Here is a 106,588-nt window from a genome sequence, read left to right as displayed (position 1 = left end):
TATTATAATTCTTTTCCTAACTCCTTCTTTTGAATCCTTTCTCCAATTGTATAAAATGAACGCACTTGAACGAACCCTGTGCATCCATTTCTTAATTTTCTCTCTCTCTCTCTTTTTTTATTATTCTTATATTACTTGCAGTAATGTATTTTATTACGTTCTAAGTTGCTATTCATCTATTGTAGTCATTCTATTATTCCTTGTTTAATTCTGAAATATTTTTAAAACTGTTATACGATTATAATATCAGTCACACAGAAATAATATTATAAGAAATAATACCGAATATAGAAAAAATAATAAGTCGTGCATAGAAGCGATGAAAAATAACTCTGCGTAGAAAGCATACCATAAATCTTTGTTATATACAGCATTGATGCATTGTACCAAAAAAAGTACATGCATGTACATGCGTAGGTAATAAAGTATAATTGTATGAAGAAAAAACAGAAACAAAATGTTACACTGTGAAATATTTGACAACTTATAAATGCATACATATATATACACATGATATGCATATACATATATAAAACACATATTATAGAAATAATAGGCTGAGGGATTAAAATCTGACCAATCTATGCAATGTCGTCCGCAGACAATTCATCAAATTTAAAAAATATTTCTCTTAAAACTTTCGATTTGAAACGTCTTTAAAAATTATTTTTCACTTTTGGTTAATAAGATAAGATGAATTGTATTCTTGAAAGTATTCTAAGTCTTTATAAATAACAATTTAATAATAATGTTATCATTTTCATATTACGTGCATATGATCTTTACAATTATACTGCATATAATTTAATTATATAAATGATATTCGAGATATTAATATTGCATTTTTAAAAATTTAATACTGCAAATATAAAAGTTTGTAATATATTTAATATACATGTAATTACTGGATGCATGTACATATTATAGTACATATTTTTTTTTTTGTAATAACATTTCATTATTTTTTGAATGTGTAAAAAATAATGATAAATAGATATCTTTTATTAATAATAGATGAATATAACTCCTGATTTATATCTTTTATTGCTTTATATATGGATATTCTTGCTATTTTATCAATATATTTAAAGTAATAGTAATACTTCTATAATAAGTTTTAAACGTTGAATTATTACTTAAAGTATAAAACAATTATTGACTTTAAATATTTTTCCTTTTAATTAGTAAAAAATATATTATTAAAAAAAAAAGAATAGAATGTTTTTGAGAATTGTAAATGAAAAATCTCAAGTTGTATTAATTACAATGAAATATTGCATATATTTATATATTGCACATAATATTTCAAATGTCAATTATATTAAATTTTATTTAATAATTTTACATAAACAAACATTATTATTAATTATTTATTTCGTTCATTCGCGAGTGGATAGAAAAAGATAAAAATTATGTTTGTTATGTAAAATTACTTTAAAACATAAATTTAAATAAAGCATAATATTAATATTTTATGTTGATGAATTAATTAATGAACAAAATAATTTTTAAATAATTTTTTATAAAACTTTTTTGAAAATAAATTTTGGTAAAAGCTATTATGAAAAGATTGAAGTCCAAATATATTATAATTATCATTGTTAGAAGAATTTATGTTTATATTTAATAATTTTTTTTTTTTCATTTAATCATACGTATATATTGAGATTTTATAAATAGTAAATACACGAACAAAATATGCAGACGATTTTTCGCGATAGACAGATTTTAATTCCAATGCTCCTATACGAGAACCAGTTGTTGGACCAAATTTGCCATTATGGCCATTTTGACTTACAAATACATTACATTTTCTAAAGAACGATCCGAACGATATGGGACATTAGTATAACAAAAAAAAATCTCGAAGTTAGAAGTTTGTTCGATAAGCATTGTGATATTTGCGACGGACATGTATTTACATTGCGGCAAGTTTTAAAAGAACAGAAAATACCTTTTCGAAAAGATATACACGCGTATTACGCATGTATGATAATATCCTTTAAAAAGGTATTTTATAAATAAGTATATTATTAATTAACAATAAAAAATCAATTTAACAAAAAATTCAAAAAATCATAGATAAACAATATAATTTTTCAAAAAATTAAAAAAAGTTCTGTCATGTTTATAATAACAACATTTAATATTCAATTTTTAAAAAAATTTTTTTTTTTTTATATGTTTTAATTACAATAATCTTCTACATAATGTCTTCTACATAATTTTTATGATAATTTATTTTCATCGTATCGGAAACTTTCATTGTAATCGTAAACATAATAATCATAAAATATTTAAAATTTCACATATAATATGTGATAATTATATATGTGTAAAAAAAAAAAATTGATATTTTCGAGAACTCTAGTTGCCTTCAAATTCTTTCAAACTTCTACATACTTCCTTTTTCTTCTGTTTTTTTTCTTATTTTTCATTATAACTTTTTACTTATTTTTATAAAATAAATTACTATAAATATCTGATACGAAGAGAATGTAAATGAAAAAGAAATCCATGATTTTGAACACGATTTTATTTATTGTGTTAAAAAATATAAAAATATCTCTAAGAAATAGGAATATTTATTGTAATTACTTGTTCGTAGCAAATTATACAATGTCACATTGCTCTAATGTGCACAAGAAATATCAGTTATTTATTTATTGATGCTTTTTCCTGAACAAATTTCACAAGCTCATTTCATCGATCATATTTCGGAATGTTGCTTGCATTTAGAGCAACAAGAATCTCATTTTATTCAGCGAATTATGAATTAACATTAAAAATTTGAATCGTTTGCGATGTCCTTTATTACTGTACGAAAACAAAACGAATTAATACTAATAAATTATAAATAATGTAATACACTAATATTGTTATACAAATACATTCTCTCCGTTAGATGTTTTGTATTGCTTCCGTACAGTTAATATCAAAAAAAAAAAATAGAAGAAAACTCAAATAAAACTGCAAACGGATATATTAAGTCATCTTACAAAAAATTCGCTTTTTTCAATAAATTTATTAGATGAAAATAAATTATCTTATGTCCATTATTAAATAATGTATTTTTTTTCATTTCTATAATACAATAATTTTCCATTAAATTTTTTCTTTTTTTACTTTATTATAAAAGTTATATTGCGATTATTTTCACTGGTATAATTTCTTTAAGAACTCTAATAAAAATAATAACTCTAAAAAATTGTATTATTTGTAGGATGACTTAATATTTTTATTAAAAAAAAAAAAAAAAAAAAAATATATATATATATATATAATTTCATGCCTATTTGTTGTATTTGTCTTAAGAAAAATAACAAATAGAAGAAAAAGATAACAAGTAAAAAAAGGAGCAACATCGACGTACAGCGTGACATGATTATTATTATTTGAAAATTATAAATCATGTTAAAACGATGAAATTTATTTCTTTATACATAATCTAATAATGCCGATTAGATAAGATCGATTGATAGATTTTATTCTCTTGCTTTTAGGAACTTCGCATAAAGATGTTAAGGAGTAAGATTATAATAAGATTAAATGCGTTAAATCAATGATACCATCGATAGGAAATATTTAACTTTCTAACAGAACAGCATCTTAAAACGATTCTTTTGTCAGATTCAGATTCAAATTTATTATAATTTTAATACAAGTTGTATAATGTATACCAATACTATAATATTTATATCATTATTATAAATATTATAATAGGTATGATATTATTATTGTATAAAATACTATATTAGTATTTGTATTAAGATTATAATAAAAGAAAAAAAATTAATAATAATGAATAAAAAAAGAAAAAATACTTACAGGAAATAGTCCGTCATAGTCGATGAAAGACTTCTTTAAACATGAAGGAATATAAGAATTGGCTTTTCTTTTTCCTTTTAAAATAAATTTAAGTATTAGAATGCGAAAGCGCAGATATTTTTCGATGAAGTGCACAAATGAAACAAATATTATTCCAACATTATATACAGAGATATGCACTCTTCTCGGGGAAATGTTATTTAAGGGCCTCTGTACATTAGTATTATTAACATCATTATATATATAAAGAAAAAGAAAAAAACAAATAAGAAAGAAAGACAAGAATTAGCAGATTACCAATTACAAATTTTCAGAAAGCAGATAAATGCGAAATAATTATTTGCAAGAAATATTCTTCACAAAATATATATATTAAAGAATCATATATATTATATACCGATGTCTAATTATAAAAATATTAAACAAGTGTTATCAAATAAAATGTTGTAATCTGTGTTGACAATCGCCGACATTCTGAGCCTGAAATTACCATCGAACAGGTGTACATCATCATGCCTTGAAGATACTTAATAAAATATTCTAATTAAAATGTCACGGGATGAAAAAAAAGAGAGAAAACAACTGTGTATGTGAAAAGTTTTTAAATTCGAAGCCTGTATAAGGATTGCCTATTTTCAATAGAATAGATAACTCGTGACTTGAAAAAAATTAATGTGATCGCAATGTCGCAGAATGTCGAAAAAACAGTGTTTAGCGAGAATTATTGTAAAAGTGCAAACCGAACAATGAATATGCCGATCGTTTGATAATCGTTTGCCTGTATTTTATTAACAACTGGAGATTGAAAGTTCGACGATGTTTATTGATTAAAAAAAACGAAGCGTGGATTTTTAATCTGTATATAGATAATGATTTGCTTCGAAGACATGTTATTACCGGTGAGAAAAAACGAAATACAAATTGAATTATACATTGTTAGAGAATTTGTGAGGAAAATATTTAGCAGCTTCGAGATGTACAGATTTTCGATAAAAACGCGTACAATTAAGTACATTGAAACTTATCAAAGACATTATCGATAAGTTGTTTAATTCTTTTTTCATCAATAGATTAAACGCTAAATATATGCCAAACGTGACGTCACAATTTAGTCATTCTTTTTGTATATAATGCACGTAGCACATAAACTGAAGTATAAATAAATACAACGGAACATATACGTGATGCGTACTAAACTTTTTGTTATTAATTTCAGAAGATAATTACACATTTAAAAATAACAATAAGACATCGTAAATGTCGACGTGCATTTAAAATTATTCCTTCGATAACGTAAGATTGAGCATATAATGGCAATGTTAATTAATCAATGTATTAAAATGTACATCATACTTTGTACAACATATTTCAACAAAGAGCTTCATTTTTCTTTCTGAGTTGTCCACATTTGCCACATAACATAATTGTAAGATTATAAGTAATATAAAAATTGAACGTAAATTTCATCTTTTATTTCTTCCTATATTTATAATTAATAAATATGCATTAAATTGCACAATTAAAATTTCAATATATATATGTAATATTACTTTAAATCTTTCTATTTGCATTAATGTATTTATTGCTAAATATGATTAAAGAAATTATAACAATGTTTAGAAATAATAGTATATATTTATTTAAAGTAAAAAATTATTTACATACTTGAATAAAAAATATAAACACTTTTAAATTATAAGTTTTACAGCTATATTTCTATAATTTTTTTTATATATACATATTTTAAATCTCAAAATTATATAAATAATGCAAGGAATGTCAAGATATTATGTTTTTATCTTATTTTAATTTTAAAACTAATTTGTAATATAAATGTTACAAAATAATATTTTTATTAATATCAAATTAATAATAGATTTCTTAATTTATGAACATTATTAATGTATATTTCTCAAATATTAAATATTTTGCAATAATGCTAAAAATACATTGAAGTAAATAAATTTTACGGTATATCAAATTAATTAATAATTTGTATGTAATATATTATTATATATCATATAATTTATTCATTTCATAATTATTTAATATTTTACCTTATTTAATTCTTCTGAAGTAAAACGCAAAACTGTGGAAATAGCATTTAGCATATGACGTTTACTTGAAACATCACTTGTAGTTAAATAATTAATAAAAACATTTTTTAAATATTCAAGATTTGCCCCTTCTCTAGATTTGCAAGCTTCAAGCCTAAAAATTGTTAATTGTATGTATGTATCAATATTTTTTTTTAAATTTTTTAATAATTTTTAATTTGAAATTTACCTAGCAATTTGAGCTTGTAAAGCTTTTATATCTTCTTTCTGTTTCTCTTTTATATGTACGATTTCTCTTTGTTTTTCTCGTAATGTAGCTTCTAATTCTAAAACTTTTTTTCTAGACGTTGATACTTGAACTTCTTTCCTTGCTAATTCTTGACTATAATGCAATATTGGAGGACTATCGCTTGTTAATAATCCTGTTACTAAATCGGTTATTGGTTCTGTTCCATTTTCATGTTTTAAAGTATTTGATTTATTTTCTATACTACTTTCTTTTTTAGGTAATAATGCATGGAATGATGTTTTTAAAGTTAAAATTTCTTTGTCCTTTTCTTCGATGAGAGCCATTGATCGTTCTCGTTGACGTAATAATTGTTGCTCCAATGTAGATATTTTATTACGAAATTCATTATCTTTTTGTAATAATAAATGTTTCAATTTTGCATGCTCTTCTTGAAATGACTGAAAAAATAGTATTACTATTTATATAAATTATCTTAAATTTATATATATAGAATTTATTAAAAATTACAAATTCATCATCAAAGAAAAGAAAAATTACCTTTTCTTGATGCTCTAATTTCAATTGCAATTCCCTTTCTTTATTTATAATTTCATTATTTAAAACACGTATTCTTTCTTCTAAATTGTTATTATATGTTTTTAAAAAATGTAGTTGTGTTTTGTTATTTTTATCATGAGATGATGTAATATTTTGACTTTGCATATTATATGATATATTTGCAACACTGGCATATTTCATTTGTTGTTTATAATCTTCTAATTCTTGTAATAAAGTTTCATACTTTTCTTTATAATCAATAACTTGTTGTTTGTCACATAAATTTAAACTATGTAATAAAGCTAAAAATATTTGTGAGAAATTAGTAACATATTATTTCATTTCCAATTCATATAAAAAAATATTTAAATAACTAACATTTAACATATGGTGATTCGGTTTTTTTATTATCTAAATCTAATAATTTATTATAAAGATTTTTTATTCTAGAAATAATTTCTTCAGGTTCATTATTTAAAGTAATATAATCATGTTCAGAATTTTGTAGACTAACTAATTGATCTTTCAATTTTTGTATAGCTTGTTGATCTTGCTGCCTAAGTCTATCATATCCTCCAACAATTTCTGAAAGTTCAGCTAATCTTGCTTCTAAACCAGCTACTCTTGCTTCATGAGTCATTGCTAATGCTCTAGCTTGTTGTTCTGCAGCAGCTGTCCTTTTTTGCTCCTGTAGAATAAATTAATCATTTTTATAAGTGATAAACATAATTCATCAATATAAGCATCTTTTAAAATTACTTCATGTATTGCATTCAAATGTTGTTTCTTCATAAGAACCATTTTAGATTGTAATGATAAAAGAATTGGAGGTGTTTCTATAGCTGCTTCTTGTGCTTGTTTAAGTTTATTTCTAGTTATTTCTAATTCAGTTTCGAGTATTTTACATTGTGTTTTATATCCAAACTGATTTTTTACTTGTATTTCAAGTTGTTCTTTATTTCGTCGTTCATCATTTAATAATTTTTGAAGTTCTCTAAAAAATAAAAGTTTTTTTTTTAAAGTTTTCTTATAGTAAAATTTTTCAAAACTATTTATAATTATTATATATATATATATTTTTAATACTTTATCATTTTTGCATGATCAGCTTGTTCTTTTTCCCTTTCGTGACGTTCCATAATTAATTTACATTTTACATGTTCAATTTCTGAATAATTTGTTTGCGCTTTTTTTAATTTTTCTTTTAAATCTTTAATTATTTTCTCACACTATAAATATTTTATATTAATAAATATAAAATTAATATACATATATATATATATAGAACTCACTTCATCTCGTTCATTTCTTAACTGCTTTTTATCTTGTTGAAAATTTGCTTCCATTTTAGATTTTTCTGCTGAAAGAGTAGCTAAAGAATTCATTAAAGTATCTAGCCGATTTTTTAATTTTTCTATTGTTTCTATATCAACAATATCCGTTTGAATTTCCCGCGACTGAAAAATAAATATTTAAAAATAATATCTATATTAAATTATATTGAAATTTGCACAATATTATATTATATTATTATATTATTATTATATTATTATACTTGTGTGTGTCGTAGATTAAATAACTCATCGTTTGTAGTATTTGTAGCTTTAGTTTTCCGTAATTGAACATTTTTTGTATTTTTTATTTGTGAAGAAAAATCAGATTTATCTGAAATAAAATTATTCATTATTATTATTAATTTATTATTAATAATTTTAAAAAATTAATAATTATTAATTTCAAAAATTAAATTATTTATTATTTTAAGATTATTTTAATAATGATAATATTATATGTCTGTACCTTCTAAATATTTATTTTCTATATCTGCTGATTTTTCTTCTTCTTTTTCGTTTTCCATCATGTTTTAATAAGAAGTGAAAATTAAATAATTAGATATTTTAGATAAATATGTGAATGTTATAATTAAATTAATATTTAAAATTTTTTAAATGATTTTCATTATGTATTTTCATTATATTTTATCATTTTTTAATAATATACATATACATGTATAATATAATATATATGTTTATATAATAAAATTTATAACTGAAATAAAAATTAATAGTTGTTGTAAATTTATCATATAATAATTTAAAAATGATTTTTAAACATAAATTAACATTTTATTTATTTTAGTGATAAGTATTTTGAAAATAATAGAAATATTCATAAAAAATAGTAAAAGTACATTATAGTATTTTTGGCAAAAGATTTATAATATTCGTGTATGAGTTTTGTATATGATACGCATATACATATATACGTACACATGTATACATTTTAAATTATATAAAATTTTTCATATTTATTTTAATTGAATATTTAATAAAAATTTCATCTTAATTGTATAAAACTTAATTTGAGTTTATTATTATACAAAACCAAATATAATTTATATATTGAAGTGAAATTTAAAATTCATTTCAATATAAAATTTCTTGCATTGATTTAAAAAAATGATATTAGATATATTTCTCACAATAATATCATCATAATGTTTTATATTTTTATATGGAATTTATATTTTATAATATTGAAAAAAAATTTTTTAGAAATATTTAATTTTCATAAATCGAATAATATTTATAAAACAAATTATAAAATGTTATAAATGATACTTATAATACTAACAAATAAAAAAAATAAATACGAAATATTACATACATATTTTTAACTATTTAAATTTTATATTTATAATTTACTAATAAGTAAATTAAGTAAAAATACGCGATATATAAACTTATGATTTTATTCATCAATATTATATAAAAATTTTAAATAAAAAAAATAAATATAATGAACTAAATATTTTTTAAAAAAAAAATCAAATTTTTAAAACAAAACTGTTAAAGAAATTATTATATTTGTAATATTATATTAAAAACTATATTTATAAAATTATATGGAAATTATTTTGTTTTAATTTTTATATAATCAAAAACAATATTTCTTAAATATATTATGAAAGATAAATTTATTATAAAAAATATTAAATAGAAAGGGGAGGTATTTTAAAAATTAATAGTATCTATTACATATTTATGTATTAATTTTAAATTCCACCATTCATACATTATTAGATTCATTTAATTTATTAAATTTAAGTGATGATTCTATTTCTAATGTTACAGGTCCATTGTTTTTTATATCAACTTCCATCATTGCTCCAAATTTACCATCTGTAGAAAGTATTCAATAAAATGAAAATATTTCACATATTCTTATAAAATTATTTGTTTATATTTTTTAATTATTTACCTTTAATTAATTCTGGTTTATAATTTTTACCAAGTTCAACAAGAAATTTATTATAAAATGGTCCAGCATCTTGAGCAGACATAGCTTTATGAAAATCTAATCTATTTCCTTTTAAAGCATGGTACAATGTAAATTGACTAATACATAATATTTCATATTGTTTATCCATAACATTAGCATTCCATTTCTTATTATCATCATCAAAAATTTTAGTATTTAATATTTTTTTTACTCTAAGAAAAATAAAATTTTATTTCATATTTTATACAAGAATGAACTGTTTTGTTTAAAGTAATTATGATATTGTATAATAATATTATATACATATATTACATATATTTTATGTCTTCTATTGTATCATCTCTTTTTATGCCAATTAAGATGCAGAGACCATTTCCAATGCTACTAATAACTTGACCATCAACTGAAAAATTATTCTATAAAATTATTCTATAAAATTATTATTCAATATTATAAATATTAAAAATAAATAAAATATAACTTTGATAGCAAATAATACTATATATATTTTAACGATATTAAATTAAAATAAATATTTGTACTATATTATTAGAAAAAAAAAAAGAGAAAACATATGTTATGACTATGTTTTATTCAATTTTATACAATATAATATAGTTTTTATTTTATAAACATATGGTAATATTCAATATTTTTTTTCATTCTTGTTTCTTAACAGACAATAAGTTTGTTATTATAATAAAACATATATAACCTTATCATTACCTGAAACACTAGCTTTTGTAACACGTTGTATTACTGCTTTCATATTAAAACTAAAATTGCTTCTTTTATCGTGACGTTATCGTTATTAATGTATATACCCATGTAAACTCTTTACATTAAATATTTCTTCAAGAAAATACGCTATTACAGTCACTAGTAATACTCCATGAAAGAACCAATAGAAAAGCTAAGATAGTCAGAAAGCTTACTTCCGCATATAGACTTCCTGTAAGGCAGTTTGACTTTTCAAAGATTGTTTACAAGCAAATTGCAGAGTGTATAATCATTTAAAAACTTTAATAATCTCAGAGTTGTTTGTCATCAACTTGTTGAGATTAGTAAAAAATGAACTACTTAAGACTTTGTAATCTATTGCTAAATCTAGGATTATAGTTCAAACTAATTTTCTGTGACCCACTTGTTGCGTTTAGGTTATGGTGTTATAAACAAAAATATGTTGGGTATAAATGTTTGGTTTTCATGATAAATTCGTGTATGCCAGACTGTAGGAATGGAGGATCCAGGTCTGAGCTTGTTTCAAGGCTCAGAAATTCAACTGAATACAAATACACAAGGCTTAGAGGAAGATGAAGAACAAGAAGATGCTAAGCGACGCGATAAAGAGGTGCACTTTTCTTTATTTTAATTAAAGTTTATTATAGAATGTTTTACTCAATCTATAGTCTAATTGGAAAGATTAATTAAAAAAAAAACATGGTTATAATTTTAATAGATAAATTTTGGTGTTTTAGATTCAGGATCTCTTGGATAAGGATCTCACTTGGAATGATGATTTAGATGATGAAACTGATACTAGTTCTGTTAACAATAGTTGTTATCAAGATAATGCTAAAGAAGCAGAAGATTCTAATTCAGTGTTAAATTCTACTCAGGGAATTATATCATCCAAAGACCAAACTGTATCTCAATTACAGAAAGAATTTGGTATTTATGATCATATGGGAAATTCAAATAATTATGACAATATTATGACAAACCATAAGTCAGAATTAGAAATTGTTCCAACAATATCTAATATACAAAGAGATTTTAATGTATATGGTCCATCTGACACGCCATATTCTAAAAATAATAAAAGTAAAGATATGCATAATATTACTGCCGAAACGCCTTATGAATTAGCAAGACTACCAAATTCTGCATTTCCTAAAGATTTAAGAGTTCAAGTTGAAGAAGAGTGTACATTTAATGAAAATTATTTGTATAATTATCAAACACCAGCTAATCATTATGATGCTCATAGTAAAACTTATTCAAATAATGGTTATATTGATGGATATGAAAATAATATACAAAGCAAACAAATTCATGAGTTTGGAGGTGGTGATAATGTTACATCTGATCATTTAAGTCATTGTTACAAAATAAGTCCAAATGGTAGACCAACTGATGACAATGTAGCTTATAAAATAGCAGAATATGATAGTAAAGAACAATTAGAAGTTTTATATACAGTTCGAATGAGAGAAATTAAACGATTAACAGAAGAATTAAAACAACTACAATTGGAAAAAGAAGAAGAGAAAAATCAACTTAGCAGGAAATTAACACTTTTACAAGCTGAAACTGAAAGATCAAACATATCTAGAAATCAAACACAGCATGCTTTGGGTGAGAATTAGAGAAACATATTAATATTGCAACAATATTTTTTTAAAAAAGAATTATAAAAATTTCTATTTTTTGTTTTTTTTTTTTTTTAGTTGATGCAAAAGCTGAAATTACTGGTCTCCATAATCAAATAACATCATTAAAGGAAAAAAATGAAAATTTAGAAAGAGTTAATCGAAATGTAAGATTTTTCTATATTTTTTTGCACAATGATTTTATTATTAGAATGATTACATATATAATATAATTATATATTAATTATTTAATTATATAAATTATAAAATTTAGATGACAGAAGAATTAAGAGATGCAAGAAATTCTTTAATAGAATTACAACAAAAAATAGCTATATTAGAAGAGGTACAAGCATTACAAGCAAATGATAAAACACACGAAAAATTTTTAAAGCAAGCACAAGAAAAACATGCAATTGAAATGAAAAATATGCAAATTCAAATAGATAAACTTACAGATAAACTTAATGCAAAGGTATTTTCAATATTATATTAAATTCTTCTTGCACACACATTTATTTTTTACTCATTTAATTATTTTACAAATTTACATCAATAGACAAAAATTTTAGTACATTAATATTTTACATACATTAATAATATTTGTCATAGCTGCTCAATGTGGATTCCAACAGTCATTGTATCTGGGCAAGTTGTTGATATTGTATTTTTCAAAAACTATAATGTTCTTATATAAAACATTAATATGCTATACAAGTTATTTTTTTAATTATTGCATAACACTATTACTAAAAATTAAAATTTATATTTAAAAAACTGTTTATTATAATTTTATGAATTGAATTATCTTATAAATAAATGAATATCATTTTAATTATTTGATCTTCTTCATTTTAATAGGAAATATCATATGCTGATTTGGAAAATAAATTAGCTGATGTACGAAGGGCAAATGAAACGCTTATGGTAGAAAAAGGAGATACAATGAATCGTCTAGCACAAGCATTAGAAGAAAGTCAAGCACAATGTAGAAATCTTATGGCTACAAATAATGCTCAACAAGTAATGCAACTTCAAGCACAGATTAAAGTTTTAACACAAGAAAAAGAAGAAATGCAAAAAATGATTCAAGAATTACAGGTATTTAATGTATTCATATCTAAACAATAGTTTATTGACAAAAAATTATAACTGTTATATTTGAAATATAAGAATATTATAAATAATATTGTTTTTATAGAATAAATTAGAGATAGCAAAAAGTGATGCAGCACAATATGATTCGTTACTGACAACAACATTAGAAGAAGAATCTGATTCTATTAAACAAATGAAATTAGGCGATTTTCATAATAAATCAAAATCAAAACCTTATGATGATGTAACAAATAAATTAAGAGGAGAATTAAAAAGGTTATTTGTTTCTATCTAAAATAATTTTATATCATATTACATTATCATTTACTATAATATTAATTTTTTATTATATTATTAATTTATAGATGTTTAGCTGGACAGGCAGTTAAAAGAAAGGAAATAACTCGATTAGAAAATACTTTATCACAAAAAGAAAAAGAACTCGATAAAGCTTTAATTATAGCAGATACATGTCGAAAAGAAGCAGCTCGATATGCTAAACGTGTTAACGAATTAGAACAAGAATTGAAATCTGTACTTACAGATGAAGCTTTAAAAGCAAATGCTCAAATACAAAAATTATCTGATCATCTTAGTGATGTAAAAAAGCAATATGAATTATTACGAGAAGAAAAAATGAAATTAGAACAAAAATTAGAAGAAACATTAGCAATTAATGAAGAAACGCTCAAAAAATTATATCAAGAAAGCATAAATCAACAAGAGAAAGATGCAATTGATGAATATAATAAAGAATATTTAGAAATACATGCTAAGGCTATAGAAAGAGTTAGACAAGAAGCAAAAGTTGAAATAGTGCAATTATCGTAAGTAATTAAAATTGTTTCTGAGAAATTATATTTTATTATATAATATATTATTTTTTAATATTATTATATTATTTAAAATAAATATTTTAATTTATAGCGTGCAATTAGAACAAACACAAAAAGAGTTGGATCGTGTTAAGGAATTGTATATAGATGTCTGTAGTACAAAAGAGCAATTAATAAATGAACATAAATCTGAAATTAAAATATTAAAAGAAAAATATGCTAACTTAGAAGATCGTGAAAAAGATATTGAGAAATATCAACATGACTTGCGGGCACAAGTTAAAATAGCAGAAAAATTAACGGAAGAATGCGATACATATAGAAGTAAAGTAATTGAATTAGAAAAAGACTTAAATTATGAAAGAAAGAAAAAAGAAGAATATACAAAGAAAATTCATCAAGAAATTGAAAAGGGTAATTTATATATTTTTTATTATATTTAAAATTTTAATAAAGTAATTATTATAAATGTAATATTTACAGCAAAAGAACAAGCTTTAAATGAATTACGCAATGCTCATCCTAATCAAGAAATAAGTGTTTATTTACCAGATCATTGTTCTGAACATTTAGAGAAAATTAATCAGGTATATATATTTTATTTAAAATTATTTGTTAATTTTATTGTCATTTATAAATTTTTGTCAAATTTAATATATTTATAGCTTGAAGAAGATTGTAAACGTTTAGAAAACAAATTGCATGTTGCTCTTGATGAACATAAAAAAATTGTAGAATATCAGTCTGAATTAGATGATGCTAGATTGAAAGTAGCACAAATAGAAATATCTCAAGAATCATGGAAAAAAAAATATGAAAGAGCAATTAGCGAAAGAAATAATCTTAATAGTAAAATTTTCAAACTTGAATCTGAATTATCAAATATTAAACGAAATATAACAATTGAAGATTTCGATGAAATAAAATTAAAAGAAACTCGATATCAAGTAGAAAATGAAAGTTTAAAAAATAAATGTGAGAATTTGACTAGTGAAATAAGTGCTTATAAGGATAAAATCTCACAATTAGAAATAGAATTATTAGAAGCGAAAAAACTAATTGGAAATTTCGAGAATACATTTAAAAAAAGTAATGAAATATCACTAAATTCAAATGAACTTGAAAAAGAACTTTCTCGCTATAAAACTTTAGTAGCAGAATTAAATAGTAAAATAAATCATTTAAAAGCTGGAAGAAAAGGTGATCTTGTTATGGAGCAAAGAATCAAACAATTAGAAACAGATTTACAAGACAAGAACGAGGAATTAGAAAGATTAAAAGAGTTTGAAAAAGTAAAAATAGAAAGAGATCAACTTGTTTCAAAGTTAAAAAATCAAGCTAAACAATTCGAACAATACGTTAAGAATCAAAAACAAGTATTTGCTGAATTAAATTTATCACCGCGTACACATTCAAACGATGGTACAGATTTTCAAAAAATAATAGAGATTATGGTAAAAGAAATTCGCGAAGAGATGGAACAAAAAGTAGCTGAAGATCTTAGAGGAATAGAGGAACGACATCGAGAAATGAGAAAAAAATTAGAAGATACATATAAAACTATTTTATTAAAATTAAAAAATAGATGTCATGAAAAGATACAGGAAGTGGAAACTTTGAAAACAATGCTTACAGAAAAGGTAAAAATTCATTCATATTTCAAAGCAAAGGAGCAATTTAGTCAAATGGTTGAAACTGAACTTGAAACTTATTACAAAGAATTAGTAGCAAAGAACTTGAAAATCGAAAAATTAGAAGAAATATTAAAGCAAAAAGAAAGTGATGTGGATGAGGAGAGAAATCTAATGGCCCAAGTTATGAGTCAATGGGCTGCAGAAATTACGGAAGTAAAAGGTAAAGAAGTTAAAATGAATGAAAGATTACAGCAATTAAAAGAAAGTGAAGAAAATCTAAAAACAGAAATAAAAATATTAAAAGAAAAAGAAAAAGAAATGAAAAGTAACATTGATACATTAAAAAATAAATATCAATCAGCAAAACAAACTGCAAATAATTACAAGGTAATTATATAATGTATTTTTATTTATTTTATATTTATTATATTATTTTCTATTAATTTTATTTTATTTCAAATTTAACACATAAATTATTTTAGGAGTATGCAAAAAATAAAGAAAAATTTTTATTAAGTGAATGTAAACGTATAGAAGAAGGGTACAAAAGAGCCATGAATCAAGTACAACAAAAACTTGAAGGAATTATTAGTACTCAAGAAAAACATATAGCAACAAAACTTAAAGAAATTGAATGTCAGTATACTGAAAAGATAGAACAAATGCGACTTACACAGAAGTACAAAAGTAAATGTTGAAGTATATATTAATATTTTAGTATGCAATATAGCTTTCGTAGTTTAAAAGGAAAATGTAGTTAGAAGAGGCTAGATATTTTTTAATTTAAAGCACTTTATTGTACAACACTATTAGAAGATTTTTGTGTTAGGGACCAATAAGTTAAAAGTGACATATGTATATTGATAGAATTAATGATACTTATTTGCTGTATTTTATTAATGAAACAGCAAACAGTAATGTAATTTTCTAAACGAAAATACTAAAGTACAATTCCCGGTTAATTATTAGAGAGTACTAATTAATTATATATATATATATTAGTTGGAAGAATGCGATCTTGTAAAAAGAGAATCATTTTTTACATTTATTAATTTTGTTTCATAATTTTATAAATTATCTATATATCTAATGTATACAAAATATTCATTTTAATGTTCTATACAATTTTTATTTTCGCGAAAATATGAAATTTATTAACCAAAATTTATATATGTTGGCTAAGAAATTGTGCGGAATATTAAAGTGAACATTTTGTATAAAAAATGTATGAACAAGTACTCCTGTTAAGTGAGATGCAAATTTTTAGTCACATGTTCTCACTGAACATTATGACATAATATTGTAATGCAAGACTGGATCATTATTAGATCTTTTTTCTTATTAATAAAATAAAAATAACTTCATTATAATTCAATGTATCGAAGTATATTTTTGAGTATTAAGAAATTGTTCACAATTTATGTATCCTAAGAGAATTAGAGATACTAATATTAAAATTATGCAATAATGGCCATTATTATTAGCAATTCAAATTATATATATAAATTTTACATTTATGCTTAATATGCAGAATCAAATTGTATAACATACATTAAAACTAAAGAAATTTATATCCATCCGGTATTTAAAATATTGTTTATTGTTCAAAACAAAATTGAATATATGAATTTTTTTGTTAGTATTATTTAATGAGTACATACGTATAAAATGTTTTGTACAAAATAGTACATAAAAACATTTTTGTAAATGAAATAAGAAGCCATAATTTTTTCTAATCTTATAATTTAAGACTAACTATGCGTGTAATATATCATTTCATTTATCAAACTATAGACTGTTGCGATTAGTTTTGTTTTATGAAATTTTTATAGTATATATATATATATCAATTTTAAAATTAATTATTAATAAGTATTGTTTAATTTAAAAAGAAAAAACATTTTTGGAAAAAACATTTTAATGAAAAATATATATTTTGAAAATTCATTGTATCTTAAATATGATTCATGACATTTATGCATTATATATTGTACATTATATATTGTACACTATTAATTTTACCAGTTTCATTACTGTCATGATTTGATAATAATGATTCTTGATAGTAGTATAATTATTAAACCATCACTGAATAGAGAGTATTATTAATATTAGTTATGTATTTTTGTATGTAGAGTGAATTAATTTATTTTTTGTAATAAAGATTTTATGTCTGTGTCTATCAAAATCTATTCAATTTAAATGAAATAAAACCCTACTTAATTATTAATGTAATCTATTATTAATATATTATTATAATTAATATTGTATATTAAATAATGAAATTTTTATTTAATGTTTTTTATATTTAATATAAAAATTTTCAAAATTTTTCACAATTTTTAATTTGGCAATAATTAAGAAAAAATTTAAATAATTGTATCCATTAAAAAATTTCATTAATGCTTTGAAACCAATAAAATCTTTAGAATATTAAAATTAGATAATTGAAATATTATTGAAAATTGAATAATTATAATATATTCATAATTTAAAATAATAATTTAAAAAATTTTAAATAATATTATAATTAATCCATAATATTTAAAATATATATATATAAAATGATTAATTAGAACTACAATTAGTAATTAAATTATAATTAACAAAATTTATATTGTATATAAATTTTAAATAATTTTAAAATGTTTTTTCAATTAAATAATATGAATAAATTTATGAATAAATTATGAAATTATAAAAAATATTTTTAATTGATTCATCAATTATAAATATTTACAAAAATAATTAAAATTTATTTGTTTATATATAAAAATAATGCAACAAATATAAAATTTTTTTATAATTTTTTTACATATTATATAAATTAAGAAAATTCATATTTTGTTCAATTATTTATATTTATCATATTTATATCATAATAATAATAAAAATAATATATATTTTATATATGTATATTCAAAAATGTGTATTTATTAATTTTTAAAATAATTTATTTAATGTAACGTTTTATTATTGTTTAATTATTTCTTTTTATAATTATCAATTGTAATAAAATATTTACCATTTTTAATATCCTTTCTATAAATCCTTTTCCAAAATTGTTTAAATAAAGTCCTTAAATATGAGTCCATGTAAAATCTTTTAATTTTAATATTTTGATCATCATAATGATTAATAATTAATACAAATATTTGCATATATTAAACTTTGTATTTTTTTCTTTGTTTTGAACATAAATATAATGAAATTTTTTTTTCTTTGCGTTTACGAACATATAATATTCAACATAATCCACATATAAAAGATAAAACAATAAAATAATATATATCTTATAATTATATAATATAATATATTATAATTATATAATATAATATCATAGTTTTTACAAATTTTTAAAAATTGATAAGAAATTTATCGACATTTAAAGATATTTGGATTGATAATAATTTTATATATATTTATTATATTTTATCTGTTTTAATTAATTATAATTCATATTAAAATTTGAAAATCAAATATATTAAAAAAATATATTAATAATTATTGAAATTTTTCATAAATAATAATAGTTAGAATTTTTGAAACAAATATTCTTTTCACCAATTCTTGAAAATAAATATTTTCAATGTCATTACTTAATTAATTTTCTATTTCAAGAAGTCGTTAATTAAATATGTTTATCTTACTAATTGAACACATGTTAATCAAAAATCGCGTGATACATGTATTTCTTTTATACTATTCATATTTATTTTATTCATCAAGAATATCAAATTTATTCAAATTCATACAATTCGATTTAAATATACATTTTGTACATTTTATAAAAAAATATTAATAATATTCAAATGTTTATATAAACAAGCTGTTTTAATGTTAATAAATCAAATTTTGAATTTAATTTAATAAATTGAATTAAATTGATGATTTTATCTTATTAAAAACAAAATATATTATATTTTTTCATCTTTTATAGTTTATACCATTTCTTATTCTTACTATTCATTCATACTATTTCTTATTTTGATCTGCTGTCATTCTTTTAATTTTTATAAAAAATTCAATCAAATATTTGCATATATATATATATATATTTTTTTAAATATTTTTATTAGTTATTAATATTATCTTTTCAGTTATAAAAAAAATAATTTCAATTTAACAATCTAAGTTTATTATTAATATTATATACGAATATACGAATATATATATACGATATACAATGAATATATTTGTAAAATTCATATATAAATATATATTCATATATATATATAGATGATATTAATGTGCATTTACTATATATTAAAAAAAGAGAAAATTTAATGATAAAATAAAATTATTTTTTCATCTATTAATATTTTTATCTTATTTATTTTAAATATTAATTTATATAAAACATCATTTTCAATCATATAAAATATATATGTACGTTTATATGTATGTATTTATAATTTTAGTTATAAAATATATTAAATTATTTATCAAATTTTAATATAAAAGTAATATTAAAATTATTTTCTATTTAAATATTATTTTTACATTATATGTATAATATATAATATAAATATTATATAAACTTTTGATACACCATGTATATACCAAATATGTTGTTATTAGTCATCACAAGTTAACATATTTAAGTTATATACTTATATTATTCATCAGTTAGAATTTGGAATTCATTAAAGACATTATAATGGAGCTATTCAATATTTTATTGTTATTTTTTATTACATTATGGCAATCTACGTTACAACATATTTTTTTAAATAAATTTTATGGAAACTATCAAAAGTCATTGTATATTCAAAATGAATTACATAGCGCGAAATACAGATATGAGATTAAGACGATTGATATGCCAGTATGTGATTATTACAGTAAATTTAATGCAAAAATCTTAATAAGTAATATAGACTATGAATAATTATATATTTCATATACATATTTATTATATTTATTTACATTTATACATTTATATACATATATATTATATATGTATTTATATGTACATATATAATGTATTTATTAATTGTTATAGAAGAAATTTCTGAATATTAAAATTTGATATAATTGTATATATGATCAAATTATATATATTATATTTTATTATGTTTATATGTGTATATATGTTTAATTACATATAATAATTATATATATATCTTTTTAGAATAAAAGTAAAATTAAAAATTACAGGTAGACCACTTTAGTTTTTCAGTATCAAATATATTTAAATTACGATATCTTATAAATGGTACTTGGCAAAAAACAAATAATGCACCAATTTTCTTTTATACTGGAAATGAAGGTAATATAGAAACTTTTGCTCAAAATACAGTAAGTACAATTAATAAAAAAAAATAATGCAATTTAATATATTTTATAAATATAAATTATTTTATTCTTTTTATTTTATATCTATTATATTATATTTTCTATTAATTTTATATTAATTCTATATTAATATATTATATTATTTTATCTATTATTCTATCTATTATAATAATTTCATATAATATTGTATAATATAATAATAATTCTTTAATTTCAAATTTTAATTTAATCATTATTTTATAGGGTTTTATGTGGGATATAGCCCCAGAATTTGAAGCTTTGTTAGTTTTTGCTGAACATCGTTACTATGGAGAATCTATGCCTTATAATAATAAATCATATGCAGATTTAAATCATTTAGGATATTTAACATCTCAACAAGCTCTTGCAGATTATGTTGATTTGATTCAATATTTAAAATCTAAACCAAAATATAAAAATAGTCCTATAATAGTTTTTGGTGGTTCATATGGCGGTATGCTTAGTGCATGGATACGCATAAAATATCCTCATATTGTACAAGGGTTAGTAAAATAGTATTATCTAGAAATAATTTACGATATAAATATAAATTTTATATTATAGAGCAATTGCATCTTCAGCTCCAATATTACAGTTTACTGGAGTCACAGAATGTGAAAGTTTTCTACGTATAGTTACTTCAGATTTTAAAAAAGCTCATTCAAATTGTCCAAAACTTATTCGTAAATCATGGAATACTATTATTAATATAACATCAACTAGTAATAAAATTTTTTATTCATACATTATTTTATTTATGATATGTAATATTCTTTATTTTTTATATTTTATATTTTTCTAATAGATGAAGGAAAAAAATGGTTATCAGATAATTGGAAATTATGTCAATCTTTAAAGAATGAAAATGATATTGAACAATTAATATCTTATTTACAAGATATTTATACAAATCTTGCTATGGTAAATTATCCTTATAAAGCTAATTTTTTGGCACCATTACCTGCTTATCCTATTAATGTAAGTATTAATTTTTAAATAATTCAATATAATTCTTCTAATCCAATCAATATATTTATTATATTTTATAATTCATAATAATTTATAATTCATATTATTTCTATTATAGGCTGTATGCAAACACTTAACTAATGAATCACTCACAGGAATAGAATTATTATTAGCAATAAAAAATGCAATTAATATATTCACTAATTATACTAGTGAAACAAAGTGTTTAAATTTAAATAATTCTACACCTCAGTTAGATGCTATAGGATGGTCTTTTCAAGCTTGTACAGAAATGGTGATGCCAATATGTTCAGATGGAATAAATGATATGTTTAAACCTCATACTTGGAATTTGGATGAATATAGTAATGATTGCATAAAACAATATTCAGTAAAACCACAGCCAAACTTAATATGTAAAGAATATGGATGTAAAGATTTATCAACTGCAACAAATATTGTTTTCAGGTATATATTATCAAATAATATTAAATTTGATTAAATTGAAACCAAAAATTCGAATTTAATAATATTAGTATATAGATTAAATAAATAAATATTAGTATAAATTATATAATTATTAATCATATTATAATCTTTTGTTTATATATATTTATATATATCTTATTTATATTTATTATATATATTTTTGATATGTTATTTAGTAATGGTTTAATGGATCCATGGTCTAGTGGTGGAGTATTACGAAACTTATCTTCTTCTGCAATAGCAATAATAATTCCAGAAAGTGCTCATCATCTTGATTTAAGGAGTAGCAATCCTAATGATCCATTCAGTGTTGTTTTAGCACGAAAATATCATCGTTTTTTTATTACAAAATGGATCAATGAGTATCATGAAATGAGAAAGTGATCAATAAAATATTTATATTAATACTGTGATAGAAAAATTCAATAAAAGATATATTTAAAAAAAACGAATTAAGAAAAACCAAATATATACTTTATAATTATTTATTTTTATATCGTAAATTATATATAAAAAAGCATAACATACACACAATAATAATTATAAACATTTAATATCTTAATAGTAAGTAATAGGTAAACAGAATTGAGTATAAGAAATTTATTATCACAGTACTTAAAGAATGTATGAGTTTTAATAAAAACTTAAAACACACACAGACACAACATTAAAATATTATAATAAATAGCGAATAAAGAATAATCTAAATATAGTTAAAATTCTATTTTAATGATGTGCTTTCTTTATGTTCTTTTTTTAAGTTTATGAACATAAATGATTAAGCAGAACAAGATTCAAATTATTTTCTTTTTTCTTTCAAATAATTATCATAAAATTTTTTGACAAAAAATATTATAGAAATACTGTAGTATTGTTATCAAGCTACAAAATCTAGTCTTTATCAAAAGATACATAAATGCTAATGTAAAAAGACATAAGATTACTAAACTTTTGATAAAGATTGCATTTTTGTTTTTTTATCTCTATATTCCTATATCGAGTAAAACATTTTATTTCTTATCACACAGGTACAGCACATATTTTCTTTTCTATCTTTATACCAATTAATTATCTATTTAATAATTTATATTGCATGCTATTAAATATGAAAACGTATTTTCTATGATAGTTTATATTCATTATTGAATAAAATTTTTCATTTAGTATTCCATGAACATCACAGGAAAATTTAAACATATGAAACATAAAATTTACTTTTATAGTTTTTCATTTATAATATAATATATGAAAAAAATTACCTGAGTTGAAATAATTTTAAATTTTATCGAATATAGTTCTAATTTTTGTTATTATATTTGTTAACAGTTTATATAAACTAGTAAAAATTAAATAGTTCGTTTATATTATTTAGTTTTAAATTATATGTCATATAACACAGAAATTGTAGTTTTTAAATTGTTTTTGTTAATTAGATATTGTCCTATTGTTTATTATATCTCCTATATCTTTGCTGTTATGCAGTATTTAAAATAAGTTAGAACAAACCTGATTCAAAGTAGAAATAAATGTATAATTACAGAAAATACTGATTTCCTCATCATATATATATCATATAAACAAAAATAAATTAGAATAATGTCTTTAAAAAAGTGCTAAAAAAGGTACTTAGTGAAATATAAATATTTTTATCGTCTTATAATTTAAATAATTTTAATGTGGTGTACGTCTATGTGCTGTAGTTGGCCTTGGAACCCCAGATCTACCTCGTATTTTTTTTGGTTGTACGAAAGTATTGTCGATTCCATTATTATAAGAGAGATATATATTTGACATGTCAGGTTGAATTTGCTATAAATAAAAATTATTATAAATATTACAAATTTTATTCTGAAAAAACATAGATATTAATTTGAAAAAATGAATACATACATCTTTATTACTTCCTATTGGTGGTGTAGCTTGTGCTTTTCGCATATTGTTTCCTGTATATGCTACACATTTTAATTGCCATTCTCCAATATCTTCATTCCAATGAACATATCTTTCAATCATTGTCTAGAAAAAAAATTGATAAATGAAATTTTTAATATATAGATATTTATAAAATTTTGTAAATGTCATACATACCTGATATTGAACAGGAATATAACTGTTTACTATTAACTCTTGAAGTTGTAACTCTCGCCCAATACCTCTAACACCTTCTAAAAGTCCTTCCATTTCCCTTTGATGTTCTTGCTGTAAATCAGATAATTCTGCTTTAACAGACATTAACATTGTGTGTACTCGAGCTAATTTTTTAGTTTTTCCTGCAGCTTCTTCTTGCAAAGAAGAATATTTTTCTTCTATATCAATTCGTTCAGCTTCTTTTGCTTCAATAGCTTTTTTTAATTGTTCTTCTCTACTTTTACGTTGTTCAAGTTCAATTGCTGCAGCAGCCAATAATTGTTCTTGAGCTTCTGCTTTTTCTAACAAATTCTCACCACCAACTAAAATCTTGTTTTGTAAATTTTGCATTTTCTCTCTTAATGCTTCTTTCTCACTCCTAAAATGATTAGTCTTTGTAATCTTAAAATATTATAATCTTATCATATTTGTTAATTAATTTTTTAAAAACTTACTGAGTTCTTTTTAATTCAATAACATCTTTATCATCAGGACTTTTATCTTCTCTTTCAGCTTTGTCAATTTTTTCATTAGAATCTATATCTCTATCTTCTAATTCTTCCATTGTTAATATTTGACTTCTTCTACGTCGTGCTTTTTTTTCATGTCTAGCTTCTCCTGTTTCTTCAGAATCTTCAGATTCATCTTCAGATTCTGAGATTTCAGCACCATTTTCTTCCAATTGTTTACGTAATTGTTCAATTTCAACTTGAAATTGTCGAAGTAAAGCATCTTTTGGATCTTCATTAATTCTTGCTCTATTTTTAATATTTTTAGCACGATTTGCGTAACGAAGTGTGCTGATAGTTTCATCATAGTTTATATCTGCTGGACTTACATTTGCACACTAAATTTAAATAATAAATAAATTTAAATAATTAAAATAACTATATTGTGAATAATATATTTAGAAAGAAATAAAATTAACATTACCATTAAAGTTTTTGAATTTCCACCCAAAGAATCTTGTAATAATCTTGTTAGTTTGGAATTCCTATAAGGCACATGTGAACTCTGACCATCAACTAATGCAGATATTACATTACCTAGTGTTGAAAGTGATAAATTAATTTTTGTTGCTTCTCTTAAACGAACCCCAGAAGCTTTTGTTTTACTTTGTCTTTCTGACCCCTAAAATATCATATCATAAATTAATAAGTTCATTTTAAGTAAAAAGCTAATGTAATAATTATAAGAATTTCATACAGCTAAATCAACTAAATGAAGTTTTCCCATTTTAACATGTTGTTCACCATCCTCTCCAAGTTGACTAGATTCAACAGTGATTGTAAATATTGCATGAGATCTTGAACTTGATACATTCATTGCAGTAGCTCCAACAACACCTATGAATCATACAAATATTATATATTTTATTATATTATTTTGTTTATTATTATTCACAATAATATGTCACAATATAACAAATACAGTTACTTTCATTATGAAATATAATTTATATTAAAATTCAAATTATAATATTATAAAATTAATATACAAGATATTTTTTTTTTTATTTTTACTCATAATTTAATAATAAAAATACTTACGATTTTTATTACCAAGAGACATTATTCGATCTAAATCATCAGCATTATTGACAACATAGCCACTAAGATCTTTTACAAATACTCCAATGTCAGGTCTTTCCTTTACTTCTAATCTTGTATTTTGATCTTTACCTAATAAATCTCTAACTTCTTCATTATAAATTTCTAAATATGTTGCACGCACAAGAAATCTGTAAAATATTATTTCTTTAAATATTTAATTTATTGAATTTTTAAATAAAAAATTGAACTCTTATAAAATTTTAATCTACTTCATAAAAAATACTCACTTTTGATTATCATGAGCTTTAGCTATATGTCCAAAAATATGTGCAAAGGTATTAGGAATAATACCTCTAAGTTGTGGAGATGTTTTTGCACCTGACATGGTATATGTTTTACCAGTGCCTGTTTGTCCATATGCAAATATAGTTCCATTGTATCCTTGAAGAACTTTATCCACAATAGGTCTTGCAGTTTCATTGTAAATATCAACTTGAGTTGAATCAGTATCAAAAACAGCATCAAAAGAAAAAACTTTTGGTGGTTCTCCTTGTGCAGCATTGGGATTCTCAACTGTTATTTCACTATTTATGGTATCCACACATACTATGTTCTTACAATGCCCGTCCAACTCCTTTCCATTTAAAGGTCGAACACGGACCACAACTCTGACATTTTCTATTTCTCCGAGTTCTGTTGTACTATCCTACATAAAGATAATTAAAAAATTATATAATATAAAGAATAAAAAGGAAATGTAGATAAGTTCAAATCATTACTAATATTTTTTTTAATTATTCTAATTATTATTATAATTATGATAATAATTCGATTTGACAGATAGAACTGTCAAACAAATATTTAATATCTTTCGTATAAAATTCACATTTTTACAATATATAAAAAATACTAACTTCAGTCCCCGGCATTGCAGCTTTATTTTCTTTTAAAGTCACATAAACATACGATTTAGAGCATATTATTTAATCTCAAAACAATGTTTTAATAAAACGTAATGGACTAGCAGACGACCTCCGTAAACAAATGGATCGATTTGTATGATTGTATCACATGAAGATAGGTACAAAATCACATCATTTACAATCCATGAAGTTAGAAATTCAATAATTCATCAATTATTATTCTTTAATTCTTCAAAAATTATATAAATGAATTGAAAATATTTTTATATGTGTATTTATTATTAATATGTAAAGATAGAAAACTATAAAATTATATTTTTTTAACAGAGAATAATTTCTATAAATCATATCATTCAACCACAAACTAGATATAAAAGAGACTACAAACTAAATAGATTTATATATTTTTTATGAATTTCTATTATAAAATGAATGAAAATGAAATGAAAAATATTAAATATATAAAACATTAGATTTTAGTACTTTATTATGCTGTATTAAAAATATTTCTCAGCAAAATTATATTCAAAACATGAAAGAAAATTAAAACATCGAGAATGAATTTAATTTGTAAAAAGAATTGCTCAATCAATTATACATTATAAATTTTTATTAAAATCAAGATTTTCAATTTTCATATTTGAATACTTATAAGCTATTGTATATATATATATATATATATATATATACAATAAAATACGAACTGTTTAACTATCATCATTTTTTTTGTTACAGATTATAGCAAAAATAAATTTATGATCTTTTTCTAGTAATAGCATATCTTAAACATATTTTAAAATTGTATTGATTGCTTGTATTGATATTGAAATCTCAAACTTTTTTATTATTTTTTCTAGTTATTAACAATAAAATGAATTATTTATTTTAACGAATATTAATTACTTGCTTGTATTATTAACGATATCAGCATTTGTAATTTGTTATGTATTTTTATATATTATATATCTATTTTATATAATATTTCAGTTCATATATTATTTTAATTTACGTTACTTTTGTCCATTGCGAAAAGTATTTGAGATAAAAGTAAAATGATTTCAATAAATGATTTCAAATATTTTTTGACATTATTTATATTTTCGTAGGTGAATGCATAGAAATCATATAAAAATTATTTTTTAATAGAATTTTATATTTTTTTATACATTATAAATAAATAAATAATAGATACATATTAATCACAATAATAATTAATAATTTCACATAAAAAAATACTAAACTACTTATAACAAATAAATTGTATAGTTTTTTTTATAAAGAACTGCGAAATATATTGACTAACACAATAAAAATAATATAATTCTATAATAATAAAATAAAATTAGCAAAAATCTTTTATATGCACGAAAAAATTAATAATCAATTAATAATCAAAATCCACTTTAAACAATTTCATTTTTATTTTAAACTTTTTAAATGAAAAACAAAAAAGATTATAATTACAAAGTTATATGATACATACAGTATATTTCTCAATTTTTTAGAATTAAAAAAATTATAAAAAAATATTTAATATATTAAAACAACAGCTCTTATGAAAAATACATAAAAAATAAGTATTTCTTTTAAGATTTTTTAAAGATAAAAATTCAAAAAAAAATATTGAAAAAATGAATTTTCTGAATCCCAAAGAATATCTGCAACAGGTAAATATAACAATAGTAAGCATTTCGCAGATAAATATATAAAATTCCATAAAATTCTTCATTTTAAAAATACTCGAAAAATTTCGCATATTACTTCTTGTCCAATTATATTCTCCTAATATAAAGCCAAAAAAAATTTGGTCAAAATTTGTTGTCTTGAAATTTCCAAAAAAATTTCGCGTATTATTTTCTTTCAAATTATATTTTTCTAACATAAAATTGAAATTAAAATAGAAATTTTTTGTTTTTCAATCTCTAAAATAATTTCGTGTATCGAATTATATTCTTTTAATTAAGATTAAAATTTTTTGTCAATGAAGATTATTGCCTAAATGTACGATTTTTTTTTTTTTGAACAAGAATATAATTATAAAAGAAATAGTATATGAAATTTTTTCTGACAGTAATTCTACTTACCTGTTTTATATTTACCTTTAAATATTATATCTTTAAGCAGGCCCATTAGCAAAAACTTTCATCATTTTTTGTTATTTTATTTAATTCTATTATTATTCTATTAATTATGAAAAATACTATATGACATTTCTAAATTTATTCTTTTATGCTGGTATGATTTTAAGATCTGTAGAAAAATATACAAAAAGATATAAAAAATATTTTATAATTATATAAATATATATAATTATATATATAATATAAAAATATAAAAAAAAAAAAATATATATATATATATATATATATAAATAATATGTACATATATTTGTGAATAAAATATATGTAAAATTATATGAAACCTTTAAAACATATAAAAAAATAATTTATATGAAATCTATATAATTTATATATCAAATTATATAGATTTCTTGCAATATATAAAAAAAAAGTTTATGTAAGTATTTATATAATTTATTATATAACTTATGTATATTATAATTAATATTATAATTAATAATAAACACATATAAAATATATATACTTACAATATATAAAAATTGGATAAGAATAAACTATTAATATAATATATTGTTTTTAATCAATAGATTAAACAAACGAGATAATATATATATAAAATATAACAACAACATAATAAAGTTAATCACATATCTAATCCGTCTTTTTTAGAGCATAAATTTTACAAATATAGAAGATAAGTAGAAAAAATAATGAAAAAAGGATAGAAATAGGGAAAAAAATATGAAAATCAGCGCCATCTCTAGAATGCTAAAGATACTTCTTGTGATTACGTCATGATCAAATGTGAACAAAGATAGCAAGTAATAGAAAAAGGATAGACAATGAAAAATATGAAAATCAACGCCATCTCTAGAGTGCCGTAAATTAAACTATATAAAGAAAAGGAAAGTGAATATTAAAAAAAGATAGATAGATAAGAATTGATTAACAGCGCCATCTCTTGAATACTAAAGGCATCTCTCAAAAGGATAAGGTAGAATAGAATTGAATATCAACGCCATCTTTTGAATACTAGAAACATTGTTAAAAAAGATAAAGTAGAGACGGAATTGAATATCAGCGCCATCTCTTTTTTATGAATTTTAAATCTTGAAAATATTTTCTTTTATATTCAAGAGATGGCGTTGATATTCAATTTTGTTCCTACCTTATCCTGTTTTTAAGAAATGTCTTCAGTATTCAAGAGATGACGCTGCTAATTAATTCTTATTTTATCTTTATCCTTTTCTAATATTTACTTTCCTTTTTTTTATATAGTTTAATTTGCGGCACTCTAAAGATGGTACTGATTTTCATATTTTTCCCTATAGCTATCCTTTTTCTACAATTTGCTCTCTTTGTTTATACTTGATTTTGACACGTGATCACATGGTACATAAATGTATGATATGTCAATTAAACACACTTTTATCATTTCTTTTTCAAAACTATATATATATTTGTCTTAATCCTTAATGTAAAAAATATAGATATTATATTTTCGGTTTTATATTTCTACAATAGCTAAAGATATTTTATAAAATATAATATATTTTGATATATTTTCTTATATAGTATTATATTGGTAATGTTTTAATGTATATATAATTCAGCGACAAAGATGGGATTTAAATAAACTTGTTTTAATAATAAAAAAAAATAAGAAGAAATTTTGAAACATTTTTTAGAAAAATTAAACTATCGAAAATTTATCGAATTTATTTTTTCTCTATTTATAATTTTTCTAAAGCATTTCTAAAATTCATATAATTAATGAGATAGTTAATGATAATGTTTTAATTAACTATTGAATACAAAATAACGAAAACTTTGTATCTATTTTGTATTTTATCTATAATTAAATTTTGATTTTTTATGAAACGCAATTAATTATTAAAATTTGTTATATCGCATATTATTATATTAAATAAAATATTATATTAAATAATTTTTCTACTAAATGAAATTCAATTAAAAAAAAAATGAGAAGAAATGAATTCAAAAATATTACATTAAATATGTTATATGTTTGAATGAAAATTTAAAAATTTAGGAATACAATAAACTTTTTTAAAAAAATAACAAAAAATAATTTTATATTAAATATATATATCTTAAATATATAATAAAATGCTTTTTACTGTGTAATCCATTTAATTAAACATTTTTAAAAATTTTTTTAATTTATTATTAAATTCTACTTATATATATATTTGTTTTCTACATGTAATTAATTTAATTTATAATCAATGTGATAAAAGCTATTTTGATTGCCAATACTGTTGCTTTTCTCATTTTTATATTTTCTTTATTATAAAAATTATTCAATATCAAACAATTTAGCTTCCTCGATGCTAAATTTCACTTCCGCGAGGGTGAACATTTTCGTTATGAGTTAATGACTTGAGATAAATCTTTCATGCTACATCAATATTAATATTAAATCATTACAAAATAAATAGATTTTAATTTCACATATTGTAGAATACGATGTATAACATAAAGTTCGTTAATGAAATTAATTACATTGAAGAAGTAATTAATTAGAAGAATGGAAATAAATGTTATATATAAATTATACGTATAAACAGAACGAAAAAATCAATGAGTTGTATCGAAAAAAAAAAAAATGTTTCTTTTAACTAATGTTTTATACATAAGTTAATAAATGACGAACATCCAATTTACGGAGACAATCATCGAGTGAGAATTGCATGTATATTCAGTATACGAACAATAGCGAACACATTCCCCTCCCTACACCCTAGTGGTTCCCCCTCGGTATATCGTACCCCTGCATGAACCTCGATGCATATCCCCACCTAGAAAGAATATACCCGTTTGAAGAGAAACAGCAGCTGACGACCGTAACAATGCATTCTCTGCATGCGAGAGCAATATGCTCTACGCAGGGTTACGAGAGAAGACGGTGAACTTCGTTGCACGCACGCTACTGGCTGCTAGATTACCAGTGTTACAGCGATGTAAAGCCATTAGAACGTATAGGCAGTAGGTAAGGAACTTTATTCGCTTCGGCGAGATATCGATCTTGCTAGTTCGATATATAAACAAGAGGTGTGATCATCGGTTTTTTAACGAAGATATATACGTAGTCAATAATATGTGCTCATCGAATGTGAAACGAAATATTTTTTTTTGATTTAGTTTCATTTTTTTTTTTTTTTTTTACACATATATTTAAAATTGACAAAGAAATAGATTTCATTTCGAATGAGAAAATATGAATTAAATGGATATAGTAAAAATTCGTGTTTTTGAATATGATCAATTTGATTGATTAGTAAAATGATTAATAAAATCAAAATTTAATGAATAATAGAATAAATGCGTATATTATTTTAAATTGATATTATAATATATTATAATTTTGGAAATTATATTATCATATAAATATAATTAATGTAATATAAATAATTAATAATTCTGACATAGAACGATAATTTTAACTAAGATGATTTTTAAATTTATATTATGATTTTCTTCAAATTATTGTTATTCAATATTTGAATAATATTTAAAGCAGTATAAGAGAATATAAAAAAGACATTTTATCGGAAAACCATTTATTTCAAATTAGACTTAGCTTTATAATCCTTTTATCATTGGATTATAAACACATGTATAATTATATCTCTTTTATTATCATATTTTTTTTATCATATTATATATCACGTGAAAATGAATTATTTTATCAAAATTTATTACACATATATCTTTTTACTATGAATAAATGCTCTACATTTTTCAGAAAAGACTAATGATTAAAGTAAATATTACTCGTAATTTCTTTCTTTTTTTCCAGAAGCGTTTAAAAATATTCATAGTACGCATTTAATTCTTTATAATCAAAATTTTGATTAATCATTATTGAAAAAAAGTAATGACACTTAATTACAATTTTCTTTTTATTTTTATTGGAAATTTTAAAAAAATAAATAAATATCTAGAAGATGATTTTATTATAAAATAGATTTCTATCAATAAACTAGAACAGTGATAAAATAGATAAAAGTAAAATTAACAAAAGTAAAAGTAAAATTAACAAAACATATGAGTTGTATATTATACTGGTTTGATTATATTGAAATTCTTCTCTATTTTTTTCATTGTTTCTTCATATCAAGAAGAGAAATAAAAAAAAAATCTACATGTCAGTGAAAATAAAAATAAAAAAATGATACAATGTGAAGAAGAAATAGAACAGTATCGAACTGGAAAAATGAAGAGAAAGAGAAAAAGAAAAACTGTATATAAAAGGGATATGTAAGAGAAAATTAGAAAAAAGGAGGAGGGGAGGGGGAATCAAAAGTCAAAAGGAGTAAATAATACAGGTGTGTAAGAAAGGAAGACGAGATAAAAAAAAAGGGTAAAAAGAATAGAGAATAGAGAAGATTAAGGAAGAAAGGAAGGAAAGAAGAAGGTGGAAAAAGAAGGAGAAGCGGTGAAGCAGAAAGAGGATACAAGAAGGGAACACTCGAGAGAGAGTTCTGTTACCTGGTCCGCTCTCCTCTCGTGACGGCAGGTCAGTGTTGCTGTACTCGTGGACGAGGATGGATGCATTGACTGGTTATACATGATCATTTTCACGCAAGAAAATCGATCTCCTCACGTCTCTTTGCTCATTGTCATCGAACTGTACATATGATCGGTGAAAACAGTTTTTATATGGAAATGTGATTGATACACACACACACGCAGACATACACACACATACACACGTGGAGTAACGATTTCACCTAACCGCGCTAGATAGATCATCCTGTCAGGGTACGTATATCATCCTTTTGATTTTAATTATAATGTCAATGGAACACTAAGTCGCACGGAACGAAAGTCGTGGAAAACGCGCTTCCGCTTGTGGAATCATGAAATGATTCAAATATGACATTTGTGAAAGTTCGAAATATTTCTATGTTATCCAACGTGTTATCCAAAAAAAGAAAAAAAAAAAAATAAGAAAATATAAGAAACTGCATTCGTTAATGACTTAAACGCTCTTCCACTGTTCATATAGTGAAAAGCGTCGCGTGTGTCACGCGCATTGAATCGTTAGAATCACGTATAAAATCGACATGCTGCACGAAACACGAATATTATATATATATATTTTCTAGTGCACGTGTTATTATCACATGAATTTTACTCATCATCGTGTTTCACTATATATTCGAAAAGATTAATTACGCTTGTGGCTCGTGTAATTTATGAAATTGGTTTAACTTCGATTAAGGTAGGCGCAATATTTTTCACTTGTTGTTCCGTGCAAAAAAAGTTTATTATTTTTTTTTTCAGAAAAAAGAAAATATTAAATATAGTATATTTGCGTATTGCGAAAATTTTTATGGTGATTAACTCATTTTTCTTGGTATTTCTAAGTTCTATTCAATGTCACTTTTGCCTCCTTTATTTACTGTCTTCGATAGTTTAAATATGGCAGAAGATCGAGAATCTTTTCACGCAATTGCGTGTACTGTGCAACGATTATTGTTAAAGGGAAGAAGAAATAGAAAATAGTAAAGTTAGTATCGCGAACAGGAAATTCTTATGCTAATTAAGTCATTTCTATTGTTATTCCTAAGTTGCATTCAATGATTTTTTTTTCTTCTTCGTCTATTTACTTCGTCCGTTTTTAAATAGTATAAACATGACAGAAGATTAAAGATATTTTCACTCCATTCTTCGTGTAAAGAAATTATGCAATGATTACTTTTGAAGAAATGAAAAGAAAAAAGAAAAAAGAATTAAAAACGTAACTTCATTATCGAGAAAACTCAATTCCAACGATATTTTTATTCTTAAAATTAATTGATATATTCTACATAAACTGCATCTGAAGTCTTTTCTTTTTCATCTTTTTATTATTATATTCAATAAAAGAAAAAATTATCTTTTTAGAATAAAACGTGAGAACTCTCTCTATTGTTAGGGATTCGTTTTTTTAGAAGAAGGCTATTTAATTAACGCAAATTTTATTATTAAATAAATAATATAGTGGGTGTTATTTTAGTCCAACAGTTCAACAGTTTAGAAATAAAAGAAAAAACTCGAATAGTCGGTGGATAATTTTAGAAATGAAGTCTGGTAACATTCGTCGTAGAAAGTAAACTGGTGCATATCTCCCGCAAGTCACACGTATGTACCTTTGTATAAATATGTAAATAAGTTCAGAATAGGAAGCTAGTCAGGGCGTCGATTCCTTCGACAAAACAAGAACAGGTTTCAGAAAGAACTTGAAGTTAACTCTGAATAACTTAACCCTGTAAAAGGTGTTGTCCCCTAAGATACCTATATACGTATGTAAGAACATTTTATTAGACAAAGAAAATATTTTTTTTCCATAAATATTCCATTATATATATTTTTTTATTAATATAAATTAGATATATTCAATCAATCTTCGAAGAAAACGAAAATTTTTTTAATATCTTTTTATTTACGATATCACACACAGATATCTTCTTGATCCATTCCGGATTTTTTTTTAAATATAACAATCGTAAATACACCGATAAGTAACTATGATAATTGCGATAATATTATAGTTTCGAAATACTATTTTATATAATTTTCGAATCTGGTGCTTTTATATTGCTAAAATTTGTAAAACATCGAATGAACGATAAGTTATTGAAACAATCTAATGATTAAATATTACAAGTTTCAACAAATGAATTAAACACATGATTTTCCATTGAATCGTTGAAAAAAAAAGTAATAAAAAATTGAGATACATAATTGATTTCTGAAATTCGTGGAATTCCTGAATGAACCGCTGAAATTAGAGGCTCGGTCGTCGTTTATAAAGTTTTCTTTATGAAAGAAGAAGAAAAACTATTATCGATTCTATCGTTTAATCAACACAGGGCGTCACGTGACCAAGTGTACGTCCCTGAAGTGCTTTTTCTCTTCAGAAATTCTCTGAAATTCTCGAAGCAGACGGTGCACCTTGCACCATAAACTCGGACTCGTCGGATCGCCACGTTATGTACGGGTTGTGGCAATGTAATGCGGCATAGTAAGGTATGGCGCGTAAGACAGATGTTGGCCAAGAAACAAATAAAAGAGAAAGAGAAGGAAAAGAGAGGTCGGCGACGAGAGTTGGTAGCCTGAAAGGCAACGCCACAATCTGACGAGGATCGCTCTTACTATCATTAGTCATTTCACCGATATCTTTCACAAAAGATCTTAATGATTTAGCTCCTTTTTAATTTTAATCCCGTAGAAGATTATGCCACTTGCTTGGGGAGGGCGGGTGTCCTTTATTTTCATGGAAAAACTTAATACACCGTCATTCATTGGCTCATTCATTCCTTCGATTTATTGGACTTCGTTTATGGATATTCATACGTACATGCATGAATGTAACGTGATATATCGTCGATATAATTACTTTTACCTTGGCCATGTTGTAACGTAGTAATTGGATTGGAACGTATATTTATCGTGAGGAATAAAAAAAAAAATGGATCATGGTATTTTCAGAGGTAAACTTTTCATATGGTGTCATTTGATTTATATAAATACTGTATAATACTGTCGCTTAAAAATTTAAGATCATTTATTCATATTACACGAAAAGAGGATTTGAATTTTTAAATGGAAAGTGATCTCAATTTTTTATTTGGAACATTTTCAATTTAAAAATCTCGAAATTGTCAAATAAATATAAAAGATATTATAATTTTGATTTCTTATTCTTATCATATCGATAATCGAAATTATAAATATTATCAATATCTTAGATTACATTTTACATGCATATTGCCATTAAACAATGATGCACTGGAATTGTGAATATTAGAGCCACAGATCTTATGTGAAGGCGTAATATACTGATGCACTCTTATATCATGCATATGATATTGATCTAACTGTAATAAATAATGTGTGAACATGTTTCGAATTTATACGTTTCGTCATTTTTTTATTTTGAAGTTTCATACACGAATAACTTCTTTGCAAGAATCTTTTTACAGATGAATGAATAAAGAAAAATATAGTCTGTATGTAAAAGGATTAAACAAGTTATAAATCAAATATAGAATGATTAAATTTCATATATAATTTTATTTAATGAATAATTTTTTAATAAACTATTTTAATGACAGAAAATTTAAATGTTTAAGTTTCTTTTAAATCGAGCTAAATAAATTATTTCTAAAAAATATTCAAAAGAAATCTTTGCAAAAAAAATTATCAAAAAATACACGTACACGTGTTTTTTTCTAACTATAATTCATGTTTAAAAAAAAATTCAAGAAAAAAAAGATTGCACGAAGAAAAACTTATCAGCTGAAATATTAAATAAAAATATTAGTAGAAGATGAATAATAAATAATGTCGTGAATAAAAAAAAAAAAAGAACGAAAATCTTTCTAAAAGTAATAAATCTTCTTTCAACGAGTGACAAGATACGCATAAGTTCTGTACAGAAAAAAAAAGTAGAACATCAAATTCTTGATTAACCAATCCTTCACATTTCAACAATATATTTCTAATCAATCGCAGGCCCATAATACACTTGTACACCGTGATAAAGGTAGCGCAAGCGCGAATATAACCAATAATTTCCGAGAAAAACAGATGGTCGGTAGCATCCGCGGTACCAACAATTTGATCGCATTCAGTACGAGCCCGTGTGCCGGTAGAAAAGCATCGGTGTACTTAAGTACAATTTATTTCTGACAACAATGGAAAATCCGAAAATACGAACTTCGTCATTCGAGTTCGATTATTTTGGTGCCATGAGAAACGGATTTTGCGTTAAAAATATCGATCGATTTTAATTAAAAAAATATTTGGTGATTCTACGATACAATTGTTCCTAGTGGTTTTTGATTGATTCACAGTTTTGATTTTCACACGATGAATGAAAGTGAATTTTCTTTTTCAGTTTTTACTTTTCACGAGAAATTTTTATCGCGAAATATTTAACATAGGGAGAGATTAATTTTTCAATGTAAATTTTCAATGTTTATATTCTTCTTCCATACTTTTTATTTGAGAAAAGACTTGTTTTTTCTTCAAAATCTGTGTATCTCTTTCTAGATAAAGATTTAAAATTATAGCTATACAGTTTTTTGTAAAAGAATCATTCCTTTTTATACAAATTTATTCCTTTTGAAAAAAAACTTTTTTGCTTCAACATTTTTCAAGTTTTCAATGTTACATAATCTTACATAACGTTTAACATTAACAATGTTTAATGTTACAAAAAGTTGGATGTACATTTAGATGTGAAAATTTTAATGAGAATAATAAATATTCCCATTCTTTCCGTTGAAAAATCGAATACTGTCAAAAATTTTAAAAATAATATTTCAAAGGAATTCATCATCAAAAAATAATTACAACAGAAACCCTACTCGTTCCTTCGAAAAAAAAAAAAAAAAAAAAGAATTACCTCATCGCACGACTTCTATTTCAAGTTATATTTTTTTACATTTCGTGTTGAATCACTCATTTTAATCGTTGTTATCTCGTGAAAAAGTCTCTACGATGAGCACGTACAAGTTGTCAGCACCGTAAGAAATTCTACCAAATTCTTTTGTTCAGATCGGTTAAAAAATTGTTAAAAAAAAAATCTTTATCGTCCATCTTAAATAACTCTAAATAAATTGTTTCGTGCATCGATCAACAAAATATTCGTATATCTGATTACTGTGGTGATCTTTGATCGATAATTTTTATCGGGATAAAAGTGACCGATGGTGAGCCTGTCCCATTGAAAAGGAGAAGAAATCTATCGTAAGAAAAGTATGCAGCTACTTTCCAGCTTCATGGCGAGGCACCTGAAGCGAGGAGCATCCTTGAAAAAAGGTACGATACTGCGGTCGAGGCACCAGGTGAACACTCATTTAAAACAATAGTACCGTAATTACTAAGACAGAAGTACGAGTTTCTCGAGCTGCATTCTTCTTTGTTGAACTTGTTGCTCTCCGATTTTCTTGGAGATACATGACCAATTAATAACGATTCTCCCACGATCGAAGGATTTGTTCGTGATTTCAATGTTCGTTTCCGTTTCAACGTCCAGACTTGACTTTCTATCAGTCAAGCTGAATTAACAACGTGCCTTTGTATTCCTTTTTTGACTACTAATCTCTCATTCTGTTTTACTTTCTCTTAACTATTTGTCTCGAAACGAAAGAAGATACTTTATTTTATTTTATTTATTGTAAAAATTAATAGGATGTAAGAGGATAGATTGTTTTAGATTAATTTTATAAAGTCATGTGACATAGAAGTTATATATTTATGGCATTTGATTTTCAAATCATTATTTGTGATATTATTATTATTATTATTATCACTTAAAATTTTAAGCTTGGAAAAAATTTATAAGTAATTATATTTTTCTTTTTATAAATAAAAAAAATATAGAGAATTATAAAAGCACTTAAGAAAAATAATGCTTTGATAATGGTTTGATAATGAAAGAAAAATGATAATTTATTACTGTAAATTTCAGATTTTGGAATGAAAAAAAGATTTATTATTACGTTATAACTTTTCTCTTTCATAAGTAAAAGAAATTATATTACGGAATAATATAGAAAATTATAGAAAAGGATAGACAGAGTTAACCAGTTTTGATAAAGAATGAAATTTCTTTTAAAATTACAAATGTATGAAAATACTGAAATAAATGAGAAAAAATGAAATACGCTATAAAGTAGGTTAATTTATAAAAAGGATGTCATTGAAAGATATTTTCCTCTGATATGATTTCAGCTTTGTTTTTGAAATATTACAATGCAGATAATGTAAATGTAAGTTTAAAGAGAATTACATAGTAAATGCTACTTTCTCATGGAATTATTTATAAAAATTAATATCTAAATCGTAGTTCAGCCAATGTTAATCATTAAAAAATAGAATGTATAAAATTAAAATGTTTATATCCAAATTGTTAGATATGTAGCTCATGTAGCATATGTATCTAATTATTAATTAAGGCTAATATGAAAAGATTAAATATCATGTGTTAAATTTATCATTTATCTATCATCAGAGGAATTAAGATATAAATTGTATCTATCAATCTATAAGAAAATATAAATTATATTATAAAAAATAATATGAATATTATTATTCTTTCATTTAAATTTCACTTAATTTACATACGAATTATATTATGTTTTGATTTTCAAAATTATAATTATTCATATATCGAAACTTCAAAGAAATTGAAGTTCATTATATTCAAATAGGTCTATTATTTAATACTCGCGTAACACGTTATTAAATTTCACGTTGGATATATTCAATTCTATGAGCAATTAATTAAATTAATTAAATTAATTGGTTATTATTATCGTTACTTACACGATTATAGCGATGTCAAAAGATTCTAAATAGTATTCCATGAAACCAATATTATAGAATGAAATTGTTTTGCCTTTCTTATGGTAGGTAGAATCAAAGATAGAAAGCGCATGATCTACGTTATTTGATCAATATAAACCAAAATATCTATATGTGAAGTTTTAAAGAAGCGGTTATAATCACGCGATATTAGTATTATATGATCAGTGCGGATACTGCAGTGATTCTTAACTGAAACGTAATATTATATCACTTAAAACAAATATAAAAATCGTATCTCGTAAGTGCGATCCAACGTAATTACAATAAATTCTTATACTTCTACATACATAAATTTGTTTTACAAAAAAAAAAAAAAAAAGAAATAAAAACACTTTCATTTACTTCAACACTTTTTATTTTAGATATATGTAATTTAAAAATTATACACACTGTAAATATTACTATGCCTATAAAATATTAACTAACTTTAAAGATTTTATTTTAGAATAATTTATATTCAAAATCAAGGATTAGCATTAATTATTAGATCAATATTGCAGAAAAATAAAAATAAATCAATGGAATTCAATGTTTCAATTTGAACATTTAAAAATTAAAATTATTTAAATATAATTGTAGAAATAATTAATTTTCAATTATCTTTTTTTTGTAATTTTATTACATTTATAAAAAAAAGAAATTACTTGATTTCAAAAAATGTAGATTCTGAATAGTTCTGTAACTCGATTGTTAGATGCGATAACATTTGGAAAGGTATGGTATCAATTTCTACAAGGGATGCTTATAATGCCAAGGTCTTGTCCTCGATTATTCTTGCTCGTACTCTTAAGTATATCAAGTCGTGCATGTCTACTGACATTTCAATCGTGAAGTTAGATTTTTCAAAAATCTCTAATTAAATCTAAAATTCCTAGCGTTAATAAATTAAAAAAAAAAGATCAAATCTTTCTTTAAACTTATGAATTAATTTCTAATAATAATTAATTAAAAATTAAACAGTATCTAAATTTTGTATTTCCTGTAATAGAATAGAAAAACTGTAGAAGAATATCACGTACTATACTGTTTCTTTTAATTAAATTTAAAAAATCATATTAAAGACTTGATATTAGATACATATATTTATACATATAGATATATTATTGGATAAATTATTTTAATTATAATACAATCTTATATTCAAGGTATTTATAGGAAAGATACATGCAAGAAAGATGCATGCATTCGTATTTAAAATTAATGAAAGTTTTCATTTAACAAGCATAAACAAGTATAAATTAATATCTTTTAATCTAAATATAATATTTGAATATATAATATCTTAATTAAAATTTATCATAATAAATAACAAGTTAAAATTAATTTATTATATTTTTATTTGTTAATAGAATAATTACAGATAAAATTTTAATGAATATATTAATACATATTCTACAATTTGCATCTACATAATTAATAAAATCTCATTATATATTTTCTCTTTCTTTCTTAAAATATTAAATTTCTCATTCGGAAAGAGATACAACAGACAAAAAAAAAATATATTAATTTTCCAAAGAAATCGCAGAGATCTCGTTTATAGAAATCAGAATTTTCAATCTCGGATTCATGTACAAGGTTCACACGACATTTTCAAAGGACGAGCATAAATCGAGGTGGACGAGTTAATAAATGGATCAAGTAAACGCGATATATCTCAAAGACTGTTCTGAATTCATCGTGTATGTAGATTGCGGTATCGTTAATTGTCTGGTATTCGTCCTTGCACCTTTACCAGTTATATTAATTGATATGCATACTGATTAGGAAAGCATTATGCACAAAAAAAATATCAAGATTGTACGATATCATGATTTGTTAACAATGCAATTATAAAAAAAAAATTATCACTGAAAGAAAAATATTCGTTTTTCTTATAATTTTTCATCTTTAAACTACTATTGATGACAATCTTACTGTATTTTATATGTGAAACTGCAAAAATTAGAGATTAATTATATTTAAATGAAATAATCATATACGTATTATATTTTTTAGAATTATATAAATTTGTAAATTTTTATAAATAATATTAATATAAAATATCTATTTAGATTTAATATATTTTTATTTGAATATATATTATAATAATTATCAAGTTAGTTCAATCGTTATTGATATCTTCTTGGTTTATTTTTGATACTCATATTTTCCGTTCTAAATTCTTCATTGACAGATTGTCTATTTTCTTAATGTAGCTTTTGCGAAAATTGAATCAATGCTCAAATATTAATTTTATGACATTAATTTTATGATATTAATTTTATGATATGTTCAAGTTTAAATTTGATATGTAATAACAATTTATTAACAATAATAATTATTAAATTTTGAAAAATTTCATCAGTTTTGATCAATAGATCATTTCATATTGAATTAAATTTTTTTTTAATTAACTTATATTTATTTTAGATATTATATTGATATATATAGATTTGCATTAATATTCAAATCATTATATTAGATAAGATAAAATTATTTTTCTTTTTGATTAATATTTATTTTTCTCTTTCTTTTTTTTGTGCAGGAAAACGAGATATCATTGGAGGAAACTCAATAAGTAATTGTTCAATAGGGGGTCTATCTAGAGCCATTAACAATACTGGTGGAAACGGTGTTGCACCTGGGGGTGCCAATATGACCCCCGAAGATACTGCTCCCGATGAAGAGTTTGCTTTAGCTATTACACAGAAAACTCAGGTGAGAAATTTTTTTATACATTCTTATATTTGTCATGTATAATTGTATAGTATAAACGTGTGACAAGATTATTTACATACATAATGTTATGTCATCTTTTAGAAAGAGTAAAAACTTTAAAGCTAGAATTAAAGAGAATTTAAATTAGAATTTTAATATAAGAGATGTATGTAATTTGTATAGTGATATTATATATATTTATGTAAATTTAAACTTCTTTTAATTAAATAAGTTTTATAATTTAATAATAATTTAAATTGATCATGTTATCTTTCATTTTTGCAGTGATACCAATAATTTATTATCACTCGTATCAATCAAATTATTATCCATGTGTTGTAAATCAAAATGATGCATAATAAATGTTTAAATTAACAATTTGTTTTATCTTATAAAACATGATTCATAATACAATATAGATAAAATATTAATTTTATATAAAATAAATAATAATTAATGTCTTAATTATCTTTTATATATTTAATACAAAGTACAGTTAGTTTTACTTATAATAAATTTATAATAATTACTCAATAAAAAATTCTTAATGCAACTCGGCGTAAATTTCATGCACTAAAACGGATTACGGGAGTATATTACTGTAACGACCATATAATTAATGAGCATGTTAACGTTTCCTTTAATAGCATTTCCTAATATATTAATTACCAATAGCTTCTGCTAGAATATTAAATCGTTCGTTTAATAATGCAGCATACATAAGATTGTTGAAATTATTAATATACATATTTTTTATATATACTTTTTATATTATATGTATAATTTATAAATTATTCTAAATAATTCAGAAATAAAGAATACTGTTATGATGGACATTAGCTACCATAACAGTGGTTATTCTGAAAAACGGTATAATTTGCGTCATCAGATGCATACACATAGAAAATCAATATTTAAAAGTTTCATAAATTAGTATTGATTGAAAAACAGGTGTACACGTGTCGATGATAAAAAATAGGAAAGACGTATGTCATGATACGAAGTTATCATTGTGCATGAGACATCTGTGTAATTGTGAATAGCTGCATGTCTCATTTTCATTTCATATGTAATGCTCTGCACGCAAATACATAGTTCCAATGGTCCGTGTTCTTGTAACGGTAGGAATTTTTCGACGGAATTTACGTGATTCGAATGGTCAATCTCATCAAAGGTAAAAGACACAATAGCGTTGTTCATCGGAAAATGTTCGGGATTGGTAGATGCTTAAGGTGAATCGTAATTTGAAAACACATATTTTCTCGATTTTCTTCCAGTTGCGGAATTGAATTATCTTTACAAAAGAATTATAATTTATTGTGGAAGCAAAAAATATCTAATTTTTATCTAAGGTAACAGTAAATACAGCATCAAACGTAATTTATTAAATTAAATTCCTTTTTTTTTATATGTTAAATTGTAATATCATTATTGTAGAAAGCATTCTTTCCAATTGTTTAATGATATAATAAAATTTTTATCGTATGCAAGCAAGAAAAAAGATAAATGATTTTAATTTATTAACAAAAGATTTATTATTTTACTGAAAAAAACTTAAAAATTATTAAGTATGTAATTTAGATAGATTTAAATTACTGTTAAATTTAATTAGAATTAAAAATTTTTAAAATAATATCGAATTAACGTGCACATCTAATATATTGTTTCTTTTATTATGGACAATCAATATCACTTAATATTCAATTACTTTTTTTTTTGCGCGATAATTTCAATCGCAATAACTTAATTTAATTCTCATAGTCTATATCAGAATATGATAATAAATCAAGCACATCCAATTAAGCGAAGTGCAATACGATATTCCATTTTTGAGTGGATATGGATGCAAAAAAAAAAGTTATTGTCTATATACGTGGGAAATATGTACCAAGCAACCTCTTTCCGGAACGGAACTCGTGAGATTTCTTGAGCGATTTTTATCGCTACATTCCTTACCTCGTCGACACTAAAGGGAGAAAAATAATCTCCCTATTAAGGCACGAATTCCTTGAAGAAAAAGTACTCGTATCACAGAAACTTTTTCATTCTTTGTACAATGTAATTTTTATTGAGAAAACGTATTTCGTGAACGACATTACACGTTATATATATATATCCTCATACTATCTACTATATATCCTCTATATCTAATATGTATAAACGATTTTAAAATACGTTGAAATTACAATGAAAGTACCTTACTTTAAATTGTTCTTCACTCGATCTTTTTTCCAAATGTTACTTTTATTTGCAATAATGTTCATATATATATTCTATAATATTCAATTAATGTAATAAAGTCTTGTGTTAATTAACAAATTAAATCTTATGTAAATACTTAAATTCTGGAAATTTATTTTTTTTTAATAAAATTCTACATGAAGAATAAATCGATAAATATTTTTTAATAAAATTTAAGAAAAAATTATTATTGTCTACAGATTATATATGTATGATATGTAGAATTTATCTTTTATAAATCATAACATAAAATATTCTTGCAATTTCTCATTAATTTGGTTTTTCTTTAATATTATTTTTTTTTTACATGTAGACATAATCGTATTTTATTAACTGTTAGTCATTTATCATTTACATGACGAAAATTGTCTCGAAACTTGTCCGGGATTTATATTTTTCGCACACACTGTCTGTGTAATTACGAATGATACAAATATAAAAGACATATATAGCGATATAAATTGAAAAGCAATGTAACATGTTTGTCAGCTCTGATACGCTTTCAAAAATTCCAGAATATTGCTCTGGATGGTCGTTTACGCTACGCGGTCTCATTGTCCCGATATATGTATATTTTATATATACATAAAATATGATTATGATTGTATACAAATTATTAAAATGATAAATTTTATTGCATGAGAAATAATAAAAATATAATATATTTGTATCAGTAATTATCATAAATCATATTCTTTAAATTTTATTAATAAGCCACATCTACATCTACATTTGATATAATTGATGATACATATTAATTTAAATTATTAAAAATTTTGGATTAAGAATATATCATTGTTAAAAACGTAGATTAAATATGTTCCAGTTTTGAGGAACAGAGATGTATTTACTTAAATTATTCAAAGATTTCTTCTCGAAATACCAAGTGATTTACGATCGAAGTCGATCTCTTAGCATTGAACAACTTTCTAATTAATGAAATGTTACGTTCTTGACGGGACAGATAGTATTACTATTGCGTAAATATACGATATGAGACAATGATATATTTTTCTTTATAGTCTTAAAATCCAAAGTTTATTTATGAGATCAAAAGATATGGAAAGTACACATTGTACCAAATTCTGTAACATTTAATTTTCTGAATAATTTTATCTTTGAAAAATCTTTAAGTTAAAATTTATTTAAAATTATATTGTAATAAAATTATAATTGTAATTTTAATTTAATTGTTGATCTATTTAATATTTTATTCTTAGTTATCTTATACAATTTTTTTTCGTTTTTAATCTTTCTTTTTTAATTATATTCCCTTTGTATATTATATTCTCTTCCTTTTAATTTTATAATCTTTCTTTTTAAAAGTATTTTTTCAAAAAAATTATAGGTTTGTAACAATCTGTAATCCTTCTTCTTTTACAAGCAGAGAATACTGTGGATATATTTTCCTGATTCATAGGGATATTATATTATATAGAGATATAATATGTTTTATAACAAACAATGTCAATTCAAATATTTATAACGAAGAAAATAAGAAATTTGTTAAATAATTATTATATAATATTATAATAAAAAGATTATTAGTTTTAATCACAAATTTTTTTATATTAAATCGAGTATATTAAAAGAAATTTATTACAGATTTTACGATGAAACTTTCTCTTAATTAAAGCTTTCCTGATTACATATAGCAAATATATATATACTATATTTTTATACTTATTTGTGCATACATAAAAGCTATAATTTATTTTAAAAAGATCATGATTATTTTGTTATATGCTAATTAAAAAAAGGTGAAACGAATCGAACATTTAAATAATATTGAATATTAAATAATGTAAATATTAATATTCTATTAGTTATTTGTAAAAATGTAAAACGTGAGCAATATTTTTATTCAAATCAACTGCTTTTATCCATGCAATTTGATTTGATCACTCTTAAGTTAATGGTGTTTTTCATGACACCAAAGAAACTTCTTAAAACTTGCACGCGATGTTGCGTGAATATACATGAATCATGTCCTATATCTTAGAAAGATGAATAATGATTTTTTATTGTGTACGACTTTCGCTTTATTTCGTTTTTTATTAGAAAGACTTCGGTATATTCGTAGAAAATGTAATAAGAAAAGAAAATGTAATAATCGTACATTCTTAACCGGATGTAAAAATAATAAAGTTGAAATATAATATGTACCTTTGCATATGTATATATATTTTACATTCTATTAATAAATATCTATTAATAAATAAACATATCTATTCTATTCTATCCTTTAAAAAATTTTAAGGATAAGAAAAGAAAATATTTTAATGATCATTTTAGTGAATAGTATCAAAAAATTATTATATTAATATAATAAATGATTAAATCGAATCCAAGAATTTTATCTTGATTTAATTTTTATATCTCAATTTTCATTCTTATCTCAACATACAAGAAAACTTTTAATTAATTAATTTAAAATTTGAATTAATTTAAATTTAAAAAAAACTTGAATTCAAAATTGAAATAAGAATTTATTCCTTAAACGTAAGAAATCTTTTAACAAAAGAAACAGTATTTTTTTCTATAAGAAAAAGGAAACATCTTCTAAGAAACTTAATTTTTTTTATACGAATCATTTTCTACTTTTCTTTATAAAATTTTTAATAAAATATAATTATTTCAAAAGATAATTCTATATTTTTCAATACAAACTATTATTTATTTTTTGCAGAGGGATGCAGAAGCCATTCGTGGTGCGTTATATCTTGGAATGGCTCTTATTATTGCATGGATAATCGGTGCTGTAGGTTTATCACTAGCATGGTTAGTGCTAGTGTTAGCATTAGCAGCGACAATAATTAAAGCAAGAATATCCCGTCTTCTTGAGTCAACTGTTCAACGTGAATTAGCTAGGCTACGTCGAAGAAGAGCTTTGTATAAAGATGAAACTGCTGAATGGCTAAGTTTACTACTTAATAAATGGTAATTATTCATTTCATTATATTTCATTATATCTCATAATTTTTATTTCTATTTTATGTATAACTTAAATATTTGATTTTTTTTATAAATAATTTTAATATAAATACCGTGCATATTGTATATGAATAAAATATTTTAATTTTTATACTTTAAATTTTTATCGATTCTTATCGTAATAAGCCTTAATGTTATAAGTATTGATTAATTTCGTATAAACAAATATAAGCATAAAATTTCAATTTAATTTATGTTCAAATATAAATCGAAATTATTCATTTATTCGTGATTTGATAATTGTTAAATTCTGTAGATGTGTATTATAGGTGAACGAACGTAGTTCAGGAATCAATAGTATGTAGGTATTTGTAAATATTCCACATTCCTCGAGTGTATAACCGTTGCCTTTCACGTTTCACTAGTACTCTACTGCATGTATGTATGAATACTGTTACTGCTGATGTGTAGTTGACAAAACCGTAGAGGTTTAGAGCCGACCTCCATTCGTATTTTAATATGCTGTTTTAAAACCAGTTTTTCCAAATATAACTGTTGAGAATACATTTTTCAAAGAATTCATTTTTGAAATACAATGATATTAATATAAAAATTTTGTTTAAAAATCTTATTAACAAATTTCCTAAATAAAAACAAACGGAGTAAATAATAGAAAACATACATATACGTATTTAGAAATTCAACAAATATACATAAATATATAAATATAATTAGCAAATATATATATTTTTAAACGAAAAAATTATTTTTAACATTTCTCAATTCGATAATAAAATTTAAATTTACATAAATTATTACTAGCGAGATATTGATTCTTAAAATTCATTTTAAAAAATCTTTGTATTAATGATATTGCTGCAGAAAAGGTATTATTATTTAAGCAATAATTTAAGCAAAAGACGTAGAAAGTAATAGAAAAGATTTAATATTATTGAAATAAAAATGTAGCTACGTTAAAAATTATTACTTATTGTTGCATCTGTTGTCATACATTCTAGCTACATGGTTTCAACATCTCCAACATTTTCTCGTTTGTTAAGATCTCGAAGATAGTAAAACAACGTAAGAGAGCTTATCTGGAAAGAATACTACTTATTTGGATAGTTGATAGACCTGTTCAAGCTGTTTCCGAGCAACCCTTTTTCTCTTTCTTGCTGTTCCTTCACGTTTAAAACTGTTATTATGATGCAAGTAGTGGAAAATAGAAAACTTACTCACTTATATGATATAAAAATAACGAAAAACAAAGCATAGAGAAAAGTAGGGCAAAGTCGAATTATTGATATATTTTCTCAACAAGCAAAATATCAAAGGATAAAAAAAAAAAAATATCTTTAATAACGTAGAAAACACCAATAATATAGAAGTTTCAAACATGAATCTTGTGCGATGTAAATTTTTCTTTTAAAAAAATTACTTGAATTGTTTCCATTCCATTCAGTTCTACTCCAATTTTTTCCGTAAATACGATACACAAACAGAAGGAAACGATCCGTAAAATATTTTACAACGTAGCGTTATAACTTGAAGTAGTTTATGCAAGTTAACTGCGCTCTAACGATAATGACACAAATTCATTACCATACCATGGGGAAAGGAATATAAACCAGACATCTATATTCATATGGTATCATAGCATGACATTACATAAATAATATCAAAAATTTTTATTCAATTTGACATAATAATGGAACAATTTAAGAAAAATGTATTATAAAAGTAATAAATTAAATTAATAGTTAAAAATAAATTATTAATTAATATTTAAATATTAGATTTAAGACACAAAAAATGATCTTGAATTTAAATTAATTTTAATTTTTTAATGCCATGAGAAATTTTCGAAAATTAGATAAAGTGAAAATAGTATTAAATTCAGTATAAACATCAATGAAGTAAAAAAATAAAATATTTCCATTATATAAAGCTTGAAAATTATCAGAAAATAAAGCTATTATTAATACCTATATTAAATTTAGTTATTTTGATTTACAATTCACTTTATTTTACTATCATATATATAATCTCACTCAATAAGTACTCAAATAATTAAATTATAATATTTTAATTTTCATTAGCTCAAATATACTTAGGTATGGTACGAAAATTTGTATCAATAAATACTTAAGTTTGATTAAAATTAATATCTGTGAATAAAGCATTATTATTTTGATGAAATTAATAAAATAAAATATACACATTTATTTTTAATATTATTATTAATTAATTTTTGGTTATTATTTATTTATATATAATTATTATAAATAACTTAAATTTTAAAATATTTTTTATTTTTTTGTTAATATCTGTCGTTAATATTTAATTTTATTATATATGTAGGTGGAGATTTAGTGCTGCCAGTATATTTTCTTTAGCAAAAGAAAGACTGGAACCTATCCTAAATGAAGCTAAGCCTGGAATACTTGGTGAGTTTTCACAGCTTTCATTAAAAAGAACTTGTTTATTCTCAAATAAAAGTAAAATATTGAATATTATGTTTTAAGATCTTTAAAGTATAACATTCATTAATGTAAAATAATGTTAAAAAATAAAATTTATGATAAAAACATTGAAAGAATAATATTTAACAATATTTTTCTTAAATCTTTGCTTCCAGTTTTAAAATTAAAAATTATTTTATTCTAATTGAAAGTTATTCTAAGAATGGAGAGTTCAAAATTAATATCATTATTCCAAATAACAAGAAGATATCATTGAAAAATAAAAATTTTCGAAAATATTATATAGTTCACTTTTGTATTTTGTATAAAAAAATATATTTTTTACGAGAACATAAGATTTGGAAAATTCATCATAAAGAATTTTATCATATCTATGAAAAATGATTTTAATGGAAAACATTATTCTAGGGCCGCTAGAATTGAGAGAACTCACGCTTGGAGAACAAACCCCTTATATCACACGAGTAAGAACTGTAGATTATGCAAATGACGATGATATTGATAGCCAAACAGATCAAATGAAATTGTCAATCGAAGCTGATATACAACTTGATTGCGAACAATTTCGTATGCTTATCACAACAAGATTATTTGGTAAAGGGTTAGTATATATCCATATTTTCATAATCATATATTTTCATTCATACTAAAACTCCAATATATTTTCAATAAATAAATTGAGAGAAATTAAATCTTCAAGAGCATTTTTTCAAAAATGCTTTAAAAATGTTACTTTTTCTAATTACGATGAATAAATGTGTTAAAAAAGAAATTATTTAAATTGCAAATAAATTAAATTTAATCATGTCAATTTTAAATATAAAATCAAAGTTTCGTTTAAAAGATAATTATCGAAATTAAAATAACTTTCAACTAGAATAAAAATTTAATCTTGAATTAAAGGGTTGGTATGGACATTGATCTGGCCGTGGAAAAACTGTCTCTCTCTGGTACCATTCTCGCTACTCTGACTCTTAATTCCAATGCACCGTTTCCTCACGCAACCTCTTTAAGCGTGAGCTTCTTAGAGAAACCAGACGTTTGGTTCAGCGTGAGAATCCTGAAAACGGTACAAATGATGGAAATGCCTTTAATTAAAACGTGGATTCATGCGGTGGTTACGGATGCTCTGGCTAGTTGGATCGTTGATCCAGGTCACTTAGAAATGAATCTAAGAGCTCATGAACGGCCTGGACCTAAATTCGATTCATTAACTAATTCCATACCGCAAGGAGTGCTTACCGTTGTTCTATCTCAAAATGGATGTTCAGGTGAATAGCACTCCTCTTGTTCTCTTCTTTTTTCTTTATAATTTAATCTTTATAATATTTTTCCTTAATTTTGCATGTGTTTGAATCGAAATGATGACTCCCCTGCTTATGAAAATTTTAATTTAGAAATATTTAACTTATTAAATAAGTAAGATACAAAATATGAAAAGATATGAATAAAATTATGTTGTCTTATACAAAGAGAATTCTCATAATAATTGTAGATTCAATTTCTTTTAATCTAATTGTGAGTACATATATTTTTGAAGTTTCTTAAATTTTGATAATAATATCTTAAAATTATTTCTTTAAATAAAATGTTAATTTATATAATTCTTAAAATATATCTAAAATTTAAATTCTAATAAAATATATCGTTTAAAATATTGTCTCTAAATATTTTCTCAAACTGTTATTTCAAAAATATATAAAAAAGTTTATATTTTATGATTCATAGCCCCCATTGGAGATGAAATGAGATGGCTTGTAGTAACATTGGGAGATCAAAGACGGGTTACAGCTACTTTAAATTCCACGTGGAACGAGGATATATCTTTTTTAGTAGGAGCCTTAGATAACGAGAAAATCTCTATCAAATTAAAAGCAAAACGACTCGTTAGTACCATCACGTTAGCTCAGTTTGAACTTGCACTTGGAGTTTATAATTGGGATAATTCGCAAGTGTAAGTTTACATATTATTTAAAATAAAAAAAAATCAAGAATATATATCTGAAAGAATATATATTTACTTATATAATTTATATAATTTTTATTTTAAAGAATTGAAACAGTATTGCAACAAAAGAAACCATCCCGGAATAGTGCTAACATCCCAAATATCAACGCTCGATTAGAATATACTGCACTACCAAAACTGGATCCAAATTTACCACAACCAGAATTAATGGAAGATAATTCGCATTTATCAGGTAATTTCGAGAATTTAATATTCCATATTATCTTTTTGATGATCGAAATTATTAGAAAGTAAATGAATTATTACAAGTCACATCCATCGAATAGCATAACATGAAATCTTATGAAATATAATTATTTTTATTGGTATTATTTTGTCTAATATTTTCAGTGTCGCGAAAGTATTCCAATCGAGCTCAAAAATCAGGTAAAACATAAAAAACTATTGTAGCATTGATGATGAATATAGTTCTCGGGCATGATTTTTAAATGTTTCTTTTTATTAAAACACTTCAAATTTTTTTTATCCATTTTTGTGAATTATATAGCAATATCATGATTTTTGTAGCATTATATGATTTCATATATCGTGTAATAATTTACTTTATAATTTAATTTATTAGAAAATAATTTTCAGGAGTACTTGTAGTTTATATTCATTCAGCGGAAAATCTAAATAGCGACAGTTCCCAATGCAATCCTTATTGTATACTATTCAACAATCGTAAAAAGGTACGTTTATTTTATTAAAAAAACAGATTTTTAATTTCTTAAATATTTAGTATTTTTATATTACAGGTGAAGACGACTCATTACATTCAAAGTACTACATCACCTTGTTGGGAATCAAGAGCACAATTTCTTGTTCAAGATTATACTCAAGTATCTTTAAGTTTTGTTGTATATTCGTGGAATATATCGAAATCGGCTGATAGTGACATGTTAGGACTAGCTATATTATCTTTATCTCAAGTAAGATTGCAAAAGAGCTTTTAATTATATTTATTTATAAATGATAAATATATAATTACATATATCTATATAGAATAAATGTTTAAAACAATTTTTCAGGAAAATACATGGATAATTAGAAAAGAATTGGTTCTAAATGGTTCAAATGTTACATCGACAATGATAATTTCTGTATTGTTCTATCCTGTTAAAAGTATACAACAAGTGGTGACAAGTCGAAGAAGTAGTTTAACATTTCCAATATCAGATGATGAACCAAAATCTAAAAGAAACAGTTTACCATGGATGCAACAGGCAGTTAGTATAATCTTGGATAAATTAATAATTATTATTAATTAATAATAATTACGATTAATAATTAATAATTAAAGATTATAATTAATGTAAAATTATTAATCATGATTATTATTAAATAATAATAATATTATTTAATAGTAATTGATTAATAATTACAAGAAGCAATCATAATCATTCAATCAAAGTTCATGATTAATTCAATAATTATGAAATAATTACAATTAATTTATTTATAATAATAATATACATATTATTGTAGAAAATATATATTTATTTTTTATTTAAAAAAAGTTTTAAAACATATTCAGAAAATTACTTATTTATTTTAATATGCAAATATAGTTTGCTTTATATATAAATTGGTATATAAATTTTATTTTAAATATTTTATCTAATAATATAATTCATATACCTTTCTTTATTATTGACATATGAATTAAATTGAAATAATCTATATGAAGATAATTGATCGAAAATATTTATTTCAATTATACTATATATATATATATATATTTCAATTTTTTTTAATGTAATGAACATACATACATGATAATCATTCAAATGATCATCATGATTACGAATATTGAGCAAGATTATTGAATTATTCTCTGATGATTATATAATTAATGATTATAACTATTATGATAAGTATAAATATTATATTAATTTTTACTCTCTCTTATACATGTTTATATGTTTTTATATTCAGAAATTATTATTAACTCACAAGGATATGGATCCCACTTCATCAGATGTGTCCAGTTTACTTTCCACTGGAAGTGGATTAATGGAAGTGACATTAATACGCGCGAAAGATCTTGTTGCAAAAGATTTAAATGGTTTCAGCGATCCTTTCTGTGAACTAAAACTAAATAATGAAACTAAATATAAAAGCAGCATAAAGAAAAAAACATTAAATCCTTGCTGGGATGAAAGTTCTATTATGGGTTTGCCTAGAAATGGCGAAACATTGGATATTGTAAGATTTCTTTTTTCTTATGATACATTTATAAAATAATGATAAATATAATTAATCAATAATCTATTTATTTATTGGTACAGGTATTATGGGATCATGATACTTTTGGTATGAAGGATTATCTTGGAAAAGTATCATTGACTCTCGATGACATTAGAAAATTATCAAATAATGATCAGTCCCATTGGTTCACGTTAAGAGGAACTAAAACGGGATCTGTAGAATTAAAAATTAAAGTTTTATCCGAAGAATGTGAGGTATAAAAAATTTTTATTTTAATTATTTATTTGAATAAAATATTCTAAATTTAATCGATTTAATCGATTTTTTGTCGTTTTTATTTAGACTCAAAGTACTTATGCAGCCAGCAATATTAGCGAAAGTTCGATTCAATTAAATATTGAAAATCCCGAGACAGTGTCAAACATTATAAGAAGACCTTCGATGGAAAAGTCAAAAATGAGATTGCATTTAGATGTCGTACCACCACCACCACCTCCGCGTACAGTCACTTTATTAAAACCAATTATTTCTAGTCAATCTGGTAAATTATTTCTTAGAAATATAATATACTATATGAAAGTTTTATTTGCAAATATTTTAAATTTCTTTGATCATTTGTAATATTTAAATACCTGAAATAGACAAAACTAGTATTGGAAGTAAAGATTCCAATGAAATGAATGGAACCCAAAATTCCTGGATACCTAGAGTTATTACAGAATCTGTAACAGATGTAATTGATGAAACTGATACAACAAAATTAAGAGAACGGCGATCTTCTCATAACAGTTTGACTCCAAGTCCGGAACAAAGTTTTGGCAAAAAATTGCCACAATATAATAGTTTTCGTGTTATGAAACAAAAGGTTATCATTATAATTAATAATTATATATATATATATATATTCTTAAAATACATAATGTATACAAATTATCATATTAGCAAAATTAAACAATAATATAATATAGGATTATCTAATCTATTATCTAAAATTAATATTTATTATTATATGTCAAATGTAATACATTTGATGAAAAAAATATATGTTATATATATTTGATAATAAAATTAATATTATAAATAATTTTAGGTAAAAAGAGGACTAAAACTACGTAGATTTCGTTCAGAAGTAAATATAGAAGAGAAGAATGAATCAAAAGGCATAACATTGAGTTTGGAACCTAGAGGAGGAGGAGAAGCTGATGCTACGGAACTTCTACAAGGATCTGGTTTAGCCCATGCTGTATCACAACCTGATATGCTTGGCAGAATAAGACAACCTAGTCCACGCTTAAAATTAAGACCAAATGGTTTGTAAATCATAATATGTAATATGATATAATGTATTTCTTAAAATTTTATATTATAATACAATAAATAAATCATTACATAATATCATAACATACATATAACAAACTAAAATTTATCATTTAATATATTTATTTAATTAGAATTGAAAGTTGTCAATGGTTCTAAAGAAAAGTATTCGGGTATAGAAGGTAAAGTTCTACAAGCACAAGGTCTTCATGTCGCACATATTGCTCAACTATATTGTAGAATTAAGCTACAAATGTATGTATGATTGAAAAAAATAGAGATATTAATATAAAATAATATTATAATTTTTTAAATTATAAAAATCATTTATTTATTAGATGTACCAGTCCAGATAAAATTACATCTTCGACAAATAGTGGTAAAACATTAGCAAAATCTCGGCTTTTACCTGCAATGCCTAATCCACAATTTAGTATAGACTTTCACATAGAAGGTGATAATGTTCCCAGACAGTCTTTATTAATCTTTGAAATCAGAAGTGCTAGTAAAGAATTATTAGCTAGCCGACGCATCACTCTACATGAATTATTAGGTATATTTAAATTTAATTTATTTTATGTTTTAGTTTTTCTCAAAGTAAAAGGTTTCTACAATTGTATTGTATCAATATAAAAATAGAACAATAATTTTAAAAATTAATTTTCTTGAAGCTTTAGATAAAAAAGTTTCATACAACATTTTTTATTTATTTTTCACGTATATCACTTCTTTTCCAATTATATTAATATAATATAATATAATATTCGTAGAATATTTTTTGAAGATAGATTCTAAAAATCAAACAATATTTTAATGAATAATTAAATAAAAATAAATAATTCGAAATATTTATGGAACGTAGCGTACACTTGAAAAACAGAAGGCATGCAATGACTATTATCATAAGAAATTTATTTATTTCTATTCTGATGAATTTATTTGTTTTGAATATTATTTGTCAGAAAAAGCATTGATTATAATCATCGCTTAAGTCTCGATCAACATTTTTGTATATTAATTTTTACATTATTTTGAATCGATCTTCTAAAAATGTTCCACAATATATTAACATTAACATAAATAATTTTTTTTTATTTAAAAATTAACAATATATTATAAATATATTATATAATTATAATTATAAATATATTGTTTAATAAATTACTTAATTTTTTTATATTATATTTAGGTGTTTCTACGGCAACTGATGAAATTCATACATGGTTGGCATTAAATAATGGAGCATCGTTGGAAGTACAAATTGCTCATGGAAGAGAAATGAAGAATAAATCCACAAAAAAACTTTTTCGATCTTGGTCGGTACATCGGATAGGAAAAATTTGAAATACTTTAAAATTATGTATTTTTAATCAATTTTAAATATATTTCTTAAAAATTATAATTTGCCAAACATATGTACAAATTGAAAGATTTTCCTCTGAAAAAACATGATGTGATAAACATTTACAAATTCATTTTATATTTTACATATTTTATTACATGTACATATATACATATTTATTTATATGCATAAATAAATTTATTAATATTATCTCACATAAAAATTGTAATATTTGATAATAAAATACATATAAGATATTTCACTTTTTATTGTAAAATGATTTATGAAAAAAACTTATGAAAGATAATTTTCTTAAATTATAAATTACATAATATCTAAAAAAGATTTTTTTGATGTTTGTAAAATTTAAAACTTATTTTATTTTTTTCTTAAATAAATAGTATATTTAATTCTTTTCTTAATAAAATATTGAAAATTTTATTATTACTAATTCTACAACTTAATATATTTTTAAATTAACAATTACATAACAATTACATACAATTACAGTTTTATAAATTTTGTTTTTTTATATATAAATTTTTTTATTTTTATTTTCAAATATTTAATCAAAAACATAATTATATGTATACTTTACATATTTTTGATTTTGAGTTTTTTATATTTTTATATTATAATTTATATTATAATAAATAAATTAGCTTTATATCACATATGCATGCACTAGCCTTTTTATAAATATATTTTATAAATATATTTTTGTTAAACAAAAATAAGAGAATTTTCAATATTTAAATTCAATATTTAATTAATTAAATTAATATATTATTAAATATTATATAAATATATTTTAATAAAAATTCAATAACAATACAACAAAATATAATGAATTTGATTATAACAATATCATACCTATATATTTCTAATATTAAAATATATTATAATAAAAAATATTAATAGAATTTAAAGAAAAATTATAATATATAACAATAATAATATTTTGTGACTTATAATTAGTGACATTACAATTATATTGTGAATTATGTATCATATAAAATGGTATAATTTATATAAATATTTAAGGCACTATAGAAAACATAATATAAAAACAGATATACACATAAGTATGTAAATGTGTACATCTTTAAATATTTAAATTTTGCAAAATGCAGATCTGCGACATCATTTAATTTCTATTAAGAAATAGTATTGTATAACATACAATTTTTGTACATTATTATATATATATATATATAATATATATATTATCTATGATCTTAGATTAAATAATTGTATATTTTTTAAAATAAATTTATAGGTACAGCAAATAATTAATTTCCATTAAAATGTCCCATTAATTCATTTGCCACTAAAATAATAAAAAAATTTATTACATTATTATTATAATATGATATAATATTAAAAGATTTATATTTTAATTTTCTGAATCTTTAATTTTAATTTGAATAAATAAATATTACAAAACTATAAGATAAAATAAAATAAATATATTTTATTAAATATCATTATTTTATGTAATAATATTATTATTTAATATAATAATATTTAAAGATTAAAAATATTGTTAAATTTATAATACTGATTAAAAAGAATTAAAAATATTTAAATATAGATTCTAAAATTTCATGTAAAATTTTAATATATAATAATATTTTAATATATAATTTTAATATATAATAATATATAATAATAATATAATATAATAAATTATTATAAGTAAATAAAAAATATATATATGTCAAATAATAAAAAATTTACATATTAATTCATAAAAAATTTATAAATTCTGTTTTTGAATGAATTGAAAATTTATTAAATATCTTTTATAAAAAATAATTTATTATAATTTTTATTAATATTAATAATAATCTTATAAAATAATTATAATAAATAATTATAATTAAAATAATATTTTTTATTAAATTTTTTTGGTAAATATATTTCTAAATAATTTTTTATTTATATTTAATATATTGTCAATAATTATATTTTAAAAAGAAATATTTAAAATGTTTAAAAATACAAAATTATATTTTAATTATAATTCAATATATTAATTTTTATTTTAAAAAATTATTATAACAATTTTTTATTTAATATTTTTTTTCTAATCTTGATAAATATTGCAAGATTTCATTATATTTTTTTCTATTAAATACTGTTAAATTATTTATAAATAGTTATAAATGCATAATTATATAAATGATCTAAATAATTATATTTCAAATTAAATTATCTTACCTTTAAATTACTTTGTACATTTCTATTACCGACTTCTTCTTGACGTTTTTCACGTAATTGATCTAACCTTTCTTGTCTTTTAACAGCCTCAATATTTTTAATTCCTCGATTTTGTTGTTCAGCAATTCTCTTTTCTGCAGCTTCCATTTGTTTTCTTCTTCTAGTTTCCTAAAAAGGAAAATACTTTTTGTATTTTTTAATTTAATCTTAAAAAATATTTTTAAAAAATTATTTTTAAAATTTTTTTATTATTGAAATATTATTTAGATATTTTAATATTACAATAATATTTTATAATTTTTTAGATATTAAAAATAAAAAATATTTTTTTCATAAATATTTATTATATCATATTAAAAAATTATTTAAATAAAATTTTTTTTTCACATTTTAAATAAACACGGAGTTTCTTAAAGGAGCTTTTTTTTAATATAATAATGAAGGGAAAAAAGTTTTTAATAATATTAAATGTAATAAATATAAAATTTATTATGCAAAAATTAAATATATAATTGTAATATACAAAAAAAAGAATTTTAAAATAAAATATTTATGCCAAAAAACATAAATTGAGTTAATTAAAAACAAATATCAATGAAAAATATTAAATAAGAAATATATTTATTATTTGGAATAACCTTAAAATTTCCAATCTTACCAAGTCTGGCGTTAAATCTTCACATGAAGATGATTGTTTGCAACAAGATAGACAAAGATTTCCCATGATAAAAATATTTAAGTTTTATTATTTAGTTAAAGAATTAAATTACTTGTATTATTATATTTTTTACACTTCTTTCAATAAATATAGAATTTTTTATCGCATATGGATAATAATAAGAGTAAGAGTTGCCATCTAGTATATTTCCAATCAATAAACATATAATATAATCATTATTTAAATTATGATAATGATTTATGTAATTAGGTTTTATGGACTTATAAATATTTTATCAAATAAGCTAAATTTTATTATAAAATTATATGTATTGCAAATATAAAAATATATATAAAAATATTTTGAATTGAGAAGAATAAGATAGAAGATTAGCATAAGCAAGATAAAATATATTGTTATTGAGATAAGATTATTAAAAACATTAATATATGATATGAAATATAAAACATTAGCACTATAAAATATAAAAATAAAAAATCATAAATAATAAAAATATTTATATATTTAATATTTATAATTAAATAATTGTCTTTTTATTAAAAATAATAAGATTAATATTTTTATAAATATTAATATTGTTATAAAATTGCGAATAATAGTTAGAAAATACTTTTAAAAAAGTTTTTAAAATATATATATGTATAATATTTTATTATATATATACGATTTTCATAAATATAGATGAAACAAATTAAATGAAATAATATTAAAAGTCTGCTATTATTATTTAAATCTTATTATATTTAATATTATTTATGATTAAAATTTTTAATTAATCTATTAAATTTATTGATGAATATAGATATATATATATATATATATATACGTATATATATACATATATATTCTCTATTTATTGATAGAAAATTATTCGTTTACGATAGGTATAAACGTTTTATCACTATGCTTATTAATGAATTTTTAAGTGTTGCAATTTAATAATTACTATATTAATAATTATATATTATGAATGAACGAATATATTCTTACAGTAATTACTTTTATATTAAGATACAATTTGTGAAATATAAATTTAATATCGAAATATGTAATAAACAAGGTTAACTTATAAAACATCTTTTAAAATTGCGTGATTTCTTAATTCATAGTACGTGAATAATCAAATATTGATTAGTCATTCCATATAAATAAATATTACTTAATATTGTCATAGTTCCTAAGCAAATATGGTATCTTCATGGTGTTATTTCATTTTACCAGTAGTATTATTTATTGGTTTACTTCGAAAATGTCGTGAACGTACATGGGGAAGATGTAAAAATACAGACAGTTTGGTAGGTCGAGTATTCATTGTAACAGGTGCTAATTCCGGTATTGGTAAGGAAACAGTAAAAGAATTGGCTAAAAGAAAAGCTACAGTTATTCTAGCCTGTAGAAATATACAAACTGCTCGAAATGCTATATCTGATATACGCACTCAAATATCTACTGGAGAATTGGTAATTTTATTTATTTTTAGTTATTTATATTTTACAATCAATATAATAGATATAATATTATAGTTTTAATCTATATGTCTAATCTTTACTATTATATATATAAAGGTATGGTATTATTTTTTTAGGTGCCAATGGAATTAAATTTGGCATCATTTTCATCAATAAAAGAATTTGCTATGGAAGTAATAAAAAACTTTGCAGAGATTCATGTATTAATTAATAATGCTGGAGTATATGTTCCTTTCAAAGAACAAGCTTTAACTGATGATGGATTTGAAATTCATTTTGGAGTAAATCATTTAGGTCACTTTTTGCTTACAAATTTACTTTTGGAACATTTAAAACAAAATGGACCAAACAGGTTTGTCATAAATATCAATTTCTAAATATCCATATAAAATATCTATTTTTTTTGTTAAATTTATTATTTATATATTTAATTACATTGTTTTTTTCAATAGAATTGTTATTGTGACATCTAAACTTTTTGAATCTGGGATAATTGATTTTTCCAATCTAAATTGTGAAAAAGGATTGGTAGTTAAAGGACGCATGAATCCTGCCTATTGTAATTCAAAATTAGCAAATACTTATTTTGGTATTGAACTTGCTAAACGAACAAAAGATAATGATATTAATGTTTACATGGTTTGTCCTGGATTCACTTACACTGGTTTATTCAGAAATGTTAAAAGGAGTTGGTTTCATTACATTATTTTTTCACCTGTTGCTCTATTATTTTTACGTACTGCAAATCAGGTGATTATTTTTTATATATTTTTTTTTATATATAATATGTCTCAAAATATTAATTTGTAATATTTAATATATTATAATTAATATATTATTATATTTATTATATTTTTACTATAGGGTGCACAAACAGTATTACATTGTGCAATAGAACCTTCCTTATCTAATGAGAGTGGTAATATTTACCGTGATTGTAAACTTTATGTTTCAAAAAAAGAATTAGATCCTAATGTAGCATTACGTTTATGGGATGTAAGTGCAAAACTGACTAGAATTAATGAATTTTTAAAATGAACATTTTCATTTATATTACATACATTAATTTACTTTTAATATCTCAGTGGCCATTTAATATTTATTTTTGTATGTAAACTATAATAATATATAAGAGTATAATAATATAATAAAATTAAAAAATTATTGCCATAAATCTTATAAGAAATAGCAACATATTTTTGTTTGCAATGTTATAAATAAAAAGATCATACTGTATAATTTTTTAAAATATTAGGATGTTGAAAATATTGTAAATTTTATTAAATCCTCTTAAAACTACAATAAAATAAAAAATAAAAAACTTTTATCAATAATAATAAAATTTTTAATCATTTCTCCGATGCTTTTAATATAAATTATTCTATTCATAAGTTATAAATTAGAAAAAAATTTATGTATCTATATTTTAATATATTATTCATTATAGTACATTATAATACTATAAAACTTCTTAAATTTAATAAAAAACATATACTTACATGATTGCAGTAAATCTGTACAATTTTATATCAAATTATTTAAACATATTTTTAATCTAATTTGTTTTTCTTTTTACATTGAAATAAGTTATAACAATTTCAATAGTTGTTTAATTTTCATTGTTTTCTTTATCCATTAAATATTCTTTATCATAATTATTAGTTACAATATATTTAATCCAATATATTAAATTAATAATATTTTCTTCAATTGGTCCTTTTATATAGATTTGTCTAAATATTAGTATGTATATAATTAATAGACTTAATTTTAGAAACTAATTATTAATCAATATGTTGAAATATTATTTGAAATCAGATGTTCAAAATATTGAAATCTGTTAAATATATATATAAATATTACTTTAAATTACATAAGGATATTAAGTCAATTTAATAATATTGTTTTTACATAGGAATGTTAACAATATCAACTTTACATAATAACTTTACATAATTAAAAAAATATAAACATGTACTAATTTTAATATTATATATAAAGAATCATTATTATAATTTTTTTTCTTATATTCTATCTATTTAATGTTGTGTAAACAATAAAAAGCACAATTATTATTGCACGACCCATCATGTATTGCACACATGTATTAAAATTTATTATGTAAGTAATAGTACCTGAAATGGTATATTATCATATAGCAATTTTTCATCGAATATAAAAAGCATATAGATATAGATATTAAAATATTATTTAACATAATGAACAAATATAATATTTTCTATTTAATTAATAAATAATTATAATAAATATAAATATTTTATATTTTATAAGTTGAAGAAATATATGAGATTGTTTTATTTTCAATTTTCATAATAGTAACAGTATTTATATTAATTTAATTTTTTCTATATGGCATGCAGTGAATTTTTGTTGGGTCTGGTGCGTTTAAATATTAACTATTATAACAATTAACAGCACTTTGTTATATCTTAGAATATAAATACTACAGTCGTGGTTTCATAACTTTAAAACTAGTTTTCTTATTAGCTAAAGCTTCAGTACGAGCATATACATTTTCTGAACTACGTCTAATAATGTCAATGTATTCACTTGATGCTTGGAAGTCACATTTGTTTGTTTCATCATATAAATAGCAATCTGATTTTTGTGCTGTTTCTATTAATTCCGTTTCCAACTAAAATATAAAAAAATATTTATATTAATAATAAAGAACTATATTTTTATAAAAATTTTAACATTTAAAATTTATTTACCATTGATTCTCTACTTGTGTTATTGTGGTACCAATTTTTAGCATGTAAAGAATCTGTTCGGTCTTTTCTATTTATATATATAAAAAAAAGACAATTATTTAGTAAAAAAAAATATATATATATATTTTATTATTATATCTATTTTATTTCTTATATATATATTTTAATATATACTTACTTTGATTCAGAATTATATCGTTTTCGCGATGTAAGATATTTTGATGAAAGATATTCTTCTGGATAACTACAAATAGAACTCGTTCTTTGTTTCTTTTCAGTTTCTTCATAAGCACAACACATTATATCATCCAAAGATAAACATGACTTAGCCAAATGTTTCTTACTATATGTTGAGATTTCTGTTCCAGCTGTATATTCATGATCATTACAACTTTTATCACTAGCTAATATTTTAAGATTATTATAATCTTTTGAAGTTTGATTTTTTATGTTATAATCTTCATTGTATTTTCCATTTTTTAAAGCATTATCTACAACATCATTAATATTTATTGAAATTTCATTAGTAATTGAAATAAGTTCTCTAGTTTCATCTTTTTTTGTATTATTATCATTTGAACTATCATCCCCATTTTGACTACTAGTAAGTGCCATTTCACAGCTACTTATAGAATTCGAGCTTCTATCTCTTACACTTACTGAACCTTCAAAATTATCCACATTGATTGTCTTTGACACTGATGTTGGTATCATAATTTCAATATTATTTTCTATTGCAACCTTATTTATTTGAAAATTATCTTCATTGTCTATATCATTTATATATTTATTAGTTAAAATAGCGTTATTTAAAGTTTCATTACTACTATTAGTTGATCTATCTTTTACTAGTACCAATGTTTTATTGTCTATGGCACTTTCTTCTGATTTACAAATTCGCTTTGATTGACTGCCTAAAACAAGAGACTGTACAGGTTTATCTAAACCTTGATCTAAGGATGAACCAAGAGAAGATTTTATACTCTTCAACTGACTCATAGATCGTGAAGATCGATGACATTTCTCAAAAATTATTTTTTGTATTGGTGGTGTTATACTTTGTTTATTATTTCCAACTTCAATATCCAAAGATGAAGTAGAATATGTTCGCTTTGAATTATCTAAACTACAAAAGAGGAAAAATTTTATAATTAAAAAAATAATAATTATATACATTATAATTATAAAATATTTAATTATCATGAAAACATAACATACTGAGATTGATTTGGTTTAATATTTATTAAAGTAGCAAGATTTGAAAGTGTTGCCCTTAAGTCTGTTGTTGGAAGGCCACAATACCATCTTAATTGAGCTATATTTTTATTTAATAAATAAACAGCATAACGAAATTGCAGTTTATCTTTACTTCGAGCAAAAAGAGGAAATCTAAAAAATTATACATATAATTATACAATATATATTTATACAATAATTATACAATAATTATACAATAATTATAACATTATAATTATATATAAAAATCAAAAAATATATAAAAATCAAAAAATAAATAAAAAATAAAAATACTTACTGTCTTTCATTATCAGGTAAATTTTCTGTAATATGATCTATAATTTTACTACGTGATCCATAATGTATAATAGGATATCTAGTAGGTATGTTAAGAAAATTGGCAATCATTTGTGTACTATGTGCAACAAATCCCAATGCTACAGCAACTTCAGTATCATTTGATAATTCTAAATCCTCACTATCTGGTAAATGAACATCATGTATTCTAAATTTTCGATTTCCATCCTGTGCCATATAAATACATTCATTTATACTGTGATTCATTTCATATTACTTTTCTCTAAAATTTAATGTCCTATCATAAATATCATACACATACTTGTGAAATAGGATATATTAAACTTAATTCTGAAATCAATTGTCTTCTTCTATGAGCAAGTTGATTACTCAATTGAATATATGTTTCTCTTGTATCTATTTGATTTTGTCGCCATTCATGTAATCTTTCAATATCTTTATTTAATTCCCTGTATTTTTCCATTAAATCTGAACCTAATTTTAATAAATATATTAAAATCATTTTAATTAAGTTATAATATAATGTAAATAATTTAATAATTGATACCATAATCTTGATTTTCTTCCATAATGTTAGAATGCATCTGATTTAACATTCTCAATTCTCCCATTTTTCTTGCTCTTTCTTGTTCTAATAATTTTGTTCTAAATTTTGCTATTTCTAATTCTTTGCGGATTTTTATTATTTCAGCTTTTTTCTCCCTATTTACTTTACGAGGTTGAAATAATCTGTTTAATGAACTTTGTGGATATTTTGGTGCATGAAAATTATCTCCAGAAGCAATTCGCATTCGAAGTGTTTGTACTGATTCTGTCTGTTGTTTTAATGCTTGCATTTTATTTCTCAAACTGCTGAGTTTATTCACAGTATAACTATCTCTTATTTCAGATGAATTAACTTTTATACGTAGATATCTTTTCAATTCAGGAGTTTCAGCAAAACAATATGTTGGTGTAAAAAAACCACCATGAAATTGAAAAATTAAAGAATTTTCTTTTAAAATAGTTTCTAAGGTACTTGGTAATTTTGGACCAATATATGCCAAGCCAGTAAAAGATATGCCCCATGTAAATATAGTTATATCAGTAGTTATATTATTAACAATCACTCTTTTCCATAATCTTACAATGACTTCTATTAAAAAAAAAGAAAAATACTCTTTTTATATATTTAATATAATATAAATTTATAAATTAAATTAAATATTATATCATTATTATTTGATTATAAATTGGATAGAAAAAATATATTTAATTATTAATTTTAATTATACCTATGAGCACATGATTATTTTCAAGGTACTAACAGATTACAAAGCTCACCACTGGCAGTAGAATAATTGGTAGCATATATGGTTGGTGCTTCCAAACTTGACCATTTTGGATTTACATTATCAATTATTTCACTTGTATATAAAGGAGAAGACATACTTGTTCTATGTAGAGTATAATAAAACCAACAAATTTCATTATTTATATTTGTTTTTAGATTGCATCCTATTATTTGTATAAGATTCCTAAGCCTTAACTGAAAATATATATTTTATAAAATAAATTAGTATATGCATAATATGCATATGCATAAAAATCTTATTTTATATATAAATAATATTAAAATATAAATAATTATTATTATCATATATAATTACTATTATTAATCAAAGAATTTATTTTTTTATAATTAAAATTCATTTTTTTTTGGAAACTGATTTATATTAAAAAAACAGAATTTATAGCCATTGACCATTATAATAAATTTATAAAGTCATAATATACAGAGAATAATCATTTTATATAAATAATTACCTGTTGTGTAGCAAGAGGAAGCCAAGCTTTATATCGTGGAAAAATACGAGGTTGTAGAGTTAAATCTAAATCTCTAACAAGGTTTTTCGTCTCTGAAATCTCCATTATATGCATTCATAATATTAAAATTATATAAAAATAAAGTAAACTAATAGTGGAATATTTGCGTGACAATATTTAATTAATATTCGAAATTATAATAGATTTTTTTAGGTTATACATATATATATATATTTTAAAATTTAAAATAAATAATGATTAAATAATGTAGAATATAAATACTGCTTTCTCACATAAAATTTTAATTTTATTAATTTTATTCTTTGTAAATAATTATTTTTAACTAGACGTAAATTCATTATAAAATACTGTCATTTTTTTAAAGTTTGACAGTTCTTTATACTGACACTTCGAATATATTTCGATGTTCATTCAGTTCCTTGATCAAATATCAGTACGGCCAAGCACGTAAATTTAAAATTACTTTATAATTTTAATGATACTTGACAAAAAAATTTACTAACATATAGACATAACAATAGATAGACAAATATATAATGATTTGTTTAAATTTGAAAATATTGTTTAAATGCATAAAAATATTATATCATATTTAAAATTTGAAAGAAATATGAAAATATTTTATGTACAGAATTAATAAAATATTATACAAAATGTATATAAAATGATATATATAAAAAATATATTTTAAAAAAATAAAAAAATTTTTAATTTATTTTGATATTATCAAAGTATTAATTAATTTAATTTTAAATTTAAAATCAATTTTATTATCACGTAAATATTTTTCATATATAATGTATAAATATTTGCAATAATATATTTTTAATTATTGTTATACAATATATATATGTATATAATATAATATATATATTATAATTGTATATATAATAATTTCTATAATTAAATTATATAAAACAAAATAATAGAATATTTTTAATAAATACTTGGATAAATGAATTGATAAATTAATAAAAATAAAATATTAAAAATTATTATTATTAAAAATATTATTATATATATTATTATATTATTATTATATATTATATAATATTATTATTAAAAATTTAATTATAATACAAAAATATTTATAATTAAAAATTGTATATAAATAATATATAATATATATATACATATATATATAGAAAAAGAAAATATTGTTTATCTTCAAATAATTGAATATTTTTTGATAAAATATTAATTCTTTTATTTTAAAAAATGATATTTTCTTTTGGTTTTTTTTAAATTTATATAAATATGATATAATATATAATTTAATTTAAAATATATATTCAAAACATATTATATCTTCATTTATATTGAATATATAATAACAATATTAAATATTTAATAATTTAAATATAATAAATACAATATATTTTTAAAATTTTTACTTCGATGTTCTTTATCAATATTCTTTTTGTTCTTGAAATTATCATTTTTCAATAAATAGATTTTAACAATAAATTTTTATCGTATAAGTTTTAAATACGCGCTTAATTCTGTACTGTTATTCCCATCACATGCGTTACCGCATCTCTACAATTTCTTGCTACTTATATAGTTCAGCTAGTACAAAATGGTTGACGTGCCTTGACTGTATGATACAGATTGATTGATACAACATTTCATTTGCCTATGAAAGAATTAAATATAATAAATCGCATATAATATTAATGGATTTATAAAGATTATTATATTTCAGGTGTGTATTTTTTTTTTGTTATTTAAGTAATGTATAATATATATATATATACATATAAATATATATATGTATATNTATATATATATATATATATATAGATAGCAAAATAATTAAATCGAGCGTTCACCTGTCAATACGGCTTCCTTTGGTAACAAAATATCGTCTTTATCAAAGTGTAAAATACTTAATACATAATTGATATTTTCTATCTTACAATGAAAAAAATACAATAACTGTGTTATATTTTTCATTAAATATCATATATATTACAATTATTAAATTTATATAATATTTTATAAAGATATTTTTGAAACGAAAATTTTTATCTAATAATATTTGTATATTTCAAATATTTCAGTTTCTGTTTTCTGAAAAATTAAATATTCATTTAATTATTGGAAATAAAAAAGATGGAGAAACGACAGGAAATACTGGCTCCGTTTTCTTTTGGTAAGTTATTATTAAAACAAGAATATGAATAATTTTTCTCTATCTGTCAATATATTTATTTATTGTATGCAATAAAATATTAAAAAAGGAAATATTTAATATTTTTTAGAATTAATATCCTGTCTATATTTTATTTAATAAAAGCTTTTTAATATAAAATTTATAAATAAAACTTTTTATTATATAAATTTTTAAAATATATTAGAATCACATAATCTAAATATATTTACATTTTAGCATATATTATATTGAAAAGCTTATTTAATAATAGTAGAAATTTGTTTTTTAAATTTATTTAAAAAATATAATAGTAAAATATAAAAGTATATAGCTTTAGTATATTTTAAATATATATAGTTATTAAAAATAAAAAAATTTTAGTATTCTTGAAATGATAATTTTATATGAAGTTTAATAATAGAGTTGATTAGTAATATATATTATATATTATTTTTTTATATTTTTAGTAAATTTATATTATGTTCATTTTTATAATTTTAGTTAATTTATATTGTGTTTATTTTTATATTTTTAATAAATTTATAATTTAATTATTTTATAATATTTTAAATATATTTCTAATATGATTTTGTTATTTAGTTTTTTTATTTTTTAGTAGAAATTAAAAAAATATATAGTACATGTATTGAATAATAATTTTTTTTATAAAAAATTAATTTAATATTAATAAACTTCTTGATAATATAGTAATATTCAAGTAAGATTATCATTTATTATAATTATAGGATTTATATTGAAAACATATCTTTAATTTCATAATGATTGGATGTAATTCATAAACATGAAAGTAATATAAAGGGCATATTGATTTTTAAAAATTATATACTTAATTAATGTTTTTAAATATTAAAAACAATAAAAATGAACTACTAAAAAATATTAGATATGTAAAAATATATTTATATCTTTATAAAATAAATGAACACAATAATATTTTCATTCTTATAACTCTTTAATAAAAAAATATTTGAAATAAATTATAACTAAATTATTTTAAAATTTATTTATGATTATTCTTTTTCTGATAAAGATTCAAATAAATAAATTGGAATGAATTTTAATTCCAATTTTAAAATAAATTGTTTAATGTATACATAAGTGGATGATATATAAATATATATTTTGAGAGATATTTAATATTTAAAAAATTTTAAAAATATAATAAAATAATTAATTTTCGTTAATCAATGTGAAGTATAATGATTTTTGATTAAAAATAAAATTCCATAGATGTATGATTTGAATTTATAAATATTTCGATTGAAATAGTAATAGTAACTTTCCGAAATAATATTTAATTATATAAAAAATGAATTATAAAGACGGAAGCAAAAGATGAAATTATTAAAAAAAGAAATAAAAGTATTAAATTAAAGCTTGGTGGTCGATTAAGGATCGGGGGTGTATAGAGGCGGGGTGGCACGCGCGGACCAACGGATCAATTCGCGCTTGGGAGTTACGGGGAAAAGCAACAGTGTATCTATCCCGGAAAAGTACTTGGTATGATTTGACCATTTTTACTTATTCTCAATATTGGGATGACAATAAACGATTTATCAAGTCAACGTGTAGGTAAAATACAATATGTTAATTGATTGAATATTTTCACCAGAAGTGTCATTAATATCCGTGTAATTCATATGATCAACATTCATAATTCATTTTTTTTAAGTATCATATGTAATATAATATAAATATTTGATCAAATATTATGATGAAATATGTTTTATTATTAATTGAAATAGTAGGATTAAATAAAGAGTTTTAATTTTATGTATCATTAGTTAATGTTAGATTGATTTAATAAGATATTCTTATTTCTGAATTGTGACATTTGATAATTGATCTTGGATTTGTAATCAATTTTAATATAGTAAAACTTAATTAATTTCGTAAAAATTAATGAATTTAGCTTAATTTTTTTTTAAATAATAGAATTCTTTTTAATAAAAGAAAATTTCAAATTTGACAAAATTTTCTTTTTCATATTAATATTTGCATATTTATAAAGATATAAATACAAATAGCATTATAGAAATATTTGACCTGATTTTCATAGAATATGCCTTTATACATTACTAACGTGAAGATGAGATGCTGCTGCAATTGTCACGAGCGGGTCCTATTTGTTCCCTTCGCGAGTCGATATGCGCGAGGACATTTGAATATTGGTTTTCCTATATCTTGATGCAGTTCACGAAATGCAACATTCCTTGCACACGAGTATCATCTTTTTCGCAAAAGAGTATTTTTTTTATTATCTTTTTTATAATTTTTGAGTAATTTATGTTGTAATATTCGTATTTTTATTATCTAAATTAATTATTAAATTTACATAATAAAAACTTTGTTATATCTATAATATATATTCATAATTGATAAATTTATTTTTAATATATTTATAGATGAGTGTCCGAATAGTGGGGAAGATAGCGAAGAAGATGTAATAACTGATTATTTGGGATCATCGCATTCTGATTGCGATCGTATACCTATTATTAATGGAGATCTTAGCAGTTTGAATCTACATGGAAATATAATTACTGAAACCGGCTACACCAAAGATAATACGGAAAAAACAGCTATTACAATGTCTGAAGGAACTGATGAACAACAACAGCAGCATTCATTGCTTACACTTGGCACTAATAATCAAATCCAGACTAATCCTTTGGTACCAATTATCAGTGTCACGCCGCATTCACCTGGTCTTGCTAAGAATTACCCTGTTTTAGGTAAATTTTTTTCATTATTTAAATTGTGGATTTGTTATTAATGTAATTATTAAGTCTATATCGTAATCATTGAAATATAAAAGATACATTTATTAAAAAAGAAGATACATTTATTAAAAAAAGTAATTACAAAGTTCTGTTTTTATGTGAACAAATCTTTTTCAAAGATTTTATAAAGAATATAAGAAAACTATTATAATATTATTTTAGTTAATGATGTTATAATTGTTCGGCATCTAATTAATTTTTAAAATGCAGGCGAACATATAAAAAAAAATAAATTTATAGAATAATTTATGCAAGTAATACCAAATTACTAAATTAATCCTATTTTGTTATTTTTAAACTTTATTATGTTGGAAATGTTGCATAAATGTATATCATGAAATATTTTAACGATTGATATAATAAATTATATATAAATTATCCTAGAATAATTAGACAGATATTATAATTGTGTAATTATCCTAGGAAAACAATTTTGCATTCAATTATATATTCATTGCTATTTTAATTTTTGATAATGCATGCTCTTGATTATTTGTTTCTTTTGTTATGTTATTTGTTCGGTTAGAGTCAATTTTGATGTTAAAAAAAAAAGAGAAAAGAAAAAATGTTTAGACAAAATAACAAAGATATTTGCGAGTATTGTTTGCAAGTTTTTCTAAATTTTATAATAAATGTAAAGGCTATCATAATTTTTAATTTGTATAACACTATTCATTAAATTTCATTGAATTCAATATTGCTTGATAAAATTTTATGTGCTTCTGTGGCTAACAGTTTATTCACTTCCTTGCAGAGGACAACTTGCAACATCTGCATGAAATCCATGATTGTATTCAACGTATGAGAGATTTAACGCTGAGCAATTGGGGATATAATCATCGCACATCCCACAATGATGTACCTCAACGATTAACTTCATCATGTCCTTCCCTTTGTCCTTTAATTTCATCTGAAATTGCACCACGCTCGAGTAATAATGATACAGGATCTGATCCTGATCTCCTTGTTAATTGTTCCACCAATAGTTCTCCTACACATTTTCCATCAGTAGGTCCTCGTTCACAGAATGCACAAGGTATAGATAGGAGACGCAGCTGGACTGATCTAGAAGACACTCGATGTGGACGTCGCAGATATTCTGGACAAAATCATCTACAAGCACAAAATATGGTTAATATTATATTATACATATTTTAAAAGATACTTTCATCTTATTTGTAGCATGATTGCTTTATTGCTTTTTTCATTTTGCTTTAAAGTTAAAGTTTTTATCTATTTATTTCATTATAATACTCAATATTTTTCTATTACAATTTCAGCGACAACGCAGTATTAGTTTAAGTAGTCTAGACAGTGAAATGGAAATAGAATTACATGGAAAGTCTTGTACCAGACCTGTAGGAGTTGGCAATCGAACATGCAGATCACAAGCAAGTACTCATTCTCTCAATGAAGCTGATTTAGTACAGGTAATTTAGAGAATGTTTACAAGTTTTTTGAATATTTGATTTGTAATGAAGAGGTTGAAAATTTTTTTAACAGAGTGAATATCAGAAGATAATTACAAAACGATTCAAAGGTAGTCAAAGATTAGCAGACAGTAGTGGTTTGATGCCTGGTCTCACAGGCTCTCGTTTACCTCTTCAGAAATCTATTTCAACACCTTCAATTGTCACACCCCAAGTTAATGCTCATTTAGCAGAGACTGTGACTAGGACAACACCATCACTTAAAACGTAAGTAAAGTAAAAATATTTTTAGATTGCACAGCTAGATCAATAATAATGTAAATTTTAAAAATATTATACTGCATTTTATAGTATTAATTTGATAAACAATGAAATAATATAAATTTAAATATAAATTATGAATTTTTAAATGTTATTATTTATTAATAATTTTAATTTTTTAAATTAATTTTATAAATTCTTTATATCTATAAATAATAATTTAATTTTTATGATCTAGCTTGCAATCTTTTTGTTACATCACATATAAATAATATACATACATAGAACAACTCATACATTTTGTATACATTATATATATATCTAATATAAGATATATAAAAATCAAGATGCAAAATAGACCTATTATCTTATGGAATAATATAATATAGTATCAAATATCTTTTAGAATAGCTTTATAATTTGTTATAGTTTGTTATGGTATTGATTTTTTATCATTGAAAATTTTAGCTTGTTGATTCTGAGTTATTGAAAAGAATGGCCCAATTTAAGTAATTAGAATGATCTATAAATTGTTAAAACATTTTATTTTTTATTATTTTTTTTATTTATAACTATATGATTAATATGTGGATTTTTTATTAACATATGATTTTGTAATAATTAATGAATATTTTTTCAATTAATATTATAATATATAAAGATGATATACATGTAAACTTTATATATAAATTTTATTTATGATTATAAAATATTTTATTTTACACTATATTTCTACTATAGCATAAAATAATAATATATTTAATATATCTTATATTGGAATTTAATTAAAATTTTAATAATCATTAGTGCAATTTTATTCTATACCAAATCCATAATGTTGAAAATGTCATTAAACTAGTAATAACTCTAAAGTATTGAAATATGAAACAAGAAAATGCATTTGATTTTAAGTCTATTTTAATTGTGATTATATATATTTTTTACATCTTAAACAATTTTTAAATTAATAATAAAAAAATGAATGCATGATTTATTAATATATTCATAAAATATTTTAAAAAATATTATATTAATTTAATAATCCTATTAAGAATGCCTGCATTAATTTGTAGATGAAAATATTTAGCATGATTGCACTATTTATTGTTATATTTAATTTTTAATTTCTTTAAAATTAAATCGCACTTTAATTAAAATCAAGATATTATTTCATTTTCATGATATTTTATTCCTAAAATTATTAAAAAAAATTTTCGAATTTTACTTTGAATTTACTCTTTTGTATATCTTAACTTTGCACATTTGTGGCACTTATGTGGCACTCTCGGTGGAAAACCACACGAGAATTTCTGATTTGCATCTTTTACACAATAGTCGCATACTTTGTGTTTGTACTTGACAATTTCCTACCATCCTGCATGGTACAGCCGACGTGAAAGAAATGAAAAGGGTAGTGGAAGTGAGACTGAAACCGAGGATCTTCACACACCAAACAGCCATGAATTTCATGAAGATAGAGAAGGCACTCCAAATGCTCAGATATCCCTTGATGAACTATTGACTGAGTAAGTATTATATATTTTTAGAGTTTTTCATATATACATGATACATTCTAAGAAGAAAGGGAAAAAAAGGAAAAATTAACTGGTTTGTATTGGTTTCATCATAAATTTTTTTTGTTTTAAATTATATACACATAATAAAATTGTAATATTATTTAGATTTTTCTATATGTATATTGTTTCTTCACAAAATGCTTAATGATATATTATGTATTTATAATATTTTTATTTTAATTACTTAGTGTAAACATATCATGTAGTACCGCTTATAAATATTACACATTGTTGAATATTTTTACATTGTTTCATATTTTAAATTCTTTTGATTAATTATATTTATACATTAATTATAATTCAATTTTTTTTAATTAATTTTTAGTGCAGTTGTATATGATGATCATCATTCAGAAAAAAGTAGAAGAAAACGAGGATCTATTTTTTTCCGTAAAAAAAAGGTAAGAATATTATAAAAAGTTTAAATAAATAAATAAAACATAATTTTAAATGTTATGATGAAATTATAGGATAAAAGTGGTAAGAAAACTAGTCAACAACATTTATGGACGACAATAATGGCAGGACCTCAGGGAAGTTTACTATGTGATGTTTGTATGAAACATTCAACAAATAAACCTATACTTCTACATTGTGACCGTAATTAATTATATATTAATTATATATTAATATATTTGTATTTTTATTAATTCATTGATATTGTTATTACCAGATTGTGGAGTATCTGTACATCAAAGTCAAGGATGTAAAGATCAACTGGTGCTAGAATGTATTAAATCAAAAAATCATTCTAGTAAAGCTGCCATTAAAACTACATCAAGCATATCCACAACTTCGAGTAGCTATAATGTTAAAAGAGGGTCTACTGCATCATTACCATTACCATTATCATCTGGAAGTGGAAGGTAAATAATTTTTATTATTGAAATTATAAATTTCCTGCATTGGATCTGCGTATCTGTGATTCAAGATTCGCACGCAATTGGCATGGCTAGGCCTAAACTTGGAGTTTATTACAAACTCCTCTTATTTGCAACAAATATAAGTTTGAAAATATATATATATTTATATTTTCTAAGAAACTTTTTACTTTTTTATCCATTAAATTTTTAAAAAAATATATCATCTGATAAAATTAACTAAATTTAATTAATTATATATTTATTATTAATTCAATATGATCAGCTATTAAAATTTAAAATATACTTACATATTTTGAAAAATTCCAAATATACTTACATATATTTAAAAATTCAAATAATCTGTTACATTTTATATTTATATTTATACTAAGAAATCTTATTGAATTTCTATATTTTATAAAACATAGCTAGAAGAGATTGTATTTGCTTATTATTCAAAAGCTTTGGCTGGTTCATAAGCTTATTATTTCTAATTAATTTTGCAGTTTATTAGCCAATAGTATGATAAGCTTTAGCGTGTTTATCCTCGTGTCTCTAACATGAACTAATAAACATTTATATAATCAACATATAAAATTCTACCCAAACTTTCTTAATTATTTAAATATTATTTTTATAAATTTAATATAAACTATACAATATGAAAAAATAATAGTTATTATTAATAATTTAAAAATAACTTGATAAAGTCACACAATTAAAAAAACACATGATTTTTTAATGCTGCATATTTATATGTTTTATATTGCGGTAAAATATGTTTTTGAAAAGATAATGTTTTCGTATCAAAAATTATATATTAGTATCAAATATCAAGTAATGTATAAAACTAAAAAACATAATAGAATAAGAAAACTGAAGAAAGAAGGGAAACAAAAGGCAAAATGAGGTTGCCCTAATGCAGTGTGTGCTTTTTCCTTCCCCCGTGCATTCCCTCTCGTGCAACGACAAACCGATCGATTGCTCGCCGATTAAAGGGAAATTAACAGCAAGAAAACTGTGACAAGCTACAGCCCTTGGCGGCGAGTTGCTACTAAACTTGGAGTCAAGTAAGTCTCAGATGTCTGATGTGTATCTCCTATTTTGTCGAAGCGTTCATACGTTTCTGTTCGTGTATTAATCCTACACAATAGTAGGATAACCCGTGTCTATCGTTCCTTGATTCTTTTCTCGCACACATTGTTTAAAAGGCAATTGAATTGCCTCTTTGTGTTATATTGACGGAAACATCACCTTACCCCTGCCTATGCTTCTGACATGCTTGCTTCAATTTTTTATAATTATTCAATAATATATTTTATACATCTTATTGTAACTTCATTCGATCATAATAATAAACTCACAATTATTAAATGATTAAATAATTTATTTATCAAGCATTATCAGGAATGAACATCTAGTATTATGTTTCCAATCGATATAAATTTTTTTATTACTTTCATTTCAATTTTTCCTCCATGTTATAAATTTATAACTTTATTTATAATCTCTCTCATGCTATAAATCTATCTCAGAATATATATTTGATAATTTTTCATTTACATAAAAATTTTTTAGAAATATATTAATAATATTATTTTGGATTATTGGGAAAGATTTTATTTTAATATTTCAATTTAACGAATCACATATTTCGTTTTTTTGTATATTCATTAATGATTAAATAATTAAAATATAAGTATTAAAAAAAACTGTAATGTATAAATGTAAATATCTCATACCCAACTTAAATATGCTCATTAAGTATTCATTTTTTAGAAATTCCTATAATTATATATTTCACAATTTTTTCTAACTTATAATTTAAAATTACTTGTGAAATAAAAAATAGTTATTAATATAATAATATATAATGTATAATATATAATATAATAATGATATATAATAAATAACTAATTTAATTCAATTAATGATTAAATATATAATAATTAATTGCGATTATATATCAGTTGAAGATTTAATCATTAATCACAGGTAATAACCAAATATTTTAGTTATAATTGTTAATTATCAATTTTATTATATTTATTATATTTTATTATATTTTTTATATATTATCTTAAAAATAATTATTGTAATAAGTCAGTTATTAAAATTGAATTTTTATCAATTATTTTTTGTCTTGTATATTTTAAACATCATTTAAACTTTATTTATGTAGAAAATAGGTAATTTGTATAGAAATATATAGAAACATATTTATAAAAACAATAATAAAAAATAATCATATTTATGTAAAAGATAACATCAAAGTCATAATAAAAATATAATTTATCATATCTGTAAATAAGTAATATATTTTAACATTGTTAAAAATTATATTAAAAACAAAAAAATATAAGCTATTTTAATTAATTTTAATGACATGTAATAAACAATTTTTTTTATTATAAAAAAAGTATTTTAAAAATATGAAATATTATATTTTTCTTTCAGTCAAACAATAAATGAGGAAAAAGATGGAGATGGACAACATCGTGATATATCTAGGTTTGTAAACTTTTGATTAAATTTTAATTTTTTTTTAATTTTTTTTCAATTAAATTTTTTTCATCATATAACTTCTTTTGATTAATTTTTTTTTAGAAAATAATTAGTTTAACAGTTTTAAACTAATAATAAACTTAAAAAGTAATTATAAATTTTTTGTTTAATATTTTAGTGGATTAGAAGGATTTGATCTTGGAGATGATGCTTATCAATTTACTGTGGGTGATTTGGAAGGTTTGGATCCTGAATTGGGTCTAGCTAAAGAAGAACCTGATTCCTGGAGTACCGCCATTGGACATAATATCGCATTGCGATTAGTTGATAATTGTGAAAGAAAAGTAAAAAGACAAGAACATATTTATGAGTTTGTACTTACGGAAAAACATCATTGTTTAGTACTTCTCGCTATGGAAAGAATCTTTGCGGAAGGTCTTCGACGTCACTTTCGTTTAGGTCAACCAGATTTAGAACGCATGTTCCCAAGATTACGTGATCTCATTGATATTCATTTACGATTTTTACAAAAATTACGTAAGCGACAAAATACAAATCCTGTTGTTCCTACAATCGCTGATATATTAGTAGATCAATTTTCTGGAGAGAATGCGCAACGTATGAAGAGTGCCTATGGAGAATTCTGTAGTCGTCATAGAGATGCTGTTGAAGCTTACAAATATTATTTACGTCATGATCCTCGATTTGCACGATTCGTACGTCAATGTCAGGTAGCTATAATAAGATATATATTTATTTTATTCATTTTATACTTAATTGATGCAATAACAAAGGAATATATAATTAATGTTTATGTATAGTCACATCCTTTGTTAAAAAAGAAAGGAATTCCTGAGTGTATCCTATTTGTAACTCAACGTTTAACGAAGTATCCATTGTTAGTTGAACCACTCATAAAAACGGGTATTGCACAAGAAGAAGGTGAAGATTTACGTAAAGCTTTGAGTCTTGTTAAAGAAATTTTAGCCGATGTGGATGCATGTGTTGCTGATAAAGAAAGAGAAGATAGAAAATTAGAAATTTATAATAAGTAAGAAAATAATATTTTATAAAGTATATTTTTAATTATTTTTTTGCTTTCTTTAATTCTATAAATTCTATAAATAACATATTTTTTTTTATTGTTATTTAGAATTGATGCAAAGTCTTTTGCAACTTATCGTGGTACCAAGTTCAAAAAATCAGATATCATGGCATTTAATAGAATTTTAAAATTTGAAGGTACTGCATATTTAATGCAAGGTCGTGGAAAAATGACTGCCATTGTAGTAGTTGTTCTTTCTGACATATTATTTTTTTTGGCTGAAAGAGATCAGAAATATGCATTTTTTGTGCCTGACAATAAGGCTGGTATAGTATCACTTCAAAAATTACTGGTTCGTGAAAAGGCTGGTCAAGAATCTAGAGGTATTTATTTAATAAGTAGTAATCCAGCTGAACCTGAAATGTTTGAATTAAAAATTCAAAAACCTAAAGATAAACAATTATGGATACAAGCAATTAGATCAGCAGTTGAAGCCTGTCCACAAGAATTTGAAAATGAAATTGATACATTAACTGAAAATAATAATAATAATGAAATAAGAGATACACGTTCCTCTTCTATATCGTTTCTTTCTGTTGAAGAAAGACAACGTTTAATTAAAATTAAAGAGTCACATGTTCTTAAGATAATTGGTATGTGTGATATTTAATAATATATGTATGTATATTAAGATATTTATAGAGATAGATACAAAACAGATACAAAAATATTGGTTGAGACTTATTTATTAAGTATATAAGCAATTTAAATATATTAGAAAAAGCGAGGCTACAAAAAAATAAGATAATAAAATAAGATTGAATTTCTCTGTTTTATATATTTATAAATCTTAATCAATATTTTTGTATAACTTTTATATTTGTTTTGATTTTTAGAATTAACTCTTCATTCTAGACATTTTCTGAATATATTAATATCTTGTATAAATATTATTAGATTGAATATATTAAAACCAGTTTATTATTATAATTAGGTGAACTACGTAAAAAAGATGCAGAACAAGCATTATTACTTGAAGAAAAAATCAACTTACAAATGCAACTTTTACATGCTGCAAATATTTGGAGTGCAAGTGAAAATAGTGATAATGAAAGAATAGAAAAAGTTGACAAAGAAATTCTAGATTATACTAGATTAGTTCATAATGAAGGAACAGATTCTACACAGTTACGACAAGAGGTTATATTATTATATTTTTTTTTTTTAAATTAAATTTTAAATAATATAAGAAATTGTATTCATGAATATATAAAAAATTATATTATAAAAATTATATAAATAATATATAAATATTATATAAATAATAAACTATGAAATATCTTGAATAAATAAAATTAAAACTGAAAAATCATTTTTTTATAGGTGGTTGCAGCTATTCAAGAAGCAACAAAACTTGCTAGCTCATTATCTTTTACTGCTGGTGGTGCTACTCTTTCGAGAAGTTTGAGTTCTGCAGGAGAACGACATAGTGAAGCCTATGTTCCATCTGCTCTTTGTGTTCCTCGAAGAGCTGAAACATTTGCGGGATTTGATCATAACAAAGTAAATGTATAATATGTTACTACTTTAGCAATTAAAATAATAAGTTAAAATAATTATATGTTTTTCTTAGGAAAAATATCCATTACGAGAATCTGCAATTCATTCCGTAATTTCTCTTCCAAAAGTTAGTGAATTTATGAAAGAAAATTTAGATGAAAAAGAAAGTCAAGATACAGAAATAAATAAAGATCAACAATGGGCAGCAATTCGTTTATCTCATCATGTTTATAGGTTGGTCTGTATAATTAGTAATCAAATGACAACAGTTGATAGTCTACAAGCTCAATTAGCTGCATATAAAGAAGGAAGTATGGGTAAATCAAATAATAGACCTAATCCAAATCGACAGTTAGAAGAATTACGTAACTTACAAGATCAGTTAAGTCGAGAAAAAGCAGCATTTCGTTCTGCATCTCAACAAGAACAAAAACAATTAGAAGAAGAACGGACTGAATTGGCAAGGCAACGAGAACAACTGGCAGCAGAGCAAAGAGATGTTACACAGCAACGAGATCAATTATACCGACGACTCGAAGCATTAGAACGACAAGGAGTGACATTAGTTACAGGTTCTGCACCTACTTCTACAACTATTCATTTATCTCATTTGACGCAAGGAAATGATACTGTACAAACACGAAAATCACAACCAGATGCTAAAAGAATACCATTAAATTTAATTAGTGCTACTAATCAACAAAAAGTGCAAAGTAATCTTCCTGTCAAACAACAATTGCCTTTAAAACTTGCTAGTGGAAGCAACAATAATAGGTATGTATAAATATTATTTATATAATTATTTAAAATATAACAAAATTAAATTAAAAAATTAATATTAAAATATGTACACACACACACACACACACACACACACACACACACACACACACAACACACACACACACACACACACACACACACACACACACACACACACACACACACAAATATTCTAATAATATATTTTTTATTTAATAAAAAAATTAGAAGTGGAAGTACAAGTAATAATAGTCCCGATCGACATTCGCGAACGGGAAGTAGTCCGGCAATTGTTACTGGGTCTACGTATTCTTCACCAGAATTAGGAAATAATCATGCTGGAACGAGTCATTCCTCGAATCGTTCACTTCGAATTACACGATCGCCTCCAGAATATCCACATCAACAACAGCATCAACGAACAGAACAGCAACAACCTTTGGAGGAAGAAGTAATTTTTTTCTGACGTTTCTTTCGTTTTGGTCGGAAACATTCTCGATCTTCTCGTCCTACAACTGGCGAAGCTACTCCAACTTCCACGTTAACTCCCTCCCGAAATCAATCAAAAGATGCTCAACCTAGAAGTCGTGTAAAGTCATTTTGACTTTCAACATTTTCTCGGTAAGAATTTTGAATTATTTTCTTCATAATTATTATTAATTTCAATTTTTCTTCTTCATATTGTCTTTATATTTTTTTTTTATTTGTTTCTAATATTTTCTTTTTACTTATTGGTATTTTTTCTCTTTTATTTCTTTTTTCTTTTCTTAACAATTTTATCTATATTGTATATCGAAATACAATATAGTACACAAGTGATGCATTTAAGGTGTCCATAATAATAGTGCGACGATTAATAAAAAAAGAATATACATATTATTTTCAATATAAAATTAAATAAAGAATAATGTTACTTTTCAACTGCTACTGAAGGCAATAATATAATTTTTATGCAAATTCTCACAAAATCTATTATATAAAAAAAGAATAACTATAAAATATATGGACAAATAAAAAAATAACAATTAGTACTCAGAAATATTTGCGGGAAAAAAATATTAAAATGGCTTAGTGAGATAGATCAGCCGATCTTGTTGAATCCTTATTCGTTATGTTATTAAGCCGACTGACAATTTTAGAAACATGATTTTAGACGAATCTTTTAAGCAAATCTGTTGCAATTTGCTGAATACAAGATAGAAAAAATACATTATTAGAATTGCATATACATGGATGTGTATATAGATATACTTTTTCATGACATATGTATGGCATTACTTGTACGTATGTTGAAAACGAAAATGTGTGAAAATATGAATGAAAAAAGAAAAAATAATAATTCGTATGTAACATTTGTGACACGTACATGTGTGTGTTTGTAAATGTGAATGCATGTATGTGTACGAATGCCTGAGTGACCGCGGTAGCTATTCTTATACTGTAACTTTAAAAGTATTTTAATACGTGCTAAAACGACGGATAAGATCTATTATTATCAATACATTGCTGTTACATGTGCCAAGCCACAGATTAAAATCATTAATTTTTTGAATATCATTACATCATTCCATTAATAAATATGTATAAGTCGTTTTTTTTAATTTAACAAAATCAATAGCAATCCAAACTACATTTTATATTTTACATCTTTCTTCGAGATTATTCACTGCCATTATCATTAATCTGTAATTTTTTTCTTTTCTTCTTTTTTAAGTAATATAACAAACTATTTTATTTATTGCATTATATATATTAAAATCGGCGATAATTTTTGATTGCTTAAACTATTTTATTTATACGAGACTTTCTTTGTGAAGAAAGTTTTTGAATATTTTGAAAGTAAAATTTATTCTAGAGAAAGTATTCTTTAAAAATTGATCATACTGCACGTTTAAGATATTAGATAAGAAATCTCGAATGTGGTTCTAGAATATAAATCATTATATTTTTTGTTTTAGTATATATGTATGTTTAGATTTTGCACGTATTTGCCTCAAAAGATGCTGTAACGTGCAATATGATCGAATAGAACAGCGTCGTCGAGGCACGATAAAAATAAAATATATAACTAATTAATTTATCTTCGTAAGAAAACATAATACTATCAATTTGTCTCAATTTTGTCTCAATCGCATACACACACAATCGTGGTGACAATAGTTCTTAAAAGTATTTCCGTAAGGTTTAAAGATTATGAAAAAAAAAAAAAATTTAATTCTTATAAGTCTATAAAAAAAAAAAAAAAAAAAAAAAAAAAAAAAAAAAAGAAAAAAATACCGAGCATATATCAGCTCGTAAGGATATTGTATTAATCTGTTAGTAGCCTTCATAGATGAGTGTTCGACTTCATTTCAAGAACACTTAATAAAATAAAACATTTTTAATGTCATGATGCTCATTATAAAAAAATAAGAAACATATATGAAAAGTTTTAATATTGGAACATAATTCCAAAAAATCATTCCACAGTTAGATATTACAAAATATATATATATATATATATATATATATATAATATATATATATAATATAAATTATATATTCTTTATATACATTAAGAATATTGCACTATGTCAAATGTAGCTTAATACAATTAAAATTTATTGTTATTAAATATTATCCTTGTACAATGAAGTCGCACACCATCTTCAGGGTAATGCGAAGAATCAAATTGGAATAACAACTAAGAAGTAGTGCGGCGGCCTACATGCGTCTTTTGGCATCTAACATATTTGATGCTGTTAGGCAGCATAAGTTTAAAAAAGGATATAAAGAATTATTAATAACGCGGTTTTCCACGTTTTAGTGAATCTTTATATCTCTGACGCTCATGGGAAGTATTTTTGTACGTTTACTCTGTACCTACTATTTTACTCTAAAACTATATCTATTGTTATTATTGTGATACTCGCTACTGCGATCGTCTTTGGAAATGTTAACGTAAAATTATATCTAATAAATAAACGCGTATTTGTTAAGACGCGTTTACTCATAAATCAACATTAATTCTCTTAAAATCTAACAAATTAAATTAAAAATCGTTACGTCAGTTATATGCTAATATCAATTTTGTTACTTATTATGTTATTTGCTTAATTATTTCATTAAGATTATCATTTATTCATAAAATGTGTTTATTTTATAACAAATGCATGTCGTAAACATATTTTAATCACTTCTTATATTCCGAAATAAAATCATTTTTTCCGGAAGGCGATCCATAAAAGTTAATCTGTTACTTAGCGAAAGTAAATAAATATTTACGATATTTTTCTTCCTGTTTCAATTCTATACAGATATATACATACTGATATGTGATTTACATTCCTTAACGTTTATATATACATATGCTACATTTTTCGATTGATACATGAATCGCTGTTAAATCATTAACCGCATAAGGAAATAATATCTATTTATTATAAATGTACATACAACTGTTATTGTAATAAAGAAAAACGTGAGGGAAATGTACGATTATGTTAATGTTACGTAATATTTCTCTTCTGTTTATTATATTTACTTACAAAAACTCTTTTTGCATTTACAAATTTTTATCCTATCAATTTTAATATGGCTTAGTTCTGTGTTGACGATCTCGTCCTTTGCCAGTACCAATTTTTGCCATCAATTTATGGCTAGAATTTTGTTGAATAGGTATAGTTTCAGTTTGTCTCCAAATATTTATAAGTCCACCTTCACCTACTGTTATTAAGGAACCACTCTGCAAATGATACATTAAAATATTCATTATATTAAAATAAATTTATATTATTTATATTAAAATTATACCTTTTCATGTAGCCAGCTATCACGTACTATTTGTTTATTTCCTATCATATTATAACATGTTTCTAATCGATCATTTATGATATTTAAACATCTCAAATTTTCCCTAAAATTTTATAAGAAAAAATATATAAAAATATCGCAGTAAATAAGATTAATTAATGTTGAAATTTAATTAATGTTATAAGTTATGATGTCAATGTTATAATATATCAAGATGTTATATTATCCTATTTTATAAATTATTTAAATCATATTATAAATGTTTAATAATAATTTATATTATTTACCCTTTAACATTACTGGAACCTGCAAGGAGGAATGGTTGTCCAAGTGCATTTGAAGCATGAAATCTAACTATATAACAATCATCTGGATCATCATTCTGAAAAAAATAATATAAATTATTATTTTGAGATTGTTAAGAGATTGTGTTTAGGTATAATATTTTATTTTCTTTAATTTTAAAATTATTTTCAAATTATTTGAAATTAATTTTTTCTATAAACATCAATAATAATATAATTATACTGTTGCATACTAACTTGAGAAACTGTTAGATTACTACGTTCAAATTTAGCATATGGAGTTGCTCCATCACAATCCCAAAGTTGTAATGAATTATGTGTTGTGCACCAAAGATTATCATCACTTAACCAGCCTATCCTATCCTTTTTTTTTTAAGATATATAAATTTCAATCTTGTTTATATACATTTCAGATTTTATCTATTTAGAATATTAGCTTACCACAGATGATTCAGTATTTAAGGAATAAGTTAATGCAGAATCTTCTGATGGCTGTGTAAGGTCAAAGACATTAATCAGTCCATCTGTACTACCCGATGCTAAGACATCCTGCTTACTAGAATGAAATGCCAAAGAGGTTACATCTTCCATATGAGATTCCCAATATCCGCCAAGAAGATTATTTTTATCATCCAATTTTGAATTAGTATGTCGACTATCCCAAAATAAAATAAATGCATCTCCTCCAATATGCTCAGTACCACCTGCTACAAGTTTTTCATCACAACTAACATCAAAACTGCAAAGAGGTCTCATTTTGCCATCTTCTGTACTATCTAAAAATACAAGAAAAGTATAGAGATAAAAATATAAACTTATATAACAAAAAATATGTAAAATTTATAAAGTTTATATGAATTATATATATAATGGAAAATATATGGAAAATATTTATATTATATCAATTTCTACTTCTTAGAAGAACTTTCTACATACCTTTAAACCTTGCAATAACTTTGCCTTTAGCTCGTAAATCACATGCTGTAATTTGTCCATTATTCATTGCTGTGTATAAAATATTTCTAGAAGTAGGACTGAACCTAATACCAACAATAGGTGCTTGATTATGAGTTAATGTAATAGTCTGGTTTAAACTTTCCCCAACAGAATATATTACACATGTATGATCAGATAAAGCAGTACCAATTCGAAATTCTGGATCACTATACATAAAAATTAATTTATAGTATATCTTGAACAGATTTTTTTAAATATATATAATTAAGACAATTCATGTCAAATCCAAATATAATATTTAATATTTTTTAAATATATTTTTATATAATAGTAATATTTTTAATTTTATAAGTAATCAAATATAACATAATATAAAAATAAACAAATAATGTTACAATAATTAAAAAATTAAATATCAAATAATTTAAATTTCAAAAAATATTGATATAAAATATTTCATTATTCAATAATAAAAAAATATATTTTAAATAAAATGGAGGGAAAATTGCGTGATGCTATTTAATATTTTGAAGTAAAATATACATAAAATTTTTTTAAAAATTATAAATTAAGAAATACTATACTTTTTTTAATAGATTTGACATAAACTGCTTCATAAGAAAAAGCAAGATTTGCCTTTGTGTTCCACAGACAGCAAGAATATAATTATGATCAAGAGATACTGCTTCTTCTATCGATGATATTAACTCGCTTTTTCTTTTGACGGTTCGATTATCATCGTGTTTACGTGTACCATGTTCAACACTTAATCTTTTTAATGATTCAACTATTTTAGCCATGCTGCTCGTTTTTAAAATTCCGAGCAGATATTACAAAATTAAGGTTAATATCACGTTTGGATTATAGCCATACGTCTTCGAAAATATAAAATATTTGTCACTTTGAACAAAATCGAAACTATTAGATTTTTTATCTTTAACTTTCTTTGTTTGGCGTATAAAATTATTTAATGTAAGTTTTTTTTTAATTTAATAATAAGTTTTATCAGACTACGCCGAACAGAGAAGACGCGATTTTTTTTTTTGACATCGGTAGGAACAAAAACTAACGTAAACTGTGAAGTTTGTTTGGTGTTCATTAAGATAAAACCATTACTACTTTATCGATAGATGGATTTTTCACAACCACAGACTATGTATAAAAATAGACTAATAATGCAATATATTTTTGTGACACATTTTTAGAACTCTAAGCATTATTATTTTCATATCACTGACAACAGATTATGGAAAGCTATTTTAACATTCATTATGATAGAAATTAAAATTTAAATAAAATTAAAAATATACTTTTATCATGTCTATATACTTTGATATTGTCAAGTATTACTCAATAAAAATAGCAAGATTTAAATAAACATAATAAAAAATTTTAACCCAATAACAAAGAAATAAAAAGAAATTTGAAACATTCTATCGGAAAATGACGCTATCGAAAATTCATTTATCTTTAAATTTATTTTCATTATTTGTGATCTTGGAAAGTATTCTTAAAACATATAATTAACTGTTTGGACAATTAATGTTTTAATTAACTGTTATTGAATTTAAGATAACAAAGATTTAATATCATATAGTTAAAGAAAAATGTATTAACCTACAAATTTTTTATATCATTTAAGATTTACAAAATATATTTATATATTTGATATATTTGTACTTCACCATTTAATTCTAATAATAATTTGTAATCACTTCATATATAAATTATTTTTAAATATTTAAAAAAATATAATTTTATTTTTGGAAATTACAATATATTAATTTTTATTGTAGAATTAATTAATGAATTAATTTTATAATTATTAATTAATTATTGCATTGTAATAGATTTTTAAGATAATTTTGTATTAATTTTATGAGTAAACAATAAATTATTAGATAATATATTTTTTTGATTTTTAAAAATATTTAAAAATTTTAAAATAATTATAAAAAAAAATATAGATATTTAATGTATAATATATATGTATTAATAATATCAATAATATATTATATTAATAGTATTAAATTATAATTTATTAAAAAAAAAATATTCAAATTAAACTTTTTATTTTCTTTAATAAATTATTTAATAAATTATTTTGAGAATATATAAAAATTATATTAAATAGGATCAAGAGATGTTTTTTCATAAAAATGAGGTGCTAATTCTAATAACCATTCTGGTTGGATCACAGTTATATCCTTCATATACGTTTTATTTGTTTGTAAAACTTCATAGAATAATAACCTTGAACAAAAATATAAGAATTGAACACATTAAATATATTATTATAAAAATATAAAATATTAAAGTTAATATACAAACCATTGTGGTTGCTGAAGTGTATATAAACAACTATTTGGATGTATATATAAATCTTTATTTCCACGTATTGTTTTATATGTTCCAGTATAATGTAAATAAGCCACTTTTGAAAAAAGTCCAGCGGTTATACATTTTAAAATTTGTTGTACATTTCCTTGAACAAAAATAATTGTTATTAAAAAATTTTTATATTTATATAAAATATAATATTATATTTATATAATATATCTATTTATTTATTTATAACTATATATAATATAATTTTTAACTTAACTTACGATTACATGAAACCAATGGTATATTTAATTTTTTCATCATAGAATGCATTTGTGTTCGAATTTCCATAGCTCTGCGCAACGCTTTATTATTAAGAAATTGTTTTTGACACCAACTACTTGTTTTATTTTTTTCATATGCAATATATACATTAAGTAATGTTAATAAATCTCCCTCTTCAACTTCAAATTTTCTTTGTGCTATTCTTGCTTTTATAGCAGCCTGGCCGCCTGCTGGTCTTATGAAAACATTTTGTACTTGAAGCATTGCTAAAATCGTTGATATTTCTTCGGAACATCCCATTTCACCTTTATATAAAAAGAATTAATTAAAAAATTATTTGACATCAAAATAATTATATATAAATACATTATTAAATTCTGTTTCTTTACTTTAAATTAATAATTTTTTTATTAAAAATTTTACCTGATACTATAAGAGATTTTGCTAAAACAGGTTCTAATGGCATTTCTGCCATTGTTATACCTAATGGTGTTGTTAATTCTCCATTACTATCAATTGCTCCTAATGCATAAAGTAATTCCAGCCCAGTAAGAAGATTTTTACTTGGTGGAGCAGAAGGAAAGTTAAATCTTAATACATTATCAATTCCTAATGCTTTTAGTTGTAGGATGGCAGGTGCTAAATCCGAACGTTGCATTTCTGGCGGTGTTGTCTCAAATAGTTCTGAATATGCTTTTTCTGTGTACAATCTACAATATTACTTATTAATATTTTTAATATTATAAATAAATAATTGAATGTTTATACAAATCAAATACCTATAAGCTTTTCCTGTTCGAACACGACCTGCTCGACCAGCACGTTGATCTGCGGAGGCTTTAGATATCGGAACAATTATAAGAGAATTTGTTTGAGTTTCTGTTTCATACCATGGAATTTTTACAAAGCCACAATCAATAACTAGATTAAAATTTCAATATTTTTATTTTTTATTATTATTGAATTTTTTTATAAATTTTTATTATTACAAATAATAATTAATAATTAATAATAATATATTAAATAATAATAATATAAATATGTAAATAAATTTTATTTAAAGTATAAGTAATGAATACTTTATAAAAATATATTAAAATCGTACCATAAATTATATTTGGAATAGTAATTGATGTTTCTGCGATATTCGTCGCAATAATAACTTTACGAGTATCTTTGGCAGCTCTCCAAAATACTTTCAGTTGTTCTGAGTTCGGAAGAGATCCATACATAGCTAGAGGTAAAAGTTTCACTACAAAAAATATAAAGACAATAAAATTTATCTTAAATGTTAAGCAATTATATAATGATGATGATAATATCATATTTAAACTCACATTTTCCTTCCTTTATAAGTTTTGCATGCTCTGATAAAAGAGAAACTGCTCGGTCTACTTCATCTAAACCTGTAAGAAATGCTAAAATATCACCAGGTTCTTCGTTTTCATGAATTTTCATGACAGTATCTATGACACTAGTCACATAATTAGCCACTGGTTCTAAAATCAAATACAACAAAATATATATAAGAAATTAATTTCATATGTAAATATATTTATATAATTATGTAAAATCATCCTACAAATATTCTAAAAAATAGAAAATGAAACAAGAAAATTAAGCAAAAAAAAATCAAAACATTAATAAATAAAAAATCGCGAAAAATGAAAAAAAATATATTGTAATAATGATTGTAAATATATTATTTTTATATAATTTTATTATTTTTTTGTAGGATGATATAATATTATATATTTATACATATAAATATATACCTTTTATAAAAAAAATATCTACTGGATATAATCTACCTTCAATAGTAAGGATAACCGCAGTATCTTTCGTTGAATCTTTTGTTGTATTTGTATTGAAAAAATCTCGAAGTTGTTCTGCATCAACCGTAGCAGAACAAACAATAATTCGCAAACTTCTTCGTTTCTAAAATATTTATAAAATATTTAAAAAAACATTTTTATATTTAATGCATCTTTTATTTATATAAATATAAATAAATTTATTAATTATTTATTATATGTAACTTTAATATTATATTATATTTAGATTATATTAATTATATTTAAATATAAAAAATATTGCATATATTTTACCCGAATTATTTTTTTCAAAAGTCCCATAATAATATCAGTAAGAAGAGTTCTTTCATGTACTTCATCTACTACAATTACAGAGTAACTTGTCAGCAAAGGATCGCTCATTAATTCTCGAAGTAGAATTCCTTCTGTCATGTACTATAAATAACACAACTAATTACTGAATCAATTATTAATTTTTCACATTTCCAATACTTTTTAATATTTTAATATTTTATATTTCCTAAATTTTTATTATTGTATTATTATCGAAGAAAAACATTATTTTATAATAATAATATTTAATAATAATAATTATTTATAATTATTTAATTATAAGCAAAATGTATAAAAGTAAATTTTAAACAAATTTTGAATTATAACACAAGTTATATTGATAAAAGAATTATTTCTTCTTCGTATATATGTTACTGAAATTATAAATTATAAATATATTAAATAATAATTAATAATTAATAATAAGATATATTAAATAATAATAAATTGAATTAAATATTTGAAAAATGAAATTAAATTCTAAAATGATTAAAAAATTAAGAATATTTTAAGTTCGATATAATTTTTCAGATTAAAATTTAATTTTTAGTAATACAAATGATTGTAAAATAATAATACCTTGATTTTTGTTGTTTCGTCCGTATAATTATCGAAACGTATAGAGTAACCAACTTCTGTACCTAAAATACAATTGCGTTCATCAGCAACACGATTAGCTAAAGAAGTAGCTGCAACTCTTCTTGGTTCCGTGATGCCAATTATTTTTCCATCTGAACACCATCCTGCTTCGAGAAGATACTATAATCATTTATAAATAATATATATTATACATATATAATATACGCACATCAAATGTTATTTGTAATATATATAATATTAATAATAATACTATTATAATACTATTATTAATAATATTAATAATAAATCCTTTCTATATTAAACAAAAATTAAATGATGTACAATCATCTCTGGAAATAGAAAAAATTTTTTTCAAAAGATAGTTTTATCAAAACAATTAAGATTAGTAATATATTCTTTGAAAAAATATTTGTAAAATTTATGCAATATTCTATGAAATATCTATATATTTAGAAATAAGTTATATCTGATTTTAAAATATTTGCTTAATTTTTTTCATTTAATTTGATTAATTTATTTAATTTTTATAAAAAAATTTACTTATTTTTGCTAAATTTTTAATAATAATTTACAAAATTTTGTTCAATATAATTATTACAACAATATAGAATTATATATAATTTATTTTATTATTAATTATTGTAAATATATTTATAAAAATATTAAATTATATTAAAATTTTTTTATTTATTAAATAAAATTACAAAGATTAGAAAAAGAAATATTATTTTATTATTTTAATATTTTATAATATTATTTTATTTTCTTTAATATTAATAATAATAATAGTAATTTTTTTCATGTTTGATATAAATTTATTTTGTAAATCTTATACAAATAAATTTTTATTTTAATATAAATAAATTAATATTTTAGGTTTATTTTTGATACATAAATTTTTAATATATATGAAAGTATTATTACATATTGAAATATATAGCTTTTGATAATACAAAACTTATCTACTGATATCCTTATCATAGAACGGCTAATAATAAGGCTAAGTAAAGTAACACCGTATGCCAGATAAGTAAAGTTTATATTTCACACAAACTTGATTTGTACACTGTTAAATGTACTCATTGCTTTTCAAGTTCAACGTGAAGCTCTATACTTTGGATTCTACTCTTGGTTTTAATCTTGGCGCAATCCGGTAACGGAAGAATATTATATGTATTATGTCTTCGTAATTTAATGTCATATTTATCGGATTTTATTGAAAGCTCATTATAACAGCTTATATATGTAAAAGTCTACCACGTGACTTCAGCAAACTTACAAGTACTATAACTAGGTAACTCGCGACATTGGATCACATTAAAATATATAGATAAAGGCAAGAGGTCGTTAATTATTACAAGTAAAAAATACAAAATTATATTTTTTATGCACTTAGTAATAATAATTATCACATATAAACATATATTACTTGCCATATATATTTAACATAAATATATATTTGTATATAATACATACAACCTATATATTATTATTTAGATTAAATGACAAAATTGAAATATGTAATAATTATAATTTCATATTTCAATAATTTTACATTTATAACTACAGGTATAAAAAACATACTAAAAAAATTTCATGAAATGGATAAGCACAGATCCATTGAATTATTTTTCAAGATACATCCCTGTTTATTATTATATAATTATATAATTAAATATTAATGTTAACCCCTTAAATGAAAATAAATATCAAATATTCTATTATTAAATATTAATAAAACTAATTTATATATATGATGTAATATATTAATAATTATAATAATTACATATAATAGACATTAAACTATGATATATTACATAGATAATCAGGAAGACAAGTATATTATTAAATATTTAATGAGTTAAAATAATTTGTTATCTTTTTTTAAAAGATTTTGCATTATAAATATTATATATTAAAACCTATAAATAATTTAAAAAATTGAATTGTCTGAAAATTGTAATTAATGAAATATAATTGAATAATAATAAATATAATAAATATAATATCATAATAATAGAATAAAATATTATAAATTGTAAAAATATTATTACTACCCATTTAAGGGGTTATACACATTTTTTATACATTAGTCTGGTATTTATATAAAATACATGCAGAAAAATAGAAAATACAAAAAATTTTATCAAGATATTTTTATAGACAAATTTGCAAATTTAAGTATACAATAGTTATTGTAATTATTATATATCACCGGTAAAAAATAAATATACAAAACAATATTTTCCAAGATTTACACTGTCATCCTTGAGTAAAGACATCAGATGAAGATATCTCTTCATCAATTAATGATGGTACTTCTTGTATATATGTATAGGCCCGTAAAAAATGAAATTCAGTTATATAAACAAGTAATAATACAATAACAAATGGAGACCATCTTACAAGCCTGATATATTCTCGCATACGATCAAAAAATATTGCCAAAAGCAGATAATCCATGACAGCATGGAAATTTAAAAATTTCCAGCAAAAAGCTATTACTGAAAAAGATGAACTTCTGAATATAGTTGTTTGTCTATCATAAAGATGTTCTCTACTAATTGATGGTGTTCTATAATCAGTCTCAAGAAGATCCTGGTATAAAGATATATATCGATTCCAGGCGGCACTGGTGAGGAACAAATGGACGGTCATAAGTAATATATTACGAAATGCTGCATTTGATGTTTTCAATGTTACATTTCCAGGTTCCAGAACTGAAGATACAGGAAGTTGAGGCAGCTTATCATAACCTCCACGTCTACTTGAGTTACGGGCAAGAAATTGATATAGGCCAATAATAAAAGCAACACAACCCAAACCATCACAGATACCATCAATAATATAACCAGTTGAACCAATATCTGATCGTTCACCATTAATCTTTGCTCTTTTTCTAGCAACATGTCCATCTAAATCATCCAACCATGTCCTTGCTTGAAAAATTATTACACCTAAGCGTCTATAAGATAATGAATCACTTGATACACATTTACCAGCTGCCACTGCTATGAATATATGAAAACAACTGATTGCATTTGGTGTCACCCATATCCAAGAGCTACTTATTTGCAATAAATCATCCATGATAGCTGCAAGAGGGCTCAGAAGAAAATGATTTGGATGATCAAGCATTAATCCTTTTACAGTCACTGTACATAATGGATTAAAATCACAAGGTATGATTGAAATATATGGTGTACCATTTAATGTAGGTCTTACATCATAATTTTGTATTCTAGAATACAACAAAAGGTCCATTCCAAGAAAGTATAATGTCAATAATATCAAAATTGTTAGGAATGACCTGCTTACTAGAGTTGTTGTACCAAACATTTTTCATATAAATTTGGCACGTAATTATTGGTAAATATATTTTATTATATTTTCACTTATTATATATATATTTTGTTATTATCTTTTTTCTTTATATTAGATTTAAATGTATTATAGATATGTAATTAATTTAAATGCATTATTATTAAATTTTAACAATAAATTCATTGATTAATAATTTCGCTATATATCTTTGGAATAAAAAAACACAATCATTTATTATTCTGAAATAGTAATTTTTTTATATTTAACTTTTTCGATGTATGTATCTAAATGACTCATGTATCACAGTTAAAAAATACAGTCGTTCAACTTTTGAACTCATCACGTGACTAATTCACTTGACTACGATGATTTTTATATTCTTTTGCAGGATGAACCTGTATATGTACATATAACAATTGTATTATCATAATTAACAGTATTTTGCCGTGCAATGAAGAATGTGATATTCAAAGATTCGCAGTATGATATGATCCCACATGGTTACATGAAATCTTACAGATTCTGAATGTATTATTTCGATCAATTGATATATATCATATTAATATGTTTCATGCGAAGATTTTAAAAGCATTTTGAGCTTATTTAATGTATTATTTATCAATATAATATGACATTTTTTTTAATCAATTTTTAATCGCACTATTGTCACATAATTTCTTTTTTTAATTGTTCAATAAAATAACTAATTATAAAAATTTTTATTCCGTAATATTTTTTTTTATCATACATGATTGTTTATCAAATTATGCACAATGATCTTATGAAAACTATTATAACCGGCAAATTGTACTAAAACGCATTACACTTTAAACAGATGAAATACTGCCGGATCTTGTTTGACTAATAGAATGGCGATGCAACGCAATATTTTTATATGTGCGCCTGCGCGAATTTATGAATTACTAAAATTTTTACGAAAAATGATTTTTATGATTTAAATATGTACGTATATTACACGAATAAAATTATAAATAATCTAATAATATAAGAAACATATAATTAATAAAATTATAAATATTATATATATTTATATATATATAAAAAATATTTTTATATTCTTTTGTATTAGATATTCTATGTATTGAATAATAACCTACTTATATTAAAAAATTTAAAAAACAAATAAAAAATTTAACAATATATTCAAAATATTAGAATTTTATATATATAATATATAATGTTATAAAGAATATTTTATATATAATGATAGCTATTCATAAAGATGTATATGTATATGCATGCTTTGTACTAGTCTAAAATGTTTGAACTTATATAGAATTGTTATACTATATATAATGAAATTTATCAATATTATTTATTTATAATATTATTTATAAATTTTAAAATTTTCTGTTAAATTTATTTTAAATTTTTAATGTATTATATGTAATATTATTTATAAAAATAATTTTTTTAAAATAGAAATATACCTGAGGTAATTGTGTGCTCTTTCCACATCCAGTTTCTCCAATTAAAACTAATGTTTGATATTTTTCCAATAAATAAATAATGTGACTTTTATACTTAAATGTAGGTAATCGTTGACGCTGCATATTAAGTGCAAGAGAATGATATGCATTATAAACAAATTGTGTAGACGAATGAGCTTCTATATCTGACTTATCTTCTTGCCACATACTATCTCCTGTAATTTTAAAAATGATCAAATGTATAAAAGTTTTTTTAAATATAATATGTATTTAAACATATATTAATAATATATATATAATACATAGTATTTAAAATAAATATTAGTTTAATACAGGTTATGTTATATAGTATACATTTTATATAAAGAAATAAATCTATATATGTATAAAATATAATAGAGAAAGTACACAATATTATGTTCAAAAAACTTATAGTAAAAAAATGGAATAGAGTTTCAATAAATAAAAAGTTACTTTAAATATTCGAAGTAACTACGAATAATAAATCTAATAAAAATTTTACTTACTAGGTTTAGAAAAAATTGGTTTCACATTCATTTTATATAATTGTATAAATAGTACAATGAAATAAAATTACGTCTTAAATATGTCATTAAATTATAATGTTTTATATTTAAGTAATAGTCGCAATTCAAACAAACAAAATATAATATCCGGTACTTGCATATAAACACGCAATCTTACATTTATTAAATTCTTTAAAACATTTCAATTTTCTCCTACAGATGACATTGTATATTATTTGAAAATTTGTATTTATTCTAAAATGTTAATATTATAATTATTAGATATTATTATTATTTTATTCATTATAATTTGTATTTTTTTTTCTATAATGAATTGTTATACAAATAAAGAAAATTTATTTAATAGAAAATTTTATTATTTTTTATTATATTTCGTTTAAATTAAATAGTAAAAAAGTAAAAAATTTTATTTTTGTATTCAGGTATAGAGGTATTACGTATAATTAATTTCAATTCTAAAATTTTACAATAATGTCATAAGATACTTAAAAAATATTTAAAAATATAAAAATATAAAGATAAAAAAAATTAACAATATAATAAACATAATAATATACATATTTAAATTTTAAGTTTAAAAAATATAATAGTAATATTCTATATAAAATTAATACACAGGTAGTATATAAAATGTTTTTTTTATGTTAAATTTGTGAAATTTTGAAAATAATTGAAAATGAATTTTTATTATAATTATATATTATATAATCAATTGTAATATATATACAAAAGTAAGATATATACTTTGTACATAAATAATTTTAATAATAATTATCTTGTATTTTTTTTAAATATATGAATATAGATATCTAATATAAATATATTAATACTAACTTTGTTGTTATTGGATATGTTTTAATATAATCTTATTCAGTTTATCAATTCATGTAATATTTATTATATAGAAAATAATATTACACAGTTATTCTGATTGTATCATACTTTGTATATGAAAACAATTTGTACTAGATAATAGCTAAAGAGGATTAATGATGATACAGTACTAGTTTTGTGTTTAATATTATAAATCAATTGATCATATTCATATAATATACAATAAATTGCTTTTAATTTTACATTTTCCATATTATTTAAAAATATTTTATTATATTATTGTAATCATATATAATCTTTTGATATGCAATTTTTTATTAAAATAAAACTGTGAACACGGTATTTTCTATCATTGTTATTGCAAATAGCATTTGATATTTTTTACTCACCAGTATTTTTTTGTACATAAAGTTATTATATATCTTCAAAAAAAAATATTTATAAATTGCACTCTATGCTATTAATAAAAGAATTATTAAAAAATGACAACTTTAATAATTGAAGAATAATGTATATTTTCATTAAACATAATTTAAATCTAAATTGTTTTCTAATCTAAATCATTTAAAACAAACCAAACTTTTTTATTATGAGCTACATGAGTTTCCAACTAAATTATGATATTTATATTTTCTTTTATTTATTATAAGAAAATTATAATACAAGTTGAAATTAGAATATCAAAATTTAAATTATTTTATTTAAATATGTTAAATAAAATAAAAAATTATTTGAATATTGAAAATTATTTAAATAATTTAATAATAAAAAAATCCTTTATCCTTTGCAAATTATTTTTAGAATAAAAATAATAAACTAATTGAAATAACTTATTATTTTGAAATTTATTATTTAAAAAAAATTGCGAAATTGTTTGCAACTTTTAAACTATCAATTTGTTAATATGATTACACATTTAATAAATTCTATAACTGTTTTTTTTTTACTTTTGTTGAAAATTAAATAATATGTAATTCATATAATTTAATATATATGTATAGATTATATTAGAAAACAAATATTTATCATAGTTTATAAATAAAATTCATTTCATATTTTTTGTCAGAAAATAAACACTGGATGAGTTTTAAATTATTTTAGGAATGTATTTTGATTTGCAAACAAATATTATATCTTTCATTGATATGAAATTTTAATATATAATTATGTTTATGTATCAGAAAAAATGAAAATTATTTACGGAATATTTCCCATAAATATCTTTTTCAAGCACCATATCACACATCATCTATTTTTATGTATCAGAAATATATTATTTATAAGATTATCTGTATGTTTCTCTTTTTTTAAATTTAGCACAGTGTATATTATGTACGGACATCAATGTGGAGAACATAGGAAACATGAATGGTAGTAATCTAAGATGGTAATTTATGATGATGTAGATATATACGATTGCCAATTAAAATCATAAAAATGGTCGCAATAAACACACATAAATGTCTGAACACAAAAGTCATTAATACAATATTAAACTTTTTGTTTTTAATGCTCGTCTATCATGACGATGCATGGATAACAAATTTTAAATGTCCTGACTTGTCAATTAGCTGTTAAAATTATCTATAGATTAAATCTGCAATAGAACATAAAAAAATATTAGGCCGTAGCTTCTGCATCTCCATTGGTTTCTGTTTCAGCACATTTTTCATCAAGTTTTTTTTTCTTTTCAGGACTGGCACCATCAGTAGCAGTATCCTCTGTAGTTTCATTTAAAGTTGTTGATTTCCTTTTTATACAACAGCTATCAACAGATGCATCTATAAATAAAAATATCATTTAATATTATTCTTATAAATATAAATTGAATTTCTTACTGATTTTAATTATTTATAATACATATTTTTTTAATAATTATTTATTATTAGTTTAATTATATTGCATTTATATAATTTAATCACAAAATTATAAATTTTATATAATTTATATATTATATATATTTTATATAATTTATTAATTTAATTTTTTATCAATACCTGTAGAATCCCCATTTTCTGCTGATTCTACTTCTTTATTTTCTGACTCTTTTTCTTCATTTGAGCCATTTTCTTTGGTTTCTTTGGCATCTCCATTTTCAGATGTTTTTGAATCTTCATCAACTTCTTGAACTGTTTTTTTTTCTTCTTCTACTACTTTCTTTTCTGGAGTTGTAGCAACTTTGGTGTCTCTATAAATTAAAATCGATCAATATTTCAATTAACATAATTTATAATTTAAAATTATAATTTAAAAAATATGTAATAATATGCGTATAAAAATAACATATAACATCAGTGACATTTATATTTTTATAAATCAAATACATATTACATTTTATAAAAAAAAAAAAAATATAAAAAAAAGTTAAATAACATGATATATTTAAAATGAAGTTCTATCTCTATCATATTTTTTCTTTACTATGATTAAACAGCTACAGACAAAGATGGAGCGGCAAGGGAAAGAAATAGAGATAGGACGCCAACCGTAGCGGCACCTACCGATGTTAATATTATCCTGCTTTCGTCTCTCCCTTCTCTCTTAACCCACTCCTTTTAACAGAACACACGTACATGTACGCACACATACAGATTGTTTCGGCGCGGCAAATCGTGGATGTTCGTGGACCGTAATATATACATCAATGTTACATATACATTTGTTCCTATAGAGTTGGAACTTAAATAAACCTAAATAGCACCGATGTTTATTATTACAAACATTATATATTTTGTCTTAAAAATGTGAAGTGAAAAGTAAAATACCAGTATTTTCGACGTTTAGTCGGTAAGAGAGGGCAGATCGATACGTTGTCCATTTTCTTTTTAAGATGCGTGTACAATCATCCATAAAATATTTCTACTATTTTTTATGTATGAATAATCAAAATCACCCTTGTTTATGTAAAAATGTTCAAATTATTGTTAACATTAAAAAATTACAATTTTATATTATAAAACATTCTGAGTTGCAGTTATATTTATTCGTTACATTTATAAAAATATTAAAAATTATATAAATAAAAATTGTTTTAATACTAAATAAATAATAATGAAATATCATGATTGAAATATTCATGAAAAATAAATATTAATAACGAATAAATGCATATTGTAGTTGGTTACTCTCATATAGTTGAAGCTACAAGTGTGGAAAAATAAAAGGTAAACGATGCCGCCAGAAAAGCGGCTCTGCAAGTAGAGCACATGTCATGGTAAAAGCAGGTAATCCTGAGAACGTAACGCGCCTTACAAATCAAGCTGAGAATATCATGTAGAGAGAGAGTATCCCCTCTCCGTTGTCCCTTTCTCGTGGTTATACATAAGTACTATGTACGCTTTCAAAAGTATACAATCAACTATGATGCAAATAAAATTATCAAAACAAGAATATTGCTTTCAATTTAAGTTTAAAACAGATGAATAATGAAGATTATGAAACGATTATATTGTTGATCCATTGTTACTGTACTCGGTAAAGAAATATAACAAAAGCATTCGATGAAAATATGTGTGATTTTCTTACAATAGATCAATAAAAAAAATCTGTAATACTTACTTAGTTTCTGTATCCGCCATGTTGATTAATTTAATCGTGTGATCGATAAAGCACTTAGATACAAAACGCACTTAATAAGGCTTGCGTTTTCTACGCACCGGTAAGCAGACGTAGAATCCTGGTATCACTACTGCCGCGTAGCCGCGTACCGACGCGCAAATGGCAGAGACTCGCACACTGATTCGCTCGAGACCCGAGTTACTCGGCCCGGCCGGCAGGCCGGCGGCCTTCAAACACTTTTCTTTCCCGCTCGTTTACAGATGGCGCATTGATCAATCTCTTATATGTATATTTACTATAAATATAATTTTAAAATAATAAAAAATTGTTATCATTCGTAAAAAAAAAATTTCCTTTAAAATATTTATAAAATGAGTATTATCAATAATACTTATTAATTTCATAATATATATATATATATATATATATATATATATATATATATATAAATTTGCCGCTATATTTTAATCATTAATACAGCATGGTTCAACGAAATTTCTCGTAAAATATATTGAAATTTTAATAAATACCTAATATAAATAAAATTGTTATTACTTCTATTTTCTTTCGAAAAAAAGGTATGATATATGTAAAATATAATATATTTAATTAAAGCTGTCAACGGTTATGTAGTTTTAGATTCGTAGTAATGGTAGCTTCGCCACTACCGCATTGTTAATGCCCCTCCAAATAACAACTGACCAATTGAATCTTGTCTTACGAAACTCATAAAAAATCCCCGCGCTTCCGGCGCTGGTGAATGTATTGTTGAGAAACATGTATTTAACACTATATCGTTTTTAAAATAATGACAATTAAATTTTATGTGTGATTTAAAACATTGATTAGATTCTAATGAAATTTCATGTGTACTAAGGATAATATACAAGATATAAATGGAAACAAACTGCAGAAAGTTCTAGAAGTTTCGCGTATGGTTCCATTTCCGGTGTATATTAAAAGGTGCGCGATGCTTTCAGGTTGATCCACGCACTCGTCTGAAAGGCTTTGCTGCATTTATGTACGTCCATGTTACAGGTTGCCTTTATTATGAAATAGTAAAATCATTTTTTTTGTTTTAATGTTGTTTTATTATGATTTTAATCTTAAAAGTTTTACAAAGAATTTAGATAGAAGTAAGACTTAACTCACGATGAGGTAATAAATATCTTTACAATAGATTATACATTAATTTTCAATAATTTTATGTAATACATATTATTTATATTTTCATATATTATGTATGTATGTACACGCATATATAAATATGATTATATACATATATACTATATGTATATATATGTATATATATATTACATTACTTATAAATATAATATTAATATTTGTATGTAATTTTATTTTCTTTTTATATAAGAAAAAAAGAAAGTAAATTAAGTATGTGATTCTAAAATCATTTATATCATATTGTATGATATTGTAGAAACTTCATATAAAACAATACTATCTACAATTTACTAATTATCTGTAATTTTATCAATGTCTTTAATATTTTTAATGTAATTTTGAAAATTGAGGAAAATATTTTTTTATAATTCTATGCAAATTAATATATATTCAATAATTTATCAATATTCATATTTGCAAAAATTATATATTATAAATTATACGAACGTATTAATTTAATCTATTAAGAAATATATTTTACTTTTCCGTATATGCCACGTGCCAGAGTCTACGTAAGCATGAAGATAACACCAAGCAGCTGCTATGAATGCAATGCAGGTGAAGACGTGTGAAGCAGATGCTTTTTGAATATTTTTCATACAATAAAACACTTGAAGATACATTCATGCTAGATTGAGTTAGATTTTCAATGAAACTTTCCATAAAAAAAGAAATGTGCAATAATATTTTTTAACATTTCTATTTATGATATGAAGCGAATAAATATTTATTTTTTTAATGCATATATAAAAATACACATAAAATAAAATTGTACTTATCTATTTATAATGAAATTATTTTTAATAGTAATTTATTTAAAAGATATATCTATATATGAACATATTTTGATATGTACTTTAATATAAATATAGAACTTTCTTAATATTCAAAGATATTTTATTATATTTTATTATCAGAAATAACTATGTAATTGGTGACATACAGCATTACTTGGTAAAATTAAATTTCGTTTTAGTGGGTCAGTGGAAGTTTCAGCCACAAGCTATTTCGATGACAGTAACCTATATTTTCACTGGCTTTGCAGTGTCAAACTAAAGATAGCATCCACGCATCTAAATTTTCATTTCACTGGACTAAATTCCCACTTTTCTTGATGCATTCTTAGTCATTATGATATAGATTATCATACATGTCTCGTTAATTTTGCGCATTATAAAAAAAAATATAGAAGAATTTATTAAATATAGAAAAAATTTATAAGAAATATATGTATAAATATATAAATACATATATAAATATACAATAAATACATGTATAAAAATAATAATTTATATCATGTTTTTATATTAATGTTATATATATCAATATATATATATATATATGTATATATATATAAAATTTTCAAAATTTATAAATTTTTTTAATATTAAATACATTCTTTTATTATTATTAGTTATTTAGCTTTATCAAGAAATTCTATATACAGAAATTTTTAAAAAGAATATTCAAAAAATGGTATAAGCTGAATCTTGATTTTGCTACTTTCCTTCCACAAATTGGCACATCACTTTCAGCTTCAGGTCATGGAATCAATAGAACGCGTGGTCGCGCGCATCCTATAGGGTAGAAATAAATTGAAGTTAATACAAGAAATATATTTGCAAGCGCAATTTTAATAGACATGTATTTTGTTACTTTTATTTAATCTAACAATGTATTAGCAAGATTATACGCAAAAATTCTGTATATATCTAAAAGGTCTGACCTGATCGTACCTTTTTGACTTGATTGTAACCGGTTCGTCCCGTCCTCCACCGACTCCACCTAGCTTTCTCGACCGTATCTGCCGCTCTAAAATTGTGCTTATATGCCTATCTACAGTTAG

The 106,588-nt window shown here is 22.5% G+C and overlaps 13 protein-coding genes across 22 annotated transcripts; 5 read left to right on the top strand and 8 right to left on the bottom strand.

Moving 5' to 3' along the window:
- Window positions 1–5,817: 5,817 nt before the first annotated feature.
- Window positions 5,818–19,104, bottom strand: LOC122711597 (GRIP and coiled-coil domain-containing protein 1). Its single transcript, XM_043930538.1, has 11 exons — window positions 18,920–19,104; window positions 10,681–10,906; window positions 8,473–8,514; window positions 8,228–8,337; window positions 7,965–8,129; window positions 7,759–7,901; window positions 7,432–7,666; window positions 7,051–7,360; window positions 6,673–6,974; window positions 6,115–6,572; window positions 5,818–6,039 (listed from the first exon to the last, which is right to left on the bottom strand). The coding sequence occupies exons 2-11, from the start codon at window positions 10,721–10,723 to the stop codon at window positions 5,874–5,876; spliced, it is 1,974 nt and encodes a 657-aa protein (XP_043786473.1). The 5' UTR covers window positions 10,724–10,906; window positions 18,920–19,104; the 3' UTR covers window positions 5,818–5,873.
- LOC122711596 (centrosomal protein of 152 kDa) lies at window positions 10,895–17,357 on the top strand. Its single transcript, XM_043930537.1, has 11 exons — window positions 10,895–11,305; window positions 11,433–12,312; window positions 12,405–12,493; window positions 12,601–12,801; window positions 13,188–13,427; window positions 13,528–13,700; window positions 13,790–14,251; window positions 14,352–14,674; window positions 14,744–14,847; window positions 14,926–16,281; window positions 16,377–17,357. The coding sequence occupies exons 1-11, from the start codon at window positions 11,192–11,194 to the stop codon at window positions 16,590–16,592; spliced, it is 4,158 nt and encodes a 1,385-aa protein (XP_043786472.1). The 5' UTR covers window positions 10,895–11,191; the 3' UTR covers window positions 16,593–17,357.
- Window positions 19,105–20,494: 1,390 nt separating the features above from the next.
- On the top strand, window positions 20,495–23,119 carry LOC122711601 (lysosomal Pro-X carboxypeptidase). The gene is made up of 7 exons (XM_043930547.1): window positions 20,495–20,722; window positions 21,055–21,195; window positions 21,436–21,716; window positions 21,778–21,935; window positions 22,019–22,191; window positions 22,301–22,650; window positions 22,848–23,119. Exons 1-7 carry the CDS (start codon window positions 20,555–20,557, stop codon window positions 23,053–23,055), a joined length of 1,479 nt encoding a protein of 492 aa, XP_043786482.1. The 5' UTR covers window positions 20,495–20,554; the 3' UTR covers window positions 23,056–23,119.
- A 901-nt stretch (window positions 23,120–24,020) lies between these two features.
- On the bottom strand, window positions 24,021–27,555 carry LOC122711592 (kinesin-like protein KIF3A). Its single transcript, XM_043930519.1, has 9 exons — window positions 27,266–27,555; window positions 26,639–27,057; window positions 26,349–26,539; window positions 26,005–26,144; window positions 25,732–25,929; window positions 25,254–25,645; window positions 24,760–25,177; window positions 24,562–24,687; window positions 24,021–24,480 (listed from the first exon to the last, which is right to left on the bottom strand). Exons 1-9 carry the CDS (start codon window positions 27,278–27,280, stop codon window positions 24,343–24,345), a joined length of 2,037 nt encoding a protein of 678 aa, XP_043786454.1. The 5' UTR covers window positions 27,281–27,555; the 3' UTR covers window positions 24,021–24,342.
- Window positions 27,556–33,898: 6,343 nt separating this feature from the next.
- Window positions 33,899–58,131, top strand: LOC122711588 (tricalbin-3-like). 3 transcript variants are annotated; one of them, XM_043930513.1, is made up of 21 exons: window positions 38,054–38,177; window positions 38,733–39,195; window positions 43,274–43,446; window positions 48,377–48,627; window positions 50,983–51,068; window positions 51,513–51,705; window positions 52,008–52,375; window positions 52,833–53,058; window positions 53,157–53,305; window positions 53,464–53,499; window positions 53,710–53,804; window positions 53,871–54,044; window positions 54,144–54,341; window positions 55,051–55,320; window positions 55,404–55,577; window positions 55,666–55,864; window positions 55,965–56,188; window positions 56,414–56,633; window positions 56,775–56,895; window positions 56,979–57,193; window positions 57,830–58,131. In XM_043930513.1, the coding sequence occupies exons 2-21, from the start codon at window positions 39,135–39,137 to the stop codon at window positions 57,982–57,984; spliced, it is 3,588 nt and encodes a 1,195-aa protein (XP_043786448.1). In that variant the 5' UTR covers window positions 38,054–38,177; window positions 38,733–39,134; the 3' UTR covers window positions 57,985–58,131. The 3 variants fall into 3 exon arrangements, with proteins under 3 accessions (XP_043786450.1, XP_043786448.1, XP_043786449.1); XM_043930515.1 differs by lacking the exons at window positions 38,054–38,177; window positions 38,733–39,195 and adding an exon at window positions 33,899–34,143; XM_043930514.1 differs by lacking the exon at window positions 53,464–53,499 and having other exon boundaries at window positions 38,055–38,177.
- An 868-nt stretch (window positions 58,132–58,999) lies between these two features.
- Window positions 59,000–61,069, bottom strand: LOC122711590 (small VCP/p97-interacting protein). Its single transcript, XM_043930516.1, has 3 exons — window positions 60,864–61,069; window positions 60,206–60,373; window positions 59,000–59,312 (listed from the first exon to the last, which is right to left on the bottom strand). Exons 1-3 carry the CDS (start codon window positions 60,927–60,929, stop codon window positions 59,298–59,300), a joined length of 249 nt encoding a protein of 82 aa, XP_043786451.1. The 5' UTR covers window positions 60,930–61,069; the 3' UTR covers window positions 59,000–59,297.
- A 783-nt stretch (window positions 61,070–61,852) lies between these two features.
- LOC122711604 (retinol dehydrogenase 11-like) lies at window positions 61,853–63,492 on the top strand. Its single transcript, XM_043930550.1, has 4 exons — window positions 61,853–62,344; window positions 62,470–62,705; window positions 62,806–63,103; window positions 63,218–63,492. Exons 1-4 carry the CDS (start codon window positions 62,072–62,074, stop codon window positions 63,389–63,391), a joined length of 981 nt encoding a protein of 326 aa, XP_043786485.1. The 5' UTR covers window positions 61,853–62,071; the 3' UTR covers window positions 63,392–63,492.
- A 1,108-nt stretch (window positions 63,493–64,600) lies between these two features.
- On the bottom strand, window positions 64,601–68,725 carry LOC122711600 (UV radiation resistance-associated gene protein). Its single transcript, XM_043930546.1, has 9 exons — window positions 68,449–68,725; window positions 67,966–68,170; window positions 67,190–67,777; window positions 66,944–67,116; window positions 66,623–66,849; window positions 66,307–66,477; window positions 65,267–66,214; window positions 65,089–65,155; window positions 64,601–65,009 (listed from the first exon to the last, which is right to left on the bottom strand). The coding sequence occupies exons 1-9, from the start codon at window positions 68,560–68,562 to the stop codon at window positions 64,818–64,820; spliced, it is 2,685 nt and encodes an 894-aa protein (XP_043786481.1). The 5' UTR covers window positions 68,563–68,725; the 3' UTR covers window positions 64,601–64,817.
- A 1,331-nt stretch (window positions 68,726–70,056) lies between these two features.
- LOC122711598 (A-kinase anchor protein 13) lies at window positions 70,057–88,034 on the top strand. Of its 6 annotated transcripts, XR_006346123.1 has the most exons (20): window positions 70,144–70,174; window positions 70,533–70,624; window positions 72,705–72,890; window positions 73,051–73,380; window positions 74,183–74,559; window positions 74,709–74,858; window positions 74,932–75,125; window positions 76,508–76,645; window positions 77,022–77,097; window positions 77,167–77,296; window positions 77,370–77,562; window positions 80,017–80,070; window positions 80,243–80,795; window positions 80,886–81,115; window positions 81,218–81,762; window positions 82,104–82,309; window positions 82,493–82,672; window positions 82,743–83,443; window positions 83,660–84,052; window positions 87,942–88,034. XR_006346123.1 is itself a non-coding variant. In XM_043930539.1 (19 exons), the coding sequence occupies exons 3-19, from the start codon at window positions 72,740–72,742 to the stop codon at window positions 83,895–83,897; spliced, it is 4,446 nt and encodes a 1,481-aa protein (XP_043786474.1). In that variant the 5' UTR covers window positions 70,144–70,174; window positions 70,533–70,624; window positions 72,705–72,739; the 3' UTR covers window positions 83,898–85,708. The 6 variants fall into 6 exon arrangements, 5 of the variants coding, with proteins under 5 accessions (XP_043786475.1, XP_043786474.1, XP_043786477.1 ...); XM_043930539.1 differs by lacking the exon at window positions 87,942–88,034 and having other exon boundaries at window positions 83,660–85,708; XM_043930540.1 differs by lacking the exons at window positions 72,705–72,890; window positions 87,942–88,034 and having other exon boundaries at window positions 70,057–70,174; window positions 83,660–85,708.
- Window positions 86,914–89,585, bottom strand: LOC122711599 (WD repeat-containing protein 89). The gene is made up of 7 exons (XM_043930544.1): window positions 89,122–89,585; window positions 88,465–88,691; window positions 87,970–88,304; window positions 87,766–87,891; window positions 87,511–87,605; window positions 87,224–87,326; window positions 86,914–87,155 (listed from the first exon to the last, which is right to left on the bottom strand). Exons 1-7 carry the CDS (start codon window positions 89,283–89,285, stop codon window positions 87,000–87,002), a joined length of 1,206 nt encoding a protein of 401 aa, XP_043786479.1. The 5' UTR covers window positions 89,286–89,585; the 3' UTR covers window positions 86,914–86,999.
- A 955-nt stretch (window positions 89,586–90,540) lies between these two features.
- Window positions 90,541–99,221, bottom strand: LOC122711577 (probable ATP-dependent RNA helicase DHX35). Of its 3 annotated transcripts, none has more exons than XM_043930482.1 (12): window positions 99,145–99,221; window positions 98,618–98,832; window positions 93,822–94,001; window positions 93,204–93,344; window positions 92,871–93,033; window positions 92,433–92,594; window positions 92,201–92,347; window positions 91,875–91,932; window positions 91,519–91,805; window positions 91,095–91,400; window positions 90,817–90,970; window positions 90,541–90,738 (listed from the first exon to the last, which is right to left on the bottom strand). In XM_043930482.1, the coding sequence occupies exons 1-12, from the start codon at window positions 99,173–99,175 to the stop codon at window positions 90,612–90,614; spliced, it is 1,971 nt and encodes a 656-aa protein (XP_043786417.1). In that variant the 5' UTR covers window positions 99,176–99,221; the 3' UTR covers window positions 90,541–90,611. The 3 variants fall into 3 exon arrangements, with proteins under 3 accessions (XP_043786417.1, XP_043786415.1, XP_043786414.1); XM_043930480.1 differs by having other exon boundaries at window positions 91,875–92,016; window positions 92,907–93,033; window positions 99,145–99,220; XM_043930479.1 differs by having other exon boundaries at window positions 90,542–90,738; window positions 91,875–92,016; window positions 99,145–99,220.
- On the bottom strand, window positions 95,984–97,181 carry LOC122711578 (ceramide phosphoethanolamine synthase). The gene has a single exon (XM_043930483.1). It carries the CDS (start codon window positions 97,179–97,181, stop codon window positions 96,105–96,107), a length of 1,077 nt encoding a protein of 358 aa, XP_043786418.1. The 3' UTR covers window positions 95,984–96,104.
- Window positions 99,222–101,251: 2,030 nt separating the features above from the next.
- LOC122711602 lies at window positions 101,252–103,741 on the bottom strand. Its single transcript, XM_043930548.1, has 3 exons — window positions 103,558–103,741; window positions 101,997–102,187; window positions 101,252–101,780 (listed from the first exon to the last, which is right to left on the bottom strand). The coding sequence occupies exons 1-3, from the start codon at window positions 103,575–103,577 to the stop codon at window positions 101,620–101,622; spliced, it is 372 nt and encodes a 123-aa protein (XP_043786483.1). The 5' UTR covers window positions 103,578–103,741; the 3' UTR covers window positions 101,252–101,619.
- Between the last annotated feature and the right edge of the window lie 2,847 nt (window positions 103,742–106,588).

The sequence above is a fragment of the Apis laboriosa genome, unplaced genomic scaffold, assembly GCF_014066325.1.
Source record: "Apis laboriosa isolate Shangri-la unplaced genomic scaffold, ASM1406632v1 scaffold173_cov153, whole genome shotgun sequence".
NCBI lineage: Eukaryota > Metazoa > Arthropoda > Insecta > Hymenoptera > Apidae > Apis > Apis laboriosa.
Note: the sequence above shows the minus strand (reverse complement) of the source record. Positions and strands in the feature narration are given on the sequence as shown.

Bases quoted from the DNA above. Each gene is read 5' to 3' on its own strand.
- LOC122711598 (XM_043930539.1), top strand. From the start codon at position 72,740: ATGCTGCTGCAATTGTCACGAGCGGGTCCTATTTGTTCCCTTCGCGAG. The intron at 81,116-81,217 runs GTAAGAAAATAA...ATTGTTATTTAG, and splicing joins AAATTAGAAATTTATAATAA to AATTGATGCAAAGTCTTTTG. The intron at 81,763-82,103 runs GTATGTGTGATA...TATTATAATTAG, and splicing joins ACATGTTCTTAAGATAATTG to GTGAACTACGTAAAAAAGAT.
- LOC122711599 (XM_043930544.1), bottom strand. From the start codon at position 89,285: ATGGCTAAAATAGTTGAATCATTAAAAAGATTAAGTGTTGAACATGGT. The intron at 88,692-89,121 runs GCAAATCTTGCT...TTTTATGTATAG, and splicing joins GCTGTCTGTGGAACACAAAG to TGATCCAGAATTTCGAATTG. The intron at 88,305-88,464 runs GTATGTAGAAAG...TTGTATTTTTAG, and splicing joins AGTTATTGCAAGGTTTAAAG to ATAGTACAGAAGATGGCAAA.
- LOC122711577 (XM_043930479.1), bottom strand. From the start codon at position 99,175: ATGAATGTGAAACCAATTTTTTCTAAACCTA. The intron at 98,833-99,144 runs GTAAGTAAAATT...TTAAAATTACAG, and splicing joins ACCAATTTTTTCTAAACCTA to GAGATAGTATGTGGCAAGAA. The intron at 92,348-92,432 runs GTGAGTTTAAAT...TATTTTTTGTAG, and splicing joins ACTTATAAAGGAAGGAAAAT to TGAAACTTTTACCTCTAGCT.
- LOC122711592 (XM_043930519.1), bottom strand. The intron at 26,540-26,638 runs GTGAGTATTTTT...AATATTTTACAG, and splicing joins AAAGCTCATGATAATCAAAA to ATTTCTTGTGCGTGCAACAT. The intron at 24,688-24,759 runs GTATGTATGACA...TTTTTTTTCTAG, and splicing joins ATATTCCTGTTCAATATCAG to ACAATGATTGAAAGATATGT.
- LOC122711602 (XM_043930548.1), bottom strand. From the start codon at position 103,577: ATGGCGGATACAGAAACTAA. The intron at 102,188-103,557 runs GTAAGTATTACA...TTTAATTTATAG, and splicing joins ATGGCGGATACAGAAACTAA to AGACACCAAAGTTGCTACAA. The intron at 101,781-101,996 runs GTATTGATAAAA...TTTTATTTATAG, and splicing joins AGAAAATGGGGATTCTACAG to ATGCATCTGTTGATAGCTGT.
- LOC122711604 (XM_043930550.1), top strand. From the start codon at position 62,072: ATGGTATCTTCATGGTGTTATTTCATTTTACCAGTAGTATTATTTATT. The intron at 62,345-62,469 runs GTAATTTTATTT...TTATTTTTTTAG, and splicing joins AAATATCTACTGGAGAATTG to GTGCCAATGGAATTAAATTT. The intron at 62,706-62,805 runs GTTTGTCATAAA...TTTTTTCAATAG, and splicing joins AAACAAAATGGACCAAACAG to AATTGTTATTGTGACATCTA.
- LOC122711600 (XM_043930546.1), bottom strand. From the start codon at position 68,562: ATGCATATAATGGAGATTTCAGAGACGAAAAACCTTGTTAGAGATTTA. The intron at 66,478-66,622 runs GTAAGTATTTTT...ATAATTTTTTAG, and splicing joins TTACCTGATAATGAAAGACA to ATTTCCTCTTTTTGCTCGAA. The intron at 65,010-65,088 runs GTAAATAAATTT...TTTATATTTTAG, and splicing joins ACACAAGTAGAGAATCAATG to TTGGAAACGGAATTAATAGA.
- LOC122711588 (XM_043930513.1), top strand. From the start codon at position 39,135: ATGCAGCTACTTTCCAGCTTCATGGCGAGGCACCTGAAGCGAGGAGCA. The intron at 43,447-48,376 runs GTGAGAAATTTT...TATTTTTTGCAG, and splicing joins CTATTACACAGAAAACTCAG to AGGGATGCAGAAGCCATTCG. The intron at 53,805-53,870 runs GTACGTTTATTT...TTTATATTACAG, and splicing joins TATTCAACAATCGTAAAAAG to GTGAAGACGACTCATTACAT.
- LOC122711597 (XM_043930538.1), bottom strand. From the start codon at position 10,723: ATGAAAGCAGTAATACAACGTGTTACAAAAGCTAGTGTTTCAG. The intron at 8,338-8,472 runs GTACAGACATAT...ATTTTATTTCAG, and splicing joins AGAAAATAAATATTTAGAAG to ATAAATCTGATTTTTCTTCA. The intron at 8,130-8,227 runs GTATAATAATAT...TTTATTTTTCAG, and splicing joins TTAATCTACGACACACACAA to TCGCGGGAAATTCAAACGGA.
- LOC122711596 (XM_043930537.1), top strand. From the start codon at position 11,192: ATGGAGGATCCAGGTCTGAGCTTGTTTCAAGGCTCAGAAATTCAACTG. The intron at 12,494-12,600 runs GTAAGATTTTTC...TATAAAATTTAG, and splicing joins TAGAAAGAGTTAATCGAAAT to ATGACAGAAGAATTAAGAGA. The intron at 14,675-14,743 runs GTAATTTATATA...TAATATTTACAG, and splicing joins TCATCAAGAAATTGAAAAGG to CAAAAGAACAAGCTTTAAAT.
- LOC122711590 (XM_043930516.1), bottom strand. From the start codon at position 60,929: ATGGGAAATCTTTGTCTATCTTGTTGCAAACAATCATCTTCATGTGAA. The intron at 60,374-60,863 runs GTAAGATTGGAA...TTTCCTTTTTAG, and splicing joins AAGATTTAACGCCAGACTTG to GAAACTAGAAGAAGAAAACA.
- LOC122711601 (XM_043930547.1), top strand. From the start codon at position 20,555: ATGGAGCTATTCAATATTTTATTGTTATTTTTTATTACATTATGGCAA. The intron at 21,196-21,435 runs GTAAGTACAATT...ATTATTTTATAG, and splicing joins AAACTTTTGCTCAAAATACA to GGTTTTATGTGGGATATAGC. The intron at 22,192-22,300 runs GTAAGTATTAAT...TTTCTATTATAG, and splicing joins TACCTGCTTATCCTATTAAT to GCTGTATGCAAACACTTAAC.
- LOC122711578 (XM_043930483.1), bottom strand. From the start codon at position 97,181: ATGTTTGGTACAACAACTCTAGTAAGCAGGTCATTCCTAACAATTTTG.